The following is a 144,179-nucleotide window of genomic DNA, read 5'->3' on the forward strand; positions in this document are numbered from 1 at the left end:
TTTTATTTTCTATTTTGTTTTAATTTCTTTGTTAAATTAATTAAAAATAGTTTTAAAAATCCAAAAAATACACAAAAAATATTTTTATACTTCTAAAATAATATATTATTTTCTGAAATAAAAATATTTTATTTTCTTCAAAATTTTAATATTTTTGCATAATTAATTAGTATATATTTATATATTTGCTTTTTAATTATTCTAACCAATCAAAAAATCATAAAAAAAAATTGTTCTTTGTGTTAAATATTGTTTATATATTATAAACTAATTTTGTACATATTTTGAATAATTTTCTTTTTAAGTTTTAATTATTTGTATAATTATTTGCATAATTATGTTTTAATTAACTTAAATCAATTTCAAATCAATTTCCAAAAATTCCAAAAAAATTAGTTTTGTTTTAAAATTAATTAACAAATATTTTGTACATATTTTAAACTTAATTTCTAGGTTTAAATCTATTTTCATCTTTTTTCTTCATTTTAATTTAATTAATCATGCATTAATTATAATTAAAATCAATCATAAAAATCCAAAAACATGCCTTTTATTTTCTTGCAATTTAAATTCCTAGATAAATGTATAGGATGTCAAATTCATGTAAATAGGCTAGTTTACATTTCCTGCACAATCGATGTAATAGCGTAGATTTACTTTCCGCACTTTACATTTCCGCATTTTACTTTCCAGCATACATATAAACTGCGTGTATGTCAAAGATGAAATTGAACCGTTAGATCACTAACTTCAAAGATAAATATCTGAATCCAATCACAATCACACTTGCACCTCTTCAGGTAACCCTTTTTCACATTCTTTCCAAAATCAAAGTCAAAATTCTACTGTTTTGAGTACAAAATCGAACCTTGCGTTTATATCCGGTGAAAGGATAGATTTTTAAAGGAAATAGGATAAAGACCTTACAACTCAGGGTAGACCTCCTAGTTTGCTTGCTCAAATCAAAACAAACAAAATTCTCATACACTGTTGTTTTTCAAAACTTTCAAAAAAGACAATACTTTGTATACATCCAAACACGGGTTATTACAAAGTTAACGTTCTTTTCAAAACATCTTTCGAAAGATAAACAAGCATTTTGTATACATCCACACACGGATCATTACAAAATTCAAATTACAAAGGTATTTGAAACCACATATGAGCAATTTCAGAGCAATTGAAAAGTCATCGAAAAACAAGTGAGCTAAGCAAACTTAAGAGCCCATGGATAACCATGGATACAAAGGGTGCTAACACCTTCCCTTTGTATAACCTACCCCCTTACCCAGAATTTCTTAAAGGTCTTTTTTCTGTTTCTTTTATAAACCTTTCCTTAATTGGATAAAATAAAAGGTCGGTGGCGACTCTGTGATATTTTCAAAAATGCGAAAGCATTAAGCGACAAAAAAGAGTCAGTTCACGTATCTCTACAGATCAGAGGTATGGCCCGGTATTAAAAAAAATCGGAGGTCCACACCCATTTACGACAAAAGGTTTGACGGTTTCTCCTTTGATTTCTATCGCTCCACTCGGAAATATGTTAGTTATTTCGAAAGGGCCAGACCATCTAGATCGTAACTTACCAGGAAATAATTTTAGTCTAGAATTAAATAAAAGCACTTTATCGCCTATGCTAAAATTTTTCCTAGATATACGCTTGTCGTGCCATTTTTTCGTTCGCTCTTTATAGATTTTGGCGTTTTCGTAAGCGTCTTGTCTAAGTTCTTCTAATTCGTTTATGTCTAGAAGTCGTTTCTCACCAGCGGCAGTGTAGTTTAGGTTTAAGTTCTTAATAGCCCAGTAGGCTTTATGTTCTAACTCTACCGGTAGGTGGCATGATTTTCCATAAACGAGTTTGAATGGGGTAGTTCCTATTGGAGTTTTGAAAGCTGTCCTATAAGCCCATAAAGCTTCATTTAGCTTGGTTGACCAATCTTTCCTAGATATAGCAACAGTTTTCTCCAATATTTGTTTTATTTCGCGGTTAGATACTTCTACTTGACCGCTTGTTTGTGAATGGTATGGTGTGGCTAGTCGATGATTTACTCCATATTTTCGAAGGAGTTTCTCAAGTATTCTTGAAATGAAATGAGAACCACCATCGCTAATCACCAATCTTGGCACACCGAACCTAGGAAAGATGATGTTTTTGAAAAGTTTGATAACTACTCGTGTATCGTTTGTAGGAGAAGCAATAGCTTCTATCCATTTTGAAACGTAATCGACAGCTACGAGTATATATTGATTTCCAAACGACGATGGAAACGGTCCCATGAAGTCTATTCCCCAGACGTCAAATATTTCTACTTCCAGAATGCCTTTTTGAGGCATTTCATCGCGTCTTGAAATGTTTCCAGTTCGTTGGCATCTATCACAGCTTAGTACAGCAAAATAGACGTCTTTCCACAGGTTGGGCCAGAATAGTCCAGATTGAAGGATTTTGGCGCAGGTTCTAGATGTGCTATGGTGTCCTCCACAAGGTGCAGAATGGCAATGTGTTATTATGCTTCTTATTTCTTCTTCGGGTACACAACGTCTAAAGATTCCATCGGGGCCTCTTTTGAACAAGAGTGGGTCGTCCCAATAGTAATGTTTTAGGTCATGGAAGAATTTCTTCTTCTGTTGGTAACTTAGATCAGGAGGAAGCACACCAGCAGCTAGGTAGTTTACGAAATCTGCATACCAAGGTGCGTCAGATCGGGCTAAAGCTATTTCAGCTAATTTCTCGGTTTCAGAGTTTGGACGGTACGGTTCGAATTCATTTGCTTCTAATTGGGCGATGAGTCTTTCATAAGGGAAATCGTCGTCAATTTGTACTTGTTCGGGTTTCGAATTTTCCAATCGAGAGAGGTGATCTGCTACGACATTTTCAGTGCCTTTCTTATCTTTAATTTCCAGGTCGAATTCTTGCAGTAACAAGATCCATCTCAAAAGTCTTGGTTTGGCGTCCTTTTTGGTTAGGAGGTACCTAATGGCAGCGTGGTCGGTGTATATGATTATTTTGGCTCCTACCAGGTAAGAACGGAATTTGTCTAATGCGAATACGACAGCTAATAATTCTTTTTCTGTCGTGGCATAATTCATCTGAGCTTCGTCTAGGGTTCTACTTGCATAATATATGACATGTAGTTTCTTATCCTTTCTTTGTCCTAGAACAGCTCCTACAGCATAATCACTTGCGTCACACATTATTTCGAAAGGCTCATTCCAGTCGGGAGGTTGCATAATTGGCGCAGAGATTAATGCTCGTTTAAGTGTTTGAAATGCTTCAGTGCATTTATCGGTGAAAATAAATTCGGCGTCTTTCATGAGTAATTCAGTTAAGGGTTTGGTTATTTTAGAGAAATCCTTAATGAAGCGTCGGTAAAAACCAGCGTGTCCCAGAAAACTTCTTATTTCTCTAACGGTTTTGGGAGGTTGAAGGTTTTCGATAATTTCGATTTTTGCTTTATCAACTTCGATTCCTCTATCGGATACGATGTGTCCAAGTACAATTCCTTGTCGAACCATGAAATGGCATTTTTCCCAATTAAGGACTAGGTTTACGCTTACGCATCGTTTAAGCACCATTTCAAGGTTTTCTAAACATGTTTCAAAACTTCCTCCACAGACAGAGAAGTCGTCCATAAAGACCTCCATTATTCCATCTAGGAAGTCGGCAAATATTGCCATCATGCATCTTTGGAAGGTCGCGGGTGCATTGCAGAGTCCAAAAGGCATTCGTCTATAAGCGAATGTACCATAAGGGCAGGTGAATGTGGTCTTCTCTTGGTCGTCAGGGTGGATAGGAATTTGGAAAAATCCGGAGTATCCATCCAGATAACAAAAATGTGAGTGTTTAGCTAGGCGTTCAAGCATTTGATCTATGAAAGGTAAAGGGAAATGGTCTTTTCGGGTAGCTTTGTTTAACTTCCTATAGTCAATGCACATTCTCCATCCAGTTTGGGTACGTTGTGCTACAGATTCTCCTTTTGCATTAGTGATTACAGTGACTTCTCCTTTCTTTGGTACGACGTGAACAGGACTAACCCATTTACTATCGGATATAGGATATATTATTCCGGCTTCTAGCAGTTTTTGGATTTCCTTTTTAACCACATCGCTCATAATAGGATTTATTCGCCTTTGATGTTCCCTAGAGGTTTTACTATCGTCTTCGAGCATAATGCGGTGCATACACAGAGAAGGGCTTATACCTTTCAGATCTGATATGTTGTATCCTAAAGCGGTAGAGTATTTTCTTAGGACATTAAGTAATTTTTCAGTCTCGCTTCGTCCTAAGTTGGCGTTCACTATAACTGGTCGGTTTAGTTCTTCGTCTAGAAACTCATATCTAAGATCGGTAGGAAGTGTCTTCAGCTCTATAGCAGGTTTCTTAGGTCCAGGTATAGGATCAGGAGTTAAAGCTAAGCATTCACTCAGGTGGTTATCTTGATATTCCTGAAGGATAGAAAAACACTTAGAAAGGGGGGGATTGAATAAGTGTGACTTTAAATCTTGGACAATAAAAATAAAATGCACAATTATTTTTATCCTGGTTCGCTGTTAACGAAGCTACTCCAGTCCACCCCCGCAGAGATGATTTACCTCAACTGAGGATTTAATCCACTAATCGCACGGATTACAATGGTTCTCCACTTAGTCCGCAACTAAGTCTTCCAGAGTCTTCTGATCACACACTGATCACTCCAGGAACAACTGCTTAGTTCACTCCTAAGACTTTTCTAGAGTCTACTGATCAACACGATCACTCTAGGCTTAGTTCACTCCTAAGACTTTCTCTAGAGTATTCTGATCAACCTGATCACTCTAGTTACAAACTGCTCAGCCAACTGCCAAGACTTCCTAGAGTATACTGATCAACACGATCACTCTAGTTCCTTACAACTTAATGTAATCTATTCAAGAGTTTACAAATGCTTCTTAAAAGCGATAATCACAACTGTGATATTTCTCTTAACGTTTAAGCTTAATCTCACTAAGATATTACAACAGCAATGTAGTGAGTTGATGAAGATTCTGAGCTTTTGATTGAACAGCGTTTCAGCAAGTTAATTTGAATTGTCTTTGTTCAGGATCGTTAACCTTGCTTCTCATCAGAACTTCATATTTATAGGCGTTGAGAAGATGACCGTTGAGTGCATTTAATGCTTTGCGTGTTCCGTACAGCATTGCATTTAATGTTATACGCTTTTGTCAACTACCTCGAGCCTTGTTCACGCTGTGTCTACTGACGTTGCCTTTAGTAGCTTTAACGTTCCTTTTGTCAGTCAGCGTAGTCTGCCACGTGTACTTCCTTCTGATCTGATGTTTGTGAATACGACGTTTGAATATCATCAGAGTCAAACAGCTTGGTGCATAGCATCTTCTGATCTTCTGACCTTGAAGTGCTTCTGTTGCGTGATACCATCTTCTGATCTTCAGTGCTTCTGATCTCTTGTTCTTCTGATGCTTCATAGACCCATGTTCTGATTCTGCTTCGACCATCTTCTGATGTCTTGCCAGACCATGTTCTGATGTTGCATGCTGAACCATTTGAGACACATCTTCTGAGCGCTGAATTATGCGTACTCTTTATATATTTCCTGAAAGGGAAATTGCATTGGATTAGAGTACCATATTATCTTAAGCAAAATTCATATTATTGTTATCATCAAAACTAAGATAATTGATAAGAACAAATCTTGTTCTAACAATCTCCCCCTTTTTGATGATGACAAAAACATATATAAATGATATGAATTTGCGATCAGAAAGAGTAGACGGCAAAAGACAAATTACACAGCTATAGCATAAGCATATGAATATGTCTCCCCCTGAGATTAACAATCTCCCCCTGAGATAAATAATCCCCCCCTGAAATAAATACTCGAAGAACTTTAACAAAAGACTTCCCTGATTATTTCGGTAGAGACGATCATATAAGCTTCTGCCTTCAGAGAATTCATAGCTTCTGACTTCTGCTTCCATTGGACAGCTTCAGAACTTGAATTTCTTTAGATCCTTAGAACACTCACAGCTTCTGATTCCTGCTTCCATCGTGGACAGCTTCAGAACTTGAATTTCTTTGATCTTCAGAACATTCACAGCTTCTGACTTCTGCTTCCATTCAGGACAGCTTCAGAACTTGAGTTTTCTGGATCTTCTAGAGCATTCACATCTTCTGATTTCTGCTTCCCTCGGATAGCTTCAGAACTTTGAATGTCTACTAACATCACTTCATGCTAGATTTGTATCAGAACATTGTTGAATGTACCAGAGCATCATCAGAGCATCTCTACATCCTGAAATGTTACAGAACAAAAACTAAACGACAAAAGTCAGCATGAACGAGTTAGAACATAAAATGTATGTTTGATCACATTATATGTTTCAGAGCCATATAGGCTGAAATAATGTATCAGAGCAAATAATGTATCAGAGCCATAACATTATATGTATCAGAGCAAATAGAATTTTGTCAGAACAGGATAGACAATGATATTCAAATTCTATTATCAGTGCTTCTGATTCATTCTTCTTTCTTGCTTCTGATCTCTGAAGCTTGACAGCACTTAGCTTGCTTCAGTTTCCAAGAGCTTATTCCTTTTACAGAATAACACTTCTTATGATTTTGCTTCTAGTGTTTGCTTCTGAAGATTCACTTCACTTCTGTACCTGCAAAACACTTAAACCATATAGAACTTGCAGTTCTTGTTAGTGAATGTGTGGGAGCCTTTACCCAGCAACTGATAGATTTAATCAAATCATTTATCATTTATCTTCTCCCCCTTTTTGTCATAACATCAAAAAGAATATTTCAAAAGATTCAGATGTATAAAACGACAAAAGAAAACATTTACTGCAATGTAAAACACAAAGAAACTTTTTCATTGAATAATCAAAAGAGGATTACAAGAAGATATGCAACAAAGAAACAATAAAGCTACTAAGACCAAATCCTAGGACCCTAGCTAAGACAACGTCTGTGCCAGCATGCCATGAAGGAGTAAAACGCCTCATTGACTGCTTCTTGGGCTTTCAGGCGAGGGATCAGGGAGACTTGGTCCTGAAGCAGATCTTCCACCACCTTTACCGGAGACAACATCCTCAGCGGGTGAAGATGAAGAGATGTCGTCAGAAGAGATTAAGGGAGAGGAAAGATTAGAGGAAGCAGAGTCTTGAAGGTCGAAAGATGAGGAAGAAGATAGAGATGATGGAGGGCTTTCACCAGGAGGATGAAACACACGTCTAGAATAGTTTCCAGACAACATTGCTTCGAAAGGATTCACCTTGAGAGGATCATAGGTGATTTTGATCTTTTTGGGTTTGGAAGGTGATGTTTCAACAGCTTTTCGTTTATTGTTTTTATCACTTTCATTATTTCCTGGGCTTGATGAAGAGTTCATGATGGGTTTGCAAGAAAAAAAGAACAGGTAGGGTTTGATATGGAAGAGAGGGAGAGACAAACTTTAAGAGGAAAACAAAGAGATAGGAAACTAAAAACCATTTTGAAGAGTATTTAAAAGAAAATAAAATGAAACGAATGATGACTAGCATTTAATGTTACGTGACGTGAGGAGAGATATAATAAAGACAAATGAGGTGACTAGCACAGTTACCTATGGTCGGCGTCCCTTCAACTGCACGCGCGCATATCCATGAATAGAAATGACAGGTTTACCATCCCGAGATAAAGCGTAACAGCTGTTTTGCTTTAAAAGAGGTTCTGAATCAACTTAGACAATGAAACGTTAGTAATAACCGAATCATAATTTCTAAAAGAATTCAATCAGAACTTCTGATAAAAAAAATGTTCCACATTCATTTCAGAAGATACTCATACATGAGAACTTCTCATCTTCTCATTCTGGGCATAAATCCATACTGATGTTCTTCAGAATGAACTTAAACCTATCTTCAGCTAGGGGTTTTGTAAAGATATCAGCCCATTGATGGTCTGTATCAATAAAGTTTAAAGATATAACACCCTTCTGAACATAGTCCCTTATGAAATGATGTTTTATCTCAATATGTTTAGCTTTTGAATGAAGAATAGGATTCTTAGATAAACATATAGCAGAAGTATTATCACAGAATATAGGAATGTTACTCTCAAATATCTGATAATCTTCTAACTGACTCTTCATCCAGAGCATCTGTGTACTACAACCAGCAGCTGCGACATATTCTGCTTCTGTGGTTGATAGAGCAATGGTTGCTTGCTTCTTGCTGTACCAGGAGATTAAGTGACTTCCAAGAAATTGGCAACTTCCTGAAGTACTTTTTCTTTCAATTCTGTCTCCAGCATAATCAGCATCGCAGAATCCTACTAAGTTGTATTCTTTAGATTTTCTGTAAACTAAACCAACATTAGTAGTACCTTTCAGATACCTTAGAATTCTCTTAACAGCAGTTAAATGAGATTCTCTAGGATCTGATTGGAATCTAGCACACAAACAAACACTGAACAGAATGTCAGGTCTAGAAGCAGTCAGATATAGAAGAGATCCAATCATACCTCTGTATAACTTCTGATCTACCTTCTTACTTACCTCATCCTTACCTAGGATGCATGTTGGATGCATAGGAGTTTTGGCTTCTTTGCAGTCCAGAAGATTAAACTTCTTCAGAAGTTCCTTCACATACTTGGTTTGGTGAACATATGTTCCTTCTGATGTTTGATTTATTTGTATTCCAAGGAAGTACTTGAGTTCTCCCATCATGCTCATTTCAAACTCAGCCTGCATAGACTTAGCAAACTCCTTTCCAAGTGTAGCATTAGATGTTCCAAAAATGATATCATCTACATATATTTGACAAATTAAGATATCCTTTTTAAAGGTTTTACAAAAGAGAGTAGTGTCCACTTTTCCTCTAGTGAAACCATTATCCAGAAGGAAAGAACTTAAGCGTTCATACCAAGCTCTGGGAGCCTGTTTCAATCCATACAATGATTTCTTAAGTTTAAAAACATGATTAGGAGACATAGAGTCTTCAAAACCAGGAGGTTGATGGACATAAACTTCTTCATCTATATAACCATTTAAGAAGGCACTCTTAACATCCATCTGATAGAGAGTGATGTTATGTTGAGTGGCAAAAGAAATTAATAGACGAATAGATTCTAACCTGGCCACTGGTGCAAAGGTTTCTGTATAATCAATTCCTTCTTGCTGACTATAACCCTGAGCCACCAGTCTGGCTTTGTTCCTTACCACTTCTCCTTTCTCACTGAGCTTGTTTCTGAAGACCCATTTTGTACCAATTATATTGAATCCATCTGGTCTAGGAACAAGATCCCAAACATCATTCCTTGTAAACTGATTCAGTTCTTCTTGCATAGCAATTATCCAGTCTGGATCTTCTAGAGCATGATCAACAGAAGTTGGCTCGATCAAAGATACAAGACCTAATTGACAGTCTGCATTGTTCTTAAGGAATGCTCTTGTTCTGATTGGATCATCCTTCTTTCCAAGAATGACATCTTCTGAATGACCAGAGATGAGTCTGGATGATCTTCTGACAAATGGTTCTTCAGAATTGCTTAGATCCTCCAGAGAAGCTGATACTTGATCTTCCGATTCTTTGCTTCTGAGAGGTTCTGCTTCTGATGCGTTGCTTCTTGGCTCAACAACTTCTGATATGTCAATATCACAATCTGCAAAATTATCAAACTGCTTTGGTTTTTCAGAACCAAGCTTATCATCAAACCTGATATTGATTGATTCTTCAACAACCAATGTTTCAGTATTGTATACTCTGTAGCCTTTTGAGCGTTCAGAATATCCAAGAAGAAAACATTTTTGTGCTTTGGAATCAAACTTACCAAGATGATCTTTAGTGTTCAGAATAAAGCATACACATCCAAAAGGATGGAAATATGAAATGTTGGGCTTTCTATTCTTCCACAATTCATAGGGAGTCTTATTTAGAATAGGTCTGATAGAGATTCTATTCTGAATATAGCATGCAGTGTTTATTGCTTCTGCCCAGAAATGCTTAGCCATATTGGTTTCATTGATCATGGTTCTGGCCATTTCTTGAAGAGTCCTATTCTTTCGTTCTACAACCCCATTTTGCTGTGGAGTTCTAGGACAAGAGAAATCATGGGCAATACCATTTTCTTTGAAGAATTCTTCAAAGGATTTGTTCTCAAATTCACCACCATGATCACTTCTGACCTTTATGATTTTACACTCTTTTTCAGATTGAATCTGAATGCAGAAATCAAAGAACACTGAATGAGTCTCATCCTTGTGTTTCAAGAATTTTACCCATGTCCAGCGGCTATAATCATCTACGATGACTAATCCATATTTCTTCCCTCTGACAGATGCTGTTTTGACTGGTCCAAACAGATCAATGTGCAAGAGTTCTAATGGCCTTGAGGTAGAAACAACATTCTTAGACTTGAATGCAGGTTTGGAGAACTTGCCCTTCTGACATGCTTCACAAAGAGCATCTGATTGGAATTTCAGATTAGGGAGTCCTCTGACAAGATTCAGTTTGTTAATTTGAGAGATCTTTCTCAAACTAGCATGACCTAATCTCCTGTGCCAGACCCACTGCTCTTCAGAAACAGACATAAGACAAGTCACCTTCTGACTCATAAGATCTTGCAGATCTGTCTTATAAATGTTGTTCTTCCTCTTGCCTGTAAATAGGATTGAGCCATCCTTCTGATTTACAGCCTTGCAAGACTCTTGATTAAAGATTATATCATAACCATTGTCACTTAATTGACTGATAGATAAAAGGTTATGTGTTAATCCTTCTACAAGAAGTACATTAGAGATGGAAGGAGAGTTACCAGACTTTATAGTTCCAGAGCCAATTATCTTGCCCTTCTGATCTCCTCCGAACTTGACTTCTCCTCCAGACTTAAGCACCAGGTCTTGGAACATAGACCTTCTTCCTGTCATGTGTCGCGAGCATCCAGAATCCAGGTACCATGACATGTTGTGCTTTGTCCTTCTTGCAGCCAAGGATATCTGCAATAGGAATAATCTTATCCTTAGGTACCCACATTTTCTTGGGTCCTTTCTTGTTAGATTTTCTCAAGTTCTGTTTGAACTTGGATTTAACATTGTAAGCAATAGAAGGAACAGTATGATAATTCTTAATGTGAGTTTCATGATATTTCCTAGGTTGTGTCACATGCTTCTTAGTGTGTGTAATGTGAAAACTTTGTGCATGTGAAGTGTGCCTAATATCATGAGAGTGGCCATACTTGAACTGATCATACAATGGCTTGTATGTGAGTTTCATTTCCTCAACGGGTTCAAGTTTGTATGGGGTTTCACCCTCATAACCAATGCCAACTCTTTTGTTTCCAGATACGGCATATATCATAGAAGCTAGCTGACTTCTGCCAATACTTCTAGATAAGAACTTCCTGAAACTTAAATCATATTCTTTCAGAATATGGTTTAGACTGGGAGTGGATTTTTCTGAATCAGAAGGAGATCCAACATTATTGGATAGTTTTAAAAGTTTTTCTTTTAATTCAGAATTCTCCAATTCAAACCTCTTTGTTTCAAATTCAAATAGCTTTTTCAGCTTTTTGTATTTAATACAAATCTGAGACTTGGATTCCAGAAGTTCAGTTAATCCGGAAACTAACTCATCTCTAGTAAGTTCAGAAAATACCTCTTCAGAATCTGATTCTGATGTAGATTCTGATCCGTCATCTTCTGTCGCCATCAGCGCACAGTTGGCCTGCTCATCTTCTGAATCATCTTCTGACTCATCCCAGGTTGCCATAAGACCTTTCTTCTTATGAAACTTTTTCTTGGGACTTTCCTTCTGAAGATTTGGACATTCATTCTTGTAGTGTCCAGGCTCATTGCATTCATAGCACATGACCTTCTTCTTGTCAAATCTTCTTTCATCAGAGGATTCTCCACGTTCAAATTTCCTTGAACTTCTGAAGCCTCTGAACTTCCTTTGCTTGGTCTTCCAGAGTTGATTTATCCTTCTGGAAATCATGGACAGTTCATCTTCTTCTTCAGATTCTGATTCTTCAGGATCTTCTTCTCTAGCCTGAAAAGCGTTAGTGCATTTCTTGATATTTGATTTTAAAGCAATAGACTTACCTTTCTTTTGAGGCTCATTTGCATCCAGCTCAATCTCATGGCTTCTCAAGGCACTGATAAGCTCTTCCAGAGAAACTTCATTCAGATTCTTTGCAATCTTGAATGCAGTCACCATCGGACCCCATCTTCTGGGTAAGCTTCTGATGATCTTCTTTACATGATCAGCCTTGGTGTATCCTTTGTCAAGAACTCTCAATCCAGCAGTCAGAGTTTGAAATCTCGAAAACATCTTTTCAATGTCTTCATCATCCTCCATCTTGAAGGCTTCATACTTCTGGATTAAGGCAAGAGCTTTTGTCTCCTTGACTTGAGCATTTCCTTCATGAGTCATTTTCAAGGACTCATATATATCATAGGCCGTTTCCCTGTTAGATATCTTCTCATACTCAGCATGAGAGATAGCATTCAGCAAAACAGTTCTGCATTTATGATGATTCCTGAAAAGCTTCTTTTGATCATCATTCATTTCTTGCCTTGACAGCTTTGCGCCACTAGCATTTACAGGATGTTTGTAACCATCCATCAGAAGATCCCATAGATCACCATCTAGACCCAGAAAGTAACTTTCCAGTTTATCTTTCCAGTATTCAAAGTTTTCACCATCAAATACCGGCGGTCTAGTATAACCATTGTTACCGTTGTATTGCTCAGCAGAGCCAGATGTAGATGCAGGTGTAGGTGTAGTCTTTTCACTTTCATCAACCATCTTTTAAATGAAGCGTTTTTCTCTTCCTGAATCTTTTCTAAACACGGTTAAGTGCTTGCACCTTAGAACCGGCGCTCTGATGCCAATTGAAGGATAGAAAAACACTTAGAAAGGGGGGGATTGAATAAGTGTGACTTTAAATCTTGGACAATAAAAATAAAATGCACAATTATTTTTATCCTGGTTCGCTGTTAACGAAGCTACTCCAGTCCACCCCCGCAGAGATGATTTACCTCAACTGAGGATTTAATCCACTAATCGCACGGATTACAATGGTTCTCCACTTAGTCCGCAACTAAGTCTTCCAGAGTCTTCTGATCACACACTGATCACTCCAGGAACAACTGCTTAGTTCACTCCTAAGACTTTTCTAGAGTCTACTGATCAACACGATCACTCTAGGCTTAGTTCACTCCTAAGACTTTCTCTAGAGTATTCTGATCAACCTGATCACTCTAGTTACAAACTGCTCAGCCAACTGCCAAGACTTCCTAGAGTATACTGATCAACACGATCACTCTAGTTCCTTACAACTTAATGTAATCTATTCAAGAGTTTACAAATGCTTCTTAAAAGCGATAATCACAACTGTGATATTTCTCTTAACGTTTAAGCTTAATCTCACTAAGATATTACAACAGCAATGTAGTGAGTTGATGAAGATTCTGAGCTTTTGATTGAACAGCGTTTCAGCAAGTTAATTTGAATTGTCTTTGTTCAGGATCGTTAACCTTGCTTCTCATCAGAACTTCATATTTATAGGCGTTGAGAAGATGACCGTTGAGTGCATTTAATGCTTTGCGTGTTCCGTACAGCATTGCATTTAATGTTATACGCTTTTGTCAACTACCTCGAGCCTTGTTCACGCTGTGTCTACTGACGTTGCCTTTAGTAGCTTTAACGTTCCTTTTGTCAGTCAGCGTAGTCTGCCACGTGTACTTCCTTCTGATCTGATGTTTGTGAATACGACGTTTGAATATCATCAGAGTCAAACAGCTTGGTGCATAGCATCTTCTGATCTTCTGACCTTGAAGTGCTTCTGTTGCGTGATACCATCTTCTGATCTTCAGTGCTTCTGATCTCTTGTTCTTCTGATGCTTCATAGACCCATGTTCTGATTCTGCTTCGACCATCTTCTGATGTCTTGCCAGACCATGTTCTGATGTTGCATGCTGAACCATTTGAGACACATCTTCTGAGCGCTGAATTATGCGTACTCTTTATATATTTCCTGAAAGGGAAATTGCATTGGATTAGAGTACCATATTATCTTAAGCAAAATTCATATTATTGTTATCATCAAAACTAAGATAATTGATAAGAACAAATCTTGTTCTAACAATTCCTCACGCCAGTTGTCATCTTCAAAAATTGGCGGCATAGGAATTCTTAGGATGTCGGTTTCCTTATTTGGTTCGGATTTTATTTCCTTGACACACTCGTCGATTATGTCAGCAGAACAGCATGTGTCAATTATAGAAGGTGCTTTTAGGAATTGGGAAAGTATAAATTCTATTTTCTCTTCTCCTACTTCGAAAGTAAGCTTTCCTCGCTTTACATCTATAATTGCACCAGCGGTTGCTAAAAATGGTCTTCCTAATATGATCGGGATGTTAGAATCTTCTTGGATATCCATAATGATGAAGTCAGTTGGGATGTAGAATTGACCTACACGGACAGGGATATTCTCTAACATTCCTACAGGGTACTTAACTGAACGGTCTGCTAGTTGAAGAGACATTCTTGTTGCTTTAAGCTCACCTAGGTTGAGTTTCTTACAGGTCGAAAGAGGCATCAAACTAACACTAGCTCCTAAATCGCACAAGGCTTTCTCTATGATGGTTTTTCCAATTACGCAGGGTATAGAGAAACTACCAGGGTCTTTCAGTTTTGGAGGCATGTTGTTTTGGATGATAGCGCTACATTCAGCGGTAAGCGTTATAGTTTCGTTATCCTCGAGTTTCTTTTTGTTTGATAAGATTTCTTTTAAGAACTTAGCGTATGAAGGCATCTCAGTTATGGCTTCTGTGAACGGTATGGTTATGTTTAATTGCTTCAGAAGTTCTACAAATCTTTTAAATTGCGCTTCGGTTTTTGATTTAGCTAATCTCTGAGGGTAAGGAATTGGTGGCTTATAAGGTGGTGGTGGAACATAAGGTTTCTCTTTTTCGGGTTCCACTTCGTTATTGTTCTCATCAGTCTTAGCAGTTTGTTCGTCAGTTGTTTTCTTTTGGGTTTCCTTTGGCTCTTGTTGTGACCTGGGTACGTTTTGGGTTCTAGGATCTATGGGTCCATCGTAATTCGTTCCACTTCGTAGTGTTATCGCGTTCGCATGTCCTTTAGGATTTGGTTGAGGTTGAGCAGGAAACGTGCCAGCAGGGGCAGCAGTAGGTGCTTGTTGTTGAGCCACTTGTGAGATTTGAGTTTCTAACATTTTGTTATGCGTAGCTAAAGCATCTACTTTGTTCGATAGTTGTTTTAGTTGCTCGCTATTGTGGATGTTTTGATTCAAGAAGTCTTTATTGGTTTGTTGTTGGGAAGCTATGAAGTTCTCCATCATGATTTCTAGGTTCGACTTCCTAGGGGTGTTTTGAGCAGCTACAGGCGCTTTTTGGTAGCCAGGTGGTACAGCAGGTGCTTGTCCAGGCGCGTACAACGCATTGTTGTTCTTATAAGAAAAGTTCGGGTGGTTTTTCCATCCAGGGTTGTACGTGTTAGAATAAGGGTTTCCTTGAGCGTAATTTACTTGATCAGATGGGACTCCGGTCAAGAGTTGGCATTCAGCAACTACATGCCCAGTCAATCCACAAATCTCGCAGTTAGGTGCTACAGCGGCAGCGGTGGCTGAAGGAGTGATGGTTAAATTCTCGATCTTTTGAGTTAAAGCGTCTACTTTAGCGTTAACGCGGTCTATACCACTTATTTCGTACATTCCTCCTTTGGTTTGGGCTTTCTCTAGAGCGGCTCGTTCTCCACCCCATTGGTAATGGTTTTGTGCCATGTTCTCAATGAGTTTGTATGCTTCATCATGGGGTTTGTCCATTAATGCTCCGCCAGCAGCGGCATCTATAGTCATTTTAGTGTTATATAAGAGACCACCATAGAAAGTATGGATGATCAGCCATGGTTCGAGTCCATGATGAGGGCATATTCTAAGCATGTCCTTGTAACGTTCCCAAGCTTCGAAGAGTGATTCGTTATCTTTCTGGGTAAATCCGTTGATTTGACCTCTAAGCATAGCAGTTTTGCTAGGCGGAAAATATCTCGCTAAGAATACTCTCTTCAATTCGTCCCACGTAGTTATGGAATTGGAAGGCAGGGATTGAAGCCACGCTCTCGCTCTATCTCTCAAGGAGAAAGGGAAAAGGCGTAATCGAATAGCTTCGGAACTAACGTTGTTGGCTTTGATAGTGTCGGCGTATTGCACGAACACGGATAAATGGAGATTGGGGTCGTCTACAGGGCTTCCAGAGAATTGATTCTGTTGAACAGCTTGGACCAGTGAAGGTTTTAGTTCGAAATTGTTCGCTTCAATCGCAGGTGGTGCGATACTTGAATGCGGTTCAGCGCGCGAAGGAGCGGCATAGTCTCTAAGAGGACGAATAGCAGCCATCTCTAACTTCGGGGTAATTTGATTGATTTGATCAGTAAAAATCAATTCCTGATTAATCGGAATTTCTGCTACTTCGGGAAGATTGCGAGCTCGACGTTTGACGTTAATGAAACGTTCGATCTCGTTAATTCGTTGTATTAAGTCTCCTCCTTCTGAACGAGTATTTGGCATACAATCGTTCAAAAAGAAAGGGAAGAATTGTCCTAGTCTCTACGGTGTAACAGTGAGTTACGATATCGACTTAAATAGTCCCCGGCAACGGCGCCAAAAACTTGATCGCGACTTTACGTGTCTATAAATCTGATAACTGCAAGTGCACAGTCGTGTCGTGTAGTTTTAAAAGATATCGAATCCACAGGGACTATGAATCGATCTACCGTTATCTAAGGTTACTATGTAAAGCTAGGAGTACTAAAATTTCGATTGTTCCTAAGGGAAAGTGATTGTGAGAAAATAAAGAATAATAATAAAAGACAGGTATCAGTATGTATTTCGTTTAACTAAAGGTAATCCGAAGGTCCATTGGCTTTTGCATAATTAAATTAAAAATCTTTACTAATTCCAATTGATTAAAAATCCTCGTCTCAAACTTTCGCTCTGTTGATTCAGACTACTATCCTAATCCTAATGTACGCTTTCGCCATCCCATTAGATTTTAGAAGAGCTTTTTGGAAACAATGTAATTAATAAAATGCCTATTTTACGAGGTTGTTATCTATTTAAATCTCCTAATCTCAAACTTTCGCTCTGTTGACTCGGAGCAAGCTAATAACCCTAACGTATGCTTTCGCCATCCCGCTCGAGTGTAAAAACAATTTTTGAAAATAAATAAGTTCCAATTAGTTTTAATACGCTTTCGCCATCCTTAAAACTAATGTCCTATGTCTACTATCCAGTTAAACACCTCAAACTTTCGCTCTATTGGTTTTAACCTTTGACCGTCTTAAGCCCTCAAACTTTCGCTCTATTGGTTTTAAGACTTACTAATTAAACTAGACATATAAACCAAAAATAAGTGATAATTAATAAAACATAATTTAAGCCAATTTATTTCGGATCCCTACGGTTAACTTACTTTACATACCGACACCTTTAGTAATTTAGCCAGACATATTAATATGGTTAAACATGCATAAATAAATTTGGTTAATATTAATAGGCATATTAATTGGCATATAATATATCATGCAATAATAATATAAATAAAGGCGGTAAATAATAAACCTGAATTAAAATAAATCTGAATTGAATTGAATCTTGAAGTACTCGAACTTCCACCACAGGTTGGCTGGATCGTTCTTCGGAATTTAAATGGCAGAAAATAAAAACAAGGAAATAAAACGATAAATCTAACGTAAGGCTAGATCTACGAAAAGTTCACAACAATTTCCAGTGTAGAAATCGTTGTGAGAAAATAAACGGTTAAATGAAAGCAGAATAAGGAAAAAGCAGTTCGCGGTACAATTTCGGCAGCACTTCGTTGGCAGGAAATCGGACCGATTGAAGTGAAGTGACTGGTCCTATTTATAGGAGGGACTTTGCAGTTGCTTTGCGTGAAAAGAGGAACTTCTGCAGACTGGAACGTGGAGACGTGCGTCTCCTATTCTTCAGGGAGACTTGAGACGTGCGTCTCAAGTGGAGAGAATTTAGGGAGGTGGAGACGTGCGTCTCCCTTTTTGCTGAGGTGGCAGAGACGTGCGTCTCTGCTTACTTGTGTGGCTTGGGCTGCTTTCCTTCGTGGGCTGGATTGCTTCATTGAGTCTTTGGGCCTCTTTTAGCACACTTGGCCTTTAATTGCACTCCCTTTTTACTTCAGCACCCAATTTACGTCTTTTAGGCATAGAAAAGGGTCGTTTTGGCTCCATTTCTTCTCTTTTTCACAATTCGGCATAGTAAGAGTGTAAAACCTGAAACAAAGCAAAAACACGCGTAATATCATAATAAATTAACATAATAAACGGAAAATGCTATAAATATCTATGGATTTCAAGCTAAATATACGATATAAAATCATGTTATCAGAAGACACCCCCCATGAGGTGTTTTCGGAGATGCACTTCCGAATTATGGAAATTTTTTTTAAAAAAAAGCGCTTCGGAAGTTCATTTCCGAAGCAGGGGTATTTTCGGATTTTCGCGGGGTGACCCCCATAGGGAGGTGGCTAAAGAAATTTTCTAATAATTTTTAGAAGATGGTGTAAAGGACTAATAAATCCATATAGAAATCTCTCATCTTTCAAACAAACAATAATTCTTTAGCTAACTTGTTAATTTTACTAACATAGTATTTATTATCTTAGTAAGCTTTGAGAGCATATTTAATAGTTCTTTCGTGTTATAATAGTTTTTTTTTTAGTTTTATTTGTCTCTTTAGAATATCAAAATAATATTTATTATTTCTTTCTACTAACTTATACTTATTTAGTGTATTTTAAATTATATAACTATTCCATTATTTATTATTAAAAAATTATTTTAATAAATAACACTCATTTTATTATTAACATCAATATAATTAATCATTATTTTAAAAAGTGTGAAAATTAAAAAAAAAAAAATTGAAACAGAGGGAATATAAATTACTCATTTATTATCTGAGTTGGGTTCTAGCTCTTGTTGGAAGAACATAAGTAGGACAAACACACTTGAACTTGAAGTAAATTGGTGGCCCACTAAAGTTTTTATTTTATAATTAGTTAGTGAATATTTTACTTTTTAAAATTAAAATTTAAGTGTTTTTCCTGTTAAAAAATATTGAATAATTTCGGTTGTAAAGAATTAAATATACATTGAAAATAAATTATTAAAATGTGCAATTATCTAATAATAATATTAATTTATACAAAAAAAAAAAGTTCAATAAGTTCGGTCGCTATCTATTTTAGATAGAAAATTCAATCTTATTAAAAATCATGGAATACACGACATTATTATGCATGAGCCTTTGAATTTTCAATTAAAAAAATTCACAGTCACAAGTGTTAGGAATCAAAAGTGTCAAATGCAAATAGTATAAAAGCATCTTGATTATCCGAACACACTTTCTCATTTTGACCAGTTTATTTAAAACAATTTTGAGAGTTTTTTGTCTTACACTAAAATATCCGGTCTTCAGCCTCACAAGTGAAACAATTCTAGTTAAGTTCGTGTGTACATGTTTTTCTTTTATCAAACCGTATACTAAAATATCTGTTGACTTAAATGTTAATCTTCTATCCTAAAAATCAGTTCAAAATTCACAAGCACCTCTTTCTTTATAAATAATTTAATTTGTTGGAATATATGAAACAAACAAAAAAGTTAAAACAAAACAAAAGAATTTTCATATAACAATTTTGAAATCTATTTTTTTTTTTTTACCAAAGACTATTCCAGAATAAATGGGCAATAGTTAAAATACAATCCATACATAGTATCTTATTTCATTTTCTCTCTATTTATCACAAAAATACTCCTATACAATATTATTTTAATTTTTGTATTTTCTCTTTATTTAACACATAAGAATGATAAATAATATATTTAGTTAAAATACTCGTCTTAAAAATATTAACACAATAAAATCACACAATATTATTGTTCTAGACTGGGCCGGCGCGTGGCACAATTGGACTAAAGCCCAAATCTTTCTCAGCCCATGGAACATTCCTCCTCGGCATGTGGCCGCAAGCACGTCGGTCAGACTAAAATGTCGGTCAGACGGGCATAAGCACGTGGCCCTTAGCCAAACCACTCCACTAACCCTCAGTCGGGCAGGATAGGACCCGAGCAACACTACCTGTCCGACTCCGGGCAGCCGCTCCCTGCGAGCACCTCTAGCCATTTCTTCCGCCGAGGATTCCCTCCTCGTAGGGTTCCTTCACCACCAATCCTCCGAATAAAGCGGAGTCCACACACTCCCTGAAAGACCGCGTCTCCCCTTAAACTTCGGAGCGGTTGACCCAGGATGGAAATCACGTGCTGGTCTCCACTACACACGTAGGATCCTGGCAGTCTCTGAATTGGGTCTGAGTATCCAGTCCAATAGCGAGACTTTGGCCACGTAACATAATTCATTCTCTCCTTACCTTGTACTTGCACTCTGATTGCTCTCTTTTCTCGGTTTGGCATCAGAGTACCTTGCAGGTACACCTCCTAGTTCACTGAAGATTCAATCCATTGCAAGCCACGAAGATCCATCTGATCAAGATCAATCATTTTTCATAAAATACTTAAAAATGAAACAGAACACTATGCTGGAATTCAATTTATGTGGTGGAACTCGTTTAGGAGGACAAGAGCTTATAGTAAATGAAGTCCTATTTAAAAAAACTAACCTCTAAAGGAATAACACTAATGGTTTGTTTGAATCGGAAAAGAAAGTGAAAGGAAAGAAAGTGAAATGAGTGAATGTGAAAGGAATGAAAGTGAGTAGAAAATAAGAGGAAAGTGAAATTTTTTTAATTGTTTGTTATGAATAAAAGTAAAAGAGAAAGTGAAGGGAAAGAATGATATATTTTTTTCAATGACAAAAAGACATCATAAAGAAGCATGATTTTTATACAAAATGTAAATGCAATATGTAAATAAGGGCAAAAAAAAAAGATATAGCAAAAGAATGTGGTTGTTGTCAAGCTTTCTCTCCATAAATGAGAGGCGCAAAAAAATATGGTTGTTGTCAAGCTTTCTCTTCATAAATGAGAGGAAAATATTTTTGTGGGTCCCACAATTAATTTAATCTCTCCCTTCAAGTTTTCATTTCATCCAAATAAGGGAAAGTATTTTGAAATAAGTGCTTTCCGTTCTTGTATTTTCTTTCCTTCTACCTTCATTGCATCCAAACAGAGTGTAAATGGTTGACTGACTCGTAAGAAAATGTGGTTATGTTAGGTTGGTAAGTGAGGGAGTCTTCCTTCTACACAGTCATGCGCCAAGCTGGTAATTAGCCTCCCTCACCTAATAACTCATATTTTCATTATTTTTTCACTAATCTTCATTTCTCATTCAAACTCAATTTTCTATTTTATTATCATAATACAATAATCACGAATTTGCCGGCCGGTATCATGTTTCTTTAGTCGTTGTTGTAATGTAACACATTCAGCTCCATCTAACTATTTTTCCTTCTACTTACTCGGCCAGCCACACTATATATACATCATGTTCCTCACAACACTTTCTCACACAAAAATTCTCATCTACCATCTTTCATTACTTCTAACCTTTACTACGTGCTCTCCACCACCAATATGGTTACAGTTAATGAGATCCGCCAGGCACAGCGAGCTGAAGGCCCTGCCACTGTGTTTGCAATTGGCACCGCTACTCCTCAAAACTGCGTCGATCAGAGTACTTATCCGGATTTCTATTTCCGTATCACAAACAGCGAGCACAAAACCGAGCTCAAAGAAAAATTTCAGCGCATGTGTAAGATATACTGATACTTGATACATTGGTACTGATATATACATCTTTTTTATGTCTCTATTTTAAGTGTTACTTAAGTTAAGACTAATAGTTAAACTGCGTATTATATATTTCAGGTGACAAATCGATGATTAAGAAGAGATACATGCATTTGACTGAAGAGATTCTGAAGGAGAATCCTAGTATGTGTGAGTACATGGCACCATCATTGGATGCAAGACAGGACATGGTGGTTGTTGAAGTGCCAAAGCTAGGAAAAGAGGCTGCAATGAAGGCTATCAAGGAATGGGGTCAACCTAAGTCTAAGATTACTCACCTCATCTTTTGTACGACGAGTGGTGTGGACATGCCTGGTGCGGACTATCAGCTCACCAAGCTCTTGGGACTTCGTCCTTATGTGAAGCGTTATATGATGTACCAGCAAGGTTGTTTTGCTGGTGGGACGGTGCTTCGTTTGGCTAAAGATTTGGCTGAGAACAACAAAGGTGCCCGTGTGCTGGTGGTTTGTTCAGAGATCACTGCAGTCACTTTTCGTGGGCCGAGTGACACCCATCTTGATAGTCTTGTGGGACAGGCGTTGTTTGGAGATGGAGCTGCGGCTGTGATTGTTGGTTCAGACCCGTTGCCTGAGGTTGAGAAGCCTTTGTTTGAATTGGTATGGACTGCACAAACAATTGTTCCAGATAGTGAAGGAGCTATTGATGGCCACCTTCGAGAAGCAGGGCTGACGTTCCATCTCCTCAAGGATGTTCCTAGCCTCGTCTCAAAGAATATCGAGAAAGCTCTTGTTGAGGCGTTTCAACCTTTGAATATCTCTGATTACAATTCCATCTTTTGGATTGCACACCCAGGTGGACCAGCAATTCTCGACCAAGTTGAAGCTAAATTAGGCTTAAAGCCAGAGAAAATGCAAGCCACTCGACATGTACTTAGCGAGTATGGTAACATGTCAAGTGCGTGTGTGTTATTCATCTTAGATGAAATGAGGAGGAAGTCAAAACAAGACGGACTTGCCACGACAGGTGAGGGGCTTGAATGGGGTGTTCTTTTCGGTTTTGGACCTGGGCTCACTGTTGAGACAGTTTTGCTCCATAGCGTGGCCACCTAAATCATCACATTTGACTAAGGCAGCAAGTTCTATTAGCTCCATGCTCTTTCTTGATCACTTTTCATATGATTCATATCCCTTTAATTATCCATGATTATTACTATGTTATATAAACTTTTAATTTTCGGTTGTCCGATAAGATCTTTAGAAATAAACAATGTATTGATTTGGTTCATAGCAAATCCATCAGACATGTAGCATGAATCCCTTCTTTAACATGATTTCGCTTTGGATCTTTAATCTTTACATATAACTTTTCATTTAGTAGCATTTAGTTCCTTGAAATAATGCACTGAGCATTGATTTATACACATAATTATGACTGGAGGAGCATTCATGAGTAATTGACACTGATAACTAGTTAACAGCTTAATAAAAAGGAAGATGCACACATGCGACAATACCTCAAGATTCATAGAGAGGAGTGAAATAGAAGGAAAAAAAGAGTGGAATAACATGACAGAATGAGAATTTAATTTTGAACTAAATATGTCTGATAAGAATTAAATATGTACTAGTTATTTCTAAATAACAGTTATAAAATTAGAAGGACATTGATTTTAATAGTCAGATTGATTAATTTTATATCCTACCTAAAATTATCACCACAAGTTATGGATCACACTCTTTGGGAAGAATGCATACCTACTTTCTTTGTATTTAATAGCATTTCACCCAAAAAAATCTTATATACTTTTTCTAAAAAATACTTTTGTAAGAAGGTTATGAGAAAAAAGGATATGTACTTATGTGAAAAATAATTTCACACAGTCAACCAATTACTATAATGTATTATGTCAAGTCACTGTATTTTTAAATTAGTTGTGTGATATGGTTGAATGATGAATCCCTATTAGATGAGTGTAAAACTATTTTATACCGTGAGTACACTATCTTAAATCTCGAAGGTTACTTAACTAATGATTTTAGTATATTTCTTTTTAATGAAAATTGAGGTTTACTATTTAATATCCAATTATTTATTGTATTTGAAATTCAAGTTAACATTAACTATTATTTTCTCAATAATATATTTAATTGTATATTGTATAGAGAAAACGAGTACCGTGAGATCATAAATAGTTTATGATAATATAAACAAGATAAATAAACGTTTTCAAAAAAATAAAAATTTATTATTAATTTTTGGTATTTTTTGGTATGTATAAACAACTGTGATATGAAAGAATAAACAAACTTAATCCAATTAAGGTTCAATTAGTTACAGAGGTTGAGCTTTATGGAGGACAATCTCATTACGTTTCTTGCAGAACTTTTTTTTTCCTAAGGACTGAAAATCATTTGGAGATTAATCTCAATAAACATGCTGCAGAGGCAAAAACACTAATCATAGTAATATTAAAAATTAAATAAAAAAAACTTAAAGATGATAACATTATTCCATTATAATTTTAAAATTAGAAGTCTCTCACCTAACACTGGAACTATATCTATGTGACCAAGCTAAATACTTGGTTGAGACCGGAAATATGTCACCGATACTTCAACATCGATAATAATTTAAAAAATGAATATGTCGGTGTTTGTTTCGAATACCAACAATCACACAGACGCATTTTTTTAAAGGTGTCAGGGTTAGAGTTGTTTCCATTCGGTTTCCTGATACTGACACACCAAAGCAACAACATATTTTTCCCATTCAAACTTTCCTTCCAAATACTATAAAGTTTTTCCGTATACACATTTATAATATAATTTGGTATGTAACAAACCTTCAATCCATGCAGTCATGCGGGGGTTGAAACTTGCAACTGGAAGATAACTCACCTACCTCCAAAATTATATACTACTAAACCATTCATTTTCCAATTACAAGGTTGTTATATTCAATAATTATGTTAGTTTGCTAGAAATTTGGTCAGTTAAGCATGTGCTTCATCTACCAGTTCTCTCTCCTCCCTTCTCTCTACTCATATATATATACCTACGTTTCTTAAGGAGCAATATTGCAACACACCCTTTGATATCTTTTCGAGTCCTTCATTTGTGGCATAACAACAAACGTGCCAAGCCATCAACCATTCCAATCCTTGGATAGATATAACCTATCAGTACTCACCTTCTTTTCATCGTCCCTGCCAACTTTAGACTCAGAAAGAAAATGGTGACAGTTGATGAGATACGCCAGGCACAGAAGGCTGCAGGCCCTGCAACTGTGTTGGCAATAGGCACTGCAACTCCTCCAAACTGTGTGGATCAGAGTACTTACCCGGACTACTATTTCCGCATCACAAACAGTGAGCATAAGACTGAGCTCAAAGAAAAATTTCAGCGCATGTGTAAGATATCTATCTCATACATCTTTTTGTGTTATGTGCTTGTATGTTGTTTTGTTTTCCTCCTTAAATTTGTACTGTCACTCTCAGCATGTGCAAAACAGTTAAGACTAAATTGCATATAATTTTTCAGGTGATAAGTCAATGATAAAGAAGAGATACATGCACTTGACAGAAGAGATCCTAAAAGAGAATCCAAGTGTATGTGAGTACATGGCACCTTCATTGGATGCAAGACAGGACATGGTGGTTGTGGAAGTACCAAAGCTAGGAAAAGAGGCAGCAACAAAGGCCATCAAGGAATGGGGTCAACCTAAGTCCAAGATTACCCACCTCATCTTTTGCACCACCAGTGGTGTGGACATGCCTGGTGCCGACTATCAGCTCACAAAGCTCTTGGGCCTTCGTCCATATGTGAAGCGTTACATGATGTACCAACAAGGTTGTTTTGCTGGTGGAACCGTGCTTCGTTTGGCTAAAGATTTGGCTGAAAACAACAAAGGTGCCCGTGTGTTGGTGGTTTGTTCAGAGATCACTGCAGTAACTTTCCGTGGACCAAGTGATACTCATCTTGATAGCCTTGTGGGGCAAGCTTTGTTTGGAGATGGTGCAGCAGCTGTGATTGTAGGTTCAGACCCATTACCACAAATTGAGAAACCCTTGTTTGAATTGGTGTGGACAGCACAAACGATCCTTCCAGATAGTGAAGGAGCCATTGATGGTCACCTTCGTGAAGTCGGGCTGACATTCCATCTCCTCAAGGATGTTCCTGGTCTCATTTCGAAGAACATTGAGAAAGCTCTTGTTGAGGCCTTTGAACCTTTAGGTGTCTCTGATTACAATTCCTTATTTTGGATCGCACACCCCGGTGGACCAGCAATTCTGGACCAAGTGGAAGCCAAACTAAGCTTAAAGCCAGAGAAAATGCAAGCCACTCGGCATGTGCTTAGCGAGTATGGTAACATGTCAAGTGCATGTGTGTTATTCATCTTGGATGAGATGAGGAGGAAGTCAAAAGAAGGCGGACTTGCAACAACAGGCGAGGGGTTGGAATGGGGTGTACTGTTCGGTTTCGGACCCGGACTCACCGTTGAGACTGTAGTGCTCCACAGTGTTGCCACTTAAATTGCCTAGATGTGCTGTAGTTATATGTTTATATAATTCTTACTTTGTCTTTGGGGGATTTTATCTTCACTTGTTTCATTGAGCATTTGAATAAAATTTGTTTTCGTATCTAAATGTAATGTAGTGTTGCTTAATGTACCCCCCTTCCATATTATATTTGTAATACAGATATTCATCAATTTGCAATTTCATGATCTTTTATAAATTGCCAAGTGGGAGATACATCTAAACTTTGAAATATCCTAACTGTTTTTAATTAGGACAAGGATTTGAAGGTATTACTTAAATTGAAAAGGGAAAAGCACTTTCAAATAAGACGTGTACATGCAGGATATGACTAAAAGTTGAGCTGTAGAAGTACTAATACTTTTGAACTGATAAGGCACGCAACGCTAAGGAAAATGATAGGCTTTCCAATCATTGGCACATGCTATCATTTAAAAAATACTAATTTCTTATGATCTATGGGACTACTCAAGAAAAAAATAATAATTCTACACAACATCTGATTAACTGATCCTGACAATTCGAATGTTACATATCCTAGTTTAGCATGTCAGTCTCCTGTTTAAAACTGCAGTAAATTATCTTAACAAGATAATTATAATATTTTCTTCAGCAAATAAAGAAGTGAATATGAGCAAAAGATACAGGACTTCAAACATACAGATTTTGGAGGCATCTCTACAGTGAGCATAAAAGTTGTGAGCACATCTTTAGCCTGAGCCGGCAGCGGCTCTAGGATCAAGCTGCAACTGTTCTATAATCACTTTTTCAACAGCATCAACAAAGTCCAGTATATTTTGCTGATTATGAGTATCTAATTTCTTGGCCAAATTCTGAAAAGACAATCCACCAAAAGAAATAAAAAGTCAGTGCACAAATCTTCCAAGTTCCAGCCATTGCTCTATTTATAATGTTTTCAAGGAATTGAAGTTAACCCCAATTGTATAAGACATGATTTCATTATAGATACTTGTATGTAGGAGACAGTCACCCATTTGTTTAAAAAATAGTATAGCAAAAAATCAAGGGGCTGCCATAAGACATGCTAACTTGCACAGTACTTTTAAAGTTCTTAATTTCACATGGCTAAAGAAGCTTCAATTTCTACAAATTTCCAATTATTTAGAACGCCATGCACAAAATGTGACTTTGAAACATGTAATTAGTAGCCAATTACAACCTGGTAATTTCTTAAAAGCGCTCAGGTTAATCTACTACTAGCCTACAAAATGTATCCTTTAAAGTACCCTCATTCTTCCACCACAATTTTGTATCACAAATGCAAACTCTTCACTTCTCAATAATAAAAATACACATTCCAAGTAAAATTAGTACAAGAATCAATGCAGCTGCAACTTTACCAAGTATTGTTCAATATAAGTTTACTGACATAATGTGATTGAAAGGAACTACGAGATAGTATCATGATACAACAAATTGTAGAACATTTACAGCTTCTTCTAAAACCTATATTGAGCTAATTCTTTATGTTCAAAACGTGTATCTAAGGTTGACATAGTTTCAAACAAAATAATTGAACTTAGGTGGGCTATATTGAAGTCTAGGCTTGAACTCTTCATAATTTGAAACCATATTGCTACCAAGGTCACTCTAGTAATAGTACAATTAAGTTTCACAAATATCGGAGTACTATCATAAAGACACTTTTGAGGACTAAAAGTAACATATAATCGATTAGCATATTGGCTAGGTCGATGAATTGATATTCCAATTATTATCAAAAGAAATAAAAATACATGCAGAAACTACTCCACAATTTCAGTGGATTCAGCAAGCAATTTAAGTACGGCAGTTTGAGGTGAAAACTTTGATACTACATTGAGAATGCTTTTACACATCTGTATAGCACAAGGAAGAATAACATCTGAAAACTTCATAGCTAACACAGTGGAATTCTCTTACCTCGACTTCGCAGTGAAAACTTGGAGAGCGTTTCTTCAAAATATCTGACCCCCTGATAGATACAAGCTTCAATGGAGAACCAAAAATTGGCCAACCATGAGATAACTTTATGTATGCATCAATTCCTCTAACCAAATGAGCTACAATAGTCTCATCTTTGTCCAAGTACTCAAGAGAATATCTACATTAAGATATGAAATAGATAAAAGAACATTAAATCATATCCAAACTAATAACATCAAATCCAAAGGAATATAGTCTCACCTTGATTTATTAGCATCCTTTACCACGAGACGCCTAAGTGTGCTTAGTTTAATTCTATCTTGCAGTTTTTGTATTAACCACTGCAATGAGGACTTACTGCATGGTGAATGATAGTCAAAAAGTATGAGTTCCAGCCATAAGGAATTTGGGAGGAGGTGAGAACTAAGTAAACCTAAACAGAGAAAAGAAGGAAACTGCGGACCTGACAGATTTTGCATTATCGACAATGTCATCCACATATATATCACTTGGAAAAACCTAAAAAACAAAAGCAAAATAGTTAACAAATCAACAAGAGCTAACTAGGAATCGAACAATGCTATACTAAACTAATGAGAAAGCTAATGCTTTTATATGCTGTTCTTAAAGTATAACCAAATGGAATTATATCAAAAGCAACCAACACTCTCGTACTAAAGGAAGAGATTAGGAAAGGGGAAACGGTATATGTTGCTATGTTTTGCTTTTGCCAGGATGACGTGTGAAGTGTGAAGCATTAGTACTAATGAATAGAAATAAGTTCCTTCAGCAACTAATCTTATAATTATCATTTCTTAAGTCTTCGTCATGAAATCTAAAGTTAGCAACAAAGTATGATGCTAAGGATTCCATCCAGAAATGTCTGTGGTAATGAAATTGGAGAATGATCCTTCTTTCACTATAGAATCTTTTTACGAATCATTACATATTGGATGGAATACTTTCATACAATATAATGAGAAAAATAACTCCATGGCTAAATTTTTTTTTTAAAATTCACCTAAATACAGGTACAAAACAATATTTACGCAGTATTAATCACCTACAGCAAAGTTACTAAACTAAAACTAAAAAAAGGTAACTACAAAGCAGTCATAAATCAAAAGCAAACCCGCTGATGCGACCACGTGACATGATATATCCAGCAAATTCTGAGATTTACACCCCCATCCCTCAAAAAAAAAGTGTAATAAGCATAAAGCCAATGGAATATCAGAATCAATATCACCATCAAACTAAATGCAATTGAGCCTAACTTTCTTGGTCGATGTCTGCTTCAGAAAACGCAAAAGCACAAGTTCAAAATACCACAAGAAACAACTTCAAAGCAAACATTATGTGATTTGATGACATAAAAGCCTTTCATAGTTCATAGAAGCTTATCTAGATGGCAACACTTAAACTGTCACCTTTTCCTATCAGAAGTGATGGTTCATATCATTATTTATCCATATCATTGCTGAACACGATTGCCTAATCTAATAAACAATGGTTGTAACAAACAAGTCAAAGAACGAAACGGTAGTCTGCTTTGAAACCTGAATAGCCTTTAACTTTGTGGTCCCCTCAAACACTTCAATCAATAACTCGTGATTCAGCACAGATGCATCAAGGGTATCTTCAACTCTCTGTAGGCATGAAATGCTCTCTACTGCTGGGACATAAGTCTGCAAAGACAGCCTAATGCAATTCTCATCAAATGCAAGCACTTTTAGACCAGCCAATGCATCGTCAATCTGCTCTAGAGCATTAAACCTTAAAAAAGGGACAGCATCAGTTAGCCATAGTATAATGATAATCATCTGAAAGTGTGAGTGAAAATAGCTGAACTTACCACTCAACCTTACACTGAAGACACTCCACAGCCTTCAGAATCGACTTCAAATCATCAACCTTATTTTCAAGTTCTAATTGCTGCAACACACAAAGAAATATTTCAATCAAATATATACTTAGTGTAAAAAATACAGTAAATGACCACCACCATGATTCTCTATAAAAGAAGCAGAATAGTGTTTATTGAGTAATCAATTCACTTGTGTTTGAAACTAATACACTGCCAAAAAGAATAAAAATAAACCGAAAGTAGTAGGGTGTAGTCATCAACATCACCTCCAAATTTTCGCCTAGATTCATGTCGGTGTCTAGCAACATTGGGGAAACATTTCCTTCATTAGCCTCAGCTGTTATCTGCTCCTATAATTATTAAAAAAACAATTGTCAAAACATGATTACTGAATGGAAAATCCCCTTCCCCTCATTAGACAAAGGGGATGGATAAATGTAGTGGACATATACTTAACTCACAAGGGTTCCTTCATAATGAGCATATAGGTATACAACTAATCTAGCGAAATTTCATTGCACCATTTAATCAAAATCCCTTCAAATTTTCAACTTGAATAAATATTTATTTACCAAAATACCTAATAATTTAACATGTTTTTTTTATAATCAATAAGTATGCAACAAATACTAATTATTTCTCAATTCTCTTGATTTAGTTAGTTGGATCCTATAATATTTAGGGACACAAGTGTTTTAATATTAGCTAAAGTATAAAATTAGACACAATCAGTTGCTTGTTTGGAAATGAACCAAGTAGCAAGCAGATGTAATATATTAATTGTAAAGATTATACAAAAATAGCAATCAAACGGGCAACGAGTTTTGCTGCTACCCATTTTTGGATGGCAATTGTAAAGATTGTAAAGAACATACCAATTCTTCAAGTTTGCCTTCCAACTGAATAGAATCTGCCAGAAAAAACAAAAATTATATAGAATGATCGACGGTGCTATGTAAAACAAACAAAAAATGCAAGTGAGACTAACCATCCGTATTAGTTTTTGCAAGATGCTCAATCTCGGTAACTAAATCGGCAGTTTCAACCTCTACATTGTTAAGTTCCTTTTGCAAATGCTGTATATAAGTATCTACAGCAACGCGAGGTAAATTTCACATAACATAAATTGCATAAGGAAAACGAAAAATGAAAAGATTTGATTGAATTACCGAAATCTGAAATTCCTAGGGAATTGAAATCAGAGAATTCGGATACAATTTGTTCCACTGTGTTCTGTAAGAATGAAATTTGAAAGTGAATAAATTGACAGTGTGAGTGTAAGAGTGAGAGTGAGAATTTGAGAAAACGCGCGTAACTTGAACATGAAGAGCAGAGTCGAGGAGTAAATTGGGGGAATCCGAAGGGTTTGATTCTTCGTCATTGTCGTAACGACAAAGCTTGTGAATCTCTGATATTCGACTGAAAGTTTTGCAGAATGTAATAACGGCGTTAAAGTGAATGAGACGGAATCAGAAGAAGAAGGAGGTGGAAGAAATGAAGTACCTGCGGATCTCAGTTGGTTCTGCCATATCAATCAACAACAAGAAATGGTTCTAAAAATTCAAATAATATTTTGTGCCTTATTCCGCCAATTTAGTTCTACTTATCTAGCCTTCCCCATGGAGGTCGATTTGACTAATAGGACCCAACTCATTACTAATGACTTGAAATCAATTTTTGTAGAGGAGCTTTTTCATTCTTTTCTATTAAATATATTTCTTTTAATTGAATTCTATTAAGGTCGCTTAGTTGATAGTTGTGTAGAAACATAAGAATAAGAATGTACATTTGAATCCGAGACATCTCACTTATTAATTTTTAAAAGGGAAATTTCAGTCAGTATACTACTTGACAAAAAAATATTTGTTTTGACTTATAAGTGACTTTGTAATTTTTTAAAAAATTATAAAATATATTTAATCTAATATAAAAAAAATTATGTGTTAAATGATATTTTATTTAATCACAGAGCTATAAAAAGAAGGGGGAAAAAACTACAATCTCAAAAAGAAAAATACATGTAGAGTCAGTTGCGAGAGTGATGTCCAACTTAGAAGGAGGAGAACTAAGTATCATAATGAAAATGTCAGAAGAAGCTCCAATTTTGGTACTTTGATTGTCTTTTTGAAAGATATAGTTCACATTTACATGTTTTTTCCAAGTGACATGTCATTGATGTTCTGAATCATTGATGCAGGTTTCTGTTGGAGCACAAGGTTAAAGATGAAGATGATGGAAGAGAGAGAGAAAAGAGAGAAAATGTAGCTAACTTTTACTCAATTGGAAAACGGTTACAACTAATAATTCTCTAGTTGTTTACAATTATATATATATATATATATATATATATATATATATATATATATATATATATATATATATATATATATATATATATATATATATATATATATATATATATATATATATATATATATATATATATATATATATATATATACACACACACACGCGCGCGCGCTAAACTCATACTGCGTCAAACTAATTAAAGCTCAATACAAGGCCCAAAAACAAAGTAACAGCAAATACTCTGAATGTACAATTACACTTCAACGCCATCCCTTAATTCACATTCAGAGCTAAAATCAACTACACCAATTTCATCATTCAAATTGATGAAGTGTTTAGACTTGACAACTTTCGTCGGAACATATGCAAGTTGCATGTGGGTGCTACAGCGCATAACCTATAGCACTCCATTATGGACTTGATTCCTCATCAAATGGAACTTTGTGTCTATATAATTGCTTCTCCCATCCATAAATCATATTCAGTTGCTTTGTTGTCAAACATCAACTTCACATGCTTCTTCACCTTGATCTTCAGATCCTGCAACAAATTCAGCAACCATGCAGCTTGACACGCAGACAAGGCACCTGTAATGTATTTAGTTTCACAAGTTGACAACTCAGCCACTGGTTGCTTCTTGGAACACCAAGAAGTGGGACTTCCCAAATATTTATATGCATAAGTATTTTTTATGTCAACTCTATCACCACACCAGTCAGAGTCTAAATAACATATCAGTTATGACTCGCATTCAACTGCATAATGAAACAAAACTCCAAACTTCAGAGTCCTCTTAATAATATACCTTAAAATCCTAACTGCAACTTGGTAATATGACCACTTCGATTTGTTCATAAACATACTCAACATTCCAACTGCATAACAAATGTCAAGTTTGATATTATAGAGATATCTCAGCGAGCTTGCCAACTGTTTAAAAATTGTAGCATCTACATCATCACCTTCATCATCAGAATCCAGCTTGGGATTCGTCTTGGCAGGTGTGATTGTAGTTTTTTGCAATTTGTTAGCTTAAATATCTTCATAAGCCCAAGTTTATACTTCAGCTGATGTGGTGTGATACCCTTCTCAGAGTATAAAACCTTCACCACTAGAAAGTATACCAAGTTTCCAAGGTCAGTCATCTCAATTTCATTCATCAACACCTTCCTAAACTTGACTATCTCATCGGAACAACTTCTAGTCAGCAATGTGTCATCAAAATAGAGACACACCAGAATCACATTGCCTACAGAAGTATGTTGAACATAAACTCCATATTCCATCTCACATTTCTGAAACCCCTGCTTCTTGAAAAATGAATCAATATTCGAATTTGAAGCTCAGGGTGCTTGCTTTAATCCATACAAAGCTTTATGCAACTTGTACAACATCCCTTCCTGATTCTTTTTCACAAAACCAGGAAGTTGTGACACATAAACTTCTTCTTGTAAATGACCGTTCAGAAATGCATTTTTAACATTCAGATATATCATAAACCAATTCCTAGTAGCAACAATCACAATCACCAACCTGATTGTTTCATGTCTATCTACAGGAGTAAACACCTCAAAATAAACTAGCTCAGGTTTCTAAAAAAACCTCTAGCTACTAGCCTTGCTTTATGTTTGCCAATTGATCCATCTGATTTTAACTTCACCTTGAAAACCCATATGACACTGATGGTTTTCTTCTCCTTTGGAAACTTAGTCAACTTCCAAGTCTTGTTTCTTTGTATAGCCTAAAGTTCTTCTTTCATGACCTTCATCCATACTTTCTTCTTGAGTGTTTATTCTGTATTCACGTGTTCAGAGTCTACTAGTGTGAATGACTTCGCCTTCAGAATCTATTTTAGTATCGCGTAACATATCGGACTTTGTCAACCTTATGGGTATTTGTCTCATTCTTTGTGGTCTCTGAACTTGTTATGGATCTTCTACAGAACCTGGAGCAGTGTTAGCTTCTGGACCACTTCTAGAAACACCATCTTCAAAATTACCACCTTTAAAATCTTTACCTTCCGAAATTTGACCTTCAGAAGTTTGACCCCCAGAGTCTTGACCACCTTCAGAATCTGGATCACTTCTAGAATTTGGACCACCTTCAAAGTCTGGATCACTTCCAGTGTCTCTGTAAGATTCACCTTCAGCATCAGAATCATCTTCTATTATGACTCATCTTCAGAAACAACTTCCAAACTTCCTTCAGAAGCACCTCCAACTCTAAAGGCGGGATTAGAAGTGTTCCAATCCCAAGTTTCAGACTCTTTCAATATGACATATCTACTGAATTCTACCTAATTAGAGATTGGATAATAAAGCTTATAAGGACATGTACTGTGGTACCCCACCAATAATATTAATTTACTTCTATCATCCAGTTTCTTTCTCTTAACATCTAGAACATGTTTATAACATATATAACCAAATACCCTAAGATGACTCACATTTTGCTTATCTCCAGTCCACTTCTCAAAAGGGACAACTTCCTTCAACTTCTTAGTTGGACACCTATTGAGCACATATGTTGCATTGGGAACACGGGAACACCTTTCCCCACAATGAGTGAGGTATCTTATTCTCCTTCGGCATGCTCCTTGTCATATCAAGCAAAGTATGATTTCTTCTTTCAGCAAAACCATTGTGTTGTAGAGTATACGGAGCAGTTACTTCATGCTCAGCTCAATTTTATTCACAAAACTGATTGAACTCTATAGAGTTATACTCACCTCCACCATTAGTTCTGAAAATTTTCAGCTTCCGACCACTTTGTCTTTCTGCCATCACCTTGAACTTCTGAAACTCGTTAAACACCTCGTGCTTAAACTTGATGAGTGCTACCCATGTTATTCTCGTTAACTCATCCACAAACACCACAAAATACTTATTTCCTCCAAATGAAGGTTTTGGGAATGACCTACACACATCAGAATGTGTGAAGTCAACTCTCTCCAAGTATATGTTTTGATAATGACAACTAATATGTATTTGTATCAAGAAATGATGAGAAAAAGGAACAAATGGCTATGGATCAAGATTACAACTTTAATGAATATTAGTTTTGATAGATTGATCTTCAAACTCATCTTAGTACAAGTTACATTTCAAGTGGTATATTTTAGTGCTAAAAAATTACCTACATTTTCATACATATGCATGTCCATCATAAAACATTTATTCCACTTGATCTAACCTTCCTAAATCATGTTTTTCACCCTTTTGGTCAATGTAATCGGTTAACTACATCATGTAACCGATTACATCTCTAGCATTAGCATTCACCTTTTGTCACTGGACTTTTTTAACATGATGTAACCGGTTACCTCATATCATGTAACCAATTACATGTTTGTGATTTTGAATTTCCTGGTTTTAATATTACCATGTAACTGGTTACCTAAATGATGTGACTAGTTACATCTAAACCAGTGGCACTTTTTCATGCATTTTATGATCCAAACGAAATTCTTTTTCAATCCATTGCATTGATTGATAATTATACACCCTTCTAAATGGTATGATACTCTTATAAATACTTTACATTTCAAATTTCAATGCTACACCTCTTTCATGGCAATATAGCATCATTTACTCACTCATTTTCAAACAAGTGTTTTGATACTTGAACTTTCATTTAGATTTCTCTGCATATTGTTTTCATATCAATTAAGAAAAAAATTCTCCTTCATTCATAAACACTTGAGCACTATTATATCATTGTAAATTGCTTATTTGAAAGAGAAGATCAATCCTAGTTATTGATATATGTTCATCAACTTCTTTACTTAAATAATTTCCAGATTTTGTTGTAATTCCTTGTTATCCAGGATTGTAGGAAACAAGAGAGTGGAAAAGAAAGGATTGTTTTATTTTTCTACTTGATTGGTTTATATACCTTGTTGTCTAGGATTGTTGGAGGCAAGAGAGTTGAGTTTGAGAGTATTGTTCTCATTTCAACTTGGTTGATCACAAGAGGGTTGTTTTAGGTGATTGTGTTGGTCTTGTATAAGTCCTAACAACAGTAAAATCTCTTTTATGTTGAAATGGGACTGAAGTACTCTTGGATTGTGAAGGGAATAAAGATATATCCTTATGTTTTTATTTCTCTGCACTCTTTACTTTCATAACTTCACCAAACCAGAAAAATAAGAGCCACTTGAGTCTAAAAACTATAATTTTTAAAGTACCTAATTCACCCTCTCCTAGGTGCACTCTTAAACTTACAGAATGCACAACTCCCAAAGCATGCTTTGCTCTTGGAACCACTTCTGATGCAAATGGTAATCTAGGTTGCTTGCCTTTCATGCATATCTCATACGACTTCTTATGCTTCACAATCTTTGGAATACCATGTACCAACTTCTTAGAACTTAGATGCCTTGAGCTTCTGAAGTAGAGATACCCCTATCTCTTATGCCACAACTCACTGTCACCTTCAGCGCCTTCTCCACTAAGGCATTTAGTTTCGGTTATCTTCATAATCACCTTGAATGTTCTGTTTCTTCCCTGCTCATATTGCATAATAAGCTTCTGATCAGAATCATACAACATCAAGATATTGCCATTCATAGTAACTGAGTAACCTTTCTCAATTAGCTGACCTACACTCATTAGATTGCTCTTTATCCCAGGAACATACCAAACATCTTTAATCATAATAGTTTTACCATTCTTCACTTTGATTATGACATTTCCATTCCTTTGGCATAAAGGAACTTATCATCAGCACATATAATCTTTTTCCTCTTCCTGGAGTCAAACTCTATTAGCTATTGTTTGTTTCCAGTTATGTGATTTGAGCAGCCAGTATCCATATATGACCATTATGACAATTCACTATTGTAAAAGATTATCGCCTTCCTGAGTGTTGGTGCTTAGATCGAACGTAAGTTGATCATCACCTTTTTTAGGCTTGGTACTTACATGAAACGTAAGGAGATCGTCATCTTCCCGAGGATCAGTATTTATATCAAACGTAAGGAGATTGTCGTCTTCCGGAGGATTGATGTTTAGATTGAACCTTAAAAATAGTTCAGACTTGTCCAGGTTTTCTTCAACCATTCGCTCAATCAAATAGAAATGTAAGAATTTGCCCGCCCTTACCCGATAAGGCATTTCTCCAGGTTGAGGCACATATTGTATTGTTGGACCCTCTTGAACACCCGTTGAAGGTGTTGGACATGAATCTCCTCTTGGCTAGACTTTATGATCATATCATCCATGAGCACTTATAGTGTCTCTTCTATCTCTTCTTGGGAGATCTTGTTCATCATTATCTGATAGGTTGCCTCAACAATCTTTGATCTGAAGGGAATGACATTGTATTGATAATTGGCATGCTCAATCATAAAGGTTGTCTTTATTCGATCAGGTACATACATAGGTATCTAATTATACCCTAAATAGGCATCCATAAAGGAAAGTAATTGATATCTCGTTGAATTACCTACTAGTTTATCAATATTTGGGAGCAGGTAAGAATCTTGTGGGAATTCCCTGTGAAGATCCGTATAATCAATGCATATCCTCCTTTTCCCCGAGGCCTTACTTACCCACACTACATTAGATCAATACTTTGTATACTTTCGAAAACAAGTTGGGCGTCCAATAAACCCTTAACCATGCTAGTAGTGGTTTCAGTTTTTTGTGAGGATTGTCTTCTCCGATGTTGGGAGACGTAACGGGCGGTGGCGTCCATATTCAACTGGTGGCATGCTACGCTAAGATCAATGTCGAGAATCTCATGTGTGGTTATAGCAAAAAGGTTGGTGTTATTTGAGAGGCATTCAATCAGTGTTGCTCTTACTTCTAAAAGAAGTTAGAAGCTTTATTTAATTAACATGGTTTGATCTTCCCTAAGTTGGATGGACTCGAAATCACCATCTGGTATCAGTTGAACCTCGTCTTCACTAGCATCTAGGTCAAAGCACTAGGACCCTTCGACTTTACTTTTACTTTTGCGGTCGTGGTCGACACCAAAAGATCCATTTGGATTATTTCCTTAATATGTTTCGCTTCATCTACGTCGGTGGTTACCGAGATTGACCTTCCTTCGACATCGTGATAAGTCACCTTCAAATGAACCAGAGATGCAACTACGTCTATTCTCTCTAGGAAGGACCTCCCTAGGACACCTTTGAAGGTGCTTCAGCGCAGTATTATCATAGGATTATTTTTCTTTTGCAAGCTCCTCCTCCAACATTCAGTGTTAGATCCACAGTTCCTTGAGGACGAGTGATCGAATTGTCGAATACTAATAGATCTCCTCCTCCATATCGATTTAGATTCACTTGCTTAACATCTATTAGATCCAGCATATCTGAGTAGAGGATGTTACACGAACTTTTGTCGTCCACGAGGAATCTCGTTAAATTGCAATCGACTATGACGACCGCAAGAATTAAAGGCAGGTCAACATTTAGAATTCCATTGATCTTATCGTGATCTTAGAATCCTAATTCCAATCGATATTTTCTTCACCTAATGTCTGCATCAACTACGAGTATAAAACAATTTGATGAAGGATAGACACTAGATGATGCGATATCATGAAATTCGTTAATCGATGATACCTAGTGAACGGTTGATTCAAGGGATGTATTGAAAAAATTAGAAATAATTATCGGAGTTACCGCCTTCGCTTATCCTGTTGCGATTACAAATATGATTCCAGGTTAAGGTTGACCTGAAGATGAATACTAGTGAGCATCAGACGTCGATTCTCATATATTGCGTCATTGTTTCGTTCAGAAACCAGAAATGTATGCAGTTGAAGAACTGATGATCTTGAACGGCGCCTGATCTCCTTTACGGTAGCGCGAGGTGGACCTCCATGATTAGCACTCCGACGTCCAAGTCATTTTTATGGTTCAATATAAATATAGTGAAAATGGAGATCAAAGATTGTACATTTCTATTAATGTGTAAACTGATTTTATACATTGAGTCAAATAGAATGAATTTAAAATGAAATGTACCTAAATTATTTAGACTTTTGATATATTCAGAACAAAACTTATATTTCAAATTGTACTACCGTGATTTTATCCCAAATAATGTTTTAATTGGACTTACTTACAAAATATTTTCGAGTACAGCCTAGTTTGTACTAGGGGTGTTCATTGGTTCGGGTAAATCCGAACCAAACCGGAATTCAAACCAAACCATAGTGTTTGGGTTGGACATTTTTTCAGTTCGGGCAAGAACCGAGCCAAATCAATAAAATACAATGTCAATTGGTTCAGGCATCGAATTTTTAATTTTCTACCCGCATACCCAACCCAAACCAACCATAATTAAAAATTATGTTATTTTAATTTGTTATTAGAAAATTATTAGTGTATTGTGGTAAGTGAACATAATGCTATGAAACACATTCATTATCATACTAATTCAAATAACTAATTATATATTCAAAACCTTTTATATTAGATTTTTTTTAATCTAATATTTAGAATTGAACACTATTAATATTATATTATTTATATTATTATGAAAAATTAATTTCCATAAATAAATTTTTTTTTTTAAATATTTAATATTTTTCTATCTATCCGATGAATCCAATCCAAACCAACCTATTGTTTTTCGGTTCGGTTTGGGTTTTATCGAATTTTTTTGTAAATCCAATCTAAACCAATCTATGTAATTTTAATCGGTTTGGGTATCGGATTCTCTCAAAACCGAACCAAACCGGCCCACGAACACCCCTAGTTTGTACAAGATACACTAGATAAATTTTCAAAAAGAAATAAACACAACCACACTTTATCACTTTGGATCCTAGTCCCACACTTTATATCTACAAGAACAGTTTTTTTTTTTTTAAGTGGAATATCAACATATGCTCTAATAAGAAAGCATACTAATGATTTTCCCCATTTTAATACCTTACTAGTTTGCTATTGCGGAACAATCAATGGCATTGATATGCTCCATTAAAGCTATGTGACTTGCTTGTATCTTCATACTATGGAAACTTTGGGGCATTGGAAAGAATATAATTAGTGAGATCGTGCTAGTACTCCAATTATCTTTACATTTTGTTTTTTTCTTTGTTGACTGATTTACATCTTGTCGTTTGTAATGATTTAGTAGCCAATTTTGCTTGTAATGATTTAGTTGCCAATTTTTACAAAGAAGATAAGCTAGAAATTCCTGATTCCTGGCTACACGCACGTCTGGGGCAGAATATGCCGGGAAAACAAACACGCACTAAAGTCCTTTATGAGCTAATGTTCTATATACTTTCTCCTTTTTAACAGAACAAATTAAACGATTAAATAGAGTAAATAAGAAAAAGTAAAAAATAATTATTTAAAAAGATACATTTTTGTAACAAAATGATTGAATAGAGTAAATGTTATTTTTTTTCCTTCGGGCAAAAGAAAGTTTGCAGATGGTATTTACATACAGAAGGTAAATCGCAAATTGCACAATAACATGGTGACAAAACTAAAAAAATAAAAGTAGCTTAAAACACAAGGTTAACCTTATTCTCACTCATATATATGCTGGGTAAGTTACACAAAAAAAAAAAATGGTGTATAATACAACAACTAATGTAACAAAATGCAGCGCCGGATACCAAATCTATTGCAGCTCCATCTTAAGACTATGTTGCAGCTCCATCTTAAGACTATGATGTGATTCAAATCTTACGGCGCATAATTATACAATGTGAATGCCAACAACACGCCCTTTTGATACACCCCTTATGATTGATTCATTTTTAAAAGGTCAACATATTTTGTTTCAAAAGTGATACAACCAAATTGACCTTTTAAAAAAATTATCTAATGAAAAAGGGTGCTCAAGATTATGTAAAAAAAAGGTGTTATTAGCATTCATATGAGAAATACTCTTTGGTAGTTAGTATCAGTCAAACTGACTCATCAGATTCATCAGAGTCACTCCTGTCATTATCCCCGGCGTTTGTATGACTCTCTGGAACATCGTGTTTTGATACAGGTGTAGTTGCAGGTTTCTTGTTAGTACCTCGAGCATTCTCATCCCCTTCTTGCTCAGCTATTTCCACATGTGAATCTCAGTCAAGAAAATACTCATAGGCTATTTACACTTTAAAACTACAAAGAAAGTAACTAACTTGCTTTTATCATTGATGCAAATAGCTATTATGGGTTATCCCTTGAACCCCAAGTTAAATAAACAAATTTGTTTCAAGGGCAAAAGCAAGTAAGTTGGGTAAAAGCAAGAAAGCAAGAAATTTTTTAAAAGTGGAGTAAAAAATTTATAAAGTTGACTAAATTAAATAACCAAAATGAAAGGATATCAAGATTATCAGCGGTTCCTCCAGCGATGATTTTGAGAAGATCTTTCTCAACACGAGAGACAAGCTCGGGCTGGAAAATGAAGAACGAAAAAAATATGATAAGTAAGATAGCACACAAACACACACACACAAGCACATAATGTTATGCAAATGAATAGCATACATTAAGGTCAGGCTCTCTGCGGAATCTGCGCTTGCGTGCGTCTCTCATGGGAGGGGTGAGGCCATGTCTACACTCAATTACATCTGGAGCAGCATCACCGGATTCCCTCACCATAATCATCTGTGAGTTGCATCCATCAAACCCAATAGTTATTTAACTATCCAAATCATGAATTTATGACTACATGAATAATGTGAATAACCATGGATACCTGACCTGACTAATATCGGCTGTCTTAACCAAAGAATTATCGTCGTAAGTCTTGTATGATTCAACAACAGAAGGTAGGTCAAGTAGATAAGCTGGGAAGTGGTCATCCCCAATAACAAACTCGCCGCTTCTTCCATCCTCGGTGAATTGCAAATCTAGCGACTTGTCTTCGGACGACGAAGAAGGATTGCTTTCGTTAAGAAGACGCTCTATCTGCTCCGCAACGTTAGGTGGAACTCTGAGTATGAATTGCTCCTCCATGACTACATCCATTAAGTTGTGTTATGAATAATAGAACAAATTGAATTGATTTGAATTAAGGTAAAAAAAATTCAATAATCGCAAACCGATTAACAGAAGAAAGTGACGATGTTGACGATGTAACTTACCAGAATCGAAAATTGATTGAGGGGTTTTGAAGTAGAGATGATGAGAGACACTTTGATCGGTTTAATTTCGGAAGATGATGTCTTCTGCGGCGGGAATCGTAGCGTGAAGGTGGCGCTAGGGTTCTCCGGTAGAGAGGATCTGAGAGGGTTGAGGGGGAAGAGAGAGAATAAGAAGAAGCAAATGAAGGGGTTGAAAAAATTGCGTAGCCTCTTTGGGTTGGCCGGTTGGATTCATCCAACGGTTAATATCGCCTCCTACGCTAACATGTGGTTGTAGCCGTTGGATCGAGAAGAAAGTAAGGAGGGACGGTATTGCAAAACTAAAAACTAATAACTCATAATAATATATAGAATAAAAATTAAAAAAAGAAGAATGAAATCCATGAATAAGCTAGTTCTAATTAAATATTAAATTGAAATTTGAAACACAATAAAATATTTCACGTCAATTTATATTTGATTTGCTTTTTTAAGTCACTTTTTGTAAGACATGATCATATTATGTACCTAAAAAAATCCACATAAATCAAAATCCATATAATATCAAAATAATAATTTAATTAACTCTTCTATTTTTCTTTCTTTTAATTTAATATTTATTCATTTAATATTAGCTCTTTTATTCTTCCTAACATTATACTTATGAAATTTAGGAATTTGAATACCGTGAAAAATATGATAGTTAATTTAGTGAAAAAGACACAGATGATTTTAAAATTAAGAACTTGAGTTGAGACATTATTTCTAACAAATGTTGATATAGTTTCTTAAAATTATCGATTCAAAACACTTCAGAAAAATATACGCATAGAAAATAAAAGTTAGTTCATAATGAGTAGTCATGTTATTGATAATCATCAGAATCTGATGGAAGCATTGATCCAGAACATCACAATGTAGTTACTTGTTTCCCAAGCATCGAAGTGGTCATCTTCTTCAAAACAGGATTGACAAGTTTTTCTATTGGATTTTCTATAGAATGGAGATATTATTAAATTGGGCAAGAATTTGATCTTGAATTATTGATTGGTTACGCTGTCGTGGTACTTCATTCTCGATATTGGAAGTGCAGATTCTTCATCAGAGATATGGCTATCATTTACCATTAATAAGAGCTCAATGAAGAGAGAAGATTTGTGACTCTTCTTCTTTTGATACCATAACATAGTTTGATAAATGACCATAAATTTGAAAGACTTATAATTTTCCTTTTCATTATTGAATAACATAAACATTTCAATGATATACAAAACAACTAAATCAAAAGAATTGAGCATACATAAAACTTCCTACCAAATGCATATAGCTAACATTCACATTTTTCATCAACTACAAAACCCAACCTTTGAGTTCATTCTTGCACGAAAGTTGTTGCTGCACAACCAAAACAGAAGCCCAACTATTAAGATCAGGCGATGATAGAAAATCTCCAATAGCACCAAGTTCTGGAAACTCACTCCATTCTGATAATCCATCTGTTTGAGGCGACATACTTCCGTGTCTTCTCCCGACTATAAAAAAGTCGTGTTCGGTAACTATGTCGCGTAAGAAACCAGCTGTTTGTGATCCATCCTTTGTGAAAATCTCTTGATACTTCACATTTTCTGAATGTTTCAGCTCTTGCAACATTTCTTCACCAGTTACCATTAAGTCCTCCAATTCTGCTATGCAGTCTTTAGCAACAAGATGGTAAACAACTAGTTTGATCCTCGGACTATTCATCGCTCGTTTCGCTAAGCATAAAATTTCTTCATCGTCGTCCGATCCCCCTATATAAATGATGGCTAATCGAGTAATGGAATATTCCAATGCTACTGAGTTTGATGATGTTGTCTTCGGTATCGAATTAGCGCGAGTTACCAGGATTCCGACCGAACATGGGGCTATTTCGAGGACTTTTTGATTCAACGCTCGGAGTATTTTCTTGTCGTCGGATTCAACAACGCCGTCGCTAGACCATCTTATATGAAAAGGAAGAATTATGATGGATGCAACTTTGTCCAATGCGAGGTTACAAACATCTTCATACATGAGATTTGCTGGAGAGATTGCTGTGTAAGTGTTTATTGATAATGCATTTTGATTTTCGTGCTCGTAGATATCGAAAGCAAGAATGACATCGTCGGAATATGATTTATGCGAAGCGGATCTTGATAGTTGTCTTTGAAGGCAATGAGGAATGAAAACAGGTAAGGCTCTTCCAACTAGCTCAATCACATGAATCACATCAACTGTGAGTGGATTCTCATTTGTTGGACAACATATGTCTAAGAAATCTGTTGCTCCTGAAATATGATTATGTTTTTGAACTGTTAATAGTATTCTCAGGTCCGAGTTTCGCTTTAAACCAACGATGTTCCGTTTTTGGTACCCTGCGTATTTCCTTGATGGATCATATAAAAACTTCACTGACCAATGCACAATGGTTCCTATGATCATTACACTTAACATCATAACTCCATATGTTTTCCCGTCGATAACCTGCATACATACACGCCGATTTCAACTTAGCAAAACGATTATTATATTAAAGGGTGAAGAACAACATATTTAAGCCTAAAAAAGAGTAGATGTAGTACATTATTGTCGAATAAGGCATGGTAGGCGCCGATTTCGATTACACCTTTGGTGTTCAAAATGAGGGAAAGGCACAAAGCATCATTGACAGGCATCTTGCAGCAGAGGGCAGTTATAAAGCATGCTGCTATTTTAACCACATGAGTCAAAAGAATCACCATACCGGTAGACACCATAACGAACGATGAAAAATCGATTGAAAAATCTGCTTTCAACACAGAAGTAGTCACAAATATAGGCAAAAGAAGCGTCGGTCCAAAGAACTGAAGCTTCTTAACCAATGCAGATCCTAAAGGAGGTCCTTCGGGAACGGAAAGTCCCAAAATGAAAACTCCTAAGACAAATTCTTGATCTATCTTAACTGATACAACACCTAAAGCAAAAACCAATGCAATAATCACATAAATGTAACCGTCTTTGACATTTCGTCCTTCTGGTGTATGTTTAATGATCCAAAACATAATCGGTCTGCATATTAATGGAACGAATACTGCAAGTATAAAGAGCGAGATCAAGTTTCTCGAAACCACTTTCAGACTAGGATTAGTCCTAACCGCGATAATATTGGTTGTAACAACCGTGCTCAATATGTCACTAACTAAAGCCGAGGACAAAGACAATCTACCAAGCTCGGAGTTTTGGATTTGCAGTTCACTCAAAAGCGAAGCAATCACCGCAAATGAACTTATAGCATGAGAAACCAATGCAACATAAATTCCATTTCCGTTTTTTACCTCAATGGCTATTATTTTTTCAGGGTACACTAGTAATGGTGTAATGCCAACAAATAATGGTACCACCAAACCAATAATCGAAACTGTCCATGCCTTGTTTCCCGTCCTCGTTATCATGCTGAAATCCATTTGTACACCGTTTATGAAAATGAATAACACAAAACCAAATGATGAAATCGCCGAAATTATGTCATGAGTTCCATAAGGAAACACCGCTGTCATGTATTTCTCCAGTTCTTTCACCTCAAACAAAATGGCTATAATCAAACCAGCCTGCAAATGGAATAAAATTAGTCCTCTGGTACGAAATATACAATATTGTTATGCATAAGTCTTTCGTACGGTCCAACATTGAAAATTGGACGTACGAAACACATTGCATGCAATGCAAATCTAAATGAAAACTGAATACACTTACAATCATTTGTAAGATGAATGGAGGGAGTCTCAGAGGTTTGAGAACCAAAGTGGTGATTTCGGTGAGGGCGAAAATGACAAGCACTTGTAATTCAAACAAGGGAACAAAAGATTTGAGTGGAGTTCTTCCATTTTCTTTTCCACCCCATAAACCATCTGAAACAGTATGGGGTGGAGCATCATAACAAACTTCGTAACCTGTTTCATTCAATCTTGTGATTCTGTTGAACACTGTGTCATTTGAATTTATGCTCATTTTTGTGTATGTTAATTTTTTTAATTCCCAAGAATTGTTTGATGTAAGAATAAAAAACAATTCAAGGGAAGTAAAAAAAAATGTTAGAGGTTATTGATTTTTTTGTTCATGCTGTGGTTGAATTTGTGTTTGTTTGAGGATGAATAATGGTTTTTATGGTGGTGATTATGGAGTGCTTCGGTGTAAGTGACATTGGCTTTTTTGTTTAAGTGATTAATTTGGCAATGTTATTGACTTATTTGAATATTGTATCTGTTTAACAGAATGGTTATTATAGATTTAGAAGATGTAATGCTATTTTTATGTGTGCAGATGGTTAAGGTCTTTATTTAACAATATGTTATAATTAGACAATAAGACAGGAAAAATAAGTCAGTTATAAAAAAAAAACTTAAAATCCGACCTACCGGATTCGAACCAGTGACCTAAGGATGGCTATCAGGTATATCACCTACTACAGTCCTCCGCTCTACCAACTGAGCTAAGGTCGGTGTTGAAATGGTTTCGATCAAAATAATAAATAACGCAGATAAGTTAGGCAAATATTGTGAAGCATTTATTTGTTGATTTTTTTGATGTAGGAAACGACCACTGATGTAGGTATGTAGAAAAGGTTTTCTACTAATAACGCGTCAAAAGAAAGTATAAGAATAATATTAATATTTTGGTTTTTTATTTTAAATAAAATTTAAATTTGTGTATATGTTATTATTATCAATGTAAAAAGGTTTACACAATTAACAAATCACACTCAATTAAACAAAAGACTATAAAAATAGATATGAACAAAAAACTATAAAAATAGATATAAACAAAAGACTATAAAAATAGATTTGAGGAAAAGACTATAAAATAGATATGAACAAAAAAACTAAAACATATTTACATTAACATGGTATTGTATAAAATCCTTAAAAAGAAGTAGGAAATGCTATAAACTAATGAGTAACAATTTTATATTTAATTCATATGCACTTTTACCCCAAATTACACAAGTTAGCGGGATTTTTTAATGTTTGCAAATTAAAGTAATCCATTGTCAATGTTCTTTATCTTGATTGATTTTCTCCTTTTAATTGATCTTTTCATTTTTTTTATAAATAAATTTCCATGTATAATAGCTTTAATTGATGGGTTAGATCTCATAGGAAATTAAATTCCTTCGGATGGAATTTTGTCGCATTCACGCTGTAGTATTATATTTTTAGTGGGCTCTAAGAGGAGGCATATTACTTAAAGGCAAGGAACGAGTCATCCGACGAAATCCCAGTCGTCCTAAATGGTCCATGAAGCCGTCCAAAATGGGCCAAGAGGTCGATCAGATGCAGCAATACAATCCACTTGATTGGGCTCTCATTGTCCAAATCGTCCATTAAATGTGGGTGATGACGTGGGTCCATGATGACTAACTAAAGAGAGTCAGAGAGGAAACCATTTTCTCTATGATTCTAGAAAGAACAAGTTTTTCTTTGACCACTTTCTTGGTCATGGAGTTAGGGCGTAAGTATCCACCATCTCTACAACCAAGGCCCATTAAAGTCTCTACAAACACCTTATCTCAAGGATGAGGAAGGGAAACATTACACAGAAAAAACATAACACTTATACAGAGACTCTAAATCATACACATCCTCTAGTACCTAAAAGAGCTCCACTTTCTATGTAACTGTGACACATGATTAATCTAATCGCCCGACTGCAATCACCCAGCAGCAACCACCAACATGGCCTCTCACCTCACGTGAGCTAATCTCATAAACAGCCTAAAAAAACCACTGCACATGGCTACTCGCTGTCGTGAGCAAACTCTCACTACCAAAACGTGTTATACATCTACTAAGGCTTATGAGTCTCTCTGCCCTTGCAAAGAAAACATGCACACTTGTACTTTTTGACCATTACACACGCTGAAAATTTTTATTAATTGTTGATCTTGATTGCATGGCGTAGAAAAAAATAAATTTGAATTTTTTTTAAATTATCAATTTTAAATTAGAATTGTCCGATCAAGATTAAAAAGTCAAATAAGACTGAATGTATGAATGCAAGTGTTTTTAAGTTACAAAATCAGATCAGGATCCACACTATAGCATGTCCACATTTACTTCGATACATAATGAAATCCAATCTTAAATCAATGATGGAGGTGAGCCTCCTCAATTTATACTAATTAATCAAAACAATCATTGAATTATAAATTTGGTGTTTAAGCCTAAAACTATTAACTGGCCAAAACTATCATAGAATTGAAAGTATATATAAAAACTTTTAACAGTTCACATATGAATTTTGATTCTTTAACATTTAATTTGTTAAGGATCTTACAATTGTACGTGATGAGTTCAATCTTCTTTGTAAGTCTTTTCGAAAAGTATGTGATATTGTTGAACAATAAAAGTCTCATACACCTTTAAATTGTTTATAAATCGCTATAAATATTCAAAAGGGCACAATATTTCTAATAATGAGGTGAGATAGCATGGTTGATAAAAGGTGACTTTGTAATTAAGATATAAGAAAATATATTGTTATCCATGTTGTTTTAGAAGGCTTGACTAAACTACATGAGATATGTGTTTTATTCATTCCTCTACTATATCCTCACTAATAGTATTCTAATGTGGAACAAGAAATCGGTGTGTGGTGATTAAGGCTATCGTGGAATCTCTAATGTACAACGATGAGAGTCTCTGGTAGATAGAGAGAAAGGTGTACCAGTAAGATTAGCACTACAACGCTCTCATATCAAACGTCGGAGTGAGACCGACAATGAATGCTTCATACTCGACTTGATTTTTGGTGGTAGAAAATTCAAAGCGTGAATTTGACATGGAATTTCGTGAAAATCATGAAACGATTCTCCCATATGGCATCACTAGTTTGATGTTGAACAGTAAATTGGTGATGAGATGATGAATTCAATCGTGAAATCTCTCTAATACAATGGTGAAAGTCTCGAGTAAATGGAGAGAAAAGTATAGCTACAATGTTAGCATTTCAACACCAAAGTCAGTGAGAAGTAACGTGCAAGGATGTAATGAATCATACCTGAGCGTGACACGAAATCACACTTATATATGGACAACGGATAGAATCACCTCTGGTGTATATATTGTGGAATATGAGACACTCTTGGATTGATACCAACGATTGAGAAGAATGTGGTGCATGGTTCCAACGCGCAGCCCCTTAGTGGGAATCGTTTTGTTTGCCAGTCTTGAGTGGATGAAACTTTGAATTAAACTTTTGAATTGAGCCGTTCTTATTGCGATGTATGGCCAACCTTACACAAGGAGAAAAGGATTTTGAAAAAGATGTTTCATTAGTGATTTTGAAGAAAAAAAAATCACAAAATCATAGGAACTAAGTTGCAATCACAAAGTTCAATGTATTCAAGAATCAAGACACAAAGTTCAATGTATTCAAGAATCAAGACACAAAGTTCAATGTATTCAAGAATCAAGAACATATAGTTGAGTTTGGTAACATTGTATATGCAAAGAGATTGTTTCAACAATTAACCATTAATTGTTACACTATGATAGAGGTGTGTCATATCTTCATCATAAGAAATAAGCCATAGTTAAGTTTGATCTTTTGAATAGAGTACAAGACGTGGAAGAGACTAAAAATATAAATCTTTCTTCACTTGGCAAACGTACAATATTCCTTGATTCTTTTACAAGATCACCTAGATACATTTTTTTTTCCTCAAGATATCACTATTTGTAAAAATTTTAAGTATCATGATTTATTTATCGCTGTATAACTATGTTGTCAATAGGATTCTCTCCATCAAACTCGGAGAAGGTTTGGGTGCGGGGTATCCACAAGTATGGATTATGTTGTCATATTTGGTCGTTTAACCAAATATAAAAAGAAATGCAAAATTAGGTGAGTGATGAGCGGCCAAAATTTTGAAAACCAAGCCATCATCCATCAACAAGAACACGCAACTTAAAGCCTTAAATATTAATACAGTCTCTTAAGAAGTTCCATCAATCTGGTCTTTTTTAAGTGGGAAATCAATACAAAAGAATTTCACCAAGATCATGGTAATTTTAGGCTTACAAATTACAATAATCAAAATTTTAAAAAGAAAATTTTGAGTATAAAACAATACCAGTTGTTGCTTTTAACCAACATTTACATAGTAATTTACAAACATAAAATTAAAATGCTATGCAGAAAGCTAAAACAAAATGCAAAAAAAAAAAAAAAACTGCTGGGAAAACCATTACACTGACTGTACACGTAACTTATTGGCAACATGGAGCAAATGACTAATGTTTGTAGAAGGATAACTTTGCAGCAATTTGAGATTAGAAGTGAAATCACCCGCCAGGAGGCGCCTCCGAACGAGAATTAGCATTGCACAGCATATTCGTAGAAGTGTCTCCTACACAGTAATAAGAGTTTGTTTCCAGTTTTTCTATTTCCACTAAAAGAATTGCAAGGTACTTAGTAAAATAAAACACAAATTGAAATAAAATGAATCTACTAGTAAATGTCACGAAAAGCACATGACTTGTAAGTGTAATATACCCTTGCACAATTTAGTTCAGCACAAAATGAAGGAGCATATGACTTTGTTCTATAAAATATATAAACCATCCAATACCATGACTAATCATCTCTCCTTTACAGTAGCATCCTATAACATTCAGTGTGTGTATATTTTTCCAAGGGTGAAATAGGATGACATTATAAAGTATAGTAAGCAGTGAATCACAGTTAATAAACAGATTAACAATTCAGTATTTATCCAGCACAAGCAGTATGAAGTAACAGAATTATCTTCTTTGCTGAAGGAAAAGTGGAGTGTTGTGTTGTTTTTTTTTTAAATCATTTCCTTTTGTTGCGGACATCTTTTGGAGGAGTCCTAGGAGAGTTTTATGGTGGTTGGGGTGGTTCCTTATTTGTCTCAGAGTTATCAATAGTGGCGCTATCCCGGGAGAGCAGTGCGGCGCGGTGGCCGTCTGCAATCAGAAAAGCCATTGCGGAACAGTTCGGCGTCACAGACGCTATTAATAGGAGCCAAGTCCTTTGCTTCATATTTGCTATCAAAAAGTAATTTAACTTAAAATCATCTCTTATAATGTCAACTAATCCTGAGACCATCTAAGTCACTCAAAAACAATCTAAGATACAATCAAGATACTACAAGATATTTTCAAATAACCTATAACCTAACATAATACAAGGTAGAAGAATGGAATAAATTTGTACCTGTAGACCATCAGGATCACTTAAAAGGGTGTCCCAAATCCGAAGGATCTCCGAAAAATTGAAGTCCTGAGTCAAGAGGAGAGTAATCCACCTAAATGCATAAAATTGGGGGTTGACCTGATATTTAGAAACAGAAATGTGAGATTTTTCTAATTGACTGCACAACAACTAGTAAGCACATTCTCAAATACAGAATTACAGAAAAACAGTAGTAAAACAGACACAAAAAGTAGGAAGGTTATAACAGAATTAACAGGCAAAAAAAGATTCAAGAATCAGAAAGGAGGACAAGGAGGGGAGAGAAGGCGTATTTGAAGGGGGGTAGTAAAAAAGGGGTATGAAAAATCATGAGTAAAAAGTATCCGGCTTGGTTGAGTGGAGAACAGGGTCTTCCCCGGAGAGGGGGTTTTATAGTCTCTGTTTTTCTTATTTATATTCTGCAAGGATATCATATCCATTCACTACCATAGTTTTCCATTATTTCTCTGATTAGTTTTACTTCAGTATCAATACTATCCAACTCTGGTGTCTAACACTAGGCAGTATCAAGAAGATATACAATTAGGCACGGAGATGAAGAATGCGGAGAATGGAAAATCCCTTGCAGGTGTTCAACAGTGTAGAATGAGAAGAAAAAGAAGAATCTAACAAACTTCCCCTCCTCCCTATTTATTCCCACCCCCTCTCACAATTAACTGTCTACTGGACTGTTATTGTTATTGTGTTTCTAACATTCGTAACTTCCGATGTCTACAAACAGAAACACACTTTCTAGTTAATTTAACATTTATTAATATTGAAGATATGAAAATATTTTTTAAAAATAAACAAAAATTTAACAAAACCGAGCACAGCTGCACAGGACAATATCCTCATCATTCATGTGCCAACCAAATTGAGTTTATCAATAACTAACAAAGGATAAATTCTCCCACTAAATGCTGCTCCCATCTCAAATTATTAAAATGGTTTTGTTATATTGATAGAACATGTACTGAAAAATGTGTCTTACTTTGGTCGTGACCTCAAGATGACGCCATAGTTCTTCATCGTGTTCTCTCAAAAGATGAGACAATCTTGTAATAGTCGAACGAATTCCAACAACACTATTGTCAAGCTGTTGACAAAAATTATCTCGGAATCCACTCATTACTTCAACAAAACAAAAGAATGTGTCTGGTTCAGAAAAGGCCTGCATATAATAATTGGCAACAGTTGAACAAAATTAAAAGAATGTAACATGAGTAACCCGAATCTACATTACTCAACCGCTGCTATTTGAGAAACTATTTTTGAAAACAAAAAGCCCGTCAACATTCCTGTGGACATATTAATCATTTCATATCTTTTTATTTATGTAAATGGGAAAGCTGATTTTTATAAATTTGACAATATTTTATGTCCTATAATTCTCTCAGAAAGCAATAATACATTTTCAAACTTAAAGAGAAAGAGAGGCGGGAGAGGGGTGCTTGCAAGGATATGTACTCACTGCATTTTCCTCGTCCGGATCATTTCTGAACACATAGAATAAAGGAGCCAATACTTCATGCATCCCTTGAACATATCTAATACCTGGGTTCAACTTTGCAAAAATAATTAATATGTTCTTTAAGGCCTCCTGAAAATGCCCCCAGAAAAGAAAATCAATTCAAAAGATTCATGACAAGAAAAAGGTTTCAGTTACTAAGTTTGCATGAGTTTCAAAAGAAACAAAGGAACAACCTGATTAGATTTTGCTAATTGAGAATCACCACAGAAGAAGTGCATATCTGGATGAGTACGCTTCACATCGCGGTCAATCTGCTCTATGATACCGGTATCCTAAAACACACAAACTGTAACATTTACTATCACAATAGCCCTTCATTACCCAGAGTACAGCACATTATGAGATACATTCAGATAGTTTGTGAGGTAAAAAATGAGCATTAACTTTATTAAAAATTAAAGGGTCATGCTAACAAGCCCTGAGGCCATTGTTTAAGGTATTCATAAAAATATATATTGTCTTGAAAATACAAGTCAAAACATATGTAAAACTAAAAGTATTAAATACACAACTTTCTATGTAGAAGTTACCACTTTTGACTACTCAAACAATGCACTAAGGGCACTCATTAGTATTTTCCAAAATTAAAATATCAATAACAGCAAGACCATCAGCTGTATGTGGCAGCGTGTTTGATAAATATAATTAGCTGGAGACCATGTGTTATTGACTTATTGTACAAATAAAATAAGCCGTGACATGAAGAACTCGCATAGCATATACTATAATAATCTAGAAGCTTACTTCACAACAGAGAATACAGTAATTATAATAAAGACAATGGTGCAAAGAAGCATAAACACAGTTCACAAAGAAGGGGAAAACAGGTAGCTTTCAAATGTAGAAAAAAGTTTGCATATACTAGTACCTGGAAAAACTGATTCCAAATGCTGGTCTTGCCAAGACTCAAAGGATGTTCCTCGTGAGTGACTTGTGATCTAGGAAGCATGCACCTGGTCTCACATTTGAGTTCATCGGCATCATAACTAGCAGAGTCCCACATCCTCCTCGTGATTTCTGACTAACTAGCCACAAAAACATTCAGACGGGGGCTAAGTAGACAAAGCAAATAGAATATTCAATAGTTAGAATAACCAATAAAGCCAACTAACTTACAGGATTGATAAGAATGTCTTGTTTGAAACGTTTGTATTGAGACCTCTTCTTTGCTAATTCAGAGGACCAAAGGGCGTGATCAGGTGGTAGATACCCTAGCAGAAGCTGCAAAAATACACAAATAAATTGCAACATCAATATACATTGATCTTTTACATGGGGCCTATTTGAATTGACTTATTTAAGCTTATCTATTACTCCCTCCCTCCCACCATTTCACACATATTAAGAAAAGTCTGTAAATGAAAGAGAAAGATTGATGTTTTTACTAAAGTACACTTTATCAAGAATTGGGAGTGATGAAAGTGGTCATATTTGTGAGGGCTTGATGGAACAGTGTATGACATGTTCATAAGTTGTTTTCAGCTTATTTTCATAAATACTTGTGAGGGCTTGTGGGAACAGTATATGACAGCCTCAAAAGTTGTTTTCAGCTTATTTTCATAAGCTCTTCAAAATAACTAATGAAAATAGTTTATACGAAAACCATTTAACTTTACTTTGATTTATTTTATAGAAATAGCTTAAACATAAACACCTATATGATAAACAAGGCTTATGCTATAAGCACTTAATTAAATTGTTCATCCATGCCTTAATTGAATTTCAAAGAAAAATGGAAAGGTACCTTCCAGACAGTAGAACGTAAACCAGGAAAATCGGGTATCCCTTGCGAAGCAATTCTCCTCAATTCACGCATATCTATTACCTTCCTAGATAACTATTAGAAACCAAAGAGTTAGCAATATCATCATAACTGAACAATAACAACTATAAGCTTTTTGATTTCAGAGTAAGGATGATGGAGTGAAACGAAACCTACCTCGGCTAACAACTGGGCCTGGCACTGGGCCCGACGAGAGACGGACATATCATCGGCGGAGGAGGTAGAAGCGGAGGACGAAGAAGAAGATGGAGATGAAGTGGCAATGCCATTGTGGTTGCCACGCGAATGTTGAATTAAAGGAGGATCTTCATTGACGGTGACAGGGGGTGGAGAGGGAGGTTCCGGCGGGTCAAGGGCGGCGGAAAAGCGGTGGTGGTCGGAGGGGGAGGACCAGATAGGACTGTTGAGCCAATCGGGAACACGTTTCTTCGCCATAATTCTAGGGTTTGTAAATTTCGATTCGAGATTTGAGTAATGAAATAGTGGTAGTTAGTTTAAGAGGAGTAGATTTTAGAAAGAGGTCGAAGAACGGAATTGCATGCATTTTACTGTGAAATGAAATGGAGAAGGGTTTTGTTACGGCTGTTGCTGCAAACGGAGTGGGCCACTGTACACATGGCTTGTGAAAATGCCACCACAACACATAGAAATCCTAACCTACTCTTTCCATGCTTTATTTACTTCAATTATAAGATTCACTTTTAATTAATATTTATAAACTTTATCATAAAACATTATTCAATTTTTTTTTTAAATTACTATTATATTTATAATTAAAAAATATTTTTGCTCTCTTATTATATCATTTAATCATTTAATATAAGAATAACAATATATACGGTGGAGTTTGGAAGTATTATATTTATAGCTTTTTGGTTGGAACTATTTATAAGGAAGTATTATATTTATGGCTTGATTTGGTTGGAATTATTTATAAGAGCCCACTACTTAACATTGTTCCCTATATTTTCAACTCAAACTCGTAAATATTTAAACTTTTAGTACATAAGAAATATAAATATGTCGGCAAAACTTAATTTTAGACTTCAAACTTATTTTTAGACTTCGGAAATGAAAACTGTTTGGTTGAAAGCTTCATTGAAAAAGAAAGAAAAAAAATTTTTGATGGGCCATTAGCTGTGTCATGTCAAACTTCACTAAAAAAGGTTTAACTAAAAAATGTTTTCGCTATGATAATAAAAAGGAAAACAAAGCAGCCAATAATCTGTCCAAAATGACCACTTTTAACCTATCAAGCAACATAATCACTTCCAAGCTCCAACCAAGAGAATAGACTTATTTATGATCATAAAGCAAAACATAAAAGCAATGAAACAGAAAATAGCTCCATCTTTCATTTGACAACATGGATTGATATTTACAGTATAGACAACAAAGTGATGGATGATACAGTTTATAGTCACCTCAATAGTAGTAACCTTATGCAGGATTCTACACCTTCAAACTATATTCTAATGGACAAAATCATAATCTAATCACACTCTAGAAAGCAGCTATTTTACAGCTAGTAAAAAAAGTAAAACAATCCGCTGAAAGCATGTAACCTCTTCTTTGATAACTACTTACAATTTTCTTATCTTTTTCATGTGACCATCATAAGTACAGTCCTTAATTAAGAAGCTCTTCTTTATCAGCCTTGCACTGCTAGTATCTGCAATTGATCTAGAAATACTTGCAAGCTCAAGTCATCGGTAAAGATGATATCCGAACCATCTGTGTATGTTGAATTTTGAGTAACAGATGGATTCAACTTGGCAAGAAGAAACCTAGCCTGACTACTATGCTGGTCACATCTTATCATCTTTGGCACTGGAACCCGTTCAGTCACCAATTGCTCTGCATCTAATTCTGGGGCTTCCAACAGCTTTCTAAAGTTCTCATGATCTGGGTCCTTATCATAACCAAGCTTCTTCCACTGAGCAATCTTGGACCCATAATGAATCACCACAAGGAAGAAAGAATCAAAGAGCAAGATAGAATCAGGACAAATAGAACGAATATCTAGAAGTACAGGTACAGGTGGCCCATCAAATGAATATTGGAAAAGTGTAGGTTGAATCATTATAAGGGACCCAACTACTCCCTCACGGTTCAGCATAAGACGGAAATATGCAGTCTCATCAGGAGTAGTGTTAGAGACATCAATAAACTGGGATCTCCTTAAGTGGAACATAAATTGGGGATAAAGGGAAAAGTTGGAAGATAAGCGGAAGGAAGAAGGATCTTCTGGCACATAGTCCCCAAACTTAGAGGTGAAACGAATAAGCGTGTCATCAAGCCATCTAACAACATCGCGGGCATGGCATGTCTCTGCTCGGAGAATGGCAAGTCGTGCCATAACCGAAGCTGCTGCTTCTTGATCAAACCCAGCAGCAATATCTGTGGAATGATTCGCAACCCATCTTCTTGCAGCAGTGGTGACTCTTTTTCGGTGTCCCATGCTCCCCTGCCTGTACCGTGTTATAAACTGAATTAAAAATGCAGAGCTGGGCTGCATTTTCTGATCATCACTCACTTGGAAGAAAAAAGCAATGCAAGTTCGCTCAGAGAGTGTGTTCAACTTCCACACATAGGTACCACCTTGTCCAATCTCAGTCTCGCTCACTGATGCGTTCTTTTTCTTAAGAGACACGCAAGGTCCAAGAGCTCCAGAGATTTTAACATCTTTAGTGGTCACTATTTCAATGGTTGCATCAAAATTCATCTTCAAAAAGCCCTCATCATCATGCTTAAACAAGTGCCTTAGACATTTGCTGAATTGATCGGATTCAAAGGATTCGGCAAGAATCATAAATCCACCCGAGCGCTCAATGGGTTCTCGAAGCTCTGCAGCCCCAACTTGATCAAGGGAACAAGCAAACAGATCAAGAACAACTGACGCATCAGACAGCCTCTTGGCAATCTGTCTGTAGAAACTGCAAGATTTAGAATGATGCCTCACTTGACCATTGAAAATATCACTGTGCGTTCTCATGGTTTGCCTGAAATCAGAGTCCACAACTAGACCAGGTCCAAGAGTAGCAGGTCCTGAAGTGAAGACCATGATTCTGGAGCCAGTATTTACAAAACAACACTCTAAAAGTCCAAGGGCAGCTGAAATTGCAGCTCCAGTGGACCTCGGGGGTCGGCTACCGGACCTGAATTTGTAGGTGGAATGTATATCTTCAATTGCAGCAGTGATGCTGAACTCACATTCTGAAATTGGAACCAGAAATCCCTGCTTTGGCACAGGCTGCGTTTGCCCAATATGCAGCTGGTGGGGACGACTGATGTTGAGGAACTGCCTTATCTAAGAAAAAACACAAATAATCAGCAAAAAGCAGTGCACTCAAATATAGGCCCTATTTGAATAAACAGTTTAATTAAACGCTTATAGCATAAACTCTTATCGTATAAGTGCTCATATCTAAGATGTTTTTATAATAAAAGATGAAATAAAGTCAAATTACTTTCATATGAAGTGTTTTCATGGGCTAGAGTGGAGAGCATGTGGATCTAAGCTAAAAAATTGTTTATGGATATCCCAACCCAACCAGTTTTACAGATGCTTAAATGCCTATAACTATGAAGCACGGACACCCTGCCCAAACACGTCATCGACACTAACAACGCGACAACGGTAATAATTTAAAACATAAATAAATTAAACTTATTCGCAAGTGTCGATGGAGGTGTCTGACATGGATACAGACACGGACACACCTTTTTCTAAGAGGGTGCTACATAGGCCTAATGTAAGCCTGGCAATATCTTGCATTAATAAGCAATTGCTCAACTAAGTATTGAAACTACTGTTCACTCAACTGTAATGTAAACCTAGCAAATATCCTGCACTAGTTTAGCCATTAATTAACTAACTAACTGTCTAGTAAGTGCTACCCTAACCCAAGTAATAATGATTATTACTGAATTAGAAAGAACAAAAAGAAAACACTATACTAATATCATATAGAAGTGTAATTAATCGGTGGTACCTGATCAGAAGAAAATTGACGCTCACCGTGTAAGATAACAAGCCTTGAACAATGAGAATATCGAAGATCATGAAGATAAACCATAGAATCAAACGTGATCAAACCAACAATAGCACTATCAGGCAAATGGTGAAGAAGAAGTAATAGCTCATTCTTAAGCGACCGAAGATCATCTTCCGTCGAAGAAACATCGATTACAAAAACAAAAGCGGGAGGGTGAAAAGGCAAACTAGAAGAGTACTCAACGGTAGTGTAAGTCGGAAAAAGTTCAGCGGGGAGATTAGCGTCGGCGATGGAACGAGGGAAAGGGTTTCTCTGAGAACAAAAGGGACAGTGCCAGATACGCGATTGGTAATCGAGACGAGCGTAGGGGTTTAAAACGGCGCCGCATCGGGTGCAGAGGAGGGGATCGTAAGGGAGGAGAGGGAGGTCGGTGCCTTGTTGGGATAATGGAGTGCACATGATTGTTGGGGGGATTATGAGTTCCGATTTGGATGTTGGCCAGGAGTTCCAGGACCATCGGAGGCCTTCTACGGCCTCCAATTCGACGAAATCCATTGATGATGATGATTGATTCACTGAGTCACTCAGTGAGTTAGGGTTTTAGTTTTGAAGGAAAGTTACAGTAGCCGATGCCTGCACTGCAAGTAAAGCTGCGGCATATTCTTTCCCTGACCAGTGAGTCACTACAGTACATCGCATCGGGGAAACCCTCGACTCAACTGGCTTCATTTACATCTCTTCTTCTTTTCTTTTTCTTTTTTTTATATTTATTTTTTTAGGCAAAACTTCATTGCAACTCATTTTATTTGATTTAAAATTTTAAATCGATGTTTATTTCTGTATAAAAAAATAATATTTTAATATTTTTATTCTCAAATTAATCATTCATTTTAAATATATTAAGGTGTCATTGGTTTTACCTTTGAAACAATGAATTATTTTGTAATTTAAAATAAAAAATATGAACAATAGTAAAATTTATTTTTAACTCGTTTTTTATAAATTAAAATATTAAGTTTGATATCAAATTATATATATTGTTGTTTTGTTTGTGAACTAGAAATTAATGCTCTAATTTCATGAAGAAACTAGAAATGAAGAGAGTTGGATAACTGTTGATCTGAATCGGTGCCTTCGATCTCCTTAATAGTGGGACGGGGTGGATTTGCATGGTTAGCACTCCAACACACAAGTCAGTTCAAGATTCAAAATGAGTACTCCCTCCGGCCATAATTATAAGTAAATATTCTTTTTTTAGGTTCATTGAATAATAAATGTATTTGATCTTTTATGTAGACCAGATACATTCATTGCTCAATGAATCTAAAAAAAGAATCTTTGCTTATAATTATGGGCGGAGGAGGGAGTATAAGGAAATTGGAGATCAGAGATTGTGTACCTTCTCGTAGCATGTGAATTATTTTTACATATTGGGCTTGAGATGAATTAGGCCTTGGTCAATATGGGCATTTGCCCGGTCCAGAATAGTTGTCCCCAAAGCTTTGTCGCACACTAAAGGAGTCGGGAGAAGCCTTAAGTAGCGTTAACCAACCTCCATGTTGTGATATGATGTGGAACGAAACAGAAGCGTTAGGGATTAGCTTTTTGAAAAAGTAATGGAAACATGTGCATTTAAAGCGATCCCATAAATGAAGTGCTTCGTCACCCATTCCTGGCACGTGCGTTGACATGACTAGATCGAGTGTGGCGCAGTTTTTAGAGTACTTGAGTGCATTCGAGTTGGCATGTAACCATATATGGAAATTTAGTTGTTGATTTTTTGTATCAAATGTTCGCGGAGGAACAAATCGCACCAAGGTCCCCATGCCCCATTTTGTCTTGTCTGAGCAGGAGGTACATGCTAACTTAAAAATGAGGGATTGCACTAGAGAATTCATTCAGGTTTGTTTGCGGACTTGGTTATGAGCCTAGCGACGCTGAGGTGCTAGAACAATTAAATCTTCAAATCTGGCCTGATGTGTCAGGGTACGACTGGATGGATTCAAAGGTAGCAGGTATTGTCTTATAACTTGGATTAGAGTGATAATGCAAATTGATCATGTGCCAAAATTTAGAGTTAAGGTACCAAGTTTGAACAAGGTTGTTTGAAATTGGCTCATGCGTTTCTTGATTTTCTTTAAGCCAAATGCTATCCTTGTCATGAAGAATACAATGCAAAAAATAATGAGATTAATTGGATGCTTGAGGAGAAAGTCATGATCATAAGGTTTTGAGGGAAAACCCTGAAATTCTAGGCCATGCCATGTATAAAACATGTTGTGCCAAACTTTTATGCACAAAGGGCTTGCAATTTTTGAATGCATTAGAGCATGAATTTGGCTTGGACATTTGAAGATGAAATGTTCTTCTATTCAAGATGAATATTTAGAAAAAAGAACCGCCCAAAAATGTTGAAAATTAAAAGAGTTATGCACTTTTGAAGATAGGCATGCCATACTTGAAAACTCCACTAAGTCCATAAGATGACCTACAATGTTTTGCATTCTTTCATGGTCTTCCACTTAGATTTTTCTCTAGATCTTCAAAGATGAATTGAAGTAGACTCATTCAAGATTATTATGCAAAAATAATAAGCTCAAAATGATTAAAAAAATGAGCAAGTTATGATCCTTTGAAGTGGACACATAATTCCTTGAACCTTCAAAGGAGACATATGATGTCTTTTCACTTTTAATGACTTTTTTCATAAAATTTCCTCTTGACTTGTGAAGAGAAGTTGTTGATGATGTCAAGGAGAATAATTTTCAAAAAGAAGCACTACAAAATGTTGAAAATTGAAGGATTTATGCCCTTTTGATCATAGGATCAAGAACTTGTCAAATTAGGTCAAACTTCTTTAATCAACTTTGAATATCTTGAACTTTACTTGCATGATAAGGCATGAGGATGCATGTAAGACCTTGAAATGATGTTCTCTTGAAGCACATTTGATTGTGAGGCTCATGACTTGATGAAACTTGTTGGAGAGGGCATGGAAATAAACACATGAACCTATGAAATTTCTTGATGACTCAAACCACATAATCTTGAGATGAACTTGATCAAATGAAGTTGAGAGAAGCTTAGAACATGGCACCTGATGATAATAATATATCTCTTGAAGTTTAAGCCATTTAGCTTCCAAGAATGATCAATTGATTGAGGGTCGATCCTCAAAACCCTAGCTTTATGAGAGGTGTGGATGCACTTCATTCAATGACCTACAATGCACAAAGTTTTGAAAATAAAAAGACATCTTTTTGCATTTTGGTTAGTATGGCATAAGAAGAAGTATTCACAAATTTAAATAACCATGGGTGTTTGGTGATTCCCCCAAAGGTGAGATGAGCACAAAGCTAAAGTTGAACCTCAAGATTGTGATCTTGATCAATGATTGGAATGCAAATGATTAAGGAATCTTAGGATAAAAATTTGGGGTATGACACTTTGCTTTCATCTCCTCGAGCTCCAATCGGAACTACACACTAACCACACCTTTGGCAAACGTGAAACAAAACAAGTATATACAGTAAATCCACAAGTATGCAAATCATGTAAAATTCCCAAGCATGGTAAACATAAACAAATAAATGCATAAGTATATATATATATATATATATATATATATATATATATATATATATATATATATATATATATATATATATACAAGTCTAATTACACAAACAATATGAACATTATGTGCAAAACTCAAAAACAAATAAACTATCGCAATGCAATCCAATAAAAACACTAATCCTCATTAACATCGCCATTTTGTTGAAGCGGCAGCCAAAAAAAGTATTTATTTAGTTTTATCATATCGTCGCCACATGGATTATTGATTATCGAATTGTCGTTCGATAATTTCTCGCGTTAATGAGTTTGGGTTAAAATGGGTTAAAACGGTAAATGCATGAATTAAACTTATGAACATAAAAAGAATATTTATTTTTCGAAAAGGATAGAACTTTCGGGATTAAATTTCAGATACCCGTTAAATACTTAAACTCACCAGTTGTACTCAACCTAAATCACTTGTCAATATCATCACGTACCTCACACAAAGGTTATGTTTAACACAAAGTGAGAAATCACCCATTTTGCTCGCGTTGACGATTTCTCAGCACAACACGAACAACACGAAGGCATTAAGAGTCGATATCCACATGATTATTAAGCCTAAATCTATATCCAAAGTTTAAGCTCAATAGATGTTCATCATAAATCTGAATTCAAACCCTATATGTCTATAGCAACTCCAACCCAAATAAAGCAAGCAATCACCAACACTAATTTGTAAAGAAAGAATCGTACAACACCATGAGTAATTAATATACATATAAACAAAGCATACTTACAAATAAAACCCAACAAATAGAAGTTTGCAAAGAAAATAAATGGAGAAGAAACCAAATCTTTCGCGGTGTCAATCACGGTCAACTAAGCTCCCGACCCCACATCATCTGATTATAAGCCACAAATGTTGTTTTCTAAGCTATAAACTACCGAGAATGAAGGTTGGTAAGTTGGAAACAAATACCCCAAAATATAACCTAAAAAATATGTGTTTTGGCCATTTTAACAAAGCCCGCTAAGTCCACTCTACTGCAACTTGAGATCTCATTTAAGCCATAACATGAGAATCGTAACTCTGATTTACACCCAGTTCGAAGCGTTGAAAACTTTATTCAATGATCTATCTAATAATGAAATAATAACATTGCTTGAATACCGGCAAAAAATAAAATAAAAATAACCAATTGAATGATATTTACACAAAACATAATTATACATAATATAAACTTATTTAAGAACAAGTTGAGGTTTATTGCAAGAAAAAAATCAAGAATCAAGCCAATAAGTGTCAATTATTCACACTAAAAATACCATAATTTGTCGCTTATCAATGAGCCAAGTAGATATTTTGATCAGCCAATCTCAAGAATCAAACAGAGATTTTACCAGGATTATCTCAAGAACCCGACAAAGATTTTATCGGGATAATCTTAAGAATGATTAAGATGTGTTACAAAATATTTAATCGATTAACCCTAGTGTGGTAATCAATTAACTATTGTAAAAATTACCCCTAAAGGTTTAAACCAACTAGTAATCACACAGGCACGTGCTCAAAATATTTTTAGACGATTTTATAAGAAGAGAGAGGCTTCAAAAACATTTGAGTGTATATAAGAGAGTTTCCTTAGTATCTTATGAGTCACTTTTATACTTTACAATACATTGATCACTAAGACACAAGACTATGCAAATTTTTCATAACCAGAAAGCTTCGAGATTCATTGCATGATTCATCACTAATTCAACGCTTTATATTGGACTTGCTTCTTTTAAATGATGATGGATTTATATAGCTTATTTGATAGACACCATCATTAGATGGTAATTGACCATAAATCATTAAGGACTCCATCGAACTCTATTTTAAATTAGGTGTTGTCATAATCAAAACTATTGTGTGATTATCTTCAGATTGTGGTATCATCAAGCACACAGATCCACACTAACGCCAACCTCAAAATCATTTTCACCCGAAGACATGGAAGGGAAATATACCCTTAGTCGAGTGCCCTAGAGAAATCGGATAATGCGGAGATTATTATTTTAATCGATCTCATCAATAGAGAGGGGGGTTTAAAGCATACAATGATGAAACAAAAGCATTCATAACAAGGAAATTATGAAATAAAATAATTCATCATAAGTTTATGTTTAAGCAAAATCATTCGTCGAATTGTTCATAAAACTAGGCTAAATGCTAGTACAATACAAGGTAGCAACAAACCAAGAAAATAAAACCGAATACAACTGCTTAACAAAAGAACAAGCAAAGCAACACCTAAAAAGCCAGAGTTTCACCAAGAGTTACTAGTTTTTCTTCCACGACCTCATGTTCTAAATTAAGCTTGTCCTTAAGGATCTTTACTATATGACATAATTGTTCCACTTGGTACAAGGCATTGTCAAACGAGGCCTGTATAACCTAGCTGGCAACACAAATAACTTTATCAAATTCAAAATTCCACGACTCTTTATCCTCCTCCGACTCTTCAAAATCCTCACTAGAACTCCCCCACAACATCAAACTTATCACTAATCTTTATAAAATATATCGAAAAGTACTTCACAATTAAACGAGGCCCCTATAGTATTATCACCTCGATTTGTGAAATGGATTCACTTATATCGTCCCTACTCGACAGGTCTACAAATGGAATATTTTAGTTTCCTATGTTGACCATGGATAGAAATAAATAGAAACAAATGAAATGATAGAGAAATAAAATGTTACATTGAGAAAATTATAGAGTTTGATATGAAGAAACATGGACAAGATCACTAGAGACCCATAAATGTTGCGTGAACGAGGATGAAGATTGAAAGAAATGAGAAGACCAATTGAAAAATAAAAGGTACAAGAAGGACTTAAGATATGAAATTTGGTGTGAAAGGAGCGAAATAAATAACTAGTGGCACTCTACCCATTTTATAGACAGCTAAGATCATATATATACAATCAAGGATCAACAAGATAAGATAAGACAAGATCAATAACTAATGATTAATCTCAGTTTCATAACGACGCTTGAGTGCACTCAAGGGCTATAGCAACGTTGACATCCCCTACCTTAGGGTCGTAGGGTCACATGGAGGTTTTTCACAACAAGACATTTCAATTGCAAGACAAACATGTAATGCACATATCCTTAATGATACATATAAATGTTGCGTGAACGAGGATGAAGATTGAAAGAAATGAGAAGACCAATTGAAAAATAAAAGGTACAAGAAGGACTTAAGATATGAAATTTGGTGTGAAAGGAGCGAAATAAATAACTAGTGGCACTCTACCCATTTTATAGACAGCTAAGATCATATATATACAATCAAGGATCAACAAGATAAGATAAGACAAGATCAATAACTAATGATTAATCTCAGTTTCATAACGACGCTTGAGTGCACTCAAGGGCTATAGCAACGTTGACATCCCCTACCTTAGGGTCGTAGGGTCACATGGAGGTTTTTCACAACAAGACATTTCAATTGCAAGACAAACATGTAATGCACATATCCTTAATGATACATATTCCCAATGAGCAAGCTACCAGTCTTTTTCCCAACTCATGGAACCACCTTGAGATCTTGAAAATTAGAAAAATGACATTCTAAAGGATGATCCCACTGCTTTTACAATAATATAGTTCCCTACCCAATAGCAAGAATTTGAGGAAAAACTATTCCAGACCGATCAGACAACCCGATAAGATCGGCCCATTTTTAAGACAAAAATTTAGAGTCTTAAAATGACAAATAGGTAAACCCTCGCCAAAAGATTGCACACAGAAACACATCATCGTGCCTATCACAACTATTGAATAAATCCAATGGTCTCTTGTACTTCATGATGTGTTCATTGTATGTTTTTAACCATCACTCGTATATAAACATGATTACGTGCCAAAAATAAAATAAATAGTAATGTCATTAGAATGAGTTTGAATTGTAACCTTTTTAAAATTTATGTTTAACTTAATAAAGAACATAGTCTCTCAATAAATCCTTCGAGAAGAAAGATTAGTGCGGGAATTAGATATTATGTAATGTTACGAGATTGTGATTAATGATATGGTAAATAAAATGAAAATAGGTCAAGAGAAATCACACAAGATTTATATTGGTTCACCAAAATGACTATTCTAATCCTCATAGCTTTTAAGAGTTACTTATAAGAGATGGTTGAAAGTATTTTCTTATAAGTGTGCACTTTTTTAACTACGTTATATATCTTTATTTTAATTTTTAATAATTTTCTATTTTAAATTATTTCTATTTTTAATTTTATATAATTTATTTTTAAATATATATTTTTGTTAAATTCATGCAAATTTTAAATTTCAAATTAAGATTAATTACAGTTTTTTAATCATATTTTCACTTATTCGTAAAATTGGTTTTTGTATCTAAAATAAATTTAATGTATTTTTTTAATCATATTTTTACTTTTGATAAACTAAACACTTCAAAAAATCAATTTTACTTCTTTAGATTAATTATAACATGATTTTCTTACCTTCAATTCATTTTTGAGAAAAATTAATTTTACATAACGTTTTATTCAAAATCAAGCAGGTGTAATACTATTTGTTATGTAAAGTCACTTAGATAATTAATTATTTAAATATTATTAACTAAATTATTAAAATAAGTCATTTTTATAGTTAAAATAAATTTAAAAAATTATTTTTAATTCCAAAATAGAAGAAAAAGCTAAAACAGAGTAATTTTTAAATAGAAATCTGAAAGAAAGAAAAAAACTAAAACTTAAATTTATAGAAGCTGACTTTTGTTGAAGACTATTATGATTTCTTCTTAAATAAAAAACATCATTTGACAATTTAAAAATCAGTAAAGTAAGGTTGAAAGAAACGTGTAAGCATGTTATATAAACTTGAGCGTGAAGAGTCGAAAAGGTTGAACGTGGTTTACACGTCAGCAGAGCACAAGTTTTCCAGATTTGTGGATTTTCAATCTCATCTCCCTCGAGACAAAAAATAGTTCTTTCTTTACAATTTTATATTAATTTAATTCTGTGACCATTCACATGCTTATATACATTTAAATACACATCAATGCTTAGCTTCACGCTCCTTTAAAAAATGGGTTCAGTTTTAGTGTCTCCTCTTATTGTTACACTGTCTCTGTTACTGTTGTTATCGATAGCCATTGTTGACGGTGGAGTTCGTATTCCAACGACTCTGGATGGACCTTTCAAGCCTGTGACGGTTCCTCTTGACAAGAGCTTCCGTGGAAACGCGGTGGACTTGCCAGACACAGATCCTCTTGTTCAGAGAAATGTTGAAGGTTTTGAACCGGAACAAATCTCGCTCTCACTCTCTGCTTCTCATAACTCCGTTTGGGTTTCTTGGATCACAGGTACACACCATGTTTTTTTTTTTTTTTTCATTACTAGTTGTTTCTCAACTTCAAATAAGAGGTCACAAATCACTGTGAACTCATCTTCTCTTTTCTCTTTTCTTTTTGGGATTTCCACCCAAGATGTATATTGTATTATCTCTTCTACAATGACTTGAGTAAGTCACGGGAAAATGAAATGTAAAATCAATTTTTTTTAAATTGTTTTTGAAATAATTCCAAGAAGTGATGTTTTAAAAAAAATAATACTAGTCTTTTAAGTTTATTATAAGAAAGAATTTATTTTTAAATTCATTCAATTGATTTCAATTCGATGTATTTGAAAATATCTTCGGATAACTAAGTATTTGAACTATAAGGATGATCACAATAAGACTGCATTTAGCGTATAAATGTTGAATCACATTTGGGAGTTTAATCTTACTGCAGAGTAACAGAACTTAAACTTTTCTTATCAAAAATTGACGGAAATGACTAACTTGTAAAGTTTTTTATTTAAGGGATTAAGCGGAACACCAATTTAATTAAGAGGTATTAAACGTAATATTTATTAAAAAAACATTTATAAAAAGTATTTCAAAAATAAAAAAAGTTTCTCTTTTTAAAGTTAAAACAAAACGTCCCTATATTAACTACAATTCTTATGAAAGGTAAATCTAGAAAAGTCAATTTTTTGTTGTTTTTTCTAAATGCAGTTAATGACAATGTTTTCACCTGTATCGAATGGAACAATTGACTTAGCAAGTACACTCGCTGAATCTTAGATTCAGATCCTCTCCTTTTTTTTTTCTCTTTGCTGCCATCCCTTCTTCTGCAATCTAAACATTTGATATCTTTTAAATACAACTTTTTTAATTTTTTATTTTTATCCATTGAAATATTTTGGCCCTATGGAGGGCAGAATTCAAAGAGCCGGAGATGATCCTGCGCCTGAATCTTACTCAAAGTAGAAGTAGAAGTAAGAATTAATTAACTCTGTAGTCAACATCAATTGAAAAAAAAAAATTATGTATATTTTTGTTATAGTAACTGGTAGTATTTGATAATTGATTTTGATATGTATAAATTATTATTGGTTTAAGGTTTAATATAAATAAATTATAAATGCCTATAAATTAACAATTTTTTAAATATTATATTTTAAAAATATTAAAATCAATTGTATAATTTTAGAATCACTCTTTCCTACTTTAATAGAGGAACCAATCTTATACTTAGTGTCATATTATATTGGTTAGTTTAATGTCAATTTTTTTTATATAAATAAATTATAAGTCGATTAATTGAATATAAAAGAGATTACGATTTTTTTTAAATAGTTTGTTTGTAGGTTTTAAAAAAATATATTTAAATAAAATACAATAGTTTTTCATTTTATCCTCCAAATTAAAAAAGATTTAATCAAATTTAATATCTTTATTTCTTTTAGTGGTCAGTTATTCAACACATCCTTAATCATTAAAAAGTGTTTGAGAAGTGTCTAAGTAATTTTTGAATTGTATTAAAATCAAAGATTAAGACACTTGTCTCACATGTGTGTTAAACTATTAAGCACAAACATTGGGACACGAAACAATACGGCACTCCGTAAACGATAATGTCAAAAACATAAGACACCGTCATTCCTACATATATTATATATAATAGTGCTTGAGCTTTATTTATCCATCTATTATTAGAAGAATTAAAAATATTCTAATCAAAATATTCATCTAAACATAACTTCATTACATGATTAATCCTTTTATTACACATGTGTGATATTTGTCCCAAAAAATATATAAAGTGTATTGAAGCAGATAAAGAAACTTTGTTTTTAAAACACTTGTCTGAGTTGTCTGACACGTGTTGTATAAATATTATGAGGGTCAAACACAGACTAAAAAAGTGTCGAAGCCAAAAGAAAACTACTTTTTTAGGGATATTTGTTTGAATTTTTTGACACGTGTAGTACAAGTCATACAAGTGTCGGACATGATGCGTGTTAAACACCGCAACACATGTGTTTGAGCTTCATTGGTTGTACATGATTCGAGTTCAAAGATATCACCTGTTTTTTTTAAACATATATGGCTTTAAAAATTGGAGTTTTTTCTATTTGTCTCACGTACTCTATCACATAGTTTCTTAAGCCTATCAAACACAAGGATACATGTAATGTGTCTGTGTTTATTGATAAGTAGTGTCTGTTTATTTAACACATTTGGCATAAAACAAATATGATTTTGTTGGTTTATATTTACAGGAGAGTTCCAAATTGGAGAAAACATAGAACCATTAGATCCTACAACAGTTGCTAGCATAGTTCAATATGGAAGATTCGGAAGGTCGTTGACTCGCCAAGCTGCTGGTTATTCCCTTGTGTACAGTCAGCTATATCCTTTTGAAGGACTTCAAAACTACACTTCAGGAATCATACATCATGTTCGTCTCACGGGTACGACACTCTACCTTTAACTACAAGCAACCCTTTCCCTTTCTCTCATATGCACCAACCCTTCTTGAATTGTATTCTCTATGCTGCAGGACTCAAACCCGACACTCTATATCAATACAAATGTGGAGATCCATCTTTGTCCGTAATGAGCGACATTCACTATTTCAGAACAATGCCAGTTTCAGGCCCCAAGAGTTACCCTAGCAGAATAGCGGTGGTTGGAGACTTAGGTCTTACGTATAATACCACGTCGACCGTCGATCATATGGCCAGCAATCATCCTGGTCTTATTCTATTGGTTGGTGATGCTAGTTATGCTAACTTGTATCTTACTAATGGTTCTAGTTCAGATTGCTACTCTTGCTCTTTTAATAATACTCCCATCCATGAAACCTATCAACCGCGTTGGGATTATTGGGGAAGGTACATGCAACCTCTGATTTCTAGTGTCCCGATAATGGTAGTAGAAGGGAATCATGAGATAGAACAACAAGCCGAGAACAAAACATTCGTTGCTTATAGTTCTCGGTTTGCATTTCCGTCAGAAGAGAGTGGATCGTCGTCCACTTTCTATTATTCTTTCAATGCTGGAGGAATACATTTTATAATGCTGGGCGCGTACATATCGTACGACAAGTCAGGTTAACTCTACGTTCGTCATTTTCTTCTTGTTTCTTTGACATTTTCGATAGTCCTCGTGTATCTGACATGGCTAAAGTATTGCAGGGGACCAGTATAAATGGTTGGAGAAGGATTTGGCTTCTGTTGACAGGGAAGTAACTCCATGGTTGGTAGCTACATGGCATGCACCTTGGTACAGCACCTACAAGGCACATTATAGAGAAGCAGAATGTATGAGAGTCGAAATGGAAGATTTATTATATAAATACGGTGTTGACATTGTCTTCAATGGACATGTAAGCATATTGCCGTTCTTAGTTTACTATACTAACTTAGTTCATTAGTTTAGTTAGTATCTAGATCCAATGGCTGTTATTTAATCTTAGTGTGTGTATATATACTTGACACCTCATGTATCTTATCATTAATTCTTCAATACAACAGTTAATTCCTTTTCTTTGTTAATCTTGCACAGCCTTTCTGTTACGTTTCTGTTGCAGAGTTTGTTACACTTTTTCTCCCTCAATGGCGTATATCACCATTGTTGATATGGTATCAGAGCTTATCAAGCTCTGGTAGCCATTGCCTCTTCTTCTTCTCCTTTCGTTGTTCTGATTGACGATTTTCTTTTCTCTTCGATCGCTTTACCTTGCGTTCCTTCTCCTTCATCAATGGCGTACCAGAGCTATGCAGATTTCTCCACCAATTCCGCTAATCCCTTCTATTTGCATCCAAACGAAAATCCAGCGCTTGTGCTCGTTTCTCCTCCACTTGACGTCAAGAACTACCATATTTGGGCTCGTTCAATGCAGATTGCGTTGATATCCAAGAACAAAGACAGGTTTATCGATGGAACTCTTCCTAAACCACCGGTATCTGATCCACTCTATGCGCCTTGGATTCGGTGCAATACGATGGTTCTAGCCTGGATTCAACGCTCAATTTCGGAGTCGATTGCGAAGTCAGTGTTATGGATTGATAATGCAGCTGGTGTTTGGAGGAACTTGCAAATTAGGTTTTCTCATGGGGATATCTTTCGTATTTCTGACATCCAAGAAGAATTGTACAAGTTTCGTCAAGGTACACTCGATGTCTCTAATTACTTTACTCAGATGAAAGTTATGTGGGATGAACTTGAGAATTACCGTCCCATTCCTGTTTGTACATGTGCTATTCCATGTTCTTGTGACGCTATTGCCTCTGTTCAGCGCTATAGGGAACAAGATTATGTGTTGCGTTTCTTAAAGGGATTAAATGACAAATTCACACACTCAAAATCACAAATTATGATGATGAACCCTCTTCCCAATATTGATAAGGCTTTCTCCCTTGTTATACAACAAGAGCGAGAATTGAATAGTTCTGTTTCTAATTTGGTATCTCCTGCTAGTACTAATGATGAAGTTACTGCTCTGAATGTTCAAACTCAGAGTAACAATGGTAAGTCTGGCTATGGTAATTCCTTCAAAGGAAAATCTCAGGGTTATGCTGGTCCTAAGGGACATGCTAGGGTGTGTACTCACTGTGGAAGGACCAATCATACTATTGAGACTTGTTTTCTCAAGCATGGCTTCCCACCAGGCTACAAGGGTAAGAGCAAACCTCCAGGTTCTAATGCTACCTCAGGTTCTAATGCTGCCTCTCAGCCTGCTGCTGTGGCTCATACTGCTTCTGAGAATCAATCCTCAAGCTCATCCTCTGCACCCTCGTTTGGTCTTACTCAAGAGCAATATACTCACATCTTGGCATTGCTACAACAGTCACAGCTTAACTCCCAAGCCAACTCTATCTCCACCTCTCCTTTTGCCTTGACCTCACACTCAAACACCAATGGTAAGAATCCTCATCTTTGGATTCTTGACACTGGGGCTACAGATCACATTTGTTTTGATCTTTCATTATTCACTACTCATAAAAATATAATTCCTATCCCTGTTAATCTGCCCAATGGCTCTCAAATAGTTGCATCCATAGCTGGTACTGTTGTCATTTCTCATTCATTAACATTACAAAATGTCTTGTATATTCCTAGCTTTCATGTTAACCTTGTTTCTATTGCTAAACTTGTTGATAGCAATGATTGTTTTGTTCAGTTCCATGCTGATGCTTGTCACATAATGCAGAACAATTCCAAGGCAATGATTGGTATAGCTAATGTGCAAAGGGGGCTCTATATCCTCGAGACTACAAGTTCTCATTCTTTTGTTTCTTCTGTTAATAATACTTCTTGTAATACATGGCATTTAAGACTTGGTCATGTACCTTTCTTAGGTTTACAGGAAATTTCAAAATTGTTTCCTTTTATTACTTGTAATAATAAACTTGATCCTTGTGATTCTTGTCACTTTGCTAAGCAAAAGAAATTGTCTTTTCCTATTAGCATTTCAAATTCCTGTGCTCCTTTTCATATATTGCATGCTGACCTATGGGGTCCTTTCTCTACTGTCTCTACTTTAGGACATAGGTATTTCTTAACTTTAGTGGATGATTATACTAGGTTCACTTGGGTTATCTTTCTCAAAACAAAAGACCAAACTAAAGCTAGCTTCATTCAATTTGTGGCTCTCATTGAAAACCAATTCAAAACTTCCCTTAAGTGTCTTAGGTCTGACAATGGTACAGAATTCCTTGCTCTTACTGATTTTCTGCTATCTAAAGGAATTATTCATCAGAGATCCTGTGTTGAGACTCCTCAACAAAATGGTGTCGTTGAGAGAAAACACCAACACATTCTAAATGTGGCTCGTGCATTGTATTTTCATTCTAATGTTCCTTTAAACCTTTGGAATTTTTGTGTGCAACATGCTGTGCACTTGATCAACCGCCTGCCCACTCCCCTTCTGAAATCTAAATCTCCTTATGAGGTATTATTTCAGCAGCCACCTTCTCTTATCCATTTGAAAGTATTTGGCTGTTTATGTTTTTCCTCTACTTTACAAGCACATAGGACAAAATTTCAACCTAGAGCTCAAAAAGCTGTTTTTCTAGGCTTTAGGGATGGTACCAAGGGTTATATAGTTTATAATATTGAGAGTCATGTCATCTCTGTGTCCAGAAATGTCCTTTTCTATGAGCATATCTTCCCCTTTAAGATTCCATCTGTACCATCCAATTCTCCCCATAAGTCTCCTCCAATTGAATTTCTTGACTTGCCTCCACATGTTCCTACTGGTCAGCCTAGCACCACTGAGTTGTCTCTTCCTTCTGCTTTAGGTTCATCACCTGACAGTAATAGCATTAATCAGTCCCCACTTGATACAACATCCTCTCCTTTACCTGTCAGTTCCTCTACTGAACCTGTTCCTTTACCTGGCAGTCCCTTTGCTGAGCCTGACCCTATTTCTAGTCCTTCTAGTGACAGCATGTCATCTGCCCCCAACTCAGCCTTAAATCCCTCTCTTGACTCTTCCTTTCAGCCTGCCAATACAGATACCTCTTTACCCCCTTTAAGACATTCTACTAGATCCTCCAATCCTCCTAGATATCTTGATGATTACCATTGCTATTCTGCTCAAACTTCTAACTCTACTCAGTCCTCCAAAGTTGCTTATCCTCTTTCTTCTGTCTTATCCTATCACAATTGCTCTACTGCTTATAAGAATTTTTGTTGTTCTGTTTCAACAAATATTGAACCTAAAACATATTCCCAGGCTGTTAAGCATAACTGTTGGATCGATGCCATGAATGTTGAGTTGCAGGCCCTTGATAAGAATCATACTTGGACTGTAGTGGATTTGCCTTATGGAAAGGTTCCAATTGGTTGTAGGTGGGTGTACAAGATTAAATACAAGGCTGATGGTTCCATTGAAAGGTATAAAGCCAGGCTTGTTGCAAAGGGGTACACTCAGCTTGAGGGAGTTGACTACTTTGATACTTTTTCTCCCGTGGCTAAGATCACCACAGTTCGAGTTCTTTTGTCTGTTGCTGCCATTAAAGGTTGGTACTTAGAGCAATTGGATGTTAACAATGCTTTTTTACATGGTGACTTGCATGAGGAAGTCTACATGTCCATTCCACCTGGTCTCTCTGTTTCCAATTCTACACAGGTATGCAAATTACAGAAATCCTTGTATGGCCTTAAACAGGCAAGCAGGCAGTGGTATTCAAAATTATCTGTTTTTCTTCTTTCTCTGGGGTACTCTCAATCTCAGGCAGATCACTCCCTGTACACCAAGGTCACTCACAATAGTTTCACTGCCTTGCTCGTTTATGTTGATGACATAGTTTTGGCAGGTAATTCACTTGATGAGATCCATTCTGTCAAACATGTCCTTGATCAGAAATTTAAAATTAAGGATCTTGGCCACTTGAGGTTCTTTTTAGGCTTTGAAATAGCAAGATCCACTAAGGGAATTTTTTTGAATCAGAGGAAGTATGCACTCGAATTGTTGGAAGAAACAGGTTTACTTGCTTGCAAGCCTTCATCTGTGCCTTTTGATCCAAATTTAAAACTGTCTACTTCTACTGGCCAGGCTTTGCAGGACCCTACTTCCTATCGCAAGTTGATTGGCAAATTGATCTACCTCACTCATACTAGGCCAGACATATCCTATGCAGTGCAACAATTGAGCCAATATGTTTCTAAGCCATTACTTCCACATTACCAGGCTGCCATTAAGCTTCTCAGATACCTCAAGCTATTCCCTGCTAAGGGCATCTTGTTCTCTTCCACTAGTGAGTTCAAGCTTTATGGTTTTGCTGATTCTGATTGGGCCAGGTGTCCAGATACGCGTAGATCCACCACTGGTTTTTGTGTTCTTCTTGGCACGTCTCTTCTTTGTTGGAAATCAAAGAAACAAAACACGGTGTCTCGCTCTTCAACTGAAGCCGAATACAGGGCGCTAGCATCTTTGTCTTGTGAGCTCCAGTGGTTGCAATTTTTGTTCAAAGATCTCACCATCACTATGTCTCAGCCGGCCTCTGTTTATTGTGACAGTAAATCCGCTATATACTTAGCTCATAATCCTGCATTTCACGAACGTAGCAAGCACATCGAGCTTGATTGTCATGTTATTCGTGAAAAGATTCAGTCCAAACTTCTTCATCTTCTGCCAATCTCCACCAAAAACCAGCTTGCAGACATGTTTACTAAGCCATTACACTCACCTGCCCTGACTTCCATCTTGTCCAAGTTAGGTCTATGTAGCATACATAGTCCAACTTGAGGGGGGATCTTAGTTTACTATACTAACTTAGTTCATTAGTTTAGTTAGTATCTAGATCCAATGGCTGTTATTTAATCTTAGTGTGTGTATATATACTTGACACCTCATGTATCTTATCATTAATTCTTCAATACAACAGTTAATTCCTTTTCTTTGTTAATCTTGCACAGCCTTTCTGTTACGTTTCTGTTGCAGAGTTTGTTACACTTTTTCTCCCTCAATGGCGTATATCACCATTGTTGATAGCCGTTTTCATTACGAATAATTGTTATATGAAATTCTAATGAGAACATTGATCAGGTTCATGCATATGAGAGATCAAACCGAGTATATAACTACACATTGGATCCCTGCGGTCCTGTTCATATCACGGTTGGCGACGGTGGTAACCGGGAAAAGATGGCGATTACTCACGCGGATGAACCAGGAAACTGTCCAGAACCATCAACTACACCAGATGAGTACATGGGCGGCTTCTGCGCCTTTAATTTTACGTCCGGCCCTGCAACAGGTAAGTTCTGTTGGGACCGACAGCCTGATTATAGCGCTTTCCGCGAAAGCAGCTTCGGTCATGGGATTCTAGAGGTAATGTTTCTTTCTGTAGTCTCCACACATTTGTCTAATAGGTCCTCTAAATCTGTGGTAGAATAGTAATGTATATATTATGGTGTAATGCAGATGAAGAATGAAACTCATGCATTATGGATTTGGCACCGCAATCAAGACTTTTATGGCAGTGCTGGTGATGAGATTTACATTGTTAGGCAGCCTGAGAAGTGTCCACCAGTCAAGACAGAGGAGATACATAAAACATGAATATGAATATAAGACAACATAGATTCAATACTTTCATCAACATTTTCTTTTACATTTTGTGAAAATTGATCTAGCCTTGTCATAAACTTTAAAAATACTAAACATTGTTTCTAAAGATGCAATTCTTCCTAGCTTCCTGCCATTTTCTCTTCTATTAGTCTATCACAATTGTTTGCTAAAAGAATTATGAGAATTATCACAATTTTTAGCCAAGTCCATTTTACTAATCTGTCTGTACTTAAATATACAACATTCTTTTTTTTATTTATTTATTAAAAGGCTAAATAATATATAGTAATACAATTTTAACACCAAAACATGTGTTTTTTACGCTTGAGATAATACAAAGATTGTCACTCTGAAAGCAAAAGCAGATAGAGTCTCGCAACTACCAACTATCTAGTGAAATAGTGAAACTAACTAGTTTAACATGATCATACATCACGTAAGCATACATAACTTGGATTCATAGTTCTACAAATATGGATGTGTGCAAACCAGCTCACATGCATAAATTATTATATCCCCGCCACCAACATCAACCATGCTTTCTTCACAACATTTCTTTTTTGCATTTCCATGTGTTCAACAAAAATTGTACTCATTCCCTCGAAGTTGCTCTCTTTCTCATTTTATAGTTCCATAATTCGGAGGTTACATATCGTCCACTAGGATTATGTTCATTAATCTCTATTAAAGCAGTCATCCTTGCCAATACTCTATATTCTAACTCAGTTGATGATCTTGACACTACCTTTTGCTTCCTTGAGGACCAAGACACTAGTGTTTCATTAAGAAAAACACATTGTCCTGCAACTGATTTTTTTATCATCTATGCTTGTTTTCCAATCTGCATATGAAAACCCTGCGATGTCTTGATCAGTTGATGGTTTAATATGTAGACAGTGATCAATGGTGCCTTGAAGATATCTGAATATTCTTTTTATGCCTTGCCAATGTTCCATTGTAGGAGAATTCATGTACTGACTCAATTTGCTGATAGAAAAGGCTATGTCAGGTATTGTGTTAGTTAAGTACTACATGGCTTCCACAGCTTGTCTGAATAGAATTGCATCTTTCATTGGTTCCCACTCAATGGTAAATTGCCTGCCACTTACCATTGGTGTTGGACAAGCAGTAACTTTTTCAAGGTTGAATCTTTTGAGCAAGTCTCTAATGTACTTGGATTGCTTCAAGTATAAACCACTAATGTTTCTCTGTACTTCAATTCCCCCAAAGTAATGCAATTGGCCAAGATCTTTTAATGAGAACACAATGTTTAACTGTTTGATAAAAGCTTCTAGAAATTTGTTATTCCTACCTGTGATGATGATATCATCAACATAAATGAGGAAAAAAGTTGTGTGATCAGTACCTTTGAGAAAGAATAGTGAAGTGTCACTCTTGGTGTTCTGAAATCCCCAACTTAACAATGCATGTTTGAGGCCATCATACCATGCTCTTGGTGCCCGTTTCAAACCATAGATTGCTTTTGATAGTTTGCAGATGTAATTTGGATGTGTATAGTTGAGAAATTCCTCTGGTTGATGCAAATAGACATGTTCTTTTAGGCAGCCATTGAGAAAAGCATTATTTATGTCCAATTGTCTAATGTCCCAGTTGAGATGAACTGCTATTGACATGATATTTCTAATTGTGTTAGCCTTTGCCACATGATTGAATGTTTCATCATAGTCTAATCCAACAGTTTGTTGAAAGCCCTTAACAACTAATTTCGCCTTTCTCCTTTCAATGGATCCATATGTTTTGTACTATGTTTTGAAGATCCATTTTGATTCAATAATATTTTCTTGGCCTGTGTATGGTACTAGATTCCATGTGTGATTCGACATGAGAGCTTTGTACTCATTGCTCATTGCTTCCTTCCAAAGTGGACTAGCGAGTGCCTCATTCACATTTCTTGATTCAATATCTTGCATTTCTGATTCAGTGAGACCAATGTAGAGTAATTTTGGTTTATGAATTCCTACCTTGCTCCTAGTACACATTTTGTGAGTTGCCACAACTTCATGTTGATCGTTGATGTTATTGGTTGTCTATATTGTGTCGTCATTTGATGCCATAGTTTCAATGTTGTTTTCCTCTACATTGATTGAGTCACCTTCACCTTGAATGCTGAGTTGTTGTTGACTGTCAGTATTGTAGCCGGTGAGCTGTTACCTTGATTTGCAGCTGATGTGAGAGTATCATGACTTGCAGTTGCTTCTATTTCATTTGTTGGACTCAAGTTATCATTACCTGCACGACATAGAGGAAATAAACTATGTAAAGGGCCAGTACTGATTATCTCTTCCAATGGCCTTTTGTATTGAGGAAGCCATCATGAAAAGGGAAGTGATTCTCATTGAACACAATATGTCTTGAGATAAAGACTCTTCCATAGGAGTTGGGACATTTATAGTCTTTGTGAGAGTTGTTGTAACCTAGGAAAACACATCTTATGGTGTGGAATTGCATGTTTGGGTTCTGTGTGGGACTTACTAATGTTTCTACGACATTGTTTGCTTTTCTCTTTGGTGAAAAAGTGGGACCACACTTCCACCACCACTACTTTAGTTTTTTTTTTTTTACAAATTGAGACTTTAGTTTTAAAATTTTAATGTTAAATATTTTTACAAAATTAAGAAAATAAAATATTATTAAAAAGAACAAGTGTCATCCTTTATGGTGGAGCGTGTGTCCGCATGATTGTGAAGAAAGGTCTTGATAGAATGCCATGTGGCAATTAGTATATCTTAGAGCATCTTCAATGGTGCAACTCATTTTTGGGTTATGTGTGGGACTTACTAAGACACATCATCTTGAAGCAACTCATCCAATTTTCAATCCAATAGTACTATTTTAAAAAATTCATATTGTATCCCACAACTTTACTTTATATATTAATATTTTATTTATATTAAATTTTAATTTATTTAAAATAGCAATTTAAATTAAAACTTTAAGGGAAAATAAATGTGTGAGAGAAAATTTGTGTATAAAATTTATCAAATAGACTTATTTATAATCAAGTAAAGTGTTAAACAAAAAGAAAAAAAAGAAAGAAAGAGTTGTTTAACAATGACAATATTAATTTTATTATTATTAAATTCTAAAGATACGTTGTTATTGCATTGCAACGGTTGGCCAGGATGGTTAACTCCAATGGAGAAAAATTTGAAAAACATGTTGGCCATATTATAGAACCGGAGAAAAATATCCCGTTGGAGTTACTCTTAGTCCTTGGTGTTTGATCATTTTTCTGATTTTGTTAGTTGATCCGTTCAAATAAATTAAAGTCATAATCGTACACTTAGCAGCACCATTAAGGAAAATGAATTTAATATTAATCTAGTCTATTATTTATCTATTAAAATTTAATTACCTGGAAATTCCACGTTTAACCTTTTGATTAAATGTTTAAACTTTTCAAATTCCTTGAATAAAATGGACTATTCTACGCCATGCTGTAACATCATTCATTTGACAATTAATATTGCTGACATGTCATTTTAATAGATTTTGAATTATTTTTTTCAACTATTTTTTCACATAACTTCAAATGTTTTCTATTCTATAAATTAAAACTAGTTAAATGAGTAATCCTGTTTTCGTAAATTTGGTCCTCTATTATTTGATTTTATTGGTTAACGTTATAAAACAGAAGATGTACAACCATAAATTACACAACTTCCAATCATCCCACTCTTTCAATTTCGGTAGTTTCCCAACCAACCATAAATATACGAAAGTGTATCTATTCAAACCTTAAACCAAACATATTCTTCCTCCAAACTGCGAGTTGGCAATACTCATGTAGTCTAAGCATCATCGATATGCCAGTTCTCTGCTTCTGTTTCTTTTGAATATGCGTATTTCTGTATTATAATATCATCCATTTGTGAAAAAATTTCATATATGAGTTTTATAACAGTGCTTTGGTTAAATTCTTCATATGATTTAGAATCATTCAATTCTTGATGACGTGATATTCATATTGTCATTACCGTCTGTTTGTTTTATTCTTCAATTGTAATAAATTAGGGATTTATAGTTGGTTGCATTAAATTATGGATTTTGGGGTTAGATAAATTGATTTAGCAGTTAGGGTTTATTTCCCTGTTATGTTATGAATTTAATTAGTTTTTGTTGTTGATTTTGTTTTCAAAGGCATGGACATGTTTCAAATGTGTGTTTTCGACCATTATCTCTCTTCATCCATTTTCGTCCTTCAATGATAAACTTAAGGTTTGTTCATAACTCTATTTATCTCCATCTTTGTAAAATTCAGCATCAACTGTAGTTACAAATGATTGAGTGCTTTTTTCTTTATTTTCTTTCATGCTATGTGGTTTTTCTTATACGTTGTTGGCCAAAGGATGCATAACTTCAAAATTGGAGGTTGAAACTCATTTTTCTTATAACATTTTGGTTTGAATCATATGGACGTGTCTTAAATTAGTCATTATTGTTTGTATTCTTTGAATTCATTTGTTACCAATTGAAGATTTTCTCATGAATGTAATAAAAATGAATTAAATTGAATAAGAAAAGGTTTTGTCTGTGGCCATATATTAACTGTTATATTGTTGTGTCATTGTATTTTGCAGGTTATTAGGACTTATGCTTTGAACAAACACATGGTGGATAAGTTTTCTAATCAATATTTTTCGGGGCTTTGTTGATGTTAAGGGCAATATCTATGTCTACAGTAAGTACTATGGGAAAAAATAATTTAAAGTGATTTTTATAATACTCTTAAGCATTTAGCTCTCTATTAATTTCTTATAATGTTTTGCTTAGATTTTTTTACATTGATGATCTTCATTGTGTTTATTTACTCTGAAAATTGTTATAGAAAGATTACTGTTGGATTAATGGAAGGAGTGTTTTGAGTTTTGGCTTCATGTTGTTAGTATTAATTCATAATCTACGATGTTGTTTTTATGGACATGTAAGTATTATTTCATAATCTACGATGTTGTTTTTATGGAGGCGTAAGTATTAATTCATAATCTACGAGGTTGTTTTATGGAGGTGTAAATATTAATTCATAATCTATGAGGTTGTTACTTCATAATATGCAATACAAATTGTTTTTTTGGAACCATATGCAAGACTACTTGTTCTTAATTGCATATCTATGAATATCAAGAAATGAAGCATCTCAAGTTTATTGAGTTTTATGACGTGCAAGCTGCCGAAGCTGCACTTCAAGCATTGAACCAGATTGAAATCTATTTTAATGTTTACCATCCCTACTGACTACAGTGTATGTTTATAAGCAACTTATTTTCATTGTGTTCATGACTGGCAATTTTGAATATCATTTGTGTTTTTGGACCAATTATGAGTTTACTCGGAAATAGTTATTTTAGTTTCTGTGCCTGATGAATTTCTATATAGAATTATAGATATTCAATTCAAAGCTATATGAAGCTATATATAATTATAAATGATTCAAGTTAAGCCCGTATGAAATATTTGATAGCATAATAAATAATTAACACAAATATCATATTTTTGTTTGCTGTAACAAAAATGTTACTATCTACCAAGATTTATTCGTTCTACTAAAATTTATATAATTATAATATTTGTCATTCATTTGCGGATTATGTGATATTCGTGTTTGTGTTTTTGTTATAGACAATGTGATTTATTGAAATCCTTATTTTTAACCAAAGCAAACTTAACTTCTTTCATTCAATAAAATTGTTGCAATACAATGAGGTAAATAATTAATAAAACTACGTCGAGACCTAGAATTGGCCGCCTTTGTTAAACAATGGGCAACCATACTCGCTTGACGCTTAACAAACTCTACCTCAAAGTTTGGAGAATCGAGTAACAATAACTTAATAGAACGAATAATAAAACTAAAATCTGAGCCTTCAATCATGTTGGAATGGATTGCTTGCACAACTTGTTACGAGTCACTCTCGAACACAATCCGATCAAGATGAAGAGCTAAGGCTCCTTGGATAGCTTCTTTCAACGCCAAAGCCTCCGCTTCAAGAATGGAGAAAGAACCAAAATCCCAAGCAACACCCGCATTAACAAAATTTCCAAAACTATCCCGGATACACCAACCTCTATTAGTAGTTCCTTGATTGCGGTTAAAACCCGCGTCGACGTTGCACTTGAACCAACCAGAAGGAGGCGGAATCCAATGATGATTGAAATCCTTAGAAATGATTAAAAGGTACAATTATTGAAAACGATGATAATAATAATAATGATTCACCATCATAAACATGATTAAAGGCTACAATTTCTGCACTGCAAAATCATCACCTTCCTTTTTTACCTCTTGCTTTGAAACTAATATGTGGACCTATAAAGATTAGTTAGTGTCTGGTGGTGGTTTGAGGTCATTGTATTTATTATTTAAGAAATTGTATTATTTGTTTGCAGGTTGGAACTGTTAAAGTTATTTGCAATAAGCAAAGTAATTAATCTGAAGGTTATGGATTTCTATTATTGTTTAATTGCACCATTTTTTGTTGGAGACTTGGCTACTGATTATACTGATTATTATTTGGTTGGAATGCAGAATCATCGGAAGACTAATTATGTGTAAAAGTTAGACAAGTTAAAAGTAAGAAAAGGGTGCTCAAAATGTTCCTCAGGGATTAAACATTGTTAACACATAATAAATATGTTGTCATGTAACAACTGATTTTATTGTTTAACCTTTATATTTTTAAATTTGGTATACTGTAACACAGAGGGTTAGAGGTCCCATTGATTTTGCTAAATTTTAAATTTTCAAGGAGCTAAGACTGTTTAGGATATTGCCAAAGGTATTATGGCTGTAAACTATATGATACTGACACTCACTTGCAAAATTGGAAGTTATAGGTCCCATTTATTTTGCTAAAACAAATTTTAGAATTTTTGATTTTCCATATTTCTGTCTAAAATACACTATTCTGTTCTCAGGATGAAGAGGATGAGATTGTCGATTTGGGGCTTTTAAATGAGATAAAATTAGGATTTTTTAAAGGAATTTGGTAATGATATTATTATTTGTACGAAAAACAGTGTTTTTTCTTATTTATTTTAGGGTTTAATGTGTATTATATGTTTTTGTGTAATCAATGGGTATTACTAATAATAATTAGTAAATATTAATTAATAAAATTAAATTTGACTATTTTATTTTAGAATATTAATTGATTAACGATATTCAATTTAGAGGACGTATTATATGAGAAATGACATTTTTATATAATAAATATTTTTATATAATAAATTTGAACAATTAAAATTTAAAATAAATGATAAAAATTATATTTCATTTTTTTTTCTCACTCCTCCAATTTTTTATTTTAAAAAAACTGATACAAATTGATATATTGTAAAGTGATAATTACTTTGAAACATTACATTTTTCACATCTAATAACACTGGTTAAATAATTAGATGAATCAAAAGAAAAAGCAACAAAAGTTCTTCATCTTGTTTGTTGTTACTTTCACCTCAGTTTTGGCACTCATCCTCATGATCTTGCATTCACAAAATCACGCACCGCACTGAAAAATAAAAAAAAAAACAAAAAAACAAAAAAACATTAGGGTTAGGGTTAGGGTTACGAACAGAAGGAAGGAAACGCAGGCGAACACAAATCGGCGATCAACGAAAGTGAGGAACTCGTAACACAAATCCGATTATCATCTTCATGTTGTTCATAATTGCAATCTGTTCTAATATCTATTTTCCTCATGTTTCAATTTTGTTTTTCATCTCCTCTTCTCTCTTTATTAGATATGACTATTGACAAGGAAGTGAGTCCTGTTGCTGCCTCTGATGCTTCCTTTTCCATGGCCGAAAATCAGGTAAAATTTAGTTAATCACTTGTACTTATGTGTCTACTATACTATACGGAGTGGGTAGATGTTTCGAAACCAAAAAACTCCACAAAACCACCGTTTTTCCGTTTCTTCCAGAAATCAACATCTTCCCCAATCCTCTCCATCCGTAACTTCACTCTGCTAATCTCATCTTCGATTCTCTTTTCTCCTTCACAATGAAATTGCTGTGGATTTTTGTATTCATGAATGGATTTTTTGATTTGTATATTGTTTAATCAAGTTTTTTTGCTAGTGTTTTGGTATACACTGACTCAGTTTAATCATCAGCAGGAAGCTGTTGCTCACCTTGAAGAAATCAAGAAATCAATTGAGGCAAAAATGGCTTTACGTCAAAGCAATTTGAATCCTGACAGGCCTGGTCTGTTTTTATTCTTATTTTTTCTGATTTAGTTTTTTTTTGCTGTCAAATTGGAATGTTTAAAATGATTTAGTGCTGAGTTGAGCGGTAGCATAAGTGATTACCGACTTCCCAAGTTCTTTAGTAAACTACTTGCATATTCTCTGAGTTGAATTCTAGCCTAGACACTAGGTCTTGGTCCTCCTCCATAGCTAAACATACAACAATAACAATCAAGTCCTTATCCCATTAACGGAGGTTGGCTACATGGATCCAATTCTGACATTTACGTATTTGATCTATGTCATAGAGATTTGATAAAGTTTTACGTTGACCGTCGACTGTATAACACAACCTTCTCTTTTTATCTAGGCTTGAGACCGGTTATGCATAGCAAGAATAACATAGACAGAATACGTTTTACTAAACATAACAAAACAAAATAGCCGAGACTTCAAATAGTTACTTGGACAACTGTTGCTGGATACATTTTACTAACTGTACATAATGTATTTCTTAATTGTCATGTTTTGAAAGATAAATCGGAACCTAGATCCTCAAAAAAATCTTGATGACACACTTACATTAGTATCTTAGTAAAGTAAATAATTAAACAGGGCTATCTTTGTCCCTAACTATAAGATCCTCTTGAGTTGTTTTTGTCCCTTTTTATATAACCCTCTTTAACTTTAGAAGTGCATTAATCATTTCTTTTTACCAACATACCCCGAATTAAATCACATGTGTAATAAATAGTTTTACATAAATGTTAGCTATTTCTCTCTCCTAAGAATAAACTTGTAAAATTATATGAATAGTCAATACATTTAGTACACCAACCAACTTTCTTAATTCTCGTGTTTTACTATAGGAGTCCTATATTTAAGGGAAAAGGTAGTATAGTTTTTTAATTTGTATAGGAGTCAGGAGTATTACACAGAACATCGCATTTGCAAACTTGATCAAGGAGATAGATTATTACGGTTGCTTCTGCATGGGGATGTGATACAGGATTACAGGCTGCAACCTTGATTCTGAAAGCTTCTTGCTGCTTATCTAAATATACTAATTATTCTCTAGGACAATTGTTTTCAAGGTTTCGAGAGTCTTGATCTCTCACTTACCTTCCAATAGTTCCCCGATAATAAACTCTCCTCTATCTTTTCCTATTTATTCTAAACATAAACACACAAAGTTAATAAAACATAATTGCACCTAATAATATGATAACTGCCATTAAAGTGCTCCTAATAATATAATAACCATCGTGTAATAATAATAAATAGTGTAATAGATAATTTGATCTAATGGCCTCCTTGAGAGTTTTGTATATAATCGGATCAATTAGTATGTGTACTCCATCATAGTAGGGAAACGATTAAGTTGTTGTTTTAACATTTATCATCTTAAGGTTGTATTTGTTTAAAACTATTTAAAATTATTCCAGGGAGAGTGAGAGGTACGAAATGCAAGTGAAACGTCTCCATATTTGTTTGCAGTTTTATAAAAAAGGTTTTGAGCTTTATTGATTCACAGGAGTGTTTAGTGTTTACCCATGTTTTCCTCACCTTTCATTCCCATTTTAAGGTTATGTTTGGATTGATGGAACATAACAGAGCGGAGCAGAATGAAACATAACAGAGCGGAATGGAATATAGATCCCACTTCATTGTTTGGTTATTTTATTAAAAATGTCTCATTTCATCCATACCTCAAATTGGATGGAACAAAAAAAAAAGGGGAATTGGATGGAACAAAAAAAAAAGGGGAATTGGATGGAACAAAAAAAAAGGGGAATTGGATGGAATGGATTCCATCCAATTCCATTCCATCCATTATTTACAAATCCAAACAATGGAATCTCATTAATTACCAACCGTCCCATCTCATACCACCAATCCAACCATACCCTAAAGATTGGGAATCTTAAATTCCAATGGATTAAAAATCAGTTTAAAACTCAAGCAATTGAAACTTCCCCCTCCTATTTTTTTATTTTAATTTTTGAATTTTCAATCAGTATTTTGAAAAATGTCCTACGAGTACTAAGTTCCTACCATATACATTATGAATTATACCTCGTACAAACTTTCCTAGTAACAGTATATAAAGGAATATCATTCTGGCTTTGGGACTTTTCAATGTTATACAAATCACCCTTATGTTTGAATCTCTTTGAGTACTAGTTAGCTGCTTTTTTGTTATACCTATTGTTGCTCATACTTGTTGTACAAATAGTAATACAGTATGATGTTCAATGCAGACTCAGGATTTTTTAGGACCTTGGATTCCAGCATTAAGCGCAACACTGCAGTTATTAAGAAACTGAGGCAGATTAATGAAGAGCAGCGTGAATCACTAATGGATGACTTGCGAAGTGTCAACTTAAGCAAATTTGTTAGTGAAGCAGTGGGGGCTATATGTGATGCAAAGCTTAGAAGTTCTGATATACAAGCAGCAGTTCAGGTATGCGCATTTCCGTTTTTTTTTTTCCTATTTCTACACAAAAGAAACTATTTCCTTGGAAGAAAAGATATCCTTTACTGTACTCCTTACTTTGCTCTGGGTCCATGAATTTGAAATTCATACTGTTTGTTTACCGTGTGTTTTCCTCTTTCATCGGCATTATGTATTGCAAAGAATGTGTTTTGGTGAATTTTGTGTTGAACTATTTAAAGAATCATCATTGTTCTTGTTGAGTTTGGTGGGTGTTCTTACGAGTGCCTTGCTAGCAGTGGACTAGAGACGAGAGTCCAAGGTGTATTATATCTTTGGGCGTGGAGCTATGATAAGTATAAAATAAGAGTGAGAAGAACTGAGTTCTTGCATGAATTCTCTATTTATTCTTTTTTATTTACCTTTTTTAATAAATATTTTCATTGAATTCTTTCAAATCTTTAAAATCCACAAAATAGTTCAAAGTCTTAAAAATCTTTTATTATAAATCAGTTTAAATCCAAATTGAAAAATCATGATCATAAACAATCTTTTAAAATAAGTATGAAAAGTCAATATAATCTTACCAAGTCTTTTAAAATCTTAAAGATTATTCTTGAAATCTCAATCTTATACACTCCCTAATTTTTAAAATTATTTTAATAGAAATTCTTTTTAAACATATACCTAAATCTTATTGACTGCTGAAACTTTATGGTTTAGGAAGGGAGGAAAGAAAAGGGAGGCAGTAGGACTAGGACTCCATAATGTCACATTTAATAAGGTGTATACGAGATACAAAACACAAGCCTTCCACTCCAATTTATTGCTTAGGCCACATGTACTGTTAGTGTAGTGCTATTAGTACGAGGCCAGGCCTGCACTATTACATAACACTCATAGCTCACAGGCTCAGCACATATTGCGAGTCTGTAAATTAGCATAAGTGTATTTTCTCGTGTAGTCATTGGTATGGCTTTTCAATCTATGCTGTATATCTTTTGTATTCCGTTGTTGTTCATTTTGGCCTGTCGTTGCATTATTATTGTTTGTAATTTCTATTCATGTTTCTTTATACTTGTCTTTCTTATCTTACTAAACTCTTCTATTATACAACGATAATCAAACTCAAATAATTGATTAGTCTAGAACGTGAATTACTGTTACCACTGAATTTTAAGAAGTTTCCATTATTTTATGCGGTGCATGTTACCTGAAATATTTGATTTCTGGTATATGGTCATTGCTCTTTTTCGGAAAGATATGCTCTCTGCTTCATCAAAGGTACAAGGATTTCGTGCCAACTCTGATTCAAGGGCTTCTCAAAGTCTTCTCTCCTGGAAAATCTGGTGATGAATCAGATTCAGACAGAAACTTAAAGGCAATGAAGAAACGGAGCTCTCTGAAACTTCTAATTGAGCTTTTTTTTGTTGGTGTTATTGAAGATGGTGGAATTTTTATCAATATTATAAAAGATCTTACCAGTGTGGAACAGCTGAAAGACCGGGAAGCTACACAAACAAGTTTGACCCTTCTTTCCAGCTTTGCTCGGCAAGGAAGAATTTTTCTAGGACTTTCTGTTAGTGGGCCGGAAGTTCAGGAAGAGGTATTTTTTTATTAATTCATTATATCAGTTATATTACCAATGCTTCTATTAATTATTTTTGTTCAAAGTCCTCCTTGATCATGATTGCAAGTTTTTTTCCGACCATTATTTGTATTAAGCATTGTTTGTTCTGCCTAGAGCTGTGTATAAATACTCCTACACTGACATTCTGATACAGTTTTTGAAAGGGCTTAACATCACGGTAGATCAAAAGAAAGTTATCCGGAAAGCATGTTTTTCATTTTATGATGCCGCAGCTGAACTACTTCAGTCCGAGCATTCTGTAAGCATTTCTGTATTTGTATACATTATTTATTTTTGTTTGTCTTTGCCTTCTCTTTTCTAGTTTCCTTTTCCATCAAGTATGTGCCAATATTTTTGTTCTTGTAGTTATTGATGCCTTTTTATTTCTTGACAGTCACTTCGATTAATGGAGCATGAAAATTCAAAGATTTTAAATGCAAAAGGCGAGCTAAGTGATGAAAATCTCTCTGCATATGAAAAACTTCGTAAATCATATGACCATTTGTACCGCAATGTCTCATCGTAAGTTGCTTTTGTTTAGTTTCGACTTTTCATGTTTACATGTATAATTGCTATTTAGTTTTTTTTTTGTATATTATTAGAGTTTGACCTAACTCATCCTTACAAAACCGACTTGTATAGTGAGAGGTGTCACTCTATATAAATTTTTTCTAAGTTCTATCTCTAACCAATATGGGACTTGGAGTATTTTCAATACATCTCGCGCCCAACACTCTTTTGGGCTTGGTGCATAAATATAAAAACATGGTGGGTGACCCATGGTCTGATCGATGGGCTTTGATAAGATATTAGAGTTTGACATAACTCATTCTTATAGAATTGGCGTGTAAGGTGAGAGGTGTCACTCTATATAAACTCTTTCAAAACTCTATCTCTAACTAATATGGGACTTGGAATATTTTCAACATATGGATTTTCAAAAATACTATGACCCCGCCACCCCGGTTTAAGGTGTACATGTATGGCTGCCCATGCATTTTTTGGCTTATCACATAAAATATTATGCAGTTACGCGTTAAGAAAAGTCATAAATGAGTTGAGTTATTGAGGCACATTCATCAGATTTGAGGCAAATATGGATGTGGTTGTCTTTGGGTTAGAATAGTTTATGAGCGAGATCTCTGTTGGTTGAAAACGTAAGAACATTCAGGTTCATATATAGAGTTTAGTGTTGTCTGAGCCTTGAGGTGGTCTTCATGTCTCTCATCGAGGTTCTCTCCCAAATTGATAAAAAGGATAATTTGTAATGTCTCTGTAAAATAATCTTTCTTTACTTGTTGTTAAACTTTGACTTCTCATTCTTCCTGTCGATTTCTTCTGTCTAATATAGACTATAAGTGGAATCATCCTTCAGTACAATGTTGCTGAGGTGTCTCTAATTATTCCTTTTAATTATTCTATCCTGTAATTATGATTGTTTTGTTACAGATTGGCTGAAGCACTTGATATGCAGCCTCCTGTAATGCCAGAGGATGGCCACACAACACGGGTTACTAGTGGGGAGGAGGCTGTTTCATCTGCTTCTGGGAAAGATTCTTCTGTTGAACCCATATGGGATGATGAAGATACAAGGGCTTTTTATGAATGTTTTCCAGATCTTAGGTTTGTGTTCTTACATGCTTAAAACTTTGATATAAACGTCAATGGCTTAAAAATTTCTTTAGTTGGTTTATCCCTGTTTTAGATGGAAATTAATCTTGGTTGCTTTTCTCCAGAGCTTTTGTTCCTGCCGTGCTTTTGGGAGAAACAGAGCCAAAAGTCAATGAGCAATCTGTGAAGAGTCAAGATCAACTAACTGTAAGAAATCATATTGGCAATTTTTTAAAACCTATTTTAGTATCTTCCCAACCTATGTGTATCCAACTCTTGTAACTTAGGTCTTTGAAACTCAGTCGTGCACTGTTTTCTTATTATTATAGTGTGACCCTTTTTAGTTTCCAATTTCCATTAGGTCAGTCTTTAGCTGTTTTTTTATAAGATACTAATATTATCTATTGGATCTCTACCACGATGCTTAACCTTTGAGGAAAGTTGATCTTAAGCAAAATTAGATCGATTCTTCATATATAGCTTGAAACTAGCAATAGTTTCAACAATATGAATTCTGTAATTCATCAATTTCATAAAATGTTGATAAATTATGCAGTGTTTCATATTTCTTCCTGTACTTCTTTGTTTTGGAGCATGTACTTCTCATTTCCTTAGGAACTTTTTCCAAAATTCAACAACTTAAGTTGCTATTGCATGATTCTTCCTTAAAGAATAATATGAAGCTTTTTCTGACAGAGAAACATCTTCTTGGGTTCTTTTTCCTTTTCTTTCTCACGTTCTGCAACTATCTCTGACTCAAAGATTGATATTATCTAGGAAATATTACCTGAATCAGACAAAAGCCAACTGATCACCTTTGAAAGTGGAGAGGGCTCCACAGAGTCTAATGTTTTACCAGAGGGAGAAAGCACTGAGAGAGTGGATGATAAAGAAGAAAAAGAAAAGTCTAAAGATTTGGACATAGACAAGGAAAAAGAGAGTGAAAAAAAAGGGGAGAATGACAAAGAGAAACTCAGAAGTCTTGAAGGAACAAATTTGGATGCTCTATTGCAGAGGCTTCCTGGTTGTGTGAGCCGGGACCTTATAGATCAATTAACTGTGAGGATATTTTATTGAGCTCTATAACATATATTCTTAAATTGTATTGTTATTTTTTACATCATTATTAATGATTCTTTCCCTCTGGTTAAACAAATGCTAGGTAGAGTTCTGTTATCTAAATTCAAAATCAAATCGGAAAAAACTTGTGAGGGCTTTGTTCAGTGTTCCAAGGACTTCTCTAGAGCTGCTAGCGTATTACTCACGCATGGTTGCTACACTCTCAACTTGTATGAAGGATGTCTCCTCCCTTCTATTGCAGATGTTAGAGGAGGAGTTCAACTTTTTAATAAATAAAAAGGTTAACTTTACATAAATCTTTGGAATTGAATCAATTTTTTCATCCCTTTAAATTAGGTAATTACTTTTGTCAGCTTGTTTTTGGAATGTCTTAACAGGACCAGATGAATATTGAGACAAAGATCAGGAATATCAGGTTCATTGGAGAACTTTGCAAGTTCAAAGTTGCCCCTGCTGGCCTGGTCTTCAGTTGTTTGAAGGTATAAGAGACTAATAAACAAATTGCATACCATAGCTAACTCCTTTTAATTACAAAAGTCAATAACAATTTTCTTAAATTTGTAAACTCTGTTTTGGGGGCTGTTCTTATAATGTCAATAGATTTCAGGTTCCTACTATACATTTTTTTGTCTAGCCTTTTAAATTCTATTCTATTCTGGTTACAGAAGTCCTATAAGTTATATTCATGTGAAATAGGCTGTTAACCTCCATTTACTAGTTCTTAGATCAAATAGTTGTGTATGAAGAATATATCAAATAATTGTAAAATATTGAATCCTCAATTTATGTTTTCTTATCATTTCAGGCCTGTTTAGATGATTTTAGTCATCACAACATTGATGTAGCTTGCAACCTTCTTGAAACATGTGGTCGTTTTCTGTATCGTTCTCCAGAAACTAGTATACGCATGGGTAACATGTTGGAGATACTAATGCGCTTGAAGAATGTTAAAAACTTGGATCCTAGACATAGCACTTTGGTGGAGAATGCATACTACCTTTGCAAGCCACCTGAAAGGTCTGCACGAGTAGCTAAAGTCCGTCCTCCGTTGCATCAGGTGCAATTCTTATTTCAACTTCCTTTTCTTGTGCAATTCTTATTTCAACTTCCTTTTCTTTCTCTTCTAACTTAGTAATCTCAACTAACATTATAGTGATATCTTCATTGCAGTATATCAGAAAATTACTTTTCTCTGATCTTGACAAGTCTACCATTGAGCATGTGCTGAGGCAGCTTCGTAAATTACCATGGAGTGATTGTGAACCGTATCTTTTAAAATGCTTCATGAAGGTTCACAAAGGAAAATATGATCAGATCCACCTGATTGCATCTCTTGCTGCTGGGTTGAGTCGTTATCATGATGAGTTTGTTGTAGCTATAGTCGATGAGGTTGTTATTTTTGGTATTTTACTTCTTTCTTGATTTGTCATCTCTTCCTCATCTGAATTTTGAAGGATGCCTACTTAGAAACACCTACTTATTAATTAGCTCCTGCTTTGTTTGCGCATAACTTTGTTAGCATGTAAATTTGGTCGGACTGAGCAAAGGATGCCTCGCAGTTTTAAGTTGCTTACATAATTTAACATGGTCAATTATAATCTAATTATTATTATTTTTCTCTGATTTAAGTTTTGAGTTTACTATTTCAAATTCTAGAAATTAACCCTGAGGGAGAATGGAACTTTTTGTGTGAATTTTTTATAGACATTTACTTTCCTAACATTTATGGGGTTGATTTTGGTATTTGGTATCAGGTGTTGGAGGAGATTAGAGTTGGGCTGGAATTAAATGACTATGGGATGCAACAAAGACGCGTTGCCAACATGCGATTTTTAGGGGAGCTTTACAACTACAAGCATGCTGACTCATCTGTTATTTTTGAGACACTATATCTCATTCTTATATATGGCCATGGAACACCAGAGGTATTGATTGTATACTACTTACCTTTTTATGAGAGTTGTAGAATTCAGACTTAGGATTCAAGGTGGGGATTGCCCATGCCTTGTCAGCACTACTTAGGCCATACTTCTAAACAATGCGAGAATATATACAACCCTTACACCCAACACAAGGTGTTTAAGAGCTCGTTTGGCCCGACTTTTTTAAGTCTTAAAAGTTACTTTAAAGTTAAAGTTAAAAATAAGAGCTTTTAAAATTAAGTTAAAGTTGTTTGGTTATGATTATTTTTTAAACTTTAGAGTTATTTTTAATTTTAGTTTTTTCATTAAAGTTTTATATATCTATATATATATATATATATATATATATATATATATATATATATATATATATATATATATATATATATATATATATATATATATATTAATTTTTAAACTTTAGAGTTATTTTTAATTTTAGTTTTTTCATTAAAGTTTTATATATATAAAATGCGTATTGATTAATTGTTGTATTAACATCTATAATATAGTGTATAGTATAAGAAATTAATAATATTATTATTGAAAATCATTATACAATAAATTAAGATATAGTATACAAAACGAATAAAAAGTTGGACAAAACTAATATCTACAAAAATGATGATGTAAACAGAAGAAGAAAAAAATAAAATAAAACATAACTCTAGATGTTATGAACCGTAGAAAAAATTGAAAAATTGCCGTTTACTGCACTAGCGCAATTTTTTTTTAAAGAAAATGCTTTCGTTAGGATTCGAACCGCGGCCACATGTTTTAAGCTCTGAAAAAGTTGGTTTCAACACCTTTTTTACAAGCTCCTTTTATTTAATTTTTTGCCTTGAAAAAAAAGCTACTTTTTTTCATAAAAGCTTTATAAAAAATGTGTTTGGCCCTCCATCTCCTTATAAGGAAAAGAAAAGTAGATAAAAAGTTGGGCCAAACACTACCTTAAGACTGCAATGAATGCAGCCCGTATTTGCCCCAATTAAAGCCTAGGAGTGGACCCCAATTAAGGGTGGAATTTCCAACACACCCATCATACCCAGGCCTGATTGGTCAGGAGTGAGGACGATATGGGAAATCCAACAACATACCTAGGATAGAGTTTGATACTATCTTAGAATTTGGGCTTAGGTCTAACCCAAATACACAAAACTGACTTGTAACATGATGACTGCCGAAGTCAACAGATCTCATCGATGTGTTCTAACACATGACTTGAATACAGATACACTTGAACACTATATTGGTTTCATTAATTGATCAATTTTACATATGATAGCCTTCTCATGACATCAATCAATTTGTTTATTTATCCTGTCAGCAAGATGTACTCGATCCACCTGAAGATTTTTTCCGCATAAGGTTGATCATTACTCTACTTGAAACTTGTGGCCATTACTTTGATCATGGCTCTTCTAAGAAGAAACTTGACCGGTTCCTGATACACTTCCAAAGGTATATTTTAAGCAAAGGTGCATTGCCTCTGGATGTTGAATTTGACTTGCAGGTCAGTTGGGAGCCTTTTTTTTTTTACCGAATTTCATTATGAGTGAATGATTGATGTGTTAATTTACGTATTTGATGATTCATATTAGCAGTTGTAATCTTAGTTTATGTATGCATCAGTATTGAGTTTAATCCAATAGAATCGAGAAAACTTGAGTAGATATTAAGTCTTTGGGATGGCATCATATTTGACATTAAAATATTTAGAATTGGATATGCCAAGATGTTGTAGCTTTATGCACTAATAGTTGTTTATATTTACCTTGTTTGTGATTATTTTGGTAATGCACATGAAGATGTCTTTTTGTTCTTTATTCTGGTACTCCAGAAGATATTATCCGAGTGACCTTGTTGCCATGTACTACCTTTATATTATAGGATTAAGTGTTGGTATAAATTAGGATCTGTTTAAAACTAACATGATGAATAGTTTAATTTGTCATTTTGACAAGTCCAGTAACAGGATATGTTTTAATACGGAGTGAAGTTCGGAACAAGAATAGAATTTTCATGGAATAACCACCTTGAAAAATATGGTATTACTTGTGGGAAAATGTAGCTGCCAACATTTTCCTTTCACCTCTTTATCTCCCTCATTCCAGCAACAAGCAACAATGGACTTGTATACCTCTTTTAGAATGCTTGTCAGTAGATTCCAAAAACTGTCGCTCACTTTTGTATACCGATGGATATTCATTTTCTTACATTTTCTATTTTTGGACAATTGATTGTTCTGTAGGATCTGTTTGCGGACTTGCGTCCAAGTATGGTTCGTTACAATTCTGCTGATGAGGTGAATGCAGCTCTAGTGGAACTCGAGGAGCATGATCGAATAGTTTCTGCTGATAAGGCTAGTAGTGAAAAACATTCTGACACTGATAAGCCCTTAAGTAGGACCACTTCCACTGCGATGGTCCGCAATAAACAGAACAATGATAACGGCACTGAGGAAAATGGAGTGCAAGATAATGTCAATGACGGTGAGCATGATTCAGGGAGTGACGTAATTGATGTGGAAGGACATGATGATGAAGAGTTGGATGAGGAGAATCATGATGATGGGTGTGAGACTGAGGATGACGACGAGGATGAGGACGGACCTGCTTCTGATGATGAAGATGAAGTCCATGTAAGACAGAAGGTGACAGAAGTCGACCCATTGGAAGAAGCCAATTTTGATCAGGAGCTCAAGGCTGTCTTACAGGCAAGGGTTTTACTTATTTTATCATGTTTACTTGCTCCTGATTCCTTTTCTGCAAAATTTGATGGTTTATCTGGACACAGATTGTTTTCAAAATAGTTTAGTATTTTATGGCGCAATATCTCAATTAGTTAAGAGCTTTATTTTCTAAATATATCATGTCTTGTCTTCTCTCTTGCCCACCAAATTCCTAAATTTCAACTAGCTTACGTAAGATTATATTTTCTTTGGAAAGAGGGGTTAGCATTTTCTTGATGTACACAGTGTTTTGCTGCTGGATTTATAACATATATTCATGGTGCTTGTATCATAATTTATGCAGGAAAGTATGGAGCAGCGACGACTGGAGCTGCGGGGTCGTCCTACATTGAATATGATGATTCCAATGAATGTATTTGAAGGATCCGCCAAGGATCATCATGGGAGAGGAACTGGTGGGGAAAGTGGCGACGAAGCCTTAGATGACGATACTGACATAAACAAAGAGGTTCAGGTGAAAGTTCTGGTGAAGCGTGGGAACAAACAACAAACAAAGCAGATGTACATCCCCAGTGATTCCTCACTGGTGCAGAGTACGAAACAAAAAGAAGCAGCTGAGCTTCAGGAGAAAGAAGACATTAAGAGGCTTATCTTGGAGTATAATGATAGAGAGGAGGAAGAGTTTAATGGATTAGGGGCCCAACCAACAAACTGGATGCAAAGTGGAAGTAACAAAGCTGGTGGTCGTGGAAACTCTTTTGAAGGAACCAGTGGCAGGGGTGGCGGATCACGGCATCGTCATCATAACTACTATTCTGGCGGTGGGATCTACTATAGTAGAAGAAGGTGAATGATAGTTGAGTGAATATGGAAGGCAGGTATTTTGTGCAATCTGCTTCCCCTCAGCACGACGGATATTTCAAAACAAAGTTCATCAGATATTCATGATTAGTTATGACCTGACCTCTTGTGCCACTATCATATTCTAATCTTCAAACTATTATTGGCAATGTCAAGCCCCTTGCTTTTTGGTAAGTGGCGGTTTCAAGCATGGTTCACGGATGATGCCTGGTATGTGGGGTGTTGTGCACACTATTTTGAACTCTTGACGTAAGTTGATGTGCAGGATTGTAACAAGTGGATTCCTGTAATTATATCATGACCTCCTGACCTCATGTATAGTTCTGTGTGGAGACAATTACTAAATGCATGGTTTTGGCTGTTGTTATTTTGTCAAGTCGGCGAGGTTGGCTTGTTGTTACTTTGAAGGAAGAATGAGTAGAGGCAAAATTTGTCTTGAAACCTTGTCAACTAGCAGAGAACTATCGAACATCAGTTTAAGAATCAATCAACCTCTATTGTCTTGGTCATGGTTTCTGAATGTCTCCCATGCATGTTATACATATCAGCAGCATTACATTCTAGTTCAAAGAGTAATTCTTTATAGACTGAAGTGTGGATCTATTTGATCCCATTCTGTTGAGAGTGTAGATTGTACTGTATTTAAAAGTTGGGATTTCCTCTTGTAAAAACTTTAGATAATGGTCTAATTCCCCAATATTAATTTACTTGAGCGTGAAGCGTGTGTTGTTAATATATGGTTATTTAACTTAACTGATTTGAGTTTCTGGTGATATTCATATTTATGCCTTTTGTTAGGGGAATTGTTAGAGGTACCCTATTAATTGTTATCCCACTCTCGTGAAAAATCTAAAATATTATCTGATTTTGGAGATGTATTTTCAGATATAGTTAAAACCACACTAACGAAGTTAAGTATTTAAACATTTAGATATAGTTAAAACCACACTAACGAAGTTAAGTATTTAAACCTTTAGTTTTGATAACGAGGATAAGTAAAACAATCTCAAATAAGAATCGTTGAATGTTCGGAGTTTACATGGATGGATCTTTCTTAAATCTTTGGTAAAAAGTAAAAAAAGAAAAAAGTCTTGTGATCAATTTTATTTTGATTAAAGAAAATATCTAGAGATGCATGTTGCCTATGAATAACGAAGTTAAGTATTTAACATTTAGTTTTGATTAAATGATGAGGAAAAGTAAAACAATCTCAAGTACTCATAATCCGTCACATGTTCGGAGTTTACATGGATGGATCTTTCTTTAATCTTTGGTATAAAGTGTGTGTTTGGTTCGAGGTAAAGCGAGGGGAGGGGAGGGGAGGGAATATTTAAAATGAAATGTGTTTGGTTCAATTTTTAGGAGGGGAGAGGAGGGGAGGGGAGCAAAATCCCTCAAAATGACACTTTTTGCGTTCCCCCGAATCGAGGGGATTCGGAGAGGAGGGAAGGGGATCTGAGTTTTAATATTAATTAAATTAATATATTTACTAAAATATCCTCAATTTTATTTTATTATTTTAAAAATATTATTTTCTTTCATGTTCCTACTTTTCTTTTTGTAATTTTTTCTCTATTGCTTCCAAGCCTTCCATCAACTTATTATAATTATTCTTCACCTTCAAATTATTTTTTATTTAATAAAAATTATAACTACTATAGTTTTTTATTTTTTATTATAATTTATTTTATGTATTCAGGAGTTGTTATCAACACATAGTTTATTTTGTGTCAAGAGTTATAATATGAATCAAGTGCACTCAATTTTTTTTAATATTATGCTATAAGTTATGACTTTTTAATCACTCAGTTATACAAATATTATTTCCAAGAAAATATTTATGAAATTTTTACAATTGAATATCATATCACTTATATAAAATTACAAGGATAAAATTGTAATTATTATTAAAATCCCTCCCCTCCCCTCGTGAACCAAACATATTTTTAAACGAAATCCCTTCCTTCCCCTCCCCTCCCCTCGTTTGAACCAAACATATATATAATTACAAAAAATCCCTCCCCTCCCCTCCCCTCCCCTTCCCTTCCCTCCATTAAAATCCCTCCCCTCCCGTCCCCTCCCCCTCATTTGAACCAAACAGACCCTAAGAGAATATCTCAATCCACCCCTTCTTTCTTTAATCTTGGGTAAAAAGTAAAAGAATATCTCAATCCACCCCTTGATATTTTTAGGCACCTAGCGCAATTACGTTAATGCCCCTGCTTATGAAGATACATATTAGGAAACACTTTTTTTTTGTTCAAATTTTTTTCGGAGCTACATCTACGAAAGCAGTTTAAAATGGTAAACGTTGGGAAAAATTCAACTTAATTCAGTTTGCGAAATCTTCCGTAGATGTAACTACGGAACGTCCTCAAAACAGAATATTTCATAGATGTACCTACGAAACCTTATGCTATATTTTAAACTTTCATTCCAAAACTCTAATTTTTTGTGCAACAAAATAATACATCAAAATATAGTACATCAAAATAGTGATATGTCTACTCAATGTTATATAATACATCAAAATAATACGTCATATACATCATCCAAATAGTCATGTCATATACGTAATAGAAAAAATAGTACATAAATGTAATCAAACTACAAACACCAAAATAATCAGCACGGCCATTACCGTGCGTGCCAGACAACATATGCATCCCCTCCTATACCTCTAGCGCCTCCTCTGCATCCACCACCTCCTCTGCTAGCTCCTCCCTCTCTATCGCCTACTATTCCATCCGTCCTAGTGCGATGTTTGCGGTACACCAGTGCCCCCTGTGCCACTTCCATAATGTCATCCCGTATACGCCTGACACCAAACCCCCCAGGGAAGAAACCTCCCTCAATGCCTGCCCTCCCTATCTCAACTATCCGACGACAGTGAAACAACACATCTTAAGTGTGGTTCGATTGAGACTGCTGCTCATGTAATATCTCCTGATTAGCTAGTCTGGGCGGTGATCCATCTACAAGGGGGACCACGTAGGGGTGTGAGACAATGAAGAGCCACTTGATGTACTCATCGGCGCAACTTCAGTCTCTCTTTGCTCTGGTCGCACGAGCCTCGTCCAGAACAATGTGGTTCTGATAGTCAACAAAGATGTCATCTATCGGCCTACGGGTCAAGCTGAGACAAAAGGGTGGCGGGGTAGCGTTTGACTGTAGCCGAATTGCTGCATGACACACTCCGGAAGATATGGAACAATGATGGTCGAACTACATGCCAACCATCCAGAGAATATTGTAATGTCATCAAACGGGCGCGTCTCACAGTGAGCAGCGTAGGCGTCGTAGCGGGTGTCCTCGGCAACCATGCGGTCCATATATACTCTGTAAGTCTCCACCGTTTGATTCCCTCTAAGGGGGATGAAGGCACAAGCACGTATAGGTGGAGCTCGTGTCCACAAACAGCTGAGTGCCGATCAAATATAGAAAGAAACACCTCAACATATGCTTTCTATGTATCTCCACCTTAGATGGGTCACCATCAGCTTGTCGTGCCGCAACTAGCCCATCAGTATATCTCTGCATCAGGAAGGAAAACCTCACTTGAGCGCCGAAGGTCTTATCCACCTCCTCAAGCGCATCTAATGGATCAACTCAAAGCTTCTCAACCAGAAGCTCTCTCGCTTCCTCCTTCGTCATCCTACCGTGACGGAGGTGGTCACCCCTGATAGGTATATGTAACAGACATGATACATCGCCCAATGTAATAATGACCTCACCATGAGGTATATGGAAGGAGGACGTCTCAAGGTGCAATCTCTCTACAAATGCCATGAGCATCCTGTGGTGGATCAAGGTCCTTCAGTCTTGAGACTGTGAGGACATCCTGGAACCACGCTTCCTGTGGCTACTCCAAACCTAATATCTTCCGCCCATGGTTATAGAATTTCTAGGGCGACCTATCCTAAAAAATTCAATAAAAACAATGTTATTGAAATTCTGGTAAGACAGAACCCGGATGTCATATACGATGTCGTGACATCTGGTCTGTCATCAGTTTAGCTGAGGCAGTACATACAGATCCCTCAATTATTTATTACTTCTAACATCCAGAAGTCTGGAAGTGTTGGGATCACATATCAGTTCAGTTAACATAAACAAATCTGCTTTGCAGAGATTCTGTGTTAGCACAGTCATTAAATCACACACTGATGTCAGGCACGATGTTATGACATCCAAACTGAACTTACAAATAAACAATGCAGAAACATAAACAACACAACAGAATTGTTCACCCAGTTCGGTTCAATCAACCTACTCTGGGGGCATACCAAGCCAGGGATGAAGTCCACTATTAGCAGTATCAATTCAGAGCTAAACTCCCAGTTTACAACTCTTCACTTTATCACTACCCAATGACCCTTCTACCTAGGTTCTACCTAGATATGGAATATCTCCATTCCACTCCCAATCATACCAATGATGTCTAGCAGTCAACAACTCAGCCACTGCATCGACGGCTTAATTACCAACATTCAAAGCACACAAATAAACATATCTTAGAGTTGCTTCAAAGCTTCCTCCAAGCACACAACTCCACTCATTGCTTTACAACTTCTGAGTGAATAAAACAAACCTCTTACCTACAGGCTTCGAGGCACAAATCAGTGACCTTCCCACAAACCGGGAGGTTCACCTACACGGCTAACCCTAATAGTTACATCTTTCTAAACGCCGGCTAGCTTACGAAACTAGGTTACAAAGTTTCCTATTTATAACCTATTCCCAACTGGACTTGGGCTTACAATCACAACATTATTTGCTGTTACAAATCACAGAAAACTTTCTGCTAAAAACAAGGTCTTCAATCATAAGTTTCCTAATTTATCTTCATAATTAGAAACTGCATAATTCTCCAATATTCTAATCTTGATTCTCTTGACCTTTAAACCTGCGCTACATAGGATTGCATAATATTCCATAGAATATTCTGCATCTTTTGAGTACTTACTGAATCTTTATATTCCAGCTCAGCAGGCGCGTGACAGCTAAATATAACAGTAACTGCTGTCAAACACTGATGTCACAGAGCATGCCGTGACATTCCATAGAACATCTTGATGCTGTACCTGTTCTGCATAAATCACAGCAAACAGTATTCTTCACTTCAATTCTCTGCTTCTCACATATCAGGGTGCCAAAAAGACAGCCCATGATTTGTTCTATTACTGATGTACAATCAACATAATCTTTAGTTTCCCAAATAAAGACTAAGATAAATAAGGAAACATAATAGAAACTGTAGCAGCTACTGCTGTCAAACACTGATGTCATGACGTCGAGCATGACATCCAACTCACAGCATGTATTAGCTTACACAACCAGAACCTGCATAACCTTTAACACTACACACCACATGTCATGACCTTAGTCAAGACAACAGAATACACATGAATGTTTTACCACAAAATGCAGCCAATCAAAAACATCTACAGTTATTAACAATAGATGTTACAAATAATAACTTTCCAATGAAAAAATAAATAATTTACAATGAAAAAAATAAATTTTCAATGGAAAAATAATAAATGTTACAAATATTAAATGTTACCTCTCCATCCCAGACATGTCTGACGGTATGGTCGGTGTACCCTGTCAGTAGCGACAAATAGGAGGAACTCCATGGGTAACCCTTATCAGCATCCTCACACAGTGGGTCAACACCCTCTGGAGGTGGCACACGAGAACCAACATCGACTGGAGGTGGCATAAGAGAGGCAACACCGGCTGGAGGTGGCACAGACATATCCCGATGAGGTCTGCGGGTGGATGGAGCCAGTGATGTACCCTCACGATCATCCTAACGCCTCTGAGATGAAGAAGTGAAAGTGGACAACACATGTGTACTAGGATCCGGAGTAGGCTGTTGCGTAGCCTCAAATTTGGCCTTTACTAGAACAATTGGAACTAAGGCGTCGACTCCCTCTGGCACTATCTGACTCCGTGCACCACGCACGGATGCATGTTGTGCAACCCTCCCATGTATGAGTCAGTCCGTCCCATCAATCATAATGTTTGCTAGGTATAAAAAATAAATTTGAATTAGATACAATTAAGTTATAAAAACAAAAGAAAAAAAATAAATTTTAACTCCGTAGATGTACATGTGAAAAGCTTCCGTAGATACAGCTACAGAAGCACCCAACATTATAACAACTAGGATTGTTCCGGAGTTGCATCTACGGAACTATCCTAATGTTTACTTGTTCCGTAGATGCACCTACGGAATGTTCTGCAACTTCCAAAATGCAACAATGGCGTCTATACTGTTTAAAACCATGCAAATCCAATTTTTGAGCCCTTGATCGTCCGTTTTACACTACAAACAATACCTACATTGTCTCTAAACTATGTTTTTAACAGTATCTAATGATTTCTCCATCTAAAAGTGTATTCTAACTCTATTACGAGAAGTACTCAAAAATAACTTGGAAACTCGAAAACTTATCGACTAAATAGAACTGCGAACGAGTTGGAGTGTGTTGATCGTTGATGTTCCCTATCGAACTCGGGAGAAAAAAAAACTTTGGTGGAAGAAAGATTTTTGAGATTGAGAGAGTTTGGTGAAATGAAAAGTTTTGAGAATGAGGGAGGAGAAGAGTCTGACACGAGTTTAACATCAAATGATTCCGGAGATACATAACAGGAAAGCTTCCGTAGGTGCATCTATGGAACAAACCAATGTAGAGTAAAAAAGGTGCGTCCGGAGATACATCTACGGAAGCAGGGGGATATTTTTGGAAGCGCACATGGTGCCTAAGAATGTAACCGAACCATTTTTTGAATGTGTTGTCGTGCAGAATGAAACCGAACCATTTTCTGAATGTATTGTCGTGCAGAATGTTTATTCTATACGATTCAATACATATATAATATATATTCTACATTTTACCACTGTTCACTTTTACCATTTTATTTTTTTTCATGTTTTTGTAGTAATGATTCTGCTTCTGACTCTACATATTTCGGATATACATTTTTGAAATAACCTTTATTTTAAAAAAATAACATGGGCTATTTCAGATATACATATCCAAAATAACCTTTATTTAAAAAAAAACAAGAACGTTATTTCGGATGTACATATCTGAAACTCCTATTTTCGTAAAACAAGGTGAATTCAAAGGTGTATATCTGAAACATGCCCTGGTGGAAGGATTCGAATTCTTGGGTCCAAAATGCTCTAAATCTTCTATAAATATTAAATAAGGTCTCAAAACCACTTCTTAAACATCACCCACCACAAACAGATATGAGTGAAACATAACCTCACCTTGCTTTTGTCTACTTTAGTGGTGAAATGTGGCCACGTCAATTTAGGTTCTCCGAGGACAGGCCTCTCGCCGAGCTAACTACCATATTGAATTCTCTCATGCAATATCCAGGAAACTGAAAGGTGGTCAAGCTCGAGTATTGTTCACCCTCACTTGACACTTAAGAAAAGATAAAGTTCACCCAGTTTGCACTGAAGACAATGACGATTTGAAGGTTATGTGAAGTATTTTTCATTGATACTCTACTAAGGGTCCAATTGATGTCGACTCGAAGCTTTAACGATTGAGAGAAGATGTTATCAAAATGTTGCAACGTCTTCAGTTGCCCGTTTATAACAACATGTAATGTTTGATTTCTATTTCACTATCTATGTAATTTCGACTATCTATGTTAAATTTATATTAAGTTGCTTTGGTTTTAAGGTTTTTGCTTTTGTTTGGGAGTCAGTGTTTAATTCGGATACGTGTGTCCGAAAACTACCATTTGGTTCTTTTGGATATGCATCTCCGAACCTATGCGATAAAAAATTGAAATGCAGTGAGTTCAAAAATGCATATTCAAATTAAGAGGGTAATTGAAGAATTTCGCCAAGGGCCCATAAGAACTCTTAAGGGTGCATTAAGAAATTCTCAACTTTTATTCAATTTAAGAGACAAGTATTTCACAAAATTAATGACAATTTCTTTTCCCACCCTTGTACTTTCTCACAAACCCTTGACGAAATTCCAAAAATGCCCTTAAAATTGGGAGATGTATTTTCAGATGCACCAATTTTTCACAAAATTGAACGCAAACGAATGAATCACCATGTTATAATTAATTTTGAAAATGCTTATTTGAAAACTCTCTATTACATTTTTTTTAATTTAGTACTGGGTGTGTCTCATAGGCAAACTCGGTAGCCATGCATCAACAATGCAACGAATATTTAAATACCAACAATTTCCTTATTGAGAAAACAACTGAAAAATAGAAAAACGGTTAAAATAAAATTATAAAAAATCTAAAAAATACATCTAAAAATCAAATTAAGTGTCTACAAAATATTTCAAATTTTTTCAAAAATATAAAAATAAAAAATAAACCAAATACAACGGAAAAACAACGAATTTAAGGTGGTTTCCCGCATTTCGATTCAAAGTCGATTTTCCAGAAATTCGAGTTTTCTACGCTAGCTCCCATAAAGATCAGAAATGCAGGAACGCAAGAGGTAGAACGCGATGATACAATTTCTTCGACTCTAATATTAATTAAAATCAATATAAAGTCTCCGAAAACAACATTAACTTCAATGAAAAACTTGTAGGAAATATGATAAGGTGTATTTTTGAATATGCATTTCTACATGAAAATTTTAAGAGATGCATCTCTAAATTAATTTTTAACAAAATTGAAAGATACATAAACTAATTTAAATTTTCAAAAGAGTGAATTAGAGCATAAGAGTCATAAGGGTGTTGTGGAAAAAGAAATGATTTACTCAATGAATAAGGTATCTTTGTAAGTCATTGGAGGGAGAGAGAAAACCAGAAAAAAAAAGTGGAGGGAGAGGGTTTTGATTTAACACTTGAACTCAGCCACTCCAACTCCACTACGGTGGCTATGCAATCGGTTACTCGCCATCACAATTCCGATCTCTGCTTCATTTCATTTTCATAGGTACTCTCTCTCCCTCTCCGTCTCGCCTTTCAATTCCTATTATCTAGGTCACGCTCACGCTCACGCTCAATCTTTACTCATTTCATTTCCAATTCATACTATGACTTCCGCTGCCGATTCCAATTTCACTATACCCCTTTTTAATCTTCATTTCATGTTATTATTGATCGTTAAATACGAATGGAAAATTACAATTTTCATTCGTTGTAGATGATTATGAGCTCACAAATTTGTACCTGAATGTGTTGCGGATATTGTCTTGGCGTTACAAGGAAGCAAATTTAATGAATATTTTGGTGTATATTTGAGTTTTTTTTTAATTGAATGAATATCTTCATATGAACATTTCAATATACATAATTTATTTCTCTGTTATTAAACTCGTCTGTTCCGGCCGTTATCTCGGCACAAAACAGTAAAACCAAAAAACCGCGCAAGACATCTTTATGGCAGAATTGTGGGGAGTATTTGAAGCTATTAAACTTGCTATCTCCATAGGAGTTCAGGAGGTTGACATCCAAGTGGATTCTTTATCAGTGGTTCAAGGCATCAATAAAGGGTACTCTAATGTTCGGGAAAGCTTGGCGATTATTTTCCTTATTCGAAGATTGATGAGTCAATTTGCGAGCGTGATTGTTGGTCATACCTTCAAAGAGGCTAACCGTTGTGCGGATGCTTTAGCCAATATTGGTTGTAATTCTAGGCAGGACTTTATCATGTTCGAGTCAGCTCCTGTTTGTTTACAGCAACTTCTAGATGAAGATGCTAGAGGAGTCCCGATAGCTAGAGTTGTTTGTATCTAGTTTCTTTGTTTGTTTGGGCTTAGGCCCTCTTTGTTACCAAAAAAAAAAAAAACGGCGCAAGAGCACATATGGGATGGACTGGGTTTCCTTGCAGTCGGCAATTACGCATTCACGCATTTGGAAATCTAATAGCCGTTTGATTAAGATTGGATGGTAGATATTTCAGTTTGATATTTAAAAGTATAAATCAAAAATTGAAATATGTATTTTATTGGACCATTAGATTTGATTCAACGACTAATAATAAATTGAATGCGTGAATGTATGCAATTTGCAACTGCAGTGAATTCATTTTCGGGATGGGTGACTTGGCTGGAACGGCCGTAATAGTGGAATTGAATTTGGAACAACGCCGCTCTGACGTGTCTGCTCTGGCCGTGTCATCCGTATTTGATATGTTTTAAATATGAATACTTTATAATTTTTAATTAATTTATATTTGTTTTTAACAATTATGTGTTTATTAGTAGTATTAATTTTATTAGTGTCTGCGTCACTAAAGTATCGGTCGTTCCGCTCCCCACTCTCGTTACGCTTCATTTTTGAAGATACCCGCGTCGCACCGCTATCCGAGATTGATAACATTTTGAGAAATACTTTAAAGCTTCCTTAATTTAGAAAAGAAAAATAAGGCTCCCCTCACCTTTTCAAAATCCTCTATCCAAACGTACCCTTAGAAATGATGCTCAGTGCTTCCCAAGATTTGAAACATTTTCTTATGATGAGGGAATGTTAAAACTTTCTTTTTCTTAGGCTCTAGTTGCGAGTTAGCTGAGGAGGGGAATAGAGGGCTTCAAAAAAAGGAATTTGAAGAAAATATAGTGAAATATTTAACATTTTTTGAAAGAATTATTTTGTATAGAAAAGATAAATGAACCTCCCAAACTCCCCTCTACCTAAATCCCTCAATTATTTTCACCCAATCCTTCCCATTTTTCCAAGCTCTTCCCTCCCTTCCTCTCCAAACTCCCAAACAAAGCCCTATCAAACTACTTTACTTGTCTATGTTCATAAAAAGTACTGTTACTGCCGGTAATGACATAATTCAAGATACAAATGTTTCATTATGATCTTCTACATAGGGAGTACATGTTCTTTAGTATTGCACTTTTTTAGTTATAAAATCAAAGTATTTTAGTATATCTATTTGTGACTAACACAATAGTTTGTTATTTGGAGATTGACTCTATTGTTTGCACCAGTCTTTTATCACATGTGCGAAAGTTGCTGGATAGGAGAATGACTGCAAAGTTTGATTCAATGTTTGCTTCTGAACCTCACAAGATGTCCGGAGCTACATCTACAACCCCTTCTAGTGGTGGCCAAAAGCTCTCTATGTTTGCTGCCAAATCTGGATTTGTCATCCCAAAAAACAAGTTATTAGGATCGTTAGTTCCCATTTTACGAGGGGCTAAAAAAGACGGGGTCACTGGAGTCATCAATGAAGAAAGTTCAAAACAAATTGAGAGGAAATCGAGATGGGGGCCTGATCCAACACAGGATGCATCTGTCAGGAGGGCGAAGGTTTTGGCGTTGCAGGTGATTCCTGCAATCCTTTACAATAATTCTCCATTATCCTTTTATTTTCTTATTCCTTTATCATTTCCTTGAAAATATTTTTTACTTGTATCAAAATGTAAAATTAGTAAAGTAGTGTTTTTGCAAGACTTTGGGTTATAATATGTCATTCTTAGCTAAAAGCTGTAAACATTGTTATAAATTGGGTGCTATTGCATATGCATCTGTATTCTAATTCGCACGAACTTTGTAGATTCGAGTGGATCAAATTTCGAAGCAGTTGGAATCGGAAAATCTAGAGATTGGAGCCACTCAGAACCCACCATTGGTGGATGAGAACCCAGATGAAAGCAAGTCTGGCTCTCAAATTAATAGCAAGGTTAACAACAATCGACACTTTTTCTTTTAACTGTAACTGTTATTTGTCATTTTTTAGATGTAGTACTAGTAGTGACTATTATTTGTTGTTTTTTTAGATGTAGTACTAGTAGTAACTATTTATGAATAAACTACTGATGTTTTTTTTTTTTATGGCTATAAGGTGTCAGAAATGCTTGAACTCGAAAAGCGGGAAACAATAGGTACGTTTTCCTTAAAGTATATGTTTCCTTTTTATTGCTCCCCTTTAATTCTTATAGACTGCCTATTCCATAATAATCCTGACATTAATCATATCCAGGTGAAATACTAAAATTAGATCCCAGTTACAAGCCTCCACCTGGTTTTAAACCACTGTTGAAAGAACACAGCGTTCCTTTGCCTGTAAGTATTGGTTCTAAAATTCTGCCAGGCCCAATTCTGTGCTATTTAGACTTGTTGTTAACTTGTTACTTTCTTTAGTTTCGAAAAGTAAAGGATATATTTCTCTAATTTAGAGTCCATCTTCAGTTTTTGTTCATCTAGTATGTTTTGTACATCTAGCATGTTTTGTACAATTTCTTCCCAGTTATTAGCAATTAATAATATGTTTAGCATTTTTATGCCCTGTTTAATCCTTCTGTCGTTATTTAGAGTATGGCTGAGGTTTTGTGAGATGATGAGGCAGTTTTTAGGAGATTAGCATCAATACAATTTTAGGCAGTGAGGCCTTCTATTATTTCTTCATGGGTTCAAATCAAACATGGTATTTGACCTTAACATATTAATGAGTGTTAATTAACTTCCCAAAAACATGTAGTTCATTTCCATAACTTCTTTTCTAGGAGTGTTTTTCTCACCCATTTTCCTTGGCTGCTTTCGTGAAGGAACATGTTGTTGGAGGTCCTCGTATTCTTGAAAGAAACATGAACATTAAGCTGTAGTATAAGATGTATCAATCAATTGAGCTTCACAATCGAGTCACACTAAAACCCGGCCTAGATTACAGTTACAATATTCAAGTAGTTTACTGATTGCTTTGCAGAATAAGAACGCAAAATGACTTGACCTCTTTTGCTTTTAATATTTTAATGCTAGACTTTGGCTTCCCTCTGTTATACAGTTTTTAAGAATGATCTGTTATAGTTTTTGAAAAATCAAATATCTCTATCTAAACCTGAAGTTCTACAATGAAAACTCTTATATGCAGTACCATATTTACAGGTCCAAGAATATCCTGGGTACAAATTCATTGGTCTAATATATGGGCCTGGAGGTGATAATCAAAAGCGACTAGAGAAGGTAAAACCATTTTGTTGGTATCTAATCTTCATTGGATGATCTACAGTCAGCAATCTCTATCTTTTGACTGAGAGATCACTGTATGAAATTCTAATTTTTTAATCAATTGATATTTAATATACATGTTTAATCGTTTATCAGGAAACTGGTACTAAGATAAAAATTCGTGGAACCAAAGCAGACACAGGCGAGAAAGTAAGTTACTTAATAATATTATGCGGCTTTCATTCTGCATCACCCACTTTGCAATGCTTTGACTTGATTTTGTCAAGAAATAACTGTAATTGTTTATGTTTGCTTTGTATGTTCTATTTTCAGGGTGAAATTAAACCAGGTACTGATGTCCAGTGCAGTTATGAAGAGATGCATGTTAACATATCAGCTGATAGTTTTGATAAAGTGGATGCAGCAATTTCCATCATTGAACTACTAATTTCCTCTGTAACTGTGAGTTGTCATTTCATGCAATGTAACAACATTTTATGATTTATGGTTGGCTCAGTTACGAAGTAACACTTTATTTATTTTAAAAACTTTAGATGATAATATTTTTCTCTATTATTTTGATCATTATTGTCTTCTATGCTGTCTTCTATTCAGGGGAGTTCAGCTGCTGGTTCCACACCTTCTGTATCTGTCTCCGGGGACAGCACTAATGGTCTGAATCAAAACCAAGATGGCCCCCCATCTCATGCGTATTCTTTATCTCTGGAAAACCAGGCCGTGTTTCAACCAGCAGCCACTACACAAATGCAAGGAAATCACTTTCAATACTCTGGTTCATGGTTTTCAGCTGCTCCATCTCACACCCCTTTATTTGCTTCTTCTGGCAGTGTAGTCCCTCCAAATCCACCACACCTTGCTAGAGCTCCCCATTTTTCATCACAGACAATGAGCCCTTCAAATATGATTTCAGCTTTTGGTGCTCAACCTACACCTAATACTGGATTCCACCCGATTATTCCAAATCAGCAGTTTTCTATGCAAGCACCACCACCGACACAATTCTTACAACATTCACAATGGACTCAAACAGCTCCTTTTGGTCACGTTGGGCCACCCAGAAATCCTTCTGTAATACCTGCACAGAATTTGTCAGCACCAACAAGTGCTTCACTTTCATTTCCAGTTTCCTTAAGGCAACCGACACCAACAGGACACCTCCAGACATCAGTGTCTTCAATGCCTCAACCTATGTCTGGTATATCACCGTCACCAATAGCTAATCAGCCATCAACCCCTCAAGGTGTATCTTCTGGACTGAGTGGAGGACCCGTCAATATGGGGCCAATGGCTCCACCGACAGTTCCCCCTGCAAGACCTGTCTCGCTAGGTCCACAACCAGATGTTGAATATAAGCCACCCCAGCCAAATGTGTCGATGATGCCACGACCTGGAAGTATTCATCCACATCATGCTGGAATGTCACCAAGACCACCATCATCTTTGGGACCAATACCAGGAACTGTTCATTCAACTGGAAACCATTTATCAAGACCTGTTTCATTTCCATCGCCAGGAATATCCCCTTCATTTCCATTTGCTCAACAATCAGGAATGCCTAATTCTGCCTCTCACTACACCCACATAAACCCACTGGCCTCCATGCCTTCAAATTCTGGAAATTTTACTTTTCAAGAACAGCGACCCAATGCAGACTACTATCAAGTGGTTCCCAGACCAAACAGTCAAGCTACTACTCAGGGCAGTACACAAGAGCCATCTTCCGGTCCCCGGCCTCCACCATTTGGGTTTGCTGTGGCTGATCAGCCTTTTCAAAACTTTCCAAGGGCACAAGTCTCCAACCGGGTGGATCAAACTCAAGGTTATGCCTCTGCTGCTCCTTTTGGTGGAAGACCGGGCTCTGTCTCAATTCCACCCCAACACCCTGCATTTCCCTATGCTGGCCAACCTTCACCAAGATCTCAACCCCCACAAATGGGTATGAGGAACTTCATTCCCACCCCCCAAATGCCAAACTTGCCCAGTCCTGGGGTCCAAAGAGGTATGCACAATCAACAAAGCTATCCTGCTCAGGGAACATGGCCTATGAATCAGAAGTTTGGCAACAATCCCTCTTTGGCATCCAGTAAGCCAGCGTATCATGCAGACCAAATTTATGATCCCTTTTCACCCACATCTGTTGCATCTCCACACCAGAAAGGTAATCTTGGAAAATGAGGGAATTGGATATGGCTACATATAAGAAATACTGACAGAAAATCTCAGTTATAGCTGCAGTTTTTGGAAGACGGAGGCAATACAAATTTCATAGATTAGTATGGGTACAATTGTAATATGCAAAATCATGTTGTTTCTAACGAGAAGGTTCTTTTAGCTCCCTTTGATGACTTCTTGTATTCATTTTTAAGTCGACCTTTCTTTTATGAATGCCCATTATTGATGCTTGATTAGGAATTGAGTTTTATGAAACTTTGCCAGAATATAGTCATTTTTCTGTCTTGTTATTATTTTTTTTACATCAGTTATGTTGAATTTAAGCTCTATTTGATCAGCACTTGTGCTTATGTACCGGTTATGCTATACACATTTGGCTAGCCTTAGTTAACTTGTCATTTTATGAACAAAGCAACAATCATAAACAACTATGTCAAAACAAAATCATCATAACTATGATAGCATCTTATTTGGTCCATTCCCGTAAAAATAAATATCTTATTTGGTCCGTTGTTTAACATGCCTAAGACTAATTTATGCAGGGGTTATGATTTAGTCCTCAAATTATCTTGATATCAATTTATTGGCAACAGAAATATATACATATTAATATAGTACATCAGTAGTTTCTCTGGTCTTTTTAATGGCATTGCTATTGCTATTAATAACTTTATTTCTGTGAAAAAACTTCCAACCTCCATTACAAATTTCAATAGATAAAGTTGTAATACATATTTTGTCTAGTGCAATAAAAATTCAAGCTGTCAAACATAGTTACATGACATTTTCGCAAGCTATTTATCAAATATCCGTATAACAAAATTCACCGTTGGATTGAAAACTATTATGATATAGACATGTCTATAACATTTAACATCAATCGAAAATCATTTGATATGTTAAAGAGAATGATCAAAATTAACGGTTTTGTTGAAATTTGTAAGACGTTAGTTTTTATGCATCTCGTTGACATATCGAATAATTTTCGATTGATATTAAATTTTATAAACATGATAATAACTTTCAATCCAACGGTGAATTTTGTTATGTCAATATGTAGTAAAAGAGTTATCGAAGGTGTCATGTTACTAAGTTTGACACCTTCGGCTTGGGTGGAGGTGTGCGTTGGCTTTCTGATCGTGGATTTTCTTTAGTCTTTTTGGTCACCGAGGAGTGCTGGCTCCTTTGGGAAGGGGTGCGATCGATTTTCTTGGGAACCAAAGATTCTTGTTTCCCTTGTGTTGGGCGACGTTCCTTGGGCCGTGGAGAAGGACTTCTGGATTCTCGTCGCTGGTGCCTCTGCGTGGGAGATCTTGACCGCTGTCCTTTTTCCAACGCCCCGATCCTTTCGTTTTGCTAGAGGATTAGGGTGTTCGTTTTGTTGAGTGCCTCGACCAAGGCTGCCATGATGGGGTCAATGTTGGCTGACACTACAATCTGCTAGGAGGTTTCTGGCGCTTTCTACGAAATTTTCTTGATCTTGCCAGTTTCAGTGCACTGGGTGCCAAGATCGTTTGCATCGTCCGAGGAGGGAGATGTGGTAGCTCCGTCCCTTTTTTGAGGTAACGTCCTCCAGGAAGAGTTTCATGTTGCCCAAACTGGTCTTGTGCTCAGGCGAGATGATGGTTTAGTGAACATTTTTGTCATCATCGTGACTGGCCATGACTGGAATCTTGATAGTTGCTTTGATATTTAGTTTCCGGGGAAAGAAAGATGGGGAGAACAGAGTTTCCCACAGACGGCGCCATTAATCTTACCGGTTGACCAGAACCTAAAGTGAGCTAGAGACTTCGACTACAATGTTGGGATCAAGGAGGAAGGGGGTGTACCTCCAAGGCACTCTAATGATAAAGTCAATAAGAGTGCAGAGATATGTGAGAGTATTGGATAAGATTTGAATACCTGACCCACTCAAATGAGAAGGTATTTAATGTCCCCAACACATGGCTATTGGTCCCTATTTTGGATTGGACATCCAGGATCCAGGTCAAAAATAGGTGAATGCTAGAAATTTTTGCGTGAAATCTAGAATGAAGCTAGCCGTTGATTCGGGTAGAAAGACAGTTCAAAGGCATAGGTGGTCTGGTTAGCTTCGGGGTCAACCGACCAAGCGTGTCCTGTTGAGGGGCAGAAGGGAAAAGTGCCTTTCGCTGTCCCCGCTGATTGGGCCAATTTATTTGGGCCGTCTTGGACTCAGAGGTGGATTGAGCCATTCTCTTGACTATTGGGTCAGTCTAGAACACAAATTATTTAAAAGTCTTAGTATAAAGAGAATTTCTTCACCCACCTCCTAACCTTCTTGCCCACCCCTGGTGAATTTACCACACTACCCCTTGTTTCGGAAGTTCATTTCCGAAAAGGTACTTTTTTTTGGAAAAAAGGTGTTTTCGGAAATGAACTTCCGAAAACGTGTTTTTTTTAATATAAAATATTGATTTCGGAGATGCATCTCCGAAATAAAGTTACATTTTCAGAAAATGTGGTGTTTCGGAAGTTCATCTCCAAACTCACCCCCCATGATGGAATTCGGAAATGAACCTCCGAATTTATGTCTGGACAGAAGAAAAATGAAAAACAACAACGATTCGCTTTATTTAATCGGGTGAAGATTACAACGATAATATTACTGAAAATTAAAGTTACAGATTGTTGAACACGGGTAGGTGGGGATGAGTCAACATTTTGATAACGTCGTCCGCCGATCTTTGAAGTTTGGCGTCCAACTCGATCGGGCCTTTCGAAGAAAATCGGTCGAACGTTCTCCACATAACCGCTAAATCTTCGTCGTTCTTGATCTCAAAATGTGTGAACTTAATGCCTCCCTCGTCGTTAAGCGATGGCGAGCGGTACTCGAGCTTGACAACCTTTCGATTCTCGGGATAGCGCAAAAGCGTGTTGAGCGACGGTATCAATTCCGCAAACGGCGTGTCGCGCGAGAAGCGAAATTGGAACGGCATCGGGTAGCCGGTTTCAAAGTAGACGAATGCTAGGTGGGGGTAGGTTTGTGTCATTTGTGTTTTGTGGTGTGAAGAGGATGAAGAAGAGTGTGTAGTATTTATAGACTTATTGGAGCATTGATGGCCCAACAAACCTTATCCTGCCTCAGGGGACATTTCGGAAATGAACTTCCGAAAATAGGCTCCAGACATGTATATTTCGGAAGTTCATTTCCGAATTATGCAGAAACAGAGGTGAATTTTGCATTTTGTGCATTGCATTATGTTTTGTGTAAACAATACCAAAAGCATACAAAATAGGCATAAAATAGGCAATGACAACATAAAACATACTTATATTATATATGTATTGAATCGGTCCGATTTTACATGATAAACAACAATACATACAAAAAATGATCGTTACAAACAAAAAACGATCCGGAACGAACTAAAATTCACCGAACCAATCGGTGGATCCTAAGTCCAAAATAGGCACGTTCTTCGACCGCTCTCTATTTTGCTCGCGCTCTTTGCTCATCATTTCTTCAAACTCCGCCATTCTCGAAACGAACGGATCCGGCCAAGTCTCCGCCTCATTTGAACGATGTGCCGTCCATTGACAAGAAGTAGCCGGTATAGGACAACCCGGTTTCAAAAACACTTGAACGAAGTGCCGCGATCGTAGATACCCGATGCATATGATGCGGCCCGACGCGTCCAACGGCGGCCGACTATGAAGTGGAAAGAAAGTCTCACTTAGTCCAAACCTCGTCAAATCGACGCACACCATATCATACACACTTGCTATTAGATGACCCATCTCGGGGAATGACATCCACTTCGAAACCGGAGCGATACCGGTAAGTGATGGAACAAGTGCATCATGAATTTTTGTACACTTTTCTTGATTTTCATATAGTCGGCCGTAGATGTCCCGATACGAAGTCAACTCCGCAATGAGCTCCCGTCGGACTAAAGTGTGATTATTTTCCCCTTTACCGAGCAAACCCGCAACGGCCCGATATCCACAATTACCGTCGCCTCCAACATCAACGATGTTATCGATATATTTGTGCATAAAAAGTGGCATCTCATCAATGTAGACAATCGGTGATTTTTTGATCGGTGGTGTGCGAGGTGGCTTCGAAATACGGGCTCCTTTGTTACCACTACACGTGGACTTCGGTGTCTCATGAATTTCCGAAAACGATGCATCAACATGTTCAAAGTAGGAAGGAGATCGTTTTGTTGACGTGTCATCTTGTGTAATTTTGGACTTTTTCGGTGCACCTTTCGTTTTAACCGGTTGAGATGGCAGTTTCAAATCGGTGGTCTCCGGAAACGCGATCTTTCGCAATTGTTCTTTTATGTGCATTTTTGTTGTGTCGTCTGCTTTAGCAAACTTCTCCATTATCACTTCCAACTCGTCGAAGATGGTGATTTTGGAGTCATTTTCTTTCGGCGGGTCAAAATCATCAAAACGAAGTTTCTTCCAATGGTCGGCTACCTCATCCATGCGTATGGGTGAACTTAACTTTTTATTTTTTGCAAGTATCCAAGCACACAGAAGGCCGTATGTAGTTCTAATGGTGCACCCACATAATGAACTATCCGTCCCCGTGGTCTCCGACCGCTTAGCTTCATGAAAAAAAAATTCAAACCCGTTCGAGATATGTTGTAAATCAATTGGGAGAATAGAATTTGGCCCTTATACCGGTGTTCCATAACCGTCTTTCTCCGACCGAACGGTGTTTGAATTTCATTGTGTTGATTTTCAAGCATTTGGTTCACGGTGTCCCATCCCCGACACAAATCTCCCTTGCTATCACCCAACCACCTCTTGAAGACCGCATGTGCGGATTCAACTCGGTTAGTCGTGGTGCAACCAAGATGTCTAACCCGATTTGTCCAAGCGCACACGACTTTTTCTCTAACCTTGTCAAGAATGGTGGATTCGACGTAATGAAAAAAAGTCTTAATGGAACCACACAAAGACCTAAAGTGTACCAATTTCTCGGTATAATCCTCTTCGGAGTATGCATCCAAAATTCCCCTCCATGCCGCCATTATCCTATCAACCACAACACCGGCTTTGACAACTTTACCATTTTCATCCGGCCTATCTTTTGTCCCAACCGCGGGTTTCAACTTGCTTCTCACGTTGCAAGTTATGTGATACCGGAAAAGTAAAGCGGTAGATGTCGGGAAGAAGGTATCGACCGCATTCATCAAAGCATTGTCTCGATCGGTGACAATGACGTTTGGCATAACCTCTTGATCAACTAACAAAGACTTGCAAATTCCCAAGGCCCACGTAAAGTTGTCTTCTTTTTCACACTCCAAAAAAGCAAACCCCACCGAATAAGTCTTGTCCGTCGAGGTCACACCGACGATCTCTAGAAGAGGAAGCCTATACTTGTTTGTCTTGTACGTCGAATCCATGACTAGAACGGTTGGAAATGTGTTGAACAATTTGATACTTTCGGGATGAGTCCAAAAAATATCACGCACCGTAACTTTGTCCTCGGAGGTTCGGAAGCTTGAAACATAATTGTTATCGCCTAGAAGTTTCAAAAGTTGTTGCATTTTCGACCGAGGGCCCATATTTAAAACCTTGAGATTGTGGCGTTCATTGTAAACTTGCTTGATATTTGAAACGCTATCTGGTTTCTTACGCTTCAAATCGGCAAGTATGTTGCGAGGCGCCACTTTGACTATCGTTAGGTCCGATATCACTTTCCTCTCTTCGCGGGACAAACGACACGCCATTGGATGCCCGTGTAACTTGACATCCAAGGCATGATTATGAATTCCACAAATTACGGTTAACCGCCACATATCATCAACCCTCCGACTGGCACGCAACTTAAACGGACAACCGCACTTTCTCGATCCCGTGTCCTCGTGTTTTAGCACACGGTTTGATTGTACATAACTACCACCCCGTTCGCAATTCAAAACAACGAAAGCTTTCCGCCTACTATTTCCGTTGTCCGACCTTAAAATAACAATTCCAAATCCAAGTTTGTTAGCTTCCTTCCGAACCCAATCAATCAATTGTTCGCGACTACCGAAGCTCCGATCATTTGTAAATTCTTGCCGAACATCAACCGCATTGATCATAGGATTAACATCGATAACCGGATCGTTATTAACGCTAACAATTACGGAAACTACTGCGTCATCGGCTTGCACAATGTTGTCCGGATGCACCATACCTAACAAATGAATAAATTAGCAAAATTGGCCAAAACTGTTTTTTTTAACTGCCAGGGCATATTTCGGAAGTTCATTTCTGAAATTTATTAGGTGATATATTTCGGAAATGAACTTCCGAACCATATCAGTTTTCAGCATAAATTTGTTGAATCAATGTAGTGAAATAGGGGATGAAATGAGAGATGTTTACTTGAAATTGTAGCTTTCTATGCTCCCTTTAACGTGATCAACGGTTTGAAACTTGATTTTAGGGCGAAAAATTGATGGAGATTGATTGGGTTTTAGAGAGGGTTTTGAGAAGTTTTGGAGAAAAATGATGAAATAGTGAAGGAGCGAAATTTGTATATGCAGCAACAGTTTCGGAAATGAACTTCCGAAAATATTCACGGATTTTGAATTTTTTTGACTTCGGAAATGCATCTCCGAAAACATCAAAAATTTGATGTTTTCGGAGATGCATTTCCGAAGTAAAAAAAAAATCAAAAAAAAAATAACTTCGGAGATTCATCTCCGAAGCAGGGACAGTTTTGGGTTTTTGCTGGGGGTGACCCCATAGGGAGGTGGGTAAAGAAATTTTCTAGTATAAATCTAGCTTTAAAGATGCTTTTAAATCAGACCAACTTTTTTATTTTTACAAAATAAGACCAAATTTTTAAAAATGTCAAACTAAACTAATAAATTTTGTTAAAATAAATTATAAGTCAGATTCAAAACTTAAAATTTTATTGTTAGTGTGGCGTGTTGAATCATTCTATCAATCCTATGTTTGCTTTAGGTCTTGAGGTTAAAGATTTAGAAAATACCAAACATTGTGAAGTCATAGAAGATAAATCGGTGGCATTAATGTTTTCTTTGCATCATGATTAGAGGCCGTTTTCTGGGTCTAATTTAAGCATAATCAAATTATATAGGTAGTCACGGATAGATCCACAATAATCACGGGTTAGCCACAAAATACAAAATAATAACAATTGGTCACGGGTTCATATTTTTATAAATAATGAGCTAGTCATATCTTGGTCACGAGTTCTCTAGTTAAACTTTCTAGCAATCTTAAATTTCATATAATAATAATAATAACCATGTAAGAACATGATCGTACAATGGATGTAGTCATATCTCAATCCTTTTATTAATTTATATTCAAATTAAGAATTTGGATCTAACAACCAAAAAGTTATTGTAAGGGACACTAAGTTAAATGTTAACAATATGTTGTTGATGCAATTAAATTTTTATTTTTAAATATAACGATCGAAATTTGATTGTATGACAATATTGTAGATGATAATTAGATTTTACTCAATTTTCTCCATGACTTACCTCTCTTGCTTTCATTATTTATTTTTTTATGAACAATTTGCTCCTAGTAAGATTCAAAAGTAAAATTTTGAGAAAAACATACTCTCAAGACTCAAATCTTCACCACTAAATCACGCTATTGCTTTGGTTCTTGTTTATCACATGTATGTCTGTCTTGTTTTTCTTTTTCTCCAATAGACTTGTATTTTTGTGTGCCTAAATGTAGTGTATCCAAATGAGTCTTACTAGTTATAATTGAATCAAAGAGTATAGCTGTCTATAGACAAAAATTCGCTCACATGTGAGACATATAGTAAGGGAAGACCCCCACACCACGATGAATGACTAGGAAGACAAACAATTTCAAAATACCTAATAAACTCACATTTAAACAAACTCTAAAAAAACATTCAAGTGATTGAGGTTGGTAGAGGCTTTTGAGTCCGAAACCACCCAATCCAACCGTCCAACCTGACCCGTTGTCCAACCCTACCGATACTGACACTTATTACATTCAAGTAATTCATTTACAATTTTTTTTACCTTGAATCAATTCATTTCAAAGCAAAGCAAAGCATAAAAGAACTTCTTGTATGAGATACTTTTCCCAAAACTCACAACAAGTATTCTTAGTCTTTCAACTTTAGTGTCTCCTCTCTCTCACTCTCTCTTTCCAATGGTTTCTAACAAAAAGGTCACTGCAATACTACTTGTAATCTTAGCTGGTCTAGCCAGCTCAGATTTAACAAAAGACAGAAAAGACTGTGCTGACAAACTTGTTACTCTTGCTAGTTGTCTTCCATATGTTGGTGGTGATGCCAATACTCCCACTATAGATTGTTGCACCTCCCTTAAAGTAGTCCTTGACAAGACCAAAAAATGCATCTGCATCCTCATCAAAGATCGCAACGACCCCAAACTCGGCTTCACTTTGAATGCAACTCTCGCTGTTCAGCTTCCAAGTGCTTGTCACATACCATCTAATATATCTCAATGTGTAGGTAAGTATACATATATTTTTTTCTCTGTTTGTCTGCTATTTCTGTATAATCTTTATTATACGTATGAAATAACACTCAGAAGTTTGATATATTAACCGTTTTTTCTTATTTGGTTTTTTCTAGATCTTTTGCATTTGTCACCAAAATCCTCTGAAGCTCAGGTGTTCGAAGGACTTGGAAATTCTACCAAAACAAACAGTTCTGCACCAAGTTCTGTTGAGAAGGGATCAAGTTCTGAGGAAAAGAGTGGTGCTGGATTGGGAAAGAGGTGGATGGTGGTAGAGATGGTTTGTGCTATTTTACCATTTGTTTTCATATCACAGTTCTTCATCCTAGCTTGAACCATGATCAAGATTTAGAAAGGGCTTATTACTTGGATTGGATATATATTAATATTGGTTTTGTTTGATGTATGAATTTAATACTCATTACTCATTAGTGGTATTTATTTCTCATAGTTTTGTTATGTGTGTTTGTGTGTTTCTTAAGTCCTATATTATTTTTTTAGCACATTCATGTTTGTGTCTCCATGTATCTTTTTTCACATCCATTAAACCCAAAAGTATGTTAAGAGACAAGCTTGCCCTACCAAATATGAGAAAGAATAAGCCACTGCAAATATGACATTTGACACTATCCAATTCCAATTGAACCAAACACTAACCAAGAAAATAGAAACATCGCATTTAATTCGCCAACAAAACCTTAAAAAAAGAGACACATCAAACTTAATTCTACTGTTCATTTATTATTTCTTGATTTATATTTGGATGGTAGTTTGTTACTCCAATACCTTATAGTAGGAATATTTACTTAAAGAAAATTCTAAGGTAAAATCATCAAATTAATTTTTTTTGGTGAATTTATAAATTTAGCAGTGTTGATTTAGAATTTTTCAATATTAACTTCATCAATATTAAGTAGGATTATATTGTACACATTATTAATTTGTACTCTCCGTGTATTTCGTAGATCAAATGAATACAACATTAGAAGCAGAATTTCACCATGAACTCGATTTTAAAATTAGTTTTTCATAAAACCTCATAGCCAAGCCGGATCGAGCGTGTTTGTGTTCGAGTTTCACACCATTTTTTTTCTATTTATCAAATTCACGGCTTATTTTGAGATTTTAAATACATATTTAAAAACGAGGTGAAATTTCGGTTCGAATGATATATAATTTGTGAATTAATTAGTTGATTTGGTGATTTTCGATATTTTTGTTCATGAGATGTAATTGAAGATGACAAACACACCCATCTTGGCAAGGTCTAAGTCAGGGTCAAGATGATGATAGCGGATTTGAAACCGGGTTGAAGTGGCCCGACTAAATGTTGAAGATGATGCTTAATTTTTTTTTTTTATAAATAAAATAAATATAATAAGCTCACCGTTAGATTAATCCAAAAAATAAAAATTACACATTTCTCACATAACACCGGATCCGTTTCCAAATAACTTTTTTAAAAAGTGACATTTTTACAACTTCACCATAGAAGCTCCCTTTACTAAAAACCATGCTTCATAGTAATATTCACTTAAAAGGTGGAGTGATATACTAATAGTATATCTCTATGTACAACTACAAGAACTATTTTTTTTTTTATAAAAAAAATAGACTTTTTTTTTTTTATAAGCAACAATGTATTCAAAAGAGAGCCTCTAACTCGATTACAACAAAGATGAAAAATTAATATTTTTTTAAGAAACCAAGTAGGTTTTGACACCACTCATAAAAAATTACATTGAATCTTTCTTTTAAACCAATAGCTAGCTATCTCCATGTGAACATCTTCACTTGGAATATCAACTTGCCTACATCACATACTGCTCAGTTGAAGATAATTTCGTTTCTAACTTTCTAAACGGTCTAGCAAACAACCAACCAAATGTCACCCGCTCTTTTATTTGATCTAACATTTTTCATATTCAATATTACCTTCATGAAATGGCTACAACAGTCTTCTTCCTCTATCATATCTATTTGTTACTAGTTCTGAATATTCTCCCAAAATTTCCACGCCATAGGGCACTGAAGCATAACATCATCTACATCTTCTTCTTCCCTAAAACAGTATACACACACTTTGTCATGAGAGTTGGATTATTCTTCTTTTAACTAGCTGTCATCTTGTTGGTAGTCTAACTTGAAGGAGTCTACATCCAAAGATCCTAATTTTAGATGGAATTTTTTGCTTCCCATACCACCACCACCTTCAGAGTCTGTTTTATCCTCGAATCTAAGTTCAAACCTTCATTTTCTTGCATAAATTTGTTAGAACAAGATTTGTTTATGCAATATATCTCTGAGTTTGATAATAGCAATGAGTATGTTTGTGTAAACAATTTTGGTACTCTAATATTTGTTGCTTTGAGATTTTAACAAACAGGTTCTGAATCTGATGAAAGGCGTGGCCAATACATCAGAAGATACACAAGCTCTGATGAATAGTAGCAAACCATTTCAAGAGATTGTGAAGTTGTGACTCTGATATGAAGTCAGAATAAACCAATCTAAAGACCAAGTGCCGAAGACTCTGAAGACGCAGTTCTGAAGACTCTAAAGACTTGAAGCTTTGAAGATTTATGTTTCTAAAGACAAAGGGTACTGAAGACCAAGTGCTGAAGACTTTGAAGACACAATTCTGAAAACTCTGGAGACTTGAGTTTCTAAAGACCCAAAAGCTTATTTTCTTTTCTTCCAACTCATATTGTCAACCTCTAAAGTTCAAGAAGAATAGAAGATAACATTATGTAGTACGAGATACAAGGTACAAACAAATGTTTTGTTCCACTACCATGAAAGGACGCACGTGGCGTACTATCTTGTCTCCCACTACATTCAAGCCGCCAAACTTCTAAAAATTCTAGAATTTCCCTCCAACGGATATATTATTATATTGGCAATATAAAGACTTGAAGACTTAAAGAGGAAGCAGCTAATTCACGATCATATACATTCTTGAAAGATTTTTCATAGCTTCATTCTTTTTAAAGTCTAGAATCTAAAAAATATCGTTTACATTCAACTTGTGTAGAAGCATTTATTTGTAAATAAACTCTTATTCAAACTGTTGTTTGATTGTTCCTCAAGAGATCGATTGGTCAGAATTTCTCGAGAAATCAAGGACTAGTGTGTCTTAGAGTGTGTTCTCAAGAGACCAGCTGGTCAGATTTTTTTGAGAAGTTTAGGACTTGTGCGTCTTAAAGATTGTCTTGTGTTTGGCATCGGCAGTTATCTCATGCAATTGTAGTTAGTTTGGTTATTGTGGATTAAGACCTCGTTTGAGAGAGGCGAAATCACCTTGGCAGGTGGACTGATTAACTTGATAATTTTCAAACAAACTAATATAAGCATACCTTGTTCTTTCCTTCTTGTAATCTATTGTTATTATCAAGAGTCAATAGTGAAGTATTTGTTGCTTTAAAGAAGGGATTTGCTTTTGATAAAAGCTTTGTTTATTAAAAACCCTATTCAAACCCTTCAGTTGGCATCAGAGCTCGGTTCTTAGTGGTGATAAAGAGTTTGAATCTTGATTAAGCTGCCTAACAGTGTTCAGTACCGATCCTGATTGTGTGAAAAACAATGGCTACCCCCACAGGTACTCTTACCAATAATGTCACTATTGATAATAGGGATAAAGATTAGTATAATGCTAAACCTCCTATGTTTGATGGAGAAAAGTTGACTATTGGAAGGATAGACTTGAAACGTATTTCATGGCATTTGAATTTGATTTTTGGGATCTGGTAGTTGATGGCTACAAATATCCAATAGATACAAGCGGTGTCAAGATTACAAGAAGTGCAATGACAGATGACTAAAAGAAAGCTTACAAGAATCATTTCAAAGCTAGGTCTATTTTGTTATCTGCTATTTCTTAAGTTGAGTATGAGAAGATCATTGATAAAAGACTGCTAAGTCCATATTTGATTCTCTTAAAATGAATCATGAAGGCAACACTCAAGTTAAGGAGACAAAGGCTCTGCCCTAATCTAAAAATATGAAGCCTTCAAGATGGAAGAAGATGAATTTGTGGAAACTATGTTTTCAAGATTCCAGATGCTTATTGCAGGACTTAAGGTTCTGGACAAAGGATATTCTACATCAGATCATGTTAAGAAGGTTATCAAAAGTCTGCCTAAGAAATAGAGATCAATGGTAACTGCTTTGAAACTGTCAAAGGATCTAAACAATACCAATATCGAGGAACTGATTAGTTCTTTAAGAAGTCATGAGATTGATCTTCATGAAGATGAACATTAGAGGAGAGGCAAATCCATGTCTCTAAAGTCTAAGTCTGAAAAGACAAAGGCTTTTCAAGCAGAAGTAGATTCAGAAGAGTCTGAAGAAGAATCAGGCGAAGATGAACTCTCTCTGATATCCAGAAGATTAAATCATCTATGGAAACATAGAAAGTGGAAGTTTAGAGGACCAAGAAGATCAAAAGACAGAACTGAATCATCGTATGGTCAAAAGAAAGACTCTAGAAAAGAAGTCACATGTTATGAGTGCAATGAACCTGGACACTACAAGAATGAAAGTCCACATCTTAGGAAAGACAACAAACATTAGAAAGTGTTCAAAGCCAAGAAGGGTCTCATGGAAACATGGGATGATTCTGATTAAGAACAGGCTAACGTGGCACTCATGGCTGAAGCCAGCACAAGTGGAGTTATCCTAGAGAGTTAATTGACAATTGATGATGAGTCAGACTCTGATGATCAAGAAGAATGGTTGCTCGCGACACACGACGGAAGAAAGGCATATGTTCCAATATTTGGAACTTAAACCTGGAGGTGCTGTTGGTTTCAGAGGTAATCAGAAAGGCATGATTTTGGGCTCTGAAACCATAGGTAATAAAGTGTTTGTTTACGATACTGTAAAAGCTCAAAAGGCTGCAAAATCTATAACACAGAAACACGAATTATGGGAGAATTGAAATTATTTATGGGAATTCAAATTGACCAAAGACCAGAAGCTACTTACATTCATCAGAGCAAGTACACTAAAGAACTTCTGATAAAGTTCAACATGCTTAATTGCAAGTTAGCAAAACCTCCGATGCATTCAACATGCATTATGGAGAAAGAAGAGGTAAGTGAAAAGGTATGTCAGAAGCTATATCGTGGTATGATAGGCTCCCATCTATATCTAACTGCTTCTACACCTGATATTTTATATAGTGTTCATTTGTGTGCTAGATTCCAATATGATCCTAGAGAATCTCATTTAACTACTGTTAAGAGGATTATGAGGTATCTGAAAGGAACAACTAACCTTGGCTTGATGTATGAGAAAACATCAGAGTATACTCTTTCTGGTTTCTGCGATGCATATTATGCTGGAGATAGATTAAAAGGGAAGAGTACTTCTGGAAACTGTCAATTTTTGGGAAGCAACCTTATCTCATGGTAAAGCAAGGGGAAATCAACAATTGCTCTTTCAACACAAAAGCATAATACATCCCAGCTTCTCTGTGCAGCACTCAGATGCTATGAATGAAGAGTCAGCTGGAGGATTATCAAATTTATGAGAGTAATATCCCTATCTTTTGTGATAATACTACTGCTATTTGTTTAACTAAAAATCCTATCTTGCATTCTAGGGCAAAACACATAGAGATAAAACATCATTTTATCAGAGACTATGTTCAGAAAGGGATTCTGGTTTTAAAATTCATAGATACAAACCATTAATGGGATGATATCATTACAAAACCCTTAGCTGAAGATAAACTTTTGTTTATTATGAAGAATCTGAAAATGGACTATTGTCCAGAATAAGATCTCATCAGAATTGAATGTGTTGAGTCATAGTCTGACGAAATGAGATTCTGATTTAAATAAAAAGTATTTAATTTTCTTTTTATTCAAAACCTCAGTCATTAGAAGATGTTTCAGTCAAAAACGTCTCTGATCAGATGGAGATCGTTTGATCTTCCAGATTCAGAGAATTTTAAAACGTGTCACTTAGGCATGGTTAATGCATGTAACCTTGGTTATACTAATCATTAAATCTACCTAGTGCCACTTGAGCAATGATGATATTCACATTGTGTCTCATGTTTTAGGGCACAAAATAATCATCACTAAGAAATCTATCTCAAATATTCTAAGTCTGGCATTTCTGGAAGGGAAACATGTCTATGAAAAAGACAACAGATCCAAATTTGTGAAGGATAACATTCCTAAATCAATTTTTAAGAACTTTTCTCCAGAAAAGAAGGAATACAAAAGTGTAGATCTTCATGATAATCTCAGAATCTGGCACAAGATTATTCTGGGATGTATCAATCCCAGACCTACTATGAGTTCTGCTGACTATTTCAATGTTAATTAGAAGGACATGCTTTTTACCTCCAGACTCACCAAGAGATGAATCTTCCTTTAATCATGTTTCATTATCTGAGGGATGTTATCAGAACGATCAGGACAACTGCTATTCAAACTAATAAGATAAAAAACTACGTACCTTTTGGACATCTTTTGACTGACATGTTTGTAGAAAGTGGCTTAGTAGACTTTTTCATTAAAGAAGTTAAATATATAGAGGATCTGGTTCCATCCATTGGAGAACCTCTGAATATTCGGAATGTAAAGAATATGTTGATGATCAAGAATTTCCAAGTAACTCCTTTGACACTTCCTTCTAACATTGCTAAAAGAAGAGTTCCAGTGGACAACTTACCTCTGTTCACCACGGGAGATGGTCTACAAGGAATAGCTGGCTATGTGGTGGTGATGATGATGGAAGCTGGAACTGATGTGTCTAACTATAGCCTTGAAGATGTGCATCCTGCACAGGCTCTTATTGAATCGTCCAGAGGCAAGAGGGAGCAAGTAGAAGAAGGTTCTAAACGTAGGACAAAGAAGAAGCACGACAAAAGTAAAGCTTCTAACATTTCTCTGGCTACTCATCCAGATCCGTTTGGTTGTTTCTGCAAGTAAGTCCACCGCTCATGTGATATCTGAGTCTTTGAATAAAACTATTAAAGAATTATCATCCTCAACCACTTCTGTTAAAAAACCTTCACAATTAGAAGCCCCACATTTTGAACATTTTTCAATATCATCCACCATCCCAACAACCATTTCTGGACCAGTCATTACATTTGTTCCAATCACTTCAACTATTCTAATTTTTATATTTGAACCTAGATTTTCAACCTCATCCATCTCAACAACAATTCTAGTGTTAACAACCTTTGATCCTGTTTCATTAATTATGTCATCCACTTCACAAACAAGCAAACCTGTTTCTGTCACTTTTCCATCTCTAACTCTACCTATTTCATCTACACCAACTCAAACATACACATCACATGTGTTAACCCCAGTTTCTGAAATCCCTCAATCTGTCACCTATCAACCAATTATCACACAATCTGAACCAACCAACATTGCATCACCCATTTCCATACACCCTGATCCTTCCTCACCACACTCTGAAAGCACATTCGAAATGTTCAACGCTGAACCTCTCGATACAATTCTTTCTGAACAAGAAAATTCAGCTACGTCTGAACCAATCCTTTCTACACCCTTTAAGATACATGCAACTGAACCCTTCACCATTTCAGAAATTTTTGATCTAACTGAGAGATCCTCTATTATTCAAATTCCTGAAATAGACCTTCCTATTGTCCTGTATCAACCAAATCCTCCTGAATTTCCTAAAACCTTGGATGAGTTTGTTCATATATTTTAGAGAAAGGATCATAAAAATATTGTAAAGGTCAGAGGAGAAACCAACACCAATATTGATCCTCAGGCTCTGGATGATTCTTGGAAGAATATTCAGATTTAGATGCACTCTAAGTTTGACAGAATCATGAAATTCTCTGATACATGTAGAAATGTAAGTGTTCAACTGGTGACTGAAAGGGAAGAAGAGAAAAAGGAAAGAATCAGACTCTTCAAATTACTTGTTGCTTAGCAAAAAGTGGATGATGCTAAAGCTCTTCAAGATGCTGAAGAAGTAAGGCTCCGAAAAGAAGAAGAAGACAAGCTGACCAAAGAAGTTCAAGCAAAGGCAAAGGAAGATGATTTTGTTGCAATTCTCTCCTCTGATGATCCTCTAATTATGCGTTTGAAATAAGCTATTGGTGAAATAAGAGAAGAACAAACTATCTTCAGAAAAAACATCTCTGAGCAAAAGACTGTAAACGAAAAATCTTCAGAGCATGATGCAGTTGATTCTTGCCAGACTGCCTCCTACTTCATCTTCTGGTCCCTAAATTCTTAGTTTTTTACCTTTTGTTTTGAACCTTAGGATCTTATGTGATTTTTCTATTTATTTCTGATGTTTTGACTATCGTTTCTTTATATTAAATGAAGTTATCTGTTTCTCTCATTTGTTGTGTCTTACGTCTTCTATATTTTTCACACATAATCATTTTTTTGACTATGACAAAAAGGGGGATTAATATCTGAAGGTAATATTTTGATGCTAATAATCATATTCTTGAAATTACACTGCTCACATTTTCTAACCCCATATTAACTTCTGTTTCTGATAGAAATGATTTTGTTTTTTAGGATATCACGAACTCTGATTAAAATCAGATTCTGAAAGTTATAAACAATGAATGTAATCAGATTCTGAAATTTATTAACAACGAATGTGTCCACTATTTTGGAATCATACTCTAAGAAGGTGTTATCCATAATCAGGCTCCAAGTTTTCAAAGATCTAATTTAAACAACCAAGCTCTGAATTCAATATCCAGGCTTTGAAAGATTTTATTCAGGCTCTGAGTTTATAAGATTGGAAATCAGGCTCTGGAAATGAAATTGAAAATCAAGATCTAGAAAATCAAGATCTTAATTATCAAGTCCTTAAGATCTTAATATCTGAGCTATTGGAACCAGGGGGAGTTACCCAGAACTATTCATAATCAGGATATCTTATCTTTATCATGTCTCAGACTCAGGGGAAGTTTCTCATACAAAGAATAAGTATTCCTTACCTTCTATTCTGAAATTTTTTCTCTGATTATATACAAAATTGTGTCATCAAAATACATAGTTTTGTCATCATCAAAAAAGGGGAGATTGTTAGAGCAAGATTTGGTTCTGCAATATATCTGAGTTTTGATGATAACAATGAGTATGTTTATATGAACAATTTTGGTACTCTAATATTTGTTACTTTGAGCTTTTAACAAACAGGTTCTGAATCTGATGAAAGGGGCGGCCAACACATCAGAAGATACCAAGTTTTGCTTCTACGCTACACAAATTCTGATGAACAGTCGCAAACCACTTCAGAAGACTCTGAAGTTGTGACTCTGATACGAAGTATGAAGAAACCAATCTAAAGACCAAGTGTTGAAGACTCTAAAGACTTGAAGCTCTGAAGATTTACGATTCTAAAGACAAAGGGTACTGAAGAACAAGTGCTGAAGACTCTGAAGACGCAGTTCTGAAGACTTGAAGTTCTGAAGACCCAAATGCTTATTTTCTTTCTTCCAACTCATGATATCAGCCTCTGAAGTTCTATAAGAATAGAAGATAACGTCATGTAGTACGAGATGCAAGGTACAGATGATTGTTTAGTTCCACTGTCATGAAAGGACAAATGTGGCGTACTATCTTGTCTCTCACTACATTCAAGCCGCCAAACTTCTAGAAATTCCAGAACTTCCCTCCAACGAATATATTATTATATTGGCTATCTAAAGGCTTGAAGACTCAAAGAGGAAGCAGCTAATTCACGATCATATACATTCTTGAAAGACTGTTCATAGCTTCATTCTCTTTAAAGTCTAGAATTTGAAAAAATATCGTTTACATTTAACTTGTGTAGAAGCATTTATTTGTAAACAAACTCTTATTCAAATTGTTGTTTGATTGTTCCTCAAGAGGCCGGTTGATCTGAATTTCTTGAGAAGTCTAGGACTAGTGTGTCTTAGAGTATGTCCTCAAGAGACCAGTTGGTCAGAATTTCTTGAGAAGTTTAGGACTTATGCATCTTAAAGATTGTATTGTGTTAGTCATCGGCAGTTAGCCCATGCAATTGTAATAATTTTGGTTATAATGTATTAAGACCTTGTTTGAGAGAGGCGAAATCACCTTGGAAGGTGGACTAGATTAGCTTGATAATTTTCAAGTGAACTAGTATAAACATACCTTGTTCTTTCCTTCTTGTAATCTTTTGTTATTATCAAGAGTGAAGTATCTGTTGCTTTAAATATGGGAGTTGCTTTTGATAAAATCTTTATTTGTTAAAATACCTATTCAAACTCCCCTTTCTAGTGTTTTTCACACCTTCAAATTGTGCATAGAAAGACCTAATAGAGAATTCACAGTCATAGGGCCATACCACCATATCACCTTGATATTTGTTTGGATTAATTCCTGTTAATAATTCTAGAAAAGCTTATTTTTCTGCATAATATTCTGAGACCACATCTGAGTTATTCCAACCCCATCTTGCACCATACCACTCTCCCATGTTATGAACATCACCTACTTTATTTTTACATTCTTGAAATAGAATAGGAAATTGATTTTCCAAAAGAATCGAGCTCAACCAATTAGTTGTCCAAAAGGGAATACCTTCTCCATTTCCTAGTCTAGAAGTAAGAAGTTGCACCATACTTGCTAACTCATAAGAAATTGTTATCTTCATAAGGTCTCTCCACCAGATATGTTTCAAGGCTTTTTTATTTTGGCCTCCTTTGAACCATGACCTATTTCTTAAAGATCCATATCTAACTTGAAGAATCCCAGCCACAGTGCTCTATCCTCTTTAAGAAACCTCCATATCCATTTGATAAGAAGGGCCTTATTAAATCATTCTATCTCTTTTAGGCCCAAGCCACCCTCATATTTTGATCTGCATATTGAGGCCCAACTTATCTAGGTTATTCCCATCTTATCTGCTGACCCTTTCCACAAGAAATTTCTTTAGATTCTTTTGATTTCCTTAATAACTTCCACATGAGCTTTATAGAATGAAACATTGTAGACTTTAAGGTTGATCAGAACAAAGTTAATTAGTTAGGGTTACTCTTCCATCTATGGACAACAAACTACCCTTCCAAATCGATAACTTAGAATTCGGAATCTTCAGCGCATGTTTCCAAAAGTTAAGGCTTATATGGTAACCTCCAAGAGTTAAGTCCAAGAATTTGAAAGGGACCCTATAAATCCTAGAGCCAAGAAAGTAAAGGCAATAAATAGAAAATGATCACTAACACCTGTTCCATACAACTTTCCCTTCCATATGTTTATCCTTAATCTAGATATCATTTCATATCCTCTAAGAATAGCTTTCAATGCCCGCACATTATCCCAAGTAATCTCACCAACAAAAATTGTGTCATTTGCAAACAAGGGCAAACTGGAGCAAATTATATGATACATTGTCGCTCAACATAAAACCCTTGAACGTAGCAACATTTTTCCTCCCTAACTAAACCATCAAGACCTACTACTACTATTCTAAATAGAAAGGGAGACAAAAGGTCTCCCTGCCTCAAACCTCTGCACATTGAAAGTTCATCTATTGGGATCCTAATTACTAGTATAAACATATTATTAGTAAAGACACCATCTCCCATCCACTACATCCACCTCTAACCAAAACCTAGCTTTCTCAACGCACCCCTCCAAAATTCTAATCCACATAGTCATAGGATTGTGTAAAGTCCATTTTAAATAACAAAAAATCCTTTTTATTTCTTTTGGCAAAGTCAAGAATTTCATTCGTCACCACCAATATATCCAGAATCTGCCTTCCAACGATGAAGGATGTTTGATTACTTGAGATGATTTTATCTATTACTTGTTGAAAAAGTGACCTTAAGCACAAGAGAGGGTGGGGGGTTGAATTATAATTTTTGAAAAACATGATTATTTTTCCTTTTCTCAATTAAGATTGGGTAAGTAATTTTTTTAGTAATAAAGCTTAACGAAAGTGAAGTAAATAAATTGCGGAAAATTAAAAAGAGTAAGGATAGAAAGACTGTACCAGAGAGTTATCCAGGTTCGGCCGAACGTTGGCCTAATCTTGTCCCCAAGAGGTCTTCATGAGATTTTTCACAAAAGACTTGAGAGCTTTTTATTGGTTATGCCCACAAACCTTATAACAATATGATCTTTGAATTTGAACAAGCTTATCTTAACCTATAAACGACTTTTACCCCAATCGTATTCTATTGATACTGTTAGAAATTTGTGGCTGATCTCTTTAACCAAAACAAAGATTTTTTCGGCAAATTTTAATAAACTAATAATAGAGATTTATGGTTTATCTTAAAAACCAAAACACAATCTCGTAAATGTATCACACCCTTAAGACTATAAAGAATCGGCACGACCACTTATAAAAATATTCTACTCACAAATAAAATTTCACTCCAAAGCACAAAGGCAACCACAAGTGAAGAAAAAGTTTATAGTTAGAGAAGGAGAAGAATTAGACAGATAAATTCCAAACAAATATGAAAACATTGGAATTTGGCTTGATTTCAAGTGAGAGAGACCTCCCTTTATGTAGTAGTTGGAATCACCATAAAAGGAAACGATCCATGGTTTGCATTGAATATTTAATCGATTAGATGCTTCAAATATAAAAAATTATAATGCCCAAAAAGGAAGGTTTGTATATGGAGCCGTTGCACATCATCCTGTCTAACATATACTGAAATCACCTTAAGTAGACGAGAATCCACTGACTCACCGTTTAGTTTCACTAACACTTTCAATTTTCCTTTTACAATTTTATTTTCACTAAGACAACCACTTACAAAAATTCTCCTCACAAATAAAATTTCACTCCAAATCACTAAGGCAAATTTAAGTGAAGAAATAAAGTTTAGTTTGGTGGTTTTGTAGGGTTGAAGTATAATAAAGAGAGCTAAATACTTTGAGTTGGTTCATGCCAGGTAAGGAATTGTGGAGCAAAAGTAAGGTACTTTATTATTTAGCAAAGGATTGTTGATCCTATTGATGATGTAGGTAGCATAAGAAACAGCATATGACCAAAAATGTTTGGGAAATTTTGAATTATAATGAAAAGTTCTACCTACATTAAGGAGATGGTGGTGCTTTCTCTCAACTCTTTCATTTTGTTGATAAGATCTTTGGTGTATCATGCCTTTGGAACCTACAGATTTAGGATCAAAAATTCGGGGCCATTATTTATTCTTATTAATTTGGGACAAGTTTTTAACTGGTTTTCAATGTGGGTGACAAAGTGTTAGACATGGTTGAAAACTTCAGCTTTTGGATTTAAGCAAGATGATCCAAACATGTCTGCTGAAGTCATCAAGGAACGTTCAGAAGTATCTATGGTCATGAATTAAATTAACTACTAAAGGTCCCCAAATCATTCGATGCACCTCAATTATTAATTTAATCAGTTTGAACTTTGCATATAATTTGGAGGTTGGGTCTGATGCATTATATTCAAATTTTGAAGCAAGTTAATTAGTTGAGATGTTGCTCCCGAGTAATACTAGTTTGGGCATTTGATGAACCTTTATCTCCAAAATTGGATTGGTTTTGCTCATCGCTATCGGTGGAATTGTTGGAGTTGGATGAAACTCGTTTCTTGCCAAAATATAGAGGGAATCCGTACTTTATGTTGCAAACTTCTATAGTGTGACCGCTTCTATTGTAATGAGTACAAACTCTAAGACCCTTCTTGTATCATAAGAATAAATTAGAGTATTAGATTTTTAAAGTTAAGAGTTAATTCTAAGTTTATGTAATAGTGCAATATTGTTACTTTCTTCTTGAACAACCATCGAGTAGATATTATTGAAGAAGGATAAGGGTTCCATAAGATGAACTCGAGTCTTTATAACAAATTTTTTTTCCTATTCAAACTAGTTAAAAAATGGATGATTTGGTCCTTTAATAGAAAATTTCTTGCATAACGCATATTGCTTCACATATACATTGGTGAATACAAGTACAAGTTGGCATTTTCCTCTGTGAATCCAGTTCTTCCCATAAACCACGCATTTCAGTAAAATAATCAAAGATTGATTTTGTGCCTTGTTTGAAATTGTTAATCTCAACTCGAAGATTTGAAACTCAAATTCTATCAGCTTTAGCAAGAGAATTTTCCAAGAAAACTATGGTTTGAGCAATTGGTTCAGAAACTGAATTGAGAAGTCATGAATTAACTAGGTAGTTGCAACGCTCCCAAGTTTGTTATGTTCATATCAAGAGGTTCCATAACTTCAATGAATCCATCAATAAAAGAAAGCTTGTTTTTAACACCAAGTGCTCTTTGCACCTATCGTGACAAAGATAAGTAGTAGGAACCATTCAAAGGAGGTATAAGTTTCATTGAATTGGGGTCTTCACTTGGATGAATGTAATATACAGAATCAATACCTCCATTGGAGACTCAGACTTGAGGTTGGATACACGGAGGCGTTATGAAAGGATCGAAAAAGAAACTAAATCAAAGAAGGATAAAAAGATTGCGATAGATGCAAGAAAGAAGATGATGAAGAATTGGAGAGAAACTATGGTGTAATGCAATGATACCGATGATTAAAGAGTTCATACATGGATATGAACAGAAATGGATGGTAAAGAAAAGGAGCGAACTGTGTTCAATGCTCTTGTATTTAACTCTTTTAAATTACTCCATCCGTTTTTTATTATAAGTCGTTTTGGAAAAAAAATTGTATTTTAATATAAGTCGTTTTACAATTCCAATGAATAATTAATGATATTTTTCCTATTATGACCTTAAATATTTATTATTCTCTCTCCTTTCAATTATGTAAATTTATCTTCCACATGTCATTAAAGAGAGACAATTTTGTAAAAACCTTTATAATTTCTCATTTTCATACAAGAGTTATTATTTTTCTTAATATGTGTGAAAAGTCTAAAACGACTTATAATAAAAAAATGGAGGGAGTATTATATAGTGCAAGCAAACATCCCTTGTAATTATAGTCACATTCCATGGTCACATGATCTTTTGTCATCCATTATTTTTGGGTTATTTATAGATAGAGTAGTGCTATATGTTACGAAATAAATTGGAGAAGAAATGCAAGAATGGACACATGTCATTCTTTTAGGGGACAATTTTAAATTTATTTTTAATTTAATTTTCTTTTTAATAGGGATCATGGGTTGTGATATTGAATGGCTGAGATTTATTCTTGCCTTTCTTGTTTTGTATTTTCTTAACATTTAGCATTTTCCTTATAGATAAAGTATGAGAGATACTTGTGGTTGGGTTATCCTTTAATGTGTACTATTATAATGATGTTGTTGAAGTATTGCATCAACCAAGTTATTCGGAATCTAATATTGGAATCTAATAATTTACTCATTTGAGCCAAAACTAGGTTGTAGACAATGACAACAAACTACCATAATCAATGGTATATAATAGATTTTAATCATTATACACTAATTTTATATTACACCCATTTTTTTTTCACCACAGATTTAATCTGCTTCGGGATCAGTTCTGACATTTAATTACACTCATATTAATATTAATGGGAAACTTTATTTCTTCGGTCATTAGCACACCTGACATGGTTCTAACCAAATGCCCTAATACTAAAATAACACAACACTATAATAATATCTTTAAACATAAACTAGTAAAGGACCCGTGCGTTCGCACGGGTCACGCAAAGTCGATATAAATAATAAATAAATATATAACAATGGTTAATAAATATCTACAAAAGATATGCAAATTAAAAAGAAAAAACATTTGAAATTATAATTGTAATATAAATATTAATTTAATATAGTTATAAATATATATTTAGTAGAAAAAATAATTGAAATAATTAAGTAGTCATCTACCCGTGCGTTCGCACGCATCATACAATATCGTTATAAATCTACCATGAGTAGTCATCTACCCGTGCATTCGCACGAATTGCACAATGTTATAAATAATAAATAAATATAATATATGTGATTATAATTATTAGATTTGGTAACAGGTATCAAATTTTTTTGTCCAAATTTTGTTGATTTGATTTTGCAGCATGGGCGACCAAGGTATTTTCAGTTTATTAACTTTATTTTCGTTTTCTATTTCAGGAGGAGATGTAGTTCCACCATGGAAGGGTGGATCGTTAAACCCCATAGTAGGATGGTCTATTATAGTAATTTTTTGTTTAGCAGTTATTTTACCCATCATTTATTGTATAATTAAGGATTGTCGAGCTGAAAATGCTCGTCGAGCTGAAAATGCTTGTTGAGCTGCAGATACTCGTCGAGCTGCATTAAAGCAAGCAGAAAATGCTCGTCTAGCAGCATTAGAGGCAAATCGCCTACTAATGCGGGAGATGATTAGCGTTTCAACTTATGATTAGACTAATCATCTTCCAGTTGATCAAGAAATGTGTTGGATATGTACGGATGAATTTGTAGACGGGTGCAATGTCCATAGTCTACCCTGTCGACATGCCGAGACATGTTTGACAACCTACATATCCCAAACACCCACCGTCCAGTGTCCTACTTGTAAGGCAAAATTTAGAGATACTTGAGGTTGATTGTAAAATCAAATCTTATATATAAAAGTTGTCAAGTCTCCTAAATAATTTTTTGCGCTAAAATTGAAGTTGCCATTTTGTATTTTTCTATATTTATTATTATTTATCTTAATAACTTCCTTTTTTTTAATAATTTTGTTTTTGTAATTTTATGTACTTATTATTATCCCATTAACTATCATTTTAAAAATTTATTTCTTAAATCAATAAATTTTATTAATAAGGTAGCTTTCAGGGTGAAGGTTTAATTAAGTCTCTCACCGCAAATTAAAAAGAAAAAACATTTGAAATTATAATTGTAATATAAATATTAATTTTAATATAGTTAGAAATATATATACTTTAGTAGAAAAAATAAATGAAATAATTAAGTAGTCATCTACCCGTGCGTTCGCACGCATCATACAATATCGTTATAAATCTACCATGGGTAGTCATCTACCCGTGCGTTCGCACGGATTGCACAATATTATAAATAATAAATAAATATAATATATGTGATTATATTTATTGGATTTGGTTATAGGTATCAAATTTTTTTTGTCCAAATTTTGTTCATTGTCACTCATATCCCTATCTTATTATAAGCATTTGTGTATGAAATAAAAAAATAGGACTATTCCAATCCAATAAATCAGTCCAACAACTAAATAAAAATGTTTGTAATATCTTTATGATTATTACCATTTCTGTATGAAATAAAAAAAGAAATAGGACTATTCAAGTTTTGAAATATAGAAAGGCGGTGTGAGTTGTAATTGATGTATTGCAATAAAATAAAGAGAAATAAAAATTACAGCTCCGTTTGAAATAAAGTAAAAAAAAATCATAATAATAATTATATTTAATCATAAATATTAAGGCATTATATTTTAAATTCAAAAAGTGAGTCACAACATCATTAATCAAGTTTGGAAATGAAAAGGTTTGTAAAGTGAAAAATAATTTTGTCAGTTCCTGCATTAATATCCCGAGCAAATATTACATTAAAATCCAACTTTTAATTGTATCAATATTAATCAGGGTTATATTTGTGAATTGACAACTAATTAATTAATTTACTATTTAAGTAATTTTTAAGTTTTTTTTTGAAAATATAATACTGTATTAATTCAAAAAAACTCATATTTTTTTAAGTATTTAAATTAACCTTATCTCAATTATTTGAAAATAAAATTTAATTTAATGAATTAATGACATCATGGTTATAAAAGTTTGTCAATTTTATTTCTTCTTAATTGATTTTATAGGTAACGATCATCAGAAAAATTAAAAAGAGGCAAAAAAAACTTTAATAAAAATAACTTCTTAATAACACATATTAATCACACGTAAATAAAATTAATTGTTAATAACACATAGAAATCTAAAATAGCCTTCAAACTTGTAAAAAAATTTAAAAAGCCATCTGCATTAATTTGTACAGGTTGCACCACTATTATCAGGTCATTGAAAATAGGAAAAATAATGTGAATCTATGCTGGCTATGCATTGGAAACATATATATGTATTAATTCCTATAAGTTGGAATAATGGTGGATAACTTGTAATGGAAAACTTAATAATGAGTAGTATTTATTGGATAACTTTCCAAATCATGTTACATATTAGCCTACGACTGTTTCAAACCAAGTGAAGATGCAAAACTAAATACTAATATATTTGCCAGAATTATCTTTACCAAGCCAAACCTTGGACTTGAAGAGTTAAGGTTTCTCAAAAAACCATGGTTAGGTTAGGAATTGGTGAAAACACTTACATTACCAAAAGCATTTTGGAAGGAAAGGAAACATGTTCAACTCTGAATGACACACTAGAAGAAGTCGATGAAGTGATGTTTGCTACACTTGACAACCTATGATTTGGAAAGTTTTAAAATGGAATAGAGAAAGAAAAAAGACATAAGATCTTCAGGAGATATTTCATGAGTTGGAAAGTTTTTTTTAAGGGGAAGAGTATTTGTGATTTTTTCAAGTGCCCTGTGTGTCTCTATATATATAACACGAATTGGATCCTCGGCAAATCTTTTAAACTTAATTTTCTTATTTCATAACTTTAAACATTTATAATAATAATAATAATAATAATAATAATAATAATAATAATAATAATAATTAAATATACGATTCTCTATCATTAGGGATAGATTTGGTTTTTCTCCTGAAGTATTTTTTTTTTTTGTGAACGCACCCTCATAAAACAAATATTCCACTTTCACCAAACTCTTTTACTTATTCTGCTGACTGTGTAATTAACTTATGTCCATGTGGCATTAATTGATTTGATGACTGTGTATCATTCTTGATTAATAGTAAATTCATGAATAAAAACATGTGGCATTAATTAATTTGATGACTGTGTATCATTCTTGATTAATAGTAAATTCATGAATAAAAACAATAAATTGTTCTAGGGTATGTCTTATTTTATAACTTTAAAAATTAATAATAATAATCATAATAATAATAATAATAATAATAATAATAATAATAATAATAAATAAGGTTAAATATACTATCCTTTACCATTAGGGCGAGATTTTGTTTTATCCCTGAAGTTTTTTTTTTGTGAATGCACCCTCATAAAATAAATATTCCACTTTCACCACACTCTTTTACTTGTTTTGTTGACTGTGTAATTAACTTATGTGCATGTGGCATTAATTGACTTGATGGTTGTGTATCATTCTTGATTAATAGTAAATTCATGAATAAAATCCATAAATTATCCTAGGGTTTATGTTCCCCTTCCTTCGAATTCTTCTTTCTCGGCCGTTTCAGTTTCTGAGTCGTCTTCAGTGTTGCTCCATTTGTCCCATTCTTCAGCTTTCATACACCATCCTTTCAATTAGAAGCATGGTTCGAAGCAACTCTTTTAGAAGCAGCGATTCTCTTGGATTTTCATGTTTGCCTAGATGTGGTTGTGATAGACCAATGAAGACGTGGGTCTCCAACATAGTTCAAGACCGCAATAGAAAGTTTTGGAAATATCGCAATGCTGGGGTAAGAATGTTTGTGGCAACATTTTATGGGAAAATGTATGATTTTTATTCATGTTAATAGATGTGTAAAATGCTTATTGCAGATTAGGGATAGTTGTGAATTATGCTTATGGTGTGATGAAATTGGAGACTCTATGAAAGAGAATAGAATTATTCAACCATTTTGTAAAAAATGTGAGATACTAGAAGCGAAATTTGAAACAGTAACAAAGAAATTGGAGAAGTTGAATGTGAGACATTGGATCGAACTCTAGTATGGTCGAAGGGTAGCTTCTTGGTTCGACAGGATTAAGTATGAAGTCGAACGTTGCTCACATGCTTGTGTCGAAGATGCTGGGGTTGTTAGCATGTTAAATTAGGTTTTAGTGTTTAAACCCTAATTTGTTAAGTTAGCTTGTTTATTAAGTTGGCTTGTGTAATGGGCCTTGTGGAAAAAGCCCATTAGTTAGTATGTTTGGTTTTATTATAAATAGCATACTAGTCTCTCATCATTGCTAAGCTGCAAATCCTAATTTAGGGTGAGAGAGGTTATTTGTTATTCTTGTAAACTTGTAATCTTGTTTTAAGAGAAAGTAAAAGAATAGCAGTTATAACCAATTCTTATGTTCTTCTTATCTTCCCTAATTCCTATTATATTTTGTTCTTGACATCATTTTTTACAACATTGAAGATGAAGCTTGAAGCTCAGAGAAAGACCAATATGAAGCTTAAGATGGCAATTGTTGTGTGTTTCTTGATTATTGTTCTATTGTATAACTTTATGTAATTTTAAGTAGGTTCAAGAGGTTCAATTGTTGTGTGTAACTTTATTGTTCTGTTGTACTTTTCTGGTTTATGAACAATGCTAGCATTATCATGTATTTTGAAACATCTTTATATTAATGGAAAGGTTTGAATTTCTATCAAACAAAAAGTGTGCATGATTCATTCATCTGCATAATTCAGACATTACAAATTAGCACCTAAAATATGCATAATCAGACATTACAAATTAGCACATAAAATGTGCATAATCCAGACATTACAAAGTAGCACCAGATAGGGGTGATCAAAACCAAACCAACCCAATAGAAAACCGCAAACCAAACCAAACCAAACCGAAACCGCAAAAAACCGCATTTGGTTCGGATTTGTTTGGGTCATCTTTTAACAAAACCGCACGGTTCGGTTCGGTTTGCGGTTTGTATTTTGTAAACCGAACCAAACCGAATCAAACCGCATTATGTTACAACCTAACTTTTACTTAACTCACATCCTACCCAAACTTAAATCTATTACACCTTAGCCTTATGATTACGAACAATTTTCTCATCCTTACACATATGATTTTAGTCCCGATCTTATCAAATCTCTAATAGCATTATTGCGCCTTCTTTGCCACATACTTCTTCCCTATTTTTCTATAATCTCTACTCTCTTATATTCTTTCTTTTTCACCTTCTCATTTTTATGAAAATGTTCCTTATTTCATTTTCGTTTCTATCGCACATATTCTTCTTTAATCTCTCAACTATTTTGTTTTTTCTTTTTCACCTTCACTAATCTCTCGTCTCTTCAATTTTTTTGTTTCATTCTAATAATTTTTATATTATTTTATGTTTATTATTCCACTTTTGTCTAATTTAATTTTTACATATTAAATAGAAAGTTGTTGTCAAAATATGAGGAGTTTTGTTGTTATATGATAGTGTATGAATGTATAAATACAAAGTTATGTTGTCATCTATATGTATATGTATGGCTCAATAAAATATTTGTAAAAAACCGAACCAACTGAACCAAACCAAACCGCATTAGTTTGGTTTGGTTTGGTTCGGATTTTTTTTAAAAGTCAACCGAACCAAACCAAACCGCACGATTTTTTTTTTGCGGTTCGGATGATTTTTTTTGTCAAAACCGCCCAAACCGCACCGCGAGCACCCCTAGCACCAGATTCTGTGCATAAGTCTGAAAGTACAAAAATGTACCCAAAATGTGCATAATTCCTTACAAAACAAAACCTGAGACATAGTAGAATTACAAAACAACAGAAGTTCAAAACAAACGAATTACGAAGCAACATCATCAGTTCAAAACAACATAATTATAAAGAAACTTTGTCATATCAAAAAACATTAGAGTTCATAGATTGATTTCTTCTTTGGAGACCTTTTTGGAGTACTTTTTGGAGTCTTTTTTGGAGTACTCTTTGGAGCCTTTTTGGGAGTACTCTTTGGAGCCTTCCTTGTAATTGTTAAGGCATTTCCTTCTTCTTATTCAGTCAAGTACATAGGTTAGTCTGGGTTAGAACCAGGCCCTGTGAATGGTGTTGGTTTTTAAACCAATTCTCCTTAATTCTGTCACTTGACCTCTTTCTCAATGGCTTGGATTCTTGTTTCACCTTAGCCTTGCCTTTTTGTTTGGTTGTTGTTGAGCTGATTCTTGTCTGCACATTTGGTTCTATGTCGGGTAGGCTTGAAATCATATCATTAGTCATATCCCCAAACAATGTATATTCACTTTGAGTAGCAGCAGATGCCTCATAATTCATTGCAGATGCCTCATTTTGAGTTGCAGCAGATGCCACACCTACGGTAGTAGATGGCTGATCGGTTGGCACATCTTCATCAGAAGTTGCAGTTGATCTCGTCTTTTCTACAGAAAGGCCAGCATACACATAATGAAGTAGTTACATTAACATCCAATATACAATTAACAATAAATCAATATACACATAACATATTACTCACATACCTTTCTTTTCAAAGCATTTGGATGATGTTTCTTGCTTTTGCATAACTTTACATTATGTCCTATCTTGTCACACTTAGTGCATCTATAAGATACATCAGGTAATCTTCTTCTAGCACCTTCCTCATCAGTCTCCCTAATTCTTAATTTCCTTGGTCTACTAGACCCCTTTTTGTAGTTAGGAGGTAGAAGTCTTTCACTTTTGACATCAGGCCACATGTCATGTCCATTTATAAAACTAACAACAAATCCATAGCAGGGGCATACTTATCCCTAGTGTAACATTCATCAATAAAAATCTCTGGGTTCTGCTGCCTAAATCCCAATGCAGCAACAACATGCCTTCAGGGAATACCAACTAACTCAAAAAAATTACAAGTGAAGGACCTTTTTGTTAGAACAAGATTTGTTCTGATCAATTATCTTAGTTTTGATGATAACAATAATATGAATTTTGCTTAAGATAATATGGTACTCTAATCCAATGCAATTTCCTTTTCAGGAAATATATAAAGAGTACGCATAATTCAGCGCTCAGAAGCTTTGTCTCAAGGGTTCAGCATGCAACATCAGAACATGGTCTGGCAAGACATCAGAAGATGGTCGAAGCAGAATCAGAACATGGGTCTATGGAAGCATCAGAAGAACATGAGATCAGAAGCACTGAAGTTCTGATGGTATCACGCTCAGAAGCACTTCAAGGTCAGAAGATCAGAAGATGCTTTGCACCAAGCTGTTTGACTCTGATGATATTCAAACGTTGTATTCACAAACATCAGATCAGAAGGAAGTACAAGTGGCAAGCTACGCTGACTGACAAAAGGAACGTTAAAAGCTATTATAGGCAACGTCAGTAGACACAGCGTGAACAAGGCTCGAGG

The 144,179-nt window shown here is 35.3% G+C and overlaps 11 protein-coding genes and 2 non-coding genes across 16 annotated transcripts; 7 read left to right on the forward strand and 6 right to left on the reverse strand.

Moving 5' to 3' along the window:
- The first annotated feature begins 15,917 nt into the window (after positions 1-15,917).
- On the forward strand, positions 15,918-16,024 carry LOC131628833 (small nucleolar RNA R71). The gene has a single exon (XR_009291908.1). It is a non-coding gene; the product is annotated as a small nucleolar RNA R71 (small nucleolar RNA).
- Positions 16,025-21,287: 5,263 nt separating this feature from the next.
- On the forward strand, positions 21,288-23,152 carry LOC131628789 (chalcone synthase 1A-like). Its single transcript, XM_058899606.1, has 3 exons — positions 21,288-21,315; positions 21,637-21,804; positions 21,921-23,152. The coding sequence occupies exons 1-3, from the start codon at positions 21,303-21,305 to the stop codon at positions 22,910-22,912; spliced, it is 1,173 nt and encodes a 390-aa protein (XP_058755589.1). The 5' UTR covers positions 21,288-21,302; the 3' UTR covers positions 22,913-23,152.
- A 1,693-nt stretch (positions 23,153-24,845) lies between these two features.
- LOC131628792 (chalcone synthase 1B-like) lies at positions 24,846-26,448 on the forward strand. The gene is made up of 2 exons (XM_058899607.1): positions 24,846-25,212; positions 25,343-26,448. Exons 1-2 carry the CDS (start codon positions 25,035-25,037, stop codon positions 26,332-26,334), a joined length of 1,170 nt encoding a protein of 389 aa, XP_058755590.1. The 5' UTR covers positions 24,846-25,034; the 3' UTR covers positions 26,335-26,448.
- Positions 26,449-26,546: 98 nt separating this feature from the next.
- LOC131628793 (uncharacterized) lies at positions 26,547-31,777 on the reverse strand. Its single transcript, XM_058899608.1, has 12 exons — positions 31,637-31,777; positions 31,450-31,552; positions 31,303-31,366; positions 31,122-31,223; positions 31,009-31,043; positions 30,400-30,483; positions 30,122-30,201; positions 29,826-30,042; positions 28,730-28,785; positions 28,528-28,623; positions 28,264-28,444; positions 26,547-27,173 (listed from the first exon to the last, which is right to left on the reverse strand). The coding sequence occupies exons 1-12, from the start codon at positions 31,660-31,662 to the stop codon at positions 27,051-27,053; spliced, it is 1,167 nt and encodes a 388-aa protein (XP_058755591.1). The 5' UTR covers positions 31,663-31,777; the 3' UTR covers positions 26,547-27,050.
- A 9,138-nt stretch (positions 31,778-40,915) lies between these two features.
- Positions 40,916-42,682, reverse strand: LOC131628818 (transcription initiation factor TFIID subunit 7-like). Its single transcript, XM_058899633.1, has 5 exons — positions 42,497-42,682; positions 42,114-42,370; positions 41,898-42,017; positions 41,733-41,804; positions 40,916-41,479 (listed from the first exon to the last, which is right to left on the reverse strand). The coding sequence occupies exons 2-5, from the start codon at positions 42,366-42,368 to the stop codon at positions 41,324-41,326; spliced, it is 603 nt and encodes a 200-aa protein (XP_058755616.1). The 5' UTR covers positions 42,369-42,370; positions 42,497-42,682; the 3' UTR covers positions 40,916-41,323.
- Positions 42,683-43,825: 1,143 nt separating this feature from the next.
- On the reverse strand, positions 43,826-46,480 carry LOC131628819 (cation/H(+) antiporter 4-like). The gene is made up of 3 exons (XM_058899634.1): positions 46,226-46,480; positions 45,076-46,080; positions 43,826-44,977 (listed from the first exon to the last, which is right to left on the reverse strand). The coding sequence occupies exons 1-3, from the start codon at positions 46,478-46,480 to the stop codon at positions 43,826-43,828; spliced, it is 2,412 nt and encodes an 803-aa protein (XP_058755617.1).
- A 397-nt stretch (positions 46,481-46,877) lies between these two features.
- TRNAY-GUA (transfer RNA tyrosine (anticodon GUA)) lies at positions 46,878-46,971 on the reverse strand. The gene is made up of 2 exons: positions 46,935-46,971; positions 46,878-46,913 (listed from the first exon to the last, which is right to left on the reverse strand). It is a non-coding gene; the product is annotated as a tRNA-Tyr (tRNA).
- A 3,155-nt stretch (positions 46,972-50,126) lies between these two features.
- Positions 50,127-55,714, reverse strand: LOC131628795 (uncharacterized). 2 transcript variants are annotated; one of them, XM_058899610.1, is made up of 9 exons: positions 55,201-55,713; positions 55,006-55,098; positions 54,378-54,482; positions 54,130-54,282; positions 53,435-53,533; positions 53,202-53,330; positions 52,722-52,901; positions 51,710-51,826; positions 50,132-50,879 (listed from the first exon to the last, which is right to left on the reverse strand). In XM_058899610.1, the coding sequence occupies exons 1-9, from the start codon at positions 55,477-55,479 to the stop codon at positions 50,718-50,720; spliced, it is 1,317 nt and encodes a 438-aa protein (XP_058755593.1). In that variant the 5' UTR covers positions 55,480-55,713; the 3' UTR covers positions 50,132-50,717. The 2 variants fall into 2 exon arrangements, with proteins under 2 accessions (XP_058755594.1, XP_058755593.1); XM_058899611.1 differs by lacking the exon at positions 55,006-55,098 and having other exon boundaries at positions 50,127-50,879; positions 55,201-55,714.
- A 660-nt stretch (positions 55,715-56,374) lies between these two features.
- Positions 56,375-59,800, reverse strand: LOC131628794 (protein transport protein SEC23 G-like). The gene is made up of 2 exons (XM_058899609.1): positions 59,040-59,800; positions 56,375-58,354 (listed from the first exon to the last, which is right to left on the reverse strand). The coding sequence occupies exons 1-2, from the start codon at positions 59,595-59,597 to the stop codon at positions 56,696-56,698; spliced, it is 2,217 nt and encodes a 738-aa protein (XP_058755592.1). The 5' UTR covers positions 59,598-59,800; the 3' UTR covers positions 56,375-56,695.
- Positions 59,801-67,566: 7,766 nt separating this feature from the next.
- LOC131628796 (purple acid phosphatase 15-like) lies at positions 67,567-77,243 on the forward strand. The gene is made up of 6 exons (XM_058899612.1): positions 67,567-68,000; positions 70,246-70,437; positions 70,527-71,078; positions 71,164-71,354; positions 76,524-76,808; positions 76,902-77,243. Exons 1-6 carry the CDS (start codon positions 67,724-67,726, stop codon positions 77,037-77,039), a joined length of 1,635 nt encoding a protein of 544 aa, XP_058755595.1. The 5' UTR covers positions 67,567-67,723; the 3' UTR covers positions 77,040-77,243.
- Positions 77,244-84,439: 7,196 nt separating this feature from the next.
- On the forward strand, positions 84,440-98,192 carry LOC131628797 (regulator of nonsense transcripts UPF2-like). 2 transcript variants are annotated; one of them, XM_058899613.1, is made up of 18 exons: positions 84,440-84,686; positions 84,810-84,880; positions 85,184-85,274; positions 87,517-87,719; positions 88,951-89,295; positions 89,474-89,578; positions 89,714-89,841; positions 90,769-90,942; positions 91,056-91,137; positions 91,708-91,989; positions 92,093-92,290; positions 92,388-92,489; positions 92,816-93,067; positions 93,181-93,399; positions 93,765-93,935; positions 95,260-95,445; positions 96,184-96,648; positions 96,968-98,192. In XM_058899613.1, exons 2-18 carry the CDS (start codon positions 84,812-84,814, stop codon positions 97,472-97,474), a joined length of 3,579 nt encoding a protein of 1,192 aa, XP_058755596.1. In that variant the 5' UTR covers positions 84,440-84,686; positions 84,810-84,811; the 3' UTR covers positions 97,475-98,192. The 2 variants fall into 2 exon arrangements, with proteins under 2 accessions (XP_058755596.1, XP_058755597.1); XM_058899614.1 differs by having other exon boundaries at positions 85,187-85,274.
- An 8,042-nt stretch (positions 98,193-106,234) lies between these two features.
- Positions 106,235-112,878, forward strand: LOC131628799 (branchpoint-bridging protein-like). Of its 2 annotated transcripts, none has more exons than XM_058899616.1 (9): positions 106,235-106,434; positions 108,417-108,776; positions 109,009-109,134; positions 109,297-109,336; positions 109,435-109,517; positions 110,337-110,414; positions 110,556-110,609; positions 110,733-110,861; positions 111,015-112,878. In XM_058899616.1, the coding sequence occupies exons 2-9, from the start codon at positions 108,477-108,479 to the stop codon at positions 112,593-112,595; spliced, it is 2,391 nt and encodes a 796-aa protein (XP_058755599.1). In that variant the 5' UTR covers positions 106,235-106,434; positions 108,417-108,476; the 3' UTR covers positions 112,596-112,878. The 2 variants fall into 2 exon arrangements, with proteins under 2 accessions (XP_058755599.1, XP_058755598.1); XM_058899615.1 differs by having other exon boundaries at positions 108,440-108,776.
- Positions 112,879-120,402: 7,524 nt separating this feature from the next.
- Positions 120,403-121,722, forward strand: LOC131628820 (non-specific lipid transfer protein GPI-anchored 6-like). Its single transcript, XM_058899635.1, has 2 exons — positions 120,403-121,053; positions 121,177-121,722. Exons 1-2 carry the CDS (start codon positions 120,729-120,731, stop codon positions 121,392-121,394), a joined length of 543 nt encoding a protein of 180 aa, XP_058755618.1. The 5' UTR covers positions 120,403-120,728; the 3' UTR covers positions 121,395-121,722.
- Positions 121,723-144,179: the final 22,457 nt, after the last annotated feature.

Source organism: Vicia villosa, unplaced genomic scaffold, assembly GCF_029867415.1.
Source record: "Vicia villosa cultivar HV-30 ecotype Madison, WI unplaced genomic scaffold, Vvil1.0 ctg.000481F_1_1, whole genome shotgun sequence".
Classification (NCBI taxonomy): domain Eukaryota; kingdom Viridiplantae; phylum Streptophyta; class Magnoliopsida; order Fabales; family Fabaceae; genus Vicia; species Vicia villosa.

Bases quoted from the DNA above. Each gene is read 5' to 3' on its own strand.
- LOC131628795 (XM_058899610.1), bottom strand. From the start codon at position 55,479: ATGGCGAAGAAACGTGTTCCCGATTGGCTCAACAGTCCTATCTGGTCC. The intron at 53,534-54,129 runs GTACTAGTATAT...TGTGTGTTTTAG, and splicing joins TTTGGAATCAGTTTTTCCAG to GATACCGGTATCATAGAGCA. The intron at 50,880-51,709 runs GTACAAATTTAT...ATTACTGTGTAG, and splicing joins GTGATCCTGATGGTCTACAG to GAGACACTTCTACGAATATG.
- LOC131628792 (XM_058899607.1), top strand. From the start codon at position 25,035: ATGGTGACAGTTGATGAGATACGCCAGGCACAGAAGGCTGCAGGCCCT. The intron at 25,213-25,342 runs GTAAGATATCTA...ATAATTTTTCAG, and splicing joins AGAAAAATTTCAGCGCATGT to GTGATAAGTCAATGATAAAG.
- LOC131628819 (XM_058899634.1), bottom strand. From the start codon at position 46,480: ATGAGCATAAATTCAAATGACACAGTGTTCAACAGAATCACAAGATTG. The intron at 46,081-46,225 runs GTAAGTGTATTC...TTCCATTTGCAG, and splicing joins CATTCATCTTACAAATGATT to GCTGGTTTGATTATAGCCAT. The intron at 44,978-45,075 runs GTACTACATCTA...GTATGTATGCAG, and splicing joins ATGCCTTATTCGACAATAAT to GTTATCGACGGGAAAACATA.
- LOC131628796 (XM_058899612.1), top strand. From the start codon at position 67,724: ATGGGTTCAGTTTTAGTGTCTCCTCTTATTGTTACACTGTCTCTGTTA. The intron at 71,355-76,523 runs GTAAGCATATTG...AACATTGATCAG, and splicing joins ACATTGTCTTCAATGGACAT to GTTCATGCATATGAGAGATC. The intron at 76,809-76,901 runs GTAATGTTTCTT...GGTGTAATGCAG, and splicing joins TCGGTCATGGGATTCTAGAG to ATGAAGAATGAAACTCATGC.
- LOC131628818 (XM_058899633.1), bottom strand. From the start codon at position 42,368: ATGGAGGAGCAATTCATACTCAGAGTTCCACCTAACGTTGCGGAGCAG. The intron at 42,018-42,113 runs GTCAGGTATCCA...TGCAACTCACAG, and splicing joins AGACAGCCGATATTAGTCAG to ATGATTATGGTGAGGGAATC. The intron at 41,480-41,732 runs ATCCTTTCATTT...TGAGATTCACAT, and splicing joins GAACCGCTGATAATCTTGAT to GTGGAAATAGCTGAGCAAGA.
- LOC131628794 (XM_058899609.1), bottom strand. From the start codon at position 59,597: ATGGATTTCGTCGAATTGGAGGCCGTAGAAGGCCTCCGATGGTCCTGG. The intron at 58,355-59,039 runs GTACCACCGATT...GTTTTTTCTTAG, and splicing joins GTCAATTTTCTTCTGATCAG to ATAAGGCAGTTCCTCAACAT.
- LOC131628799 (XM_058899616.1), top strand. From the start codon at position 108,477: ATGACTGCAAAGTTTGATTCAATGTTTGCTTCTGAACCTCACAAGATG. The intron at 108,777-109,008 runs GTGATTCCTGCA...CGAACTTTGTAG, and splicing joins CGAAGGTTTTGGCGTTGCAG to ATTCGAGTGGATCAAATTTC. The intron at 109,518-110,336 runs GTAAGTATTGGT...CCATATTTACAG, and splicing joins AACACAGCGTTCCTTTGCCT to GTCCAAGAATATCCTGGGTA.
- LOC131628789 (XM_058899606.1), top strand. The intron at 21,805-21,920 runs GTAAGATATACT...TATATATTTCAG, and splicing joins AGAAAAATTTCAGCGCATGT to GTGACAAATCGATGATTAAG.
- LOC131628793 (XM_058899608.1), bottom strand. From the start codon at position 31,662: ATGGCAGAACCAACTGAGATCCGCAG. The intron at 31,553-31,636 runs GTACTTCATTTC...CAAAACTTTCAG, and splicing joins GAACCAACTGAGATCCGCAG to TCGAATATCAGAGATTCACA. The intron at 31,367-31,449 runs GTTACGCGCGTT...TCATTCTTACAG, and splicing joins ACTCTGCTCTTCATGTTCAA to AACACAGTGGAACAAATTGT.
- LOC131628820 (XM_058899635.1), top strand. From the start codon at position 120,729: ATGGTTTCTAACAAAAAGGTCACTGCAATACTACTTGTAATCTTAGCT. The intron at 121,054-121,176 runs GTAAGTATACAT...GGTTTTTTCTAG, and splicing joins TAATATATCTCAATGTGTAG to ATCTTTTGCATTTGTCACCA.
- LOC131628797 (XM_058899613.1), top strand. From the start codon at position 84,812: ATGACTATTGACAAGGAAGTGAGTCCTGTTGCTGCCTCTGATGCTTCC. The intron at 89,579-89,713 runs GTAAGCATTTCT...ATTTCTTGACAG, and splicing joins TACTTCAGTCCGAGCATTCT to TCACTTCGATTAATGGAGCA. The intron at 96,649-96,967 runs GCAAGGGTTTTA...TAATTTATGCAG, and splicing joins AGCTCAAGGCTGTCTTACAG to GAAAGTATGGAGCAGCGACG.